Consider the following 136,556-nt stretch of genomic DNA (forward strand, 5'->3'; position numbering starts at 1 on the left):
TGTCAAGGAAACTTTTCTCCTATGCCAAACTGAAGCTGGCAAAGTAATGAGACGTTAGGGTGGCCACAGGACAGTCCTTTGAATAATAAAAGGTTTCTTTTTATAAAAACAAAGTAAGGGGTCAGTATAGAAAGTATGCTGGGGTTATCTCAAACTGAACTTTTGGCTTTCAATTCAAACTGGGCCAAATGTTCCATTTATTTAAAACTAAAGGAACTTGTTGTGGATGAGAACTTCCTGGCTTACTTTAAGTTGGAACAATCCTCTGCCTTAAGCACTGGTGTTTCCACATAGCTGGTGTGGAAGAGGAAGAAATTATTTAAGTTTTGCACAACTGTTTTAAGAGATATTTTGATCCATTCCTTTTCAACTTAGAACCATTTGTGAAATGATTTACAGTATTCAGAAGGTATGTGTAGTTGATTTCTCGTTTATGTCAAGTTCCTCTCTTCAGAAAAAGGCAATGCAAGTCTACGGTGTGATTACTAGGAGATGCAGCCAAGGAAGACCCCTACTTGGACATCCAGATTTTTTTTTCCTCTGGTGTATAATTTTCCATCTGCCAGAGTAGATCTAACTAATTATAAGGCTTTGAATCTACTTCAAACCTTTTTATAGTTTTGAAGTATTTTTCACGCTACTACAAAAATAAGTGTGACAGAAGGGCTAGATAAGAACTTGTTTAAAAACAAAAAGTTCACAGGTGACTTTAGATGACTTAGAGATTCCCATCAAGTATGCTCACAAATATAAGCAATAATTGTACCCCCCTCAGCAGACCAGATGCAATGGAAGCTAAGGGTTTCCTTAAGGCAAGCACTTGACGACTAGTTGTTTTCTGTTAATTCTTGCGTAAATCACATTCTGTATTCATACAAAAACAACTTTTTCTCTGACAAACTGTACATATAGAAACAAATTTCCAATTGGACATGAACTTAAATTTGTGGAGGTTCCATGTCTTGTGACACTTTAAAAAAAAAAAGAAAAAAAAAAATTCCAGCTCTTATCTTCACAAGCCCACATGGGATTTAGGGCAGTGTGGGTGGACAGGACAAAACAAGGCCAGCTACTCTGGGTAGCCAGCTACTCTGGGTAGCCAGCTACTCTGGCAGCAGTCTCTTCACCTTGAAGACATCAGGGGCTCCTGGGATTCAGCTGCCCCAGAAAGAGTTCAGGGCTACACGGTGCAGGTTTCCTTTTGTTTCTCTTGGAAAGTCCACAGAAGTTCTTAAATACTGTCCAGAGAGGCCGAGGGGTACTGAGCCCCAACTTCTACCGACCCCTTCCACCCCCCCTTGAAGCTCCTCGCCTTGGCGGACCAGAGTTCATGTTACTCCCTCTACCCCAGTTACTGCCACTCCGGCCCCCTCTAGAAGGGGTACCACTGCCTGGAGGGCCCCCAAAAGGTTCATCTCTGTGGTATCCATCATGGTGATCTCCATCCAAGGAGCTGGAACGTCCAGACTTTGGCACTCTCTGAGAAGGTCCAGGGCCCCCTCGGCCTGAAACAAAATAATGGTTTTACATGTGACTTTTTTTTTCCATCAGAGACTGTTAACAACTCCTGGTACAAACTTTTACTCTATGATGACAGACAGTGGAACACTTCTTTTTAAAAAAAAAAACACCAGAGTTCTGAGGACATGAGCACAGCCCTCAGAGCACTGAAAGCTGTGCCTCTGCTTTTCTGGACCACCATCTCACTCCTGCCCTGTCTTGTGGCTGCGCACCCCTCAGCCTCACCTACACACGTGTTCCCCGCGGCTATGACGGAACTGACAGGGAGCCAAGAGATAAACACGGAGCACCTCCTGGAGGTCACCGATCACATGGACCACGCCTACAGTCCATGAGATGTGTATCTTCACCCTCCTACGCCACCAGGGGTATTCCAGGGGAAGGTTTGAAAAGCACTGACTTAACATTGGAAGCAACTAAGAAATACAAACTGTTGATGACGTTAATTATTACAATTGCTCTAACCAGGATAAGTGTTTACTATGATTATCCTACAACTATATAGCACTTTTGATTTCCTTTTAAATAATGAGATAAAACATTTCTTGAAAAACAAAAGCACAAAAAGAAAAACACTGGCTTTTAGTGATTCTCCCAGGGATACTGTTATTTGTATCAGACTTAGACACACAAACCTCTAGGTATCTTAATGATTTTTAAGATTCTGACCTTTAAGATTTTTTGTCTTGAGATGATCGGATTTGGACACATCTCCCATAATGCATTATCAGAAGACTACTGCCAACTTCGTCTTAAATTTTTGAATGGAATTTGAATCCAGCTAAGACAAGGAGGTGAGGAAAGCTAGCCAAAATAGCCAAAGGCATTTTGGCTTCTTTTCTTACAAAGCTCAGCCTAGGTACCCTGGCTGAGTACCACCTGAAGGTACCTTGGCAGAGAATTTGTCAGCTAGGACATCATTTCCACACTAGCCACGTGGCCTCAGCCCTGGACCTACAAAGGTGTCCCCAGTGCCCACCCCAACCGGCAACAAAATGAGCGCTTGGGTGGGGGGATCTACTGGTGACACGAGGTAATTTCTGAGGGCTTTGCACTGAGAAGAACGGAACTACCGAGAACAAAAGGCAGAACTTTGTAATGAAGGGACTACAGCCACGAGGCAGGTGAACTGAGGAGTGGAGCACAGGTTGAGGCACACAGGCAGTCTTTCCAGCAGCCTCCAAAGTACACCACATGTGCAACGGCCCAGCCCAACCTGAGACCACAGCTGTAGTTAGCATTTGGTGGCTACTGCTCTGGGCTAAAAGTCAGCGCTGCCTCTAAAATAAAGGTCCAAAGTTTCAAGTAGTAGAAATAATCCACTGCTCCCCTGAAAAGAAAACCCCTTCCAGACCATATTCCCCAAAGTCTTTGTGACTCTGGGCATAAGCCAAATCCCTCCTGGGTTCAGACTCCAAAAAAAAAAAAAACCACAGAACCTGAGAGAGGACAATTCTTTCTGCCACTGGGGACACCCTTCAAGGTATCAGAGCAGCCACTACCAGAGAGCACAGCTGCCAATTAGAGCAAGAGTCTCACAGATCAGCAGAGAAAGTACTGGGGCAATCTGAAAGAGAGCTGGAGTGGAAAGCGTGAACAAACCAGAGATTCCTGGAAGCAAGAGGAGGAGAACTGCGTAGAGGCTGAGCTTGCAGTCACCCACTGAGAGCTCCAACTGGCTGTACCGCAGCTAGGAACATGTGCCTTTGCACAGTCTAAGCCCTGGAGGGTAGAGTGGAGAAAGGACCCCCGGTACCCCAGTCGGGGACAGACAGAACAGGCATACACTGGGATGGGGCTGGCCCGGAGAGGAGGCTCCCCGTGACCCCTGCAGCCTTCTCGGCAGGGCTGTGGCATCCGTAGCTCCCGAGCTGAAATCACCGGCCTCACTTACCTTTGCCTCCTCGATCCTCAGAAGGACCCCCTGGGGCTTCCATTTCTCTATGCTCAGAGGTTCCTGGCCCATCATGCCAGGGGCGCTTTCGGGGTGGTAGGGATGCCATGTCCATGCCTTGGAGAGAAGAGGACCGTTCTCTGCTAGCTGGGGAATGACCGTCGTGAGGGGGATGGTCAGGGCGGGGAGCATCACGGAAATGTTCATGACCTGGCCCTAATATAGAGAACACAGATCCAGAAGGCTAGGAATCTAACCATCTCATTATATCAAAGTACAGCGTGGCTAAAAGCAGACAGGAATTGCACTGTTAAGAATAAGTGGCAACTCCAACCACTGAGCCTGCGCGTCTGGAGCCTGTGCTCCGCAACGAGAGAGGCCGCGATAGTGAGAGGCCCGCGCACCGGGATGAAGAGTGGCCCCCGCTCGCCGCAACTAGAGAAAGCCCTGGCGCAGAAACGAGGACCCAACACAGCCAGAAATAAATTAATTAATTAATTAAAAAAAAAGAATAAGTGGCAACTCAAAAACCAATACTCACTCATGCAAGAAACATTTCCTGAACACCTAGTCACATCATGAGTACACAAAAAGGGTCAAGATTAGAAATAAACATGCCTCCTGAAATAAGAGGAGGCAGGGAAGGGCCACAAAAGTGGTTCTCAGACTTTTTAGTTTCAGAGTGTCTTTACACTCTTAAAAATTACTGAGGATCCCAAAGAGAATTCATTTATGAGAGTTCTAACAACATTTGCCATATCAGAAATGAAGACTGAGAAAACTTTAGTTCATTTAACTGTACTTTCCCAAAACGAAACAATTTAGTGAAAAGAGTGGTATTTAGACAAATCTCTTTAATATCTGGCTCAGTAGGAGAAAGCTGGGCTCTCCCATCTGCTCCTGCGTTCAGTCTACACTGTGGGTTGAAGATGTGGGTTGAAGACAATGCGGCCTGCCACGGAGAGGTGAGTCGCTAAAGAGAGAACCCAGTGGACCCCTGGGAGAGTCCTCAGACCACACTCTGTGAACTGTGGGACCCTAAGCCACACGCAGCTCTACTGCCTTACCTGGCTCTCTATTTCCATCCCAGGAGTCTGGTTTCCGACCTCCTTCAAAGCGAGGGAACTCATCAGGAGTGGGAAGTAAACCCTTCCTTCCTCCTACACAATAGAACACAGCAACGCAGCACTCACAGACTATTTCAGGGGTGTCCACAACAACCTACCTCTCCACCCCTGTCCTTCCCACACCCGGGGTTCTCAGCTCACCTCGTGGGGTACCCCGACCTCGACCTCTGAGATCTCTTCCTCGGGCTGTTTCATCAGAAGCATCAAAATTCTCCTCTGGTCCAAAGTCTTCGGGACCAGGAAAACCATCCCTTCCTCTGGGGGGAGCACGGCCCTCATGTCTCGGGGGGGCTCCTCGTCTGAAGCTGTTAGGGAAAAACAACAGAATATCCACCTAATGGAATACCTTGTAGTCCTCAGTTCATGTTTCAAAGAAGCATAATGATGTGAGAAAATATGATACAATGTTAAATGGGAGAAAAACAAAATAAAAGTATGTATTTTTTAAAGTACCCATTTTACAATCCCAATGTGGCACATAAAAACAGGCAGGAGGGAAAAGCACCAGAATGTAGGGTTATTTTAATTTTGTTTTAGGCTTTGAGGAATAATAGCAGTGAGCATTTTTTAGGTGCTTAGTTCATGCCAAGTGCTCTACATGTACTATTTCATTTCATTTTATCCTCACAACCACCTTATGAAACGGACACTATTACTTCCCTGGCAGTCCAGTGGTTAAGACTCCGTGCTTCCATGGCAGGGGGCACGGGTTCGATCCCTGATCAGGGAACTAAGATCCTGCATGCCATGCAGCACAGCAAAAAATAGAAAGGAAAAAAAAAAAGAAAAGAAACTGACACTACTATTCTACCCATGTGTACATTGGGGCTCAGACAGGTTAAGTCATTTACTTAAGGACTCACAGTAAGTGTTGGGATTTGAACTCAGCCAGTCTTGACACCCAGCCCAGGCTCTTTACCATTGCCTCCCAAATACTTTCCATATTACCATTTATGTTTTTATAATGAATATTACTTATATAATCAGAAAAAAAGGGGGCACAGATTCATGCCTGCTAACTGTACCCAACTTGTTTTGGGGCATCTGCTCTGCCATCTGCCCCGGCCCACCTCTACTCAGGGGCAGGCCTGGTGGCCATGAACTTCACCAGTGGCCCCAGCCCACAGCTGACTGGTGTACTGGTAGGGCCTCTGGCTTATGGGTAGCCCACCCGCTGGCAAGCTGGCAACCTGGTGCCTGGGCTGGTGGACAATTTCACCACCTCTCAGAAATTCTGGAACTGGGAAACTAAGTCATCCAGGAGTGTTACTGAAGCAGGACCATTAATGAGGGGGTGCCAGAGCTGTAGCAGAAGCCTGTGGGGAAGCAGGAACAGGGGCCTGCCAGCAGGAAAGGTGTGTGAACACCCAAGAGAGGCCATGGAAACTGGAGAAAGGATCAGAAGGGGCAAAGGGGCTGGGCCATCTGCATGAACTGCCTGCTCGTGGCTTCCTCTCAGGCCAGGCCTTCTGCTTTTTCCTGAGTTTCCACTCAGTTATATTTTACTCCAACATTTTCTTTCGAAAAATTTCAAACTTACAGTAAAGATGGAAGTGTAGAGCAACAAATGCCCATACATCCTTCACTGCGATTAATCAGTTCTTAAGATTCTGCCACATGAGCCTTTGTCTCTTCTCCATCCATCCATTTATAAATTCATTTTCTAAACCATTTCAAAACCAGTTGTGACATGATGCTTCACCCCTAAATCGTTCAGTAAATTCCTTTAAGAACAAGGACTTTCTCCTACATAATAACACTACTATCACTCTAAATAACATGTAATATTATTTAATATACAGTCCAACTTGAATTTCTCCAATTGTCCTCAAAACGTCCTTTACAGTTGTCTTTATAGATTTCAGTCATCATCACACACTATTATTTAGTGGTCACGTCTCTTTGGTCTACCTTAATCTAGAACAGTCCCCCCACCCCACCCCTCCTGCGTTTTATCTTTCATGACCTCGACTTTACTTATTTATTTATTTTTTAATTTTTACTGAGATAGGCCCCAACATTTTTGAAGGACCCATCCTTCAAAACGGCTCGTTTTACAGAACGTTCCACAATTTGAATTCATGTGATTGCTTCCTCATGATTAGATTCAGGTAAAACACTTCTGGCAAAACGTCTTATACCTTCACAGTGATGCCAGTCTGTCTCATTGTTCACGATGCAAAAGTGGTATGGCAACAAAACTTCATTGTTGCAAAGGTACATTTTCTCCTTTGCAATTAAGTAATCTGTAGGGTGATACTTTGGCAGCATGGGTGATTCTCCACAATCTTTTTACTCAGTGGCTTTTAGCATCCCCACTGATGATCCTAATGACACTGGGTGTTAAAAGAAGTGATTTTCTAATTCTATCACTCCTCCTCCATTTATAACTTGGTGTTTTACTGTAAAAAGAGCTTTCCTTTTTTCACTCCACCGTTCCAGCTACTAGCTACCTTTTTAATACTCTTCTTGTCCTGAGGTAACTTAATGAGCCATGCTGCTGCAAGCAAAGAGGGTATGACCCAGACGCTGGCTGAAATAACCACCTAAGGTGAGGGTGGAACTGACACGGGGAGGTAAGTGGAGCAGGGAGAGTATCAGCAGAGGGCGCTGTTCCCCCGAGAGGGATTCAGGGGAGACTCCCCACACGTGGCAGGACCCTTTTCTTGTCCAGGCAGCCATTATACGACTGCCCTAGCTACAAAAGGACAGGGGGAGTCTAATGTGCCCTAATTAGAAAACAGTTCCTGTTATGGACTAAATGTTTGCGTCCCCTCCACCAAATTCATATGCTGAAGCCCCATCCCCCAAGGTGACTTTGGAAATGGGCCTTTGAGAGCTATTTAGGTTAGATGAGGTTCTCAGCACGGGGCCCCATGACGGGCTTAGATAAGAAGTGATACCAACAAGAGCTTGCTCACTCTCTTTCCATCATGCAAGGACAAAGGAAGATGGTGGCTGTCTGCAGGCCAGGAAAAGAAGTCTCACCAGAAACCCACCCTGCTAGACCTTGATCTGGGACTTCCAGCCTCCAGTACTGTGAGAAAATTGATTTCTGTTGTTTAAGCCCCCCAGTCCGTGGTATTTGTTATGGCAGCCCAAGCTGAGTAGCACACCTCCTAATGAACTGAACCCTGTCAAATACATCTCCCCCTTTAACAGATTCATTTATTCAACAGTTACTGAGAACCTACAGGGCGTCACCACTACTGCTCTAGTTTCTGAGGACCTGCCTTCAGGAAGCTACCGTGCTTCTGGGAGATACAAGTAATACAGAAATAAGTATACCACTTAATGTCAAGCAGTGCTAAGTGCTATGCAGAACTATAAAGCAGGGTAAAATAAAGGAACAGGAGGAGAGATCTAAGTGGAGTGAGCCACAAGCATCTGGGAGACTGTGCTCCAGGCAGAGGAAAAAGCAGGCACAACGTGAACAGGACACGTTTGGCACACCTGAAGAGGAGCACAAGCTGGACACAGCACAAGAGTCTAGGTGTGGGTCTGTCACTGACAGATGAAATATGACAAACTGAAGCACAGTAAAATCTGAAACTTTGCACAGGATGCAGAGATTCAAGAACTCAATGAAAGTTACGTTGATGCCAAAGCCATTGGAGATGAGGTTCCTGCAGACTTGTGAACACTTGGGATGTCATTAAGAGAGCTCTTAAATCTTTTTATTAAAAATTCCCCTCTGAGAGCTGCTTCCTTTAACCCCTCTAGTTCACCCTCCCTGGCCATCTTATCAGCCACTCTTTTCTAACACCCACCGCGAGAACGGAGATTGCCAACCCTTACTTCAATTACCTGCAAGCGACAGTCATGAGAAGTATGATGGGAAAAGAAGACACAAGAGAGAGGACTGAGGCAGGAAAGGCAGGAGTGCTGGACAGCACAGCTTGGGCACTGCAGTCGGATGGCCCAGGCCTGAAGCTGCTCTTACACTTACCACCTATGGGACCTTCCAAAGTCAAGAAACTGCACTGACTCTCCGTGTCATCCCTTACCTGTAAATGCTGACGGTAGCACCTATCTCACAACTCACTCTAACAGTTAAGTGAAGTAACATCTGGCACAAGGTAAAAACTCAATTATTATATCACTGATTACTCTGAGTCTCACTTGAGATTTCACCAATTCTTGTTTTTTTCTCCCTACTACTTCTATTCCTTTTGTTACCCCAAGCAAGTTGAGTGTTCAAGCCTGACCTCAACCTAATTTAACAGCAAGATTATTTTTCAGTTTGATTGGATTTTGTTAAGATCTTTAGGCAATTACACAGAAACTATCTACTCAGTAATTCCTTTATTCTCAATCTAGATATCTGTCTCCTATTTCATCATTCTAACCAAGAGAACCTGGAGATTTCTATTCAAATCCAAGAAACTTTACAGTACACTGACCCACCTATCTGTTTAAAAGGACCAAGTAATAAGCAAAAAGAAAAAAGATTTCTAAATTGTAGAGACAAAGAAGAACCACATAAATGTTAAAGGCATATACATATTTTTAAGTCTAAACACAAAACCTAGAGGGGGGAGGGTACTCTCTCCCCAAGTGAGAGAGGAAAGAGACTTTTGTGGAGAGAACAGGTGGAAAGCTCCAGGGAAGAAGAAACGGACCCATGAAGTATCCATCCCACCTTTCTTCTCTGCGCCCTCGAAACCGTGGGTCCTCAGGATCCCGGGGGAAGCGCTCATCTCCAGGTCTGCGGCCTTCCCACGCCCCTGGAGGGCCCCGGGCCGCGCCCCGGCCATCCCCCTCACTGAACTCCCTGTGATCAGGAGGAAACGGAGGCCCAGGGCCCCCACGCCTCCACTTCTCTTCTTGCGGTAAAGGTCCTCCTCGCCCCTCAAATTCACGTAACCGGTGGCCAAAGCGCTTGTCGGGGTGGAAGTCATCTGGTCTGCTGAAGTCATCGGGGAAGTCGGGGTGAGGGCCGCGCCTATCAGGGGGACCCCTGCAGTCCTGGCCGCCCCGGAAAGGACCCCTCTCGGGACCGTGCTCGGGACCGCTGCTCTGCTCGTGCCGTCTCTCTGACATTGGGCCCATGTGATGGTTCGGAGGGCCACGTGAGTCACCTAAAGGAAACAAAACTGATTTTTACCTTGTCTTCCAGGAATCCTGCCGACGTAGGTCTGATTTTCAGCATCTTAAAATTTCAGAATGCATGCTTTTATTAAGAATGTTTTCCCTTTTTGGTTCCCGGCATACTTAGGAGACCAACGTCCCTAAGGCATCATATGATGAAAAGAACAAGGGTTTTGGGGGTGCAGATTTCATCACTCATTAGCTAAGCAACTCGACCTAGGGCAAATTATTAATCTCAAATGAGATTAGCAACTCAGCTGATATGAAGATTCATTTAGAAAACACAAGAGAGCCTCACCGGCATAAGAACGGGCTTCCCTTCCTGCCCCCATTCCTTCAGTGTTCTTGTTGGGCCCACTCCCCATACCCAGGGAGAAGGCAACAGGGAAAATTCATGCTGAAAGCCGGGGAGCCAAGTACAAGGAATTCACCTCTGCGTTTGTAAAAGCCCGCAAGCTCACCACAGGGCCACAGGCCTACACTGCCATGATGTCTCTCCTTTAACTCCTAGTTCATTTAACTTGATTTGTTAACTCATACTTTGATTCTTAACAAAATCCTCTGTAAGGTACGTGGAAGCATGGGCCTCTCTAATAACTGCTTTGTGACCAAACAGCCTTGCTGTACTTCAGTTTCAGGGTTTATATAAACACTTTTTCTGTCCCTTTCTATGAATGATATCCCTCGTCTATAATATCATCACCATTCTTCGCAGATAAGAGCTTGGAAACCCACTAAAGATTTTTTTTTAATATTTTAATATATGTAATATATTCAGAGTACTGAATAAAAATGGAAAGAGGCCAATTACACTGAGTTTAGTCTGAAGGGATTTGTTTTCCTGGCTACTGAATGATTATTGCAGCCATTGTAAATGTACACCTATTTTCTGTCAACATACACTTTAAATCAAATATATTTTTTAATGTAGATGGCAAAGGGACGCTCTTGCTTCTAAAACAACTAACTTTTAAAAGTGAAATTCCTCCACTTGCCCAGCTCATGCCTTCTACCGCTTTTCCCTGGCAATCAAGACGAACCTCCTTTCCTTACGGCACAGTCGGCCAATCCTTACCCTTCTAACAGCCTTCCTCTCTCATTTTTACGCATTTCTCTTGGCCATTTCAATTCCTCCTCACCATTCAACATGTTTAAAATACTTGGAAATCTTAGTATAAAAATACACCATGAGAAGGACTCTCTCTTCTTTCAAGCTTTCTCCGTCCCCTCTACCTTCCCTTCTTTCCTTCCATTAAACCAGTCCTCTCCATGCTCAGGAAAGCGCCTTCGAAGTTGCCTTTTTGTTCAAATACCCCAGGCGTCTTTCCTCCTGGTAAACAGCCCCTCACTTCCCAGTGTGACCCTGCAGCTAATGGCTCCTCTGCCTTCATGTTGCTTGGACTTCGTGTGACCTCAGACACAGCAGACCTTTGACCTGAGGAAGCTGAACACATTCCATTCGAACTTACCTATGAATAATAATCCTCCCATTACCTCTATCTGCTTAAAAGTAACCTGGCTCCTCCAAAGAAAGAAACCCACCACTACAAATCAGAAGGGATGTGGCCCCCGGTGATGGGCGGTGGCGCTGGTTAATCCAGTGGGGGCCGGCAGGGCCACTTTCTCGGCTCTCCCTTCTCCCTTTGGTCCCTGGGAGGAGAAAGGAGGAAGAGAGAGACGGGGGTGTGGTGGGGGTGGGGGTGGTGAAGAGAAAAGGGGAAGAGCAAGGAGGAGAGGGAAGTAGGTGGAGACAGACACAAGGTGGGGGAGAGGGAGAGAGGCAGGCTCTCGGTTTGCTGATGGCTGTACCTTGTGGGAAACAGACTTCTTTTCTTAGGGTCCCCAAATCCAGAATTGGTTCTTGATGCTTTCTTTCTCTTTTTCCCTGTTGGCCACGGCTTCCATAGGATGAGACTAAAATAAACATTTTCCTAATTCCTTTATCTCTCCCTTTCTTTACCTCTAGTGACTCATGTAAATTCAGGACTAAGCTTTAAATTCCCAAAGTCCTAGGGCTGAAAATGCTGACAAGGACTTTTCTTAATCTAATCAAATGGGGGCAAGAAACCTAACATGTACCACAAGGTGCTGTGGGCTTAGCCAATTAAAAATTAAAAGGGGTCTAGTTCTTTGTAGTGACGTCTCCACAATGCTCACGATTCTCTGGCTTGTTCCCCCGTGAAAAGGCGCACTGAACGTACAACTCCATCCACCCGCACTCCCTCCCAGTCCCACCCTCTAACTCTCCACCCAGGAGCTGCCCACTCACCACAGTCCCGCTCCAGCTCTTCCTGCGCGTGTGAGAGCTGAACACCTCGCAAAGCAGGGACTGCGGCTCCTGCGTGTGCCCCCTTCCAACCCTTAGGGGTGACTCAACTTCCACAGAGCCTCACATCTCAACACTGACAATTCTCATCTCTGTGCTTTTCATATCATCGACAGCCTGAGGCACAACACACTGGTACATGGCTTTCTTCTTTTCAAAGGGTACAGAACAATGTAACCAGCTAAAGAATTCAGTATATGACACAATTTGAGGGGAGGAGGGGGTGATATTAAAAACACCGTCAGGGCTTCCCTGGTGGCACAGTGGTTGAGAGTCCGCCTGCCGATGTGGGGTACACGGGTTCATGCCCCGGTCCAGGAGGATCCCACATGCCGCGGAGCGGCTGGGCCCATGAGCCACGGCCGCTGAGCCTGCGCGTCCGGAGCCTGTGCTCCGCAACGGGAGAGGCTGCAGCAGTGAGAGGCCCGCGTAGCGCAAGAAAAAATAAAAAAATAAAAAAAAAACACCGTCAAAATCTCTGAATTCTTTATCCCATCAAAAATTTAAACTGAGCCAGTTCAGCTCTCTGGGATGCTAAAAACATACGCTTGCATTCAGTTAGCACAGGAACCACTCCCATTCCCAGGAGATGAGCAAGGCCGGCCTGTGGCCCAGGCCCTGCTCTTGGTGGTTGTCCAAGGGGTTTCACCGCCCACTTCTGGTAGTAAGCAGCTGTTTCCTCTGGGCAGAATTTGGGCTAACTAAAGCAAATCTACGAAAACAACGTAAGACAAAGCTATTGCCTGAATTGACTACGCTCTTATTTTTCCTAGAGGTTCAAATGACCATTCTATCAATTACTTACCAGTAAAACTATTGTTAAGATTTACCCAAAGGAGATAGAATATAATCTCTTATTCAGCCAAGCAGATATTTACCTTTGTTAGGGCCAGGTCCTTGTCCAGGGTTAAGTGGGGGGATGCGACCTTGTGCTCCCTGCTGCCCTAGGCCTGGTATCAAGGGTGGGGGGCCTGCGTTCTGTCCTTCCTGAAAAGATGTTTTTAAAGCGGGGGTGTGAAATCAAAGGCTTGTGCTTCATGAACAGCAATTGTATCATAATGTGACAAGATAAAAACACTAGGTTACCCCAAAGCTTCCAGGAGTAAATATATACCTAGTGACATCATAGCAAAATTGTCATTAAATTGGGGGAAAGGAGATACTTCTCTGACCATAATAAAAGGAAACACTTGTATTTTAAACCTCCTGATAAGTTTTATTTAAAGCTAAATCTTTACTTGTAATGCCAAGCAAGAACCTCAGTGGAAAGTCAGAAATCGTAACATAAAACAACAACACTCTGCACACAGGCGGAACTTCTAGCAAAAGTAAAGGCTTGGAAACCCGCCAGGACAGGTAAACTCTGCTCTCGCATCCATGACCCCTTTCCAGCTATAGAAAATATCCATCCTCTCAAGAGGTTATGGCCAGGTTTAAAAGGCGGGGAACAGGAGAGTAAGAAAGGGGTTCCTGATGAGCAAGGTGCTCACTCACTGCTTTCTCCTTTCACTCCCTAACCTCTACTGTCTAACTCCCCCGTGCTCAGCACCCACTACGCATTCCCAGCTACGTTACCCGGGACATGGGTTCGGGACATGGGTTCGTGGGTTCTTGCAGCTTCTGTCTGATGCAAACCTACTGCTCTGATCCTCTTAACCTCCTTGCTCTGCAACCCCAGCTTGTCCCCAGTCCTAATATTCTGTATTTTTATCTAGCCATGTCTAAATTCAGATTCCCCACACTGCCCAGTGACCTTGGATCTGGTCTCTTGACAAACAAATAATCAAATATATATCTAGTCATTCCTTCATATAAAAAATGCATTTAGTGACTGGACCTACCATGAGAATAGCAGAGTTTCAAAACCATCAATAGCAAAAGTGCTTTCACATTCCAAACTAGCTACAAGAAAGAGCAGCGTTGATAGGACTCATTTATAGCACTGCAGTTAAATTGCCATCATTAACTCAATACCAGTAATTTCCATATTCCTTTGTTTCTTGTCCCTTTTATTCAAGGGCAGCTCTTATCAACATCTTTCATGCTATCACTGTAACACCTGAAGGCAATTCCATTAAATTTAACCAACTGGTTAAAACAACTGGTTTAAATAACTGACCTGGGGGACTTCCCTGGTGGCTCAGTGGTTAAGAATCCGCCTGCCAATGCAGGGAACACGGGTTCGAGCCATGGTCTGCAAGGATCCCACATGCCGCGGAGCAGCTAAGCCCTCACCACAACTGCTAAGCCTGTGCTCTAGAGCCCGCGAGCCACAACTACTGAGCCCACGTGCCACAACTACTGAAGCCCATGCTCCTGGAGCCCGTGCTCCGCAACAAGAGAAGCCACCTCAATGAGAAGCCCGCACACCGCAACAAGGAGTAGCCCCCACTCGCTGCAGCTAGAGAAAGCCTGCACACAGCAACAAAGACCCAACACAGCCAAAAATAATAAATAAATAAATAAATAAATAGCTGACCTGGTCAAAGTGAACAAAGTCAGATATCAGTGTAAGAAATATAAGCAAAAAAAAAGAAAAAGAAATACAAGCAAAGCTTTTTATCAGACTTCCGAGATGTGAAATGCCCTATAATATATTAATCCTCCATTCTCATGCCACCAATATTTCTATAGGTCAATTAAATTTTTAGAGCCACTTTGCTTTTCATGTGTAAAATCTTTTACTATATGATACAATAAAAACTTATTAAATTGTCCCCAACAGACCTGTCCTCTGGAATGTGACATGTTTATATAATTTCAGTCACAAGGTGATAGCTAAAGTTCATTATGTTTTTATCCTCCAAAATGAAAACTGTTCATTCACTAACATAAGGTTAGGTAGGTAAATATTATAAACACACACAAATATACTCTGTATTAATAAAACATATATTACTTTTAAGTCTTAGGACAGTTCTGGAAGGTAAACCTAGATTTATTAAACATCCTAAACTCTGAAAGTGCCCAATAAGTTCTGGAAATAAACTCAAATGCCATCAGATTCTTCATTGGTATGACATTTTTAAGTTCTGGAAGATGTGCTGAAGAGGAACACATAATCTAGTTATTTTAATTCAGTTGAATCCAATGGTCACCTTCCCATTACAGACTCTCTGAGGTGTTGTGTGTTCTACACACAGCATCCACAGCAGGCCCTCTTCCACAGGAACTGAGTGCCTTGCAACACCAGCTCACTCAGTCACTCACTTCCTTTTGGTCCACGACTGACTTCAAGGACACAAACCCAGTTGTTCATACCCAAATAACGCTTTCAGACTATGAAATTCAGAAAAATGTAGACACCACAGAGCCAAACAGTGTTCAATCCACTCACGGCCATGCAGTCTTCTGTAATTCAGCCCAAGCAAACTGAACTCTCATCATACCACCTCTCAAGCACAGCTCAGAGAATGGGTAGAAAAACTTGGCTGACAATAACAGAATCCTCTAAAAAGGGCCAAGAAAATTTCTACAGAAATACTCCCTCCTGTAAACACTTTTATATGTGAGCTAAAAAAAACAACTTGAACGGAACTTCATCCAAAGGGTCACCATTTGAAAATGCACAATTCTGGACTCAAGAGATCTCTAAAAGCATTCACTGAAATGAAAATAGTGAGATCACAGTCTACAGTATACTCATGAGTTAAACACCCCACACTATCTTAACAGTAGAGCCGGCAGGCAGATCAGCAGGCAGATAGGGGGTGGCTCAGCTGTCGGGCAAGCCCATGAAACACCAGCCTACAAAGGCAATAGCCCAGAAAATAGAGCAGGACAGGATCAGACCCACCCATGCTCCCTCCTCACCCTCCTCAGGGCCACAGCTCTTTTGGAGCCCTGGGACAATTATGAACTGTATTCAACAGGGACTGCATCATTTCTGGAAGAACCTCTATTCAAAAACATAGGTTGAGAAGTAAAGATTCATATTGCGATGTATTTGGTATCTACTTAATTACTCTTATTTCTTTCTTCAGCCATGATGCTATTCTCAAGCCACCATCACTACTTGAGAGACATCTATACCAGCTGTGACTGCCTTTCTCAGCATTTGGAAGTGCCACCTCAGTGCAGAGTGTATTTTCCCAAAGTGTAATGCCTACAAGTTGGAAAGAAAGAATACCTGGTTGAAGGGGGCCCGGGGCCCATCACCTAGCAGAGCTGTTTTCTGCTGCTGGAATGGTATTGGCCCTTGAGATGGATGTGGCCCTCTTGCCGGGTTCTGCTGTCCCTGAGGTCCAGGGGGCCCTTGCATGCCACCCTGGGGTGGAGGTCCCAAAGAGCCCTGGGGCGGCCCCTGCTGACCTTGTGAGCCTGGAGGCCCTCGCAATTCCTGGGGAGGGCCCATCATTGATCCTTGGGGTGGAGGCCCCTGCATGCCTCGCATCTCCTGAGGACCTCGCATCTCCTGAGGGCCATGTCCCAGCAGTCCACTTGGAGGATGAGGTCCTCTCATCTCTTGAGGCGGGTGGCCCAGCATCATCCCTTGGGGAGCAGGACCCTGGTTCTCTCGGGGGCCTGGAGGACCCTGCATTCCTCTTGGATTCAATCCCATCAGAGGTCCCTGAGACACAGGACCTTGGATCCCTTGAGACCCTGGCCCACCTTGCATCCCATGAGGATGAGGAGGTCCTTGCATTCCTCTGGGACCAGGTGGTCCCTGCATACCTTGAGTACCAGGTCCCTGAGGGCCCAAGTGACCCTGGGGACCAGGTGGGCCTTGGGGGCCTATGTGACCTTGTGGGCCAGGTGGGCCCTGAGGACCCATATGACCTTGAGGACCAGAAGTGCCCTGTGGTCCAGGTGGTCCTTGAGGTCCCAAAGGGCCATGAGGTCCAGGATGCCTTTGCATTCCTTGGGGCCCATGCATGTCCTGAGGCCTCGGCAACCCCTGGGGTGGGCCCTGGGGCCCTTGTGGTCCCATGAATCCTTGTGGCCCCCCACCTCCCTGATGCAGTGGAGGACCCTGTGGTCCCATTTGTCCCTGGGGTCCAGGGGGCCTAAACTGTCCCTGTGGACCTGGAGGCCCCATTTGAGCCATGTTCATTGGCATCTGCTGAGATGGATGAGGCTGTTGAAAACCTTGAGGAATCTGAGACATTGGACCTTGTCCTGGAAAGGGCTGGGGTCCCAGGAGAGGGGTGCCGGATGAAGGAGGAGGCTGAATTTGCTCAGCCTGTTTCTGTGCAAGTCTTTCAATTTTAAGTTGCTGGAAAGAAAGGAAGAAAAAGCATGCTGATAAAAATGCCAGAGCCCTTAAAGATGACAATATTGCTATCACTTATTTCATTAGGGGAGCCTCAAAACAAACATAAGGTACTGAGTGGCCTCTAGAGTCCATATGATATTCAGATGTTCTGAAGGTACTCAGGCTTCCAGACTCTAGAATGCTTCTTTTTAGGTGCTGGGAAACAGCAGTGAGGACTATTTATATCCATCTTGATCAGGGAAAGCCCAACAATTTACTAGTGTTTTACCATTCTTGGTAGCTGCCAAAGGTAGGGAAAATAAGAACAAACCACCTGTTCTAGAGCTGACAGAAAGAAATTTTTTATCCGTGGATAAGTAAATGAATCCAAATTAAAACTATGTTGGTTTATCTTGTCTATTAAAAAACGTATATTCAACTTAGGTCTACTTGCTGCTTGACTGATCTGGTTTTAAAAGTCTAAGAAACACGATTCTTTTAGAAACTAGCTTCCTAATGCAGCAATAAGAAATGATATTGCTCATCAGACCCATCTGAGAGTCCATTCCCTTCTCCTTAAGAGCATATCAATAAACAAAACGTTAATCACTACTTTCTTAGATCATCTCGAATCCCCCAGAAGAGCGTCACACACCTCCAGAAGCTGTGGGTTAGTATACTGCAATGTGGCCATCTCTTGTTCGATTTCTGCTTGTGTTTTTTTCTTCTCTTCCAATTTAATGTCTTCTTTTCTGTCATTCAGTACCTCGTTTGGGGCAGGAATTGGGACTTTATTTTGCATCCAAGCCTTGGGAAAGAAGAGAATATTAAAGTATACTCTAAGTGTGTAAATCATAATGACAGAATGAGAAAGCCATTCTATAATGTCAGTGGCTCATTCCAACCTGGTGAATACAAGTCGGCTCAGCTGGTAAACTATCTTTATTTCTAATACTAATTCTTAGTGACACAGGAATGGAGTCAGGCAAGCACATCACTAGGTAGAAATTGTTGTTGATAAAAGCTGCAAGATCTCACATGTTATTAAGATGCAACACCTGCCTGCCTCTTCAAAAGGACACGTGCACTCTGTGTTGAGGGAACAAAGTGGAAGACAGACAAAATATGTTGAAGAGGGTCAACATACTCTCCCTGCTCCATGTCTCTTTTTTCCTGCTTCTGATAGCTTGGAATGATAACAAGGAGGTGAGAATAAAAGAAGACCTAGAGAAGATTCATGACAAACTCAGGACTAACTGCAAAGCAACACATGGGAACTATGTCTAATAATGCCTGAAATATGTGAAGAATGCTCAAAAAATGTCTGTAGTACAGAAATACCTTCAACAGATGAGATAATCCAAGAGAAACCTACTTCTGCACTTCAGTTAGACTTACCAAGCGGAGTCTCCCACCAAGTGGGCAGGGGTGCACTTCTAGTTACTCACCTGCTGAAACTGAGCAGGAATAGGTTTTGCATAAGGAACTTTCTTCTGAGGTACTTTTTTCTGATCCTTTTGCATCACCTCCTCCATTCCCCAATCTAAACCTGGAATTGTCATTTCAATTTCGTTTGATTCATCTTTCCCTGAAACCATAAAGAGAAGTAGTTAGCCAAGGAAATAAAAGAAAGTGGTCACTTCATCAATGAACACATTTTCGGAAGAACAGATTCTAAATATCATGCAGTTTACATCACTTTTATCAACATTTCTCAACATACATCATTTTGGCATTTTCAACATAATTTAATATCATGATTATAAGAAATAGGTAAAATTACAGAAAAAGTAAAATTTATAGGTACAACTTCTCTTACCCATCTGTTCTTGTTCCATAGCTAATTTCAGTTGTTCTGGTATTCCCATCCCTGGAATTACTGCCAGGCTATTAGGTTCAAGGTCATCTATACATAGGAATACAGCCAGTGTCAATAGAGATTTTATAAATGTATCAGGCCAATAAAATTAACACTTTATAAAAATGAAAATTATTGCTGGCGATCTATAAATCCATAAACTATAAAACTAAAATTCATTTTGCAAAATCTTCTTAACACCTAACACTTTTATAACAGAATATCAGATTTCAAAGACAGATAAACATGCAAGAACCTCACCGTATTCCACTCCATCTTCAGACATTCCAGGCAACAGGTTTAGATTGTATCGATCTCGCATTTTATCACCTGGTCGGTTTCGGGTCCAAAATTTGCTGTCAAAATAAAAGTATTTGGAGGTGGGAGGAGAGGAGCACGGTTTCAGTGTATTTCTGGGCACTTAACAATACTTAGCAGTCCTCTGGCAAAAACAACAAAGTTTTACAATGCCTTATTCTAAACATTTTTAATGTAGAAAGACACTTTTTAAATTAGAAGGCAAAACAAAATTCAAATAAGAAAGTCATATTCAATACCCAATCTCCTTGTAATACACATATTTATAAACCACTACCAACATGTCCTTAAGAGTAAGTTAGAAAACAAATTAATACATTCCTATATGAGTAAGATATACATTTATCTCCTGCTGCTCCATAAATACAGTAATTCCTTGTTATTTTTGACATAAAGCTTACCTAGTATGGTCATTTGAGCCTGAGCAGAGAATATGTCCAAGAGGATGCCAAGCCAGACTCCAAATCATTCCTTCATGGGCCATCTCCATCCCACCCACTTCTTTCTCTACCCTGTAATGGCACCACAGAAAGTAGTCTTTTTCACAAAAGTTACCCAACCCCTCCCCCACCAAGAAAGACATTTTCTTTTAGCGCAACACAAAGCTACCAAAGTCAGTTACTTTAAATCTGGTCAATTCCACATGTTTCAGAGGTACTGATTTGTCATCAGGAATACAGTCTTTTATCCAGAGTACCTCAGAGGGGAAATGCTTCAGAAATGACCTCACCACAAGAAACAAGGAAGTTGGTCTTACTCTCCCTTCAAGACTTCCATAGCCAAAAAGAGAGATGCTAAGTTTTCTGTTCCAAACTGGGTTTACAGATACAGGACATATGAACACTCAGAAAAAATACAAAACACTATCATTTTTTTCATGTTCAGGTGCTCTCTTCATAAAATTTACAACTTTTTACATAGTAAGTGCCACATACCCAACATGCCAGAATAACAAAGAGCCATCAGACCCTCCACTGGCAAAAAGTCCTTCATGAACAGGGTGCCAGGCCACAGCTGTAAACAAAAACACGGAGAAGGACAAAACTATTAGGATCTCAGAACACTACAGGTAATAGTCAAAATGAGAAGCATATCATAGCCGCCGACCTGTAGCTTCTTTCTTATGACCTCGGAAGACTTGAAGCTCTTCTTTCAGGTTTCGGATGTCGAAAAGTTTACAGAGGTGGTCACGTGATGCTGTGAGTAGCCAGTTACCATTGAGATTTAATTTCACTTCCATTACTGTGTTTTTATGGGCATGACTACAAACAAAGTACCAAGAAAATAATCTGTCAGAATTCAAAACAAGTATAAATCAATGTAATGACCATTTTTCTTGAAAAGCACATGGCAGTCAAGATGGCAAGAACTTTGGCCTAGAAGTAATAAAGCATGTAACATTATAGGACCATGGTTAAAAGTACACGTGAAAGAAATAGGTCAAAGACAGAAAGAAATAATGTCCATTATCTAAGCACAGCTTTCACTAACTAGTTAAAATAGGAGAACTTCAACTGGATAGAAAAGTTTATCTGTGAAGCAGGGGAAGCACTTGAACACATAAATTAATATTCGATAAAGCTCATTCAATTTTAAAAATTCAATGAAGCTTCTCTCATTAAGTCAAAGCAATTTTAAAAAGGACACAAGATAGTTTGAGGGTTAATTTGAACTAAAGACTCTGCAACCGCTGAGGCCTGCACAATGCACATCTCCAAGAAGCACCATTCACAAGGCGTCCTATTTGGTTGTGGCCACTGGAGCTGTGCAACAAGGCAGCCTTGCTCCAGCCAGCTCACTCTGGGTATGGCTCAATTCCCAATCAGAGGGACCAGGATACAGCTGCTTAGTCAAAAAAACGTTAACAACATATTCACAGAACTGTGAATGTTTACTGATAATTCAAAGAGAAAATTTTTTATGATGTGGCTGCATCATAACTAAATACCTCAGATAAAAACTGAGAACTGATTCAAATATGAAGGGAAAATTTCTCTATAAGTAGATGTAGTGAGATGGAGAAAGCTGGGCTGTGTCTAACAAATGGCACACATGTCGGGACTTCCCTGGTGGTACAGTGGTTATGACTCCGCGCTTCCAATGCAGAGGCCGTGGGTTCGATCCCTGGTTGGGGAATATGATCCCACATGCCGTGCAGCCATAAGTTTAAAAAAAAATGGCACACACATCAATTCCATACAAAATGTATTATGAGGAGGAAACAGTAAAGCTAGAAGAGTAGCAATAACCACCTCCTCCCCACCCCCGTGACGCCCAAATTAAATTTAGATGTATGTGGCAGAACAAAAATCAAGCCTTATTTTATTAGGAATTTAGAGAGAAATCATATTTAATAAATAAGAAGGCTCTAGGTGTACGTCCATCTGTTGTCTACACTACTTTTTCAGGAATATATGAGAGGGAAAAAAAGCTAAAAGGTAAAGAATACAGGCAGCTTTGCTCCCCTTGGTTTAGGGACCAAGGTGGGGTTCCTATCACTTACAGTGTTGCAAGACTCTGCCCAGTCTTGGGATCCCAGAACTTGATTGGCTGTTGACTATCTTTACTTCCTGAAACAACTAACCCTTTTGTTGGATGCCAGTCTACACACTTCACATCAGCACCGTGCCCTGTCGGAAACAAGTTAAGATAAAAACCTAATCAGCATAGATATTTCAAACAGGACTCCATTCTAAGTTAAACCAAAATAGAGAAACCTATTAAATGTTTTGATCCTAGTACTCAGTCATCTTAAACTTTTAAAACAAACTCTCTTTGGCCTTTGTGTCTGGAAGACTTTTGGGTACAGCAACCTCTCCTCCTATGCCACAATGCACAGGGACCATTCCTCTTCTGGAACTAAGCTCACCTTCTCACGTACTTGCTGGTAGGCCGGTCAAGATTTTTGGAAGCCCCTGTAAAGCTGTGCAAACTTTTCATGATCTTCTATGTATTGTCCTAATTATTAGAAACAATGCTTGTCATTCACTTTAGCTTTCCTGCTTTGAAGTAGCCCCTATAGATCAAAAGTCCTAAATTCAGATTCAGACACCACCACTTTCTAGATGTGACAATACGAAAAGTATTCCATCTTTCTGATCCCATTTACTGAAACGCAGAATGGGAAAAATAATCCCTGCTTCATTCACACATATGTCAGATGAGATGCCAATAAAAGTTAGTCTATCGAGTGCTCACTATATGATAGGCAGTGTATCGAGCACCTCTTTAAATCCTCTCAAAACCCTGAGAAAAGCTAGTCAACAATAACAGGAGCTGGAATCTGAACCCTGTCTGTAGGAATAGAGATAGTTCTCTTAACCACTGTGCTAGAGCATGAGGTTGCTTCAAAAACGCAACAGATTAACTGTTACTAAAAATTACGAAAGTGAAAACCAGAATTTACAAAACTGAAAAAAATGAGCATGATTTTTGAAAACTTGTTGCTGTACAAAAAGAGCCTCAAGAGTATTTTATATAGCAAATGCACTAAGAAGCAGGTGAAGGGGAAGGTAAACAGCATTTGAAACGGCTCCTTCTCTAACCAGGCTCAAATCCAGCTTCTATGGAGTATGAGGTGGGAAGCAGGAAGGATACAGAAGAATAGAAAAATAGGGAAGTAGGGAAGAAGGAAGAGATGGTTCTAGAGGCGCTGGAGAGTGAATGTGCACCATGCAGAAGGGAAATTCGCATCTCACGTAGGCAAGGACTTATCTAAAGCTCATCCCAGGGCTGGCGCTCGGGAGATACCAACTCTCTGGAGGAGCTTGGCAACGTGTATTAAAAGTTCGGAAAAAGTACGTATCCTGCAACCCACTAAACTCCACGTCTCAGAATTGATCATCAGGATACAATGGGTGTCCAAAAAGATTGGCATATAATGATGTTGACCGACATAGTTTATTTTTAAATGCTCCTGAATAGGAAATATACTACAGAATAAATTTCAGCATGGCACATGTATGTGCTCAATGGAATATGATGCACCTATTATAAATGATTCTATAGATAATTTAATGGCATGATTAAAATGTTCATGATACTAAGTTTATTAAAAAAAACAAACACCAGTGTGTATAGCATTCCTGATGCCATCACTGTAGAAGGCAAACAAATTAATAACGAGTGACTGTGTGTGCATATCTATATAGAGAAAAAAGGCAGGAAGTCTAGACACCAAGCTGTTATAATACTAAGCTGGATAGGACTTTTAAGGTGATTCTTATTTCTGTGTCTTCTGTTTTTATATTTCCTACAATAAAAATATATTATTTTGTAACTAGGATCTGAAGGTGGGAAAGGGGAAAGAGGTCTCGTTGTTGCCTTAATTTTTTATTAAGAACTGAGGATGGAAAAGTTGGACAGAAATATAATTCAGTCCCCCAGCCCCTTGCTTGCCTTAAGAACTTTTAATGTTATTAACAATTTTATCCTTAAAAGATATGGCCAGGGAATTTTAAAACTTTATGGGCCACTATCACCTGAAATTAAATATTATGTATAGATACATATGTATTTTTACCAAATTTGAGTACAAAGTGCGTGAGAAAGTATTTTTAAAATGTGATGCACTATGCAAAAATGTTCATATTCTTAGCTGCCACCTCTACCCTCACCTTCTCTGGGACACTTTTATTACATAAAGAAAGTTGAATTTAGTTTAAAGAAGTATATGCAAAAACAAGAAAACTATCAACCCATAAGAAAAGAACAACAAAATGTATTTTAGCTGCTTCACTTTTGTTTTCGGAAGTTTTCTAAAATATTTCAGTAGAATTCAAACAAGTGAAAAATACCATCCATCCCTTTCTGTTAAATGAATTTACCCATATCCATATATATCACTAATATACATCAAACTGATTGGAACTGATTCGTGGATGTTATTTTATTGGTCACTGTCCCTAATAATAAAAATAATACTACTAGCAAACACATATACTCCTTATGTATGGTACTATTCTAAGCAAAGAATGTATACTGAGTCATCATTTTACATGATTACAAAGCACAGATAGGTTAAAAAAGTTGCCCACGATTATACAGATGATGTGTGGCAGAGCAGACACCTGAATGCAGGGAACCGGCCCCCAAGCCACTGCTCTTAATGCCTATTCTATACTGCCTGATTACGTGTGAAAGGTTACTTTGAGAGTTACAGAAGGAAAACAAAAATATGTACCTTCCTATTTGCTTCTCTATGCATAAAGACTCACCAAAGGGCGGTACATTGCAGACAGGGTACTGAAATAGAAGGGGGACTATTCAAGCCTTTACATTATTTTACTTTTGAAAAATGTACATGTATTATCTACTTTAAAAAAATTAAATACAAATAAAATAATCTAAGAAAATATGTACAAAAAAGCATGTGCAGGTTGCTAACATTTGTGGCTTAAAAAGAGACACACACACACATACACAGAGCACACACATACATTTGCTTAAAAATGCATAAAATAGGGCTTCCCTGGTGGCGCAGTGGTTGAGAGTCCACCTGCCGATGCAGGGGACGTGGGTTCGTGCCCCGGTCTGGGAAGATCCCACATGCCGTGGAGCGGCTGGGCCCGTGAGCCACGGCCACTGAGCCTGCGCATCTGGAGCCTGTGCTCCGCAGCGGGACAGGCCACAACAGTCAGAGGCCCACGTACCGCAAAAAAAAAAAAAAACTGCATAGAATATGTCTGAAAGAATATGAAAGAATCTGATAATACTGACTGCTACCAAGAAGGGGAATTGGTACCCTTGTACCCTGGGAACAAGGGTAAGGAGAGTTCACTGTATATTATTTGGTAATTTTAAAATATTGAAACACATGAAATGATCTATTGAGAAAAATATACAATTAAAAAATTTTATTTACTAGATAACAGATTGATTACCTGTATGAAATCTTTACAAGCAGCATGTCATTTTCATAATTTTTCATGAAAAAGAATAAATAGATTAAGCTGGCATAGAAGCAAATTGATATGCAACTGCTTCCTTCTCCAGGGAAAAAAGTTACTGAATTCCCAATGAAGTGACAAAAACTATTTCAAATGATAAAATTCTACCCTCTCATGTCAATATGATACATTTAGATCCAGAAGAATCTGACTGATAGAAATCTATCCTAAGAAAATAATTTTCAAGGATTTTTAAAAACTCTTATTTTTAAAATATGGTATTTGAAGCCTTGTTCATAAGTTTAAAAGTATAAAAAATTTTAGAAGTGGAATGACTAAATGAACTGTGCCACAGTCCCAAAACAAAAGAAACATACAACTACTACAATGAAGATTCTGGGAACAAAGAAAAACATGCTCATGAAATAAAGGGAACTTTTACAAGCAAACAACACAGGCACAACCTGTGCATATGCTATGAGAATGACTATAAAAATGTACACATATATTTGCAAAAATGTAGATACGAATAAGCAGGAAATGAAAAACATATTGGGATTGTGAGAAAAAAGGTAAAATTTTTCTATCCACATTTCCTCTAATGTTATACTGTGGTTTTAACCATAAATAACATGGGTTAGATTTTTGTGTGTGTGTGTGAACTTTTTGATATGTTTTTAAAATGAGAAAAAAAATGCAAGTTACTTAGCTAGGTAATGTCTTATCCATCAAATTAGCAAAAATTAATTTTGGTGACACCCAGTGTAGTAAGTTACAGACGCTCTTATGCATAACTGGTTGGAAAGTAAATCAGTACGACTTTGCAGGGAGGCTTTTGGCCCTATCAAAATGTTAAATGCTCACCACCTTTAATTCTGTAATCCCTCTGCTAGGAATTTACCCTATGTTTGTAGCTGTAAAAGCACACCAAGATTTATATACAAAGGTATTTATTACACCGTGTTTGAATTATAAAACTGGAAACAACCTCAATATAAATCAGTGAGGGGATATTTAGAAAAATTAAGATAAATCCATATAATTGAATATTATACGGCTGTTAAAACTGAAGCTGAAACTGAATCTGGAGTGACAGAAGTGTTTTATATCTTGATTATGGTGGTGGTTTCAAAAATGAAGCAGTGAGGGCTTCCCTGGTGGCGCAGTGGTTGAGAGTCCGCCTGCCGATGCAGGGGACACGGGTTTGTGCCCCGGTCCGGGAAGATCCCACATGCCGCGGAGCGGCTGGGCCCGTGAGCCATGGCCACTGAGCCTGCGCGTCTGGAGCCTGTGCTCCGCAATGGGAGAGGTCACAACAATGAGAGGCCCGCGTATCGCAAAAAAAAAAAAAAAAATGAAGCAGTGAGAAGGAACTTTCTGGAGGGACTGAAATGTTATGTATCTTGATTATGGTGTATATATTTGTCAAAATTCATAGAACTGTACACCTAAAAAAAGGTAAATGTTACCATATGTAACTTACACCTCAATAAACCTGACTTCTAAATAATATAAGCAGAAAAGCAAGGTGTAATTTAGCCCCATTTGGAAAAAAGAAAACTTAAGCTGTTAATAGTTTTTTAGGGAGAAGAAATGGTATGGGAATAAGAAGAAGTCATTTACTCTTCTGTACTGCTTGAAGTTTTTAACATGCGCTTTTATTACTTTACTTAATGTCAACTGGCTTTGGTTTCCCTCTATTCAAAACTCAAGGGACTGACTGACATCAATTAGCGCCTGTGTTTGTCAATACAGAACTAACCAGTGCCTGTGGTCCCGGGAAGATGTGCTTCAGAACCTCAGTGGGAATGAAAGTTTTCGTTGAAAGCTCTTGGACTCGCTATGGCTGAACTAAGTTTCAAGGATAATATGGGTTTTGTGACCTGGCATGCTATATATAAAAACTTAATCTTATATAAATTATTATCTCATAGAAAAACGACTGAGTCCCAAACACATGGCTTATCAATTTCAACCATTAACCCTAAAGAACGCCTCTACAACAATTTTTATCATTTCAAAGGTCCAGAATTTCAGCATAGAATCATTCAAAGTTCTTTGTTACCCCCAAACATGGAAATTTTAAGACTGTAGTATCTGCAGTGCTAAAGCAATTAACACAGACTTAATGGAAAATTCATTCATGTGACAACTGTTTTTTATTGGCCTACTGACCTAGATATTTTAGTACTAAAAACATCTTTCTAATGGCTCAAGATTTTAGGACTGAAAACTTCTTGCCAATGAAAGACCAAGTATTTTCTAAAGTGGCATTTAAACGTTTCAGAATCAAGCCCATAAAAAATACAAAGATAACAACTCTCAACACCACCAAACCTCCTCCAGATACTATAAAGCCTAACACAGGAAAACGTAGAGCCCTGCAGGGGACTGACAGGAGTCTAAAGGCAGATTGTAGTAAACACATACAATCCTTAGTAGGATGGCAGAGCTTTAAGAAGCCAGTGATGTGGGCACAGAGTTACCAAGTAAAAACTCTAGGATCCCCAGGAAAGGTAACAAGTAGCTCGGCCATACTGCAACTACAACTATGCTTAAAGAAAGATTTCAATATTGAGGTTTGGGGGTACAACTGCCAAATTCTAAAATATCCCAACTGCCAAAATCATCAAATAAAAAACAAGACTGTCATGATAAATCTACACGTGACATTCCCTTTGAATGCTTATAAATATTTAAGAACTTAACCTGCACTGTTCAATATAGTAGCTATTAGCCACCTGTGGCTATTTAAATGTTTTAATTTAGATTAAAAATTAGGTCGCTCAGTCACACTAGCGACATTTCAAGTGCTCAACAACCACCTGTGACTAACAGCTAGCATACTGGACAGCATAAACACAGAGTATTTCCATCATCTCAAGAAGTCCTATTAGACAACACTGATTTAGACTGTAATTAGACATTTTAAAGAAAGTCTCCTTGAATTTCCATAATCACATTATTTTTATTCCCTATCTCAGTTACACAATGAATAGCAACAAAAAAAAAATTACCTTCAATTGATACTTGAGCTAGTGAAGACCTACAAAGTTATACAGCCTTGTAATTTTTACAAGAGAAAACTGAGGCCTAAAAGGGTTTAGGCCAGTGGCCAGGTGGCCAGGACTGCCTTCTTCCCGTTCCAATCTTCCCTTCACCTCACTAAATATAACATCCAAATGAAGTGGCAGAAGAGGTCCTTTTGTTTTGTTTCACTTATCAAATTTTGCTTGCTCAAATGTAACTGAGGGTGTAGAAGGCAAACTTCTACACATCTTTCCATCTCTCAGAAGTGTACAAGAAAAGAATTTAGGGGTAAAATCTAAAGATAAACACATAAAAAAGAATTACTTTTTAACTATCTGAGAAGTAACCAGATTGACTTCGAAGACCAGGGTCCTGTTAAATGTGGCAACCATGACCCAACTCCACCCAAAGAAATTCCAAATTAATCTAACCATACTGGGTTACTCTCAGAGCTTAAGCTTTGAGGGCAATGAGTTCTGCATCATTTCTTTGCTAGCTAAACATTCCCTCAGGGTGCTAGCTAAATGAATAGTGACAGAATTAGAATCTCTGAGACACTGGTGGCATTGCTTTGTGGATTAACCTGTGTCTGACATGCCAGAATTGTTTAGCTTATTATTTCATAATTATTTGCAGAAAGCAACCATTAATTGTGCATTAGAATTTATACCAAATGGGGAGGTAAACAGTAATTTTACTTATTCCACTTGATTATACTTTCACACATTCATCTATCTTTCACTTGTTCACTAATTCAAAATAAGTGTGCTCAATAGCAACATTTATTGGGTTCCTATTATGGGTGCTCAACCTCTAAAATATGTGACCACCAAATGAAATAAAATTGAACACTGGGGAAGTATCTGTGGAATCACACAGTCCAGGTACAATAACTTTCAAAAAAGTTAATACTTAGAATAAATGTTTTCTGAATATAGACTGAAATTAAGCCAGCAAACAATTAATGCAGGTGTTTTAGAGACCCTCTCCACAAAATAAAAACAGAAAAAAAACCTCTTTTAAAAACAATGTTACATGACTATGCTTGAAATAGGAAGGTGTAGAATGCAAAAAATAATAATATTTTTCCTAATGACAAAATGCTTAATGTGTTGTTGTTTTTAAAGGAGATCCTAGAAATATAATGCAGAGACTCCTTAATAAACCCTAAAATTCTGAGAATAACAGGATAGATGGTTAGGTCCTTAGCTGTTTGGCAAACAGCTCTAGACTTACTTTTGTAGAAAGTGGAGTCTTCCTGTTGATTAATAATTTCCAATCTCAGAATCGTAAAGTGTAGTGCAGTGAACGCTAGGAGCCAACAAGGGAACAAGGTCTGTTTTTGTACTCTTCCCTTATCCGAGGAGGTTCCCTGGCCTCTGTGAAATTGTATGTAGACTTTGTGCCCCTGTGCATTTTTCAAGAACCTCATCTCTCCTCCACAGCCTCACCAGATCCTAAGGGACCTATCATCCCACACAGGTAAACAGCCCTGCCTTAAGACAATGCATATGCCCCCAAGGCTCGGTGAACAGTCTGAAAATCAAGATACAGAGTTTTATTTGAAGGTCAGAAATAGTGTCCATTTTCCCATTTTATTTTTCCTGGATCAGACCATTATATGAACAAATCTTAAGGAAAATTTCTTTTATACATAGCTTACAAAAAGCACCAAGATTTTCTAATACAGGAAGGAAAAAAAGCAAACAAAATTTAAGCGCCACCTTGTACAACATTAACAGCTGAAGAACTGTTATTCAAGAAAGTGTGTCAAACATTAACAAACTCAAGCTACTTCCAGCCACAAGAACATAAAATGTAACAGATCAGTTCAAGGCAAAGGGTATGTGTAGCCATGGTCCATAGCCAAACACTTCAGTAGGTCAGCGGAATCAAGAATTTAAAAAATTAAGGAGCATAAGCAACTTGTATGTTGGTCAATGAATATGCAATTTATTAACATTTTTACCTTCCTTTTTTGCAGAATGATTTTAAATTTGATCGAACACTGAACATCAACTGGAAGTAATTACTATCTTTGTCATTTAAATCTAGAAAGTTACATTAGTAAAAAACTATAAAATTAAATGGAAAATAAATTTTGGAAAGAGTACACCTCTAGGCAGTGTTTACACAAAGCATATTCCAAGCAACAACAGTGCACAGAATCATGGGGGAAGGGTTTCTCCGGTCAAATAGCTGGGCAATGCTGAATTTTAAAAATTGACAAGTTTCTTTTCATGTCTGAGAGCCTTCAGTGCTTTCAATATGTATTACAAATCTGTAGGTGAAAATTTGACCGCAAGCCTTTTTTTCTCAGAATACTTCCAAGTCCCTCAAAAGACCAATCTGTGAAATTTTGAAATGCTAGCTTAGGATGTGGTCTGGCAATGATGAACCTAAATTCAGGTCAGCAGACACCTCTGGAGCAGGAGAGGAGCAACTAAAGGGACCTTTAACCATATCTGCAATGTGTGTAATGTGTACTTCTTTTTAAAATTCAGAAATAAGTATGGCAAAATGTAAGGATTTGACAGAGCTGAGTGGTAACACAGAAAAGTGTTATAAAAAACAGTTAAACATATGGTGTCAGAAAAGCATCCAGTATACAAACAAAAACAAACTCAAATGGCACAGGGGGTAGGCACATCATAAATTTGCCCATCTTCTACTTAACTTATATATTTAATTTGCGTATGCAAGTAAAATGGTTTCTATTTATTTGTACCATGTATTTACATGGTACTGACAAAGGCTGACCTAAATGAAATTGTCAAGTAGGTTAAAAATTGAAATTAAACACACATCTCATAAGATTAATGCCATGTAACTACTTCTGGCATAAAGTGAAAAAAATTATGAATATATGACTAAGTATATAATTTCTGAGTCCAATTAAAAATTTAAAGTATTCAAAAAAGTACAAGGCTATTTTGGAGAATATTTATCAAAGCAGATTAAAGCAAAGGAATGCAACAACCAAATATTCTTTCAGCCTCATTGTTGTTGTACTCCCCCAACTGCTGGATGTTAACAATCATATATCAAAGCACTTCAGCCATTTGTCTGGGATGGGAGATACCTGGGGTCCCACGCAACGCAGAAACCAGTCACAAAGTCCTTTGTAAGAAAGGGTACACTGGTGTGTGCGTGTGTGTGCATGTGTGTGTGTGTGTGTGTGTGAGCATGTGCGTAATTAGTCAAAGTTCTCTAGTAAACATTTCTGCACACATTCATAATTCAATAGTAATATACAGATGACACAATATTCTTTTAAAGGATCAAGAAGAAAAGCATATAGCCATTGCTTGAAAAATCAGAAAGAAAATGTAAATCCAAAAAATCCTTTAAAAGAATGAGCAGGGGGCTTCCCTGGTGGCGCAGTGGTTGGGAGTCCGCCTGCCGATGCAGGGGACACGGGTTCGTGCCCCGGTCCGGGAAGATCCCACATGCTGCGGAGCAGCTGGGCCCGTGAGCCATGGCCGCTGAGCCTGCGCGTCCGGAGCCTGTGCTCCGCAACGGGAGAGGCCACAGCAGTGAGAGGCCCGCGTACCGCAAAAAAAAACAATGAGCAGGACTACCAGAAAGTGCAGTACCTATGCGACATTAATAATAAAGTTATTAGTGCCAGCAGGTACCTTGGCCAAGAATGAACAGAATTCATGATTGAAACTCCTAATAAAGAAAAAGCAAAACCATTTATAATGATACTTTAGGGTACTTCTAGAGTAAGCCTTCCTTCTGAAAACAAGGTAAAAAATATGGTTCACCCAGTTGGCCATCTTAAGGAGACTGTTTTTTTACATTGAAGTTTAGATACATAAAAGCAACACATAATCTTGGTCAAAGTAGAATTAATTAACCCCATGGCAATCATGGCATGCACAGCATCAACTGTACTTTGAACCTCTGAGTTTTGCCTTACTATTCTTGGGTATATCTGCACACTTTTGGTAAATGTGGTTCCCTATATAATCCTCTCCATCTGCTACTATTCACCTCTTGGAAGAAAGGAAGGTAACAATGGCAAGATTACAGAAATTTACCTGTACCAGAACAAAAGGGTTATGTGAACCCCTAAACACTGCTGGGGTTAAGTATATATCACATGATTCCCAGCACATTGTGTGATTTCTACCTATAACTGAAACTTTTCCTACAAATGAATATTCTGATATGGCATTACACTCCAACTGGATCTTGATAATTATCTTCATTTCTGTTTCAAAGCAGAAATAAGATAATGGAGAAAACCTCAACTGGGAGCTGGTCCTATTATCTAGTTTCCATCATAGTGAAAACATATTCCAATAAAATATTCATTAGCCCATACTGATATAAATAAATAAGAGGGGGAGAAGAGCTGAATTTCTCATACGTGAAAATTCCAAATAACTTAGGTTCACCCTCAAGGATGTGGAGCGTAATTCCCAACCCCTCTGGTGTGGGCTGTGCTTCACGACTTCCTTTCAAAGAGAACTGTATGGAGAGGGGGAGAAAGAGTAGCCTTACACTGGAGAACTCTGACAAACACTGCTTCAACCTGTTGACCAAAGTCAACATCAAGTCATGTTGATAGCATACACCCTCTTGCTCTGATGTGATAAAAATGGCACTTCACCTCTGTGGTCTACCTCCCCAAATCCCATAAAACCAAAACCAATCATGAGAAAAATATCAGCTAAAACCCAACTGAGGGCCATTCCACAACCACCATAATACTCATCAAAACACTGGCAGCAAGAAGACAGAGGAACAAAATCTTGATAGTGCTAACGTGGGGGAGAAACTTTGAATCTAGAATTCTGAATCCAGCCAAAGCCTCATTATAAATGAAATGAAGACGTATAATAAATTTTCAAAATTCTGCCCATAAATCTCAGAAAGAAAAAAAATGTTTGACCGTTCTAGAAATGTGGAAACCAAGTAATACTGATTAGGAAATGTGAAAATCCAAACCAGCTCAAATTAAACTTAACATATTATAAAGAATACCATTATTCCCTCGTGGAGGTGTTTTAAAATCTGCCATCTTCTTGTACTTTGTTGAATGAATGAATGAATATATGATGAAAAGCCCAGAGGAAAAAACCAAAAAACCAAAATTGTGTTCTTAGGAAAAACAGATCAGTGTTTTAGTTTGCCCTCCTCTCTGAGCAGCGTCGTGAATCACAAAAATTCTCATCTCCACCTACAATCTACCATATACTCCCTCCCTCTGGAAGAAATAACCACGAGACAAAGTGAGCTTTGTCCAACAGGCGCACAGGTACAGTGTCAGAACAGTTTTATTTGGAATCAAGGAAAGGATATGTTAAATATAATTTAATTCATGTAGGTACTATGTTTAGTGTTCATGTGCTATACAATGGTTATTAGTAAAAAGATTTGAAGTGAACTTGATCTGTTTAAACCTCAAATGTCATTTACCATCTTATATAATTTACTTAACCCTTGCTAAGCCTTTATATTTCCATGTGTAAAATGGACTACTCAATCTTTGGATTGTTTCAGGAATTAAATGAAATGTATGAAGCACTTATCATCATGCCTAGCACACATTTTGAATAGTCAAATTTTAAGAACTCTTGTTTTGATCCAATCTCTGCCCTGAAAAAGCTCACCATAAGGACAGCGATTTCCATGTAGAGCTAAGAGCAAGAGCTGTCATTACCGTGAACAGAGTATGGGATAGCAGAAAATGGCTCGATTTGAAAGTACTTCCCAAGTGAGACTTCTTAAGACTTCGCTAAATTTCAGTCTTCAAGTGACCCAAGATAAAAAGAACAGAGTTCTAATTACCAACATCCAACCTAAGTATTAGATTTGATCTAACGCCATTTCTCTCTGAGAACTGGAAAACCTACAATGGGGGCCATCACTGCCTTTATTATATTATTTTGACTGTGTTTTAAGTAACTAAGAAAAACAGGTAATACTTCTGATGACAGATAATACTGTTAATTCCGTTAGACTAAATGGCAGTCTCCAATACTGAGATAAAACCAATCACTTTTTAAAAATATTTATTAAGTAAATATTTGAAAATTCTCTCTACATTTTTTTCTATTTTTATTAACACATTTCTAGGAAAAAAGAAACCTATGGGAAAAATACTAGGTTTAACTCAAGTGTCTTTCAGTTATTTTAATTGATCACTTACTCTAAATTCCCCTAAATGCCATGGATTACCTTAAACTAGAAATACATGATTAAAATTTTAAATGTATAATATTTCTTAAGAAATGGAGAAATGACAGAAGTAGGAAGAATACCAGGAGAGATGTAAGGGAAACTGTCTCAAGGTCACTAATGTGAAGAAGGAATTGAGTCTTGGAATAAATCATGATTTTACTACTAAGTTAAATTATGTATGCAAGCCCCTTCCTAAATTACTTTGAAAGATTTACAGTGGATGCACTTATTTCCCACGACTGTCGCTGACCACAAACGTTATGAAAATTTCAAAAAACTTCAACCTAAATGTGGGCAATTCTCCAAAAATAGATGGGCTCAGTGATGAATAAACCATAGCACAGAAATAAAACACAAAATACACAAAGGGCTGTTGGGGCCTTAAAAAGACTCTAGGCTCCAGGACAGCTCAGTGACAAAGGCTGTGATGCTGTAATGAGGGTAATTACAGAACTCTCCACAGAGCAACTTGTCCAGGCCCCTCCTCCTGTCTTCCCATTTATATAGAACAGCTGCACTCAGCTAAAGCCAGACAACGGCTTTCTAAAACAAAGCAATAGTAAGTCTGGGAAGAAATCCCCAAACAGGACTTAAGGCTGGAGGGAAAAGCAGCACAAAGCTTGTGCCAATGCCATACTATGACCCTGGAGGAAGGAAAGGAGAAGGGAGAGGAGAGAAAGAAGGAAAGAGGAGGGGAGATGAGACAGGAGAGGAGGAGGAAAGGAGAGGGGGAAGGGGAGAAAGGAGGGTAGTTCCATCCACCCAAGGGTGAAATAAACTGAGCACTGCATCTCAGAATACAACACACTTACTTTCTTACTTTGGCAATTGTGGCAGGTGCCCGTTTACTCCAAGACTGTCCTTCCCCACACAGCTCACTACACACGTGCACACACATACACACACGCACACAGAGTCCACAGCGAGGTCTATTATTGAGCAGAGAGTCCTTTGGGCCAGTGGACTTACTCAACTGCAAAAGAAATGAAAAACAGCTACTTATACTAACCAACACAAAACTTCATTCAAATATTTGGCCAAGGATCACTGGACATTTGAGAAAAATCAAACAGGAGGAAAGAGAAAGACCAGGAAAAAGAAACAGATTAAGTGGTTCTAGGGAAAACAAACAGGAACAGACTCAACCAGACTAAACACACATATACACTCATACACACACACCTCGATTACTATGCTAAAAGTTTTAAAGGGTATGTGCATTTCAAAAAAACAAACAACAGAACAGGCCACCATGAAAAGTGAAAAGACCAGAGAACCACTAGGGGGTCCTGGAAATTAAACACGGCAGTGGATAAAATAAAAATTTCATCAGAAGGGCTGAATAACAGATTGGGCATGACTGAAGATCATATTCTGGAAGATAAAATAGAAGAAATCTCCCAATACTTGGAGCAAAAGATGGAAACAGAAAATATGAAAGAGGTAATACACGGTAGATACCTCCAAGAGGTCCAACATTCATATATCAAGTTCCATAATACAAGCAGAGACAGTACGAAATGATAATCAAAGAAAAACCCTTTGACTAGAATAAAGATTTGAGATTGTAGATCAAAGTGAGCCAATGAAGATGAAGTTTAAAATCTTATGCCTATACTCACAGTAAAAATAATAATAAATAAAATAAGTCCACAGAAAAAAAGAAATCGTTTAAAAAACATTCAGAAGGGAAAACTAGGGTACCTACAAAATAATGAGAACTGGAATAGCATATGACTTCTCATCAGCAGAACTGACAGAAGATAGTGGAAGCCTTCAAAATCCTGAGGGAAAAGAATTTCACACCTAGAATTTGAAACACAAACTATGAGTCAAGTATGATGGCAAATTATAGACCTCTCCAGACATCAGAATTTTGAAATTTACCTCTCAAGCACTGTTTCGGGAGGGGGGGAGGGGGGAAGTATATTTTTAACTAAATTGAAAAACAAAACAGAGTGGACTTAACAGGGGAAGGCAAAGAAATCCCAGTATGACTGCGGTCACAGGCACAGAAGACAATCAGTCCAAATTAGAGCAGGAAGTCAGAGAACCAGGTGAAGAATATCTTCAAAAATAAAAATAAAATGCATTTACTATAATTGCAAAATTAAAACTTAAAAACTTGCTACAATAAAGGCTTTTAGTGCCATTAAGAAAGAAGGGAAAGTAATTACAAATTATAAGAAAAACTAAAGCAAACTTAATTATGGCATTACTTTCAACAGTTTATAGGACAATCGATTTAAGAAAACAGTCTCACTTGATCTTGATAATCTTCAAGTAGGACAACTTTTAACTGCCACAGAGTTTATTATAAACCTGCTTATACTACTTGTTTCTGAGGTCAACAGGCTCATTCATATTCAAAATTCTACTTATTGGTTTCATTTTTTTTTTAGAACTGAAACCTTGGTTAAAAATCCTTGGAGAGATAAAAGGGAGAAAAGTAGAAAAGATATTGAGGGGTATAGATTTCCTTAGGTAACGTAATGGTGAGTCAAGGAACATTGCCTAAAGTTGGTGGCCCCCAAAAGTAAAGAACTAAGAACATTTAAAGCTATATGGGAAACTATCAAAACAACTACAATTCATAACAAAGCCCAGAAGGTAGAAGGCAAGGCTGGTGGTGTAATTACTTGAAATTCTTCACCTTTCATGATAGGTAGTAAACAGACACTGTGTCAGGTAGATATACCAAGAAATATTTTAAATTCTGATGGTAACCACAGGAAATAAACAAATTAGCTTAAAAGGATTATCCACATTCCATCCCTCTACGGTGCTGGAGAAAATATTTTACCATATGTGCATGTTATTTATAAATTTTAAAAAATAAGCTTACATTTCTAAATGGAAATTTCCTCAAATGTTAAGACTATGGTATCTCTAGAATTTCTGGCTGGATCACAACATTCTTAAAGTTTATTGTTAATGACTCCAGGATGGTGAGGACAACTCAGAAGTATCTTCCAAAAGTTTGAATGGTCATGCTCTGATCCATCAAGTTTACTGCTAGGATTCTATCCTAAAGGAAAATTTACTTAAGTGGGAACAAATATAAAGGTACAATGAAGCTTAGTGAACAACTTTGTCTTTGTAAAACTTCTTGCAAATCCTAAATGTCTGTCATTGAGAATGGTAAAATAAGCTATGGTAGATACATGCTATGTAATGTTATAGAGCAGTTACTTTAAAAAGACTGGAATAGTAATGACACGGAAGAATGATCATGATATACTGTGTTGTGAGAAAAGCAAACAGCAGAAGAATATATGTAGTATAATCCCGTTTCTTTTTGTATATGCGTAAGAGTTGTAGAAACATTCACACCAAACTATTAATGGAATAGTGATGACCTCTGAATGTGAGATTGGAAACAGGGCGGGCAAGACACTGACTTGTTTCTTCTAAGTGTTTGAACTTTTTATGAATGTTTATTACCCTTGTAAAAGGCAGAAAATTCTCAAGAAAACATCTTCAACATTAATCCTACCCAATTCTTTCCTTACCTTTCCACCCCTCCATTCCCCCAACACTGATGCATCATAATAGATCTCAGCCTTCCATATGGCACATGGTAGGAATGTGTGAATCCAGACATTACAATTCTCTCCAAATCTCACTTCCACGTGATACACAGAATATACTTGTCGTCATGCATGACTGATGAAAAAAATGCATCTTAAAATGTTGCATGTGGTCTTCGGCTTGGTTGGTTAGGAAATGGTGCTGCTAATAAAGCCAAGGTTGCAAGTGATATCCACATATAGGTCAGTAATTGTTATGAAGTCAGCCTGCATTTGTACTCATCATCTGTCATCTTTCCGGTGACAGGACACGATGTGGAAAAATCAACGTAAACCCATTTGAACTAGTGAGAACACTTCTTAAAAGATACATACTGATAGTGGGCTTCAGTCTCTTGGTTGTATTCTGAACACATTCGTGTAGACGTATGACCGCAGTTTATACATTTCTTTGCCAGTCAACCACACTAAGTTGTGTCATCAGTGTTTCCCAGAGAGAGAATGTCGGTTAACCAGGTATCTGCAGCAACACTGCCTGTCTGTGCTCTGTGGGACCAATGTGATGTTGGGGTGTGTGGGACCACAAAGTTCTCAGTTTCTGGTCTTTAATTCTCATCTTCAGCCTTCATACCAAACACAAAATCAAAGTAATGTGGCAGAGTGAAGGTTTCTCAACCTTAACCGTGCTTGAAGAATGATTTTTCTTTTACTACTCATTTTTAGAAAAGGCAACTATATAAGGAGAAAATCAAAGACTGAAGAAAAACAGAATAAGAACTTATAATGTGACTGCACTGCTAGAAATGGAGTATGTGATTTTGATCTAACTTAAAATGTCTATTTAAAATGCCCAAATAACTCACACTGCAGAGATCTATCATTTTTCTGGCCGTTATATCCTTTCAAGATATTATAAACCTAGTAAAAAGTAGCAACGGGAAGAAAATTCTGCTGCATCTATAGAATAACTTAGTATATCTTATATTCACCAAATATGAATCTACCTAACTAGAACTCAAAAAAAAACAGCTAGTGATTCTCAGGAAAGATTCAAACGTATTATCTATTCAAAAACCAAACAAGCAAGCAACCAAAAAAAGGAACAGAACTTTGGGGACAGTGCATGGGGAATGGTGGGAGTGAATTATTGCCTTAAGGTAATGCTGTGATTCTGAGATGACAGTGGAAATAAAGTATGAGGACTTATATAAATAAAGCTTTAAAAAATAAGTCATAGTTCCATTTCAATATAATGTTATTTATTTAATGTGGCTTACAATACAATTAATTTTATCAATGACACATCTAAACCTAAGAATCACTACTGAAATAGGATAATGACAACCCATCCCAATTCTTGATCTAGTCATCTCCTCTTAAATGAACCCTTTATAATATCTTTCCTAATCAATTCCAACTTCCTCTTAAACCAAATTAACTTAAATGTGTTACTTTCTTTACACCCTCCATGCTTTTTGCATCTTTCCTAGCACATATATGACTTAAGCAACATTTACTTCATGCCTACAACATGAGAAGTGCCTTCTTCTGTGTACTTCTGGGACCCTCACAACAACCCTGTGAGGTAGGTACCATTAGCTCCACTTTACAGAGGAGGAAGCGCATACTGAGAGAGATTGACCTGCCCAACAGCAGAGCTGGGATTCAAAGCTATACCTGCTGCTCTCAGATGAGTAATGTTTAAAGTACCCCAGACGAAAAAACAAAGATTGCCCAAGTAGAAACTATGACTGTAGCCAGAATTTTGGAGCAGCTGGAGAAGAGGTTCGACAACATTAATGATTTCTTCTTCCTTGTCACTTAACCACTGTAAACAGCAATTACACTATATTCTCCTATACTTTATTTTAAAAGGAAAAATTTTTTTGGCTGTGCCGCGTGGCATGCAGGATCTTAGCTCCCCGACCAGGGATTGAACCCATGCCCCCTGCAGTGGAAGCGCAGAGTCCTAACCACTAGACCACCAGGGAATTCCTGTATTCTCCTGTATTTTAAAGGTAGCAATACACAAACAGAAAATTTACCCCTCCCTTTTTTATAGAAAAAAAAATGACACATTACAAACAGACTTGCACTCAACATTGACTATAAAAAGACATAGTAAACTGGTACTATTTCACAACAACCCTTATGGTAAGTGGATGGTTACAAAGAAAACATAGATGCAAGTCTACTGGTTACAGTAAATAATAGGAAAAGAGTTTTGTGGGGATCATGAAAATGGGTTGCTGCCCAGATAGATTTAATTTTAAATTACAAAACCTTATCTGGACACTTTAAATCAAGAGAATGTACCACAAACCTTTGTGCCTAAATTACATGAAGATGTATTCTGGCATCTACATTTGGCCCAAATCAACCATATTCTAATGCTACTACTGCTCTACTAAAAGCATCAAGAGTTCAAAAGTTTTGCAATCTAAATCCTTTCTTAAAGGTTTTTGAGATTCTCATGAACACTCAAAGCTATCATGAAGATTTCAATGACAAAATATGATTATATTCTTTATTTCTATAGGAAAATTCTATAGACCAATGGCAAAACTAGTAGCACCACATAAAGAGACTGGTTTGCCTACAGTGTGTCTTGCTTGTCTAATGGAGCTAGACATTTTGAATTCTCTAATCATGTGACACTATCCTAATGTGCTCTATACTTTTAATAAGTACCCACAGTCAAGTCTTAATTACAAACCTAACTTTTCTAGTATTAAAACTTACTCAGTTTTTACCAAATGACAAAAAGATTCAGTATTAAGAATACTCCCAGTTTATTATTCAAGGTAAAGATTCAACAGAAGAAGCCTATCTTGCAGTTTCCTAGGAGGCAAATTTTGTTCTGAAGACCTTCACATTTAAAAAACATTATCTCCAGACTTGCATGAGCAGATGCTCCACAAATACATGATTTTTAAAAGCTACCACTCTCAAAATCACAAAAATGGTAAGAACTACCTCATTAATCACAGGGATATTTTTCTATGCACTACAATACAATAATACAATGCTTACTTTAGTATATGAAATTAAGATACCATTAAAAGTGATGCTTTGAAACCAAAAATCTCCAACTATCACTTGTATTGCTCATGAAGACAAGAATAAGTACTTGACTCCCTCCTCCATACCCAGGGCCTGGCACCTAGCTTGGCACACAGTGCACAGCAATTACTTAAATAAATGAATAAATATACACTTCTTTTCAGTGATCTTTGATGCACATGAATAAACTACAGAGTGGAGTTTCAAAACATGGTCTTTTTTTGGCCTTAAGTCAACCTGAGAGTTCATAAAGAATTTTACAATTATTATAATTATTAATTGTAAGGCTTTTTTAAACAGTGTTCATAGTCTTAAAAACCTTTAAAATCCCTTTGGTGTATACTGCTATGTATTATAATAACAAAGACAACAGAGAAAATAAACAGTTGACTCTTCCCAGATCTAAAGAACTCCTGAAGTATGAAAAAGTAATTCCTAGACACTAAATTTAGTAAAATAAACCCTAAGATCCCCAGAGAGATTAATGAAGCAAAACTGACTCATCTTATTTCTTAAAAAGGACATGTTTTTACCCACTAAAGGTACCCCGTGCTTTTCCAAAGTTCGCTTTACACCACTTCGCTTTTATGAAAGATCTACATTAGTACAGACATACCTCCAAGATCCTGTGGGTTCGGTTCCAAACCACCACAATTAAGCAAATATTGCAATAAAGCAATTCACATGAATTTCTGGTTTCCCAGTACTTAAGTTATATTTACACATACTGTATCTATTAAGTGCGCAATAACAGTATGTCTTAAAAAAATGTACCTACCTTAATTAAAAATTAACGCTATTGGAAAATGGCGCTAATAGGCTTGCTTGAAACAGGATTGCCACAAACCTTCAATTTGTGAAAAATGCACTATTGTGAAGTGCAGCAAAACGAAGTACAATAAAACAAGGTATGCTTGTACCTGTTTTTGCTAACAGAAAGAAATCCAAAGAGAATTTCTGCTTTTGCAAAAAAAGGCAAAAAGCATTTGTTTTGCAGCAAAACCGAGATAGAGGCAGTGGACACCCTGAGCAGCAAGAGTGGCGCCACCAAGCTCCTTCGCTAGGAACTACACTCAGCATCTCAGCAGCAAGCCATGGTAGTCTGCGAGCACCTGCACTTTGTCTCGATTTATTTTGTGCATCCGTTGGCAAGCTGAGTCCTACTTTAGGATAGTGGGGGAAAACTAATTACTTCTAGCCAGCTGAAAACTAGCATGATTCCCAACTGCCTTTGTAAAAATATACCTGTCAGTATCACCGCAGCTTGTTCAAGTGACAGACCCAACAGGTCACTGCTATTAAACCCTGACCTCCCCCAGTTGGTCCCTACATAGTGAGAAGCCAGTTGGACTTAAATGCTATTGCGGGGCGGGGGGGGCGGGGGGGGGGTGAAGCAGTTGCTGATCTCTGAGAACTAATCTGAGGCTCACAGCTAAGCCTCCATGTTATTAAAAACTGATCCGACATTTACAGCTAAACCATGTTGTTCTCCTGTTGGACAATCTCACTGAACATCTGTATCAAATTAAGTCATTCTGAGATCACGATGACGTGAAACAAAAACAAGGTCCTGCAAAACCTACAAAATACCAAACATCTCTCTTATGCTAAAAGAGTGATAGACCTCACTTCTTTGAACCCTTACCTCAATTACCCAAAGTCCAAATCCTATAATATAATCTTTATAACATCCTCTTACTGAGATACCCCGTGGTTCCCTATGGTCTGTGTTCTTTGCTTACGACGAGTAATAAACCCAATTTGTTCAACTACAGGTATGCTCCTGGTGATCTCTGACTACAGGCACACTTGTCAATACTAATAGTAGAATAAAACAGACTAAGTGTTCTGGGGTTACAAAATGACTCTAAAACATGCCTTATTAATACACATCTCATAATTCACAGGGAGGGCAGCTTTGGATGATTTTGGCATAAGATTTCTTCCCTTTTGCTTTCAATGTCAAAGCCATGCTAGTGTGTGTTGAAGAGTTCAGATAAAATAAAAAGCATTATTGCCAATCATACTGAGAAGGCATAGGAGAAGCCTATCTAGCCAAGATGACCAAGAGAACGAGTTCATCAAGAGTCTATTCAACTGGAGGCATATGCTCAAGTATCTGGGCTACACGCAGATTCAGAAGTATTTTTAAAAAAGGGTTCCAGGAAAATACTCAGCAACAATAAAACCAAAGGTATGTAAGGAAAAGGTGGAAGGAAATAACTCTGAAAAAAAAAAGTGCTCACCATAACTACTGGAAAATCTAGATAATAGGTTAGTATGAGAAGAAAATGAAGATTTTCATATGTACTTTTCCACTGAAAGATTTTTTTAGATGTGCAAAAAAATCTCCCAATTTACAGCTGAATGTTACTTTTGTAAGAATTAATCACATCCAGAGGTTAAAAAAACCAAGAATGCCAACTTAAAACAAACAAGTTTCTATAACACAAACAAATCTACTAGACACTAAAATCAGCATTTTGTCAAAAAAAATTTTTTAAAGCTAATCTATTCATAACTATATGTTTAACACAAAAGTTAAAATCTAGAAGTCTTAAAGAACTTGAGGATAATAATTTTTAAAAAGCCCCTCTCTGGCCCAAAGAAAAAATAGAAAACACCTTTTAACTTATCAACTATAAAATCCACTTTAAAAGAAAGAAAGAGGGCTTCCCTGGTGGCGCAGTGGTTGAGAGTCCGCCTGCTGATGCAGGGGACACGGGTTCATGCCCCGGGTCGGGAAGGTCTCACATGCCGCGGAGCGGCTGGGCCCGTGAGCCATGGCCGCTGGGCCTGCGCATCCGGAGCCTGTGCTCCGCAACAGGAGAGGCCACAACAGTGAGAGGCCCGCGTACCACAAAAAAAAAAAAAAAGAAAGAAAGAAAGAAAAAAACTATGAAAAAAAAAAATCACCCATTACTTACCTTCCAGATATAACCGGAAGATTTTCATGTCTAAGGTTGGGGACATGGGTAAATGTATGCTGTTCCCCTAGCGTCTACTGTGTCCTTCCTGGCCACAGAAGATGTAAGTTTGGAGTCTGAGATCCCAAACATGAAAGTCATTGTCTTCAAAGGCACATCATTTCCTAGGAACTTACATTGTGTGGGCATTTTGCGTGAGAGAAAACATTTTTACCACCACTGCCCTCTAACATGTAGCACACAAAGTGCTGCATATATTACAATCTGATTTCCCTTGTTATACAGGCATTACCATTTACTTTTTATGGATCATGAAAACCTGGTTATTCAACAAGTAGAAGGAGCAATGATTTAAACTCATCTTCTGATGCCATCATGCAGTTGAAAACCATGACTTCAATATAGCAATAAAAAATGTTTAAAAGTTTGTTCAAAAAAAAAAAAAAGTTTGTTCAAAGACAATATATATTATACCATGTAATGTCTGTGTAACTTACAGTAGGAAAAGGAAGTTTGTGGTAAATGAGGTAATAAAAGATTTTAGGGAACAACGGGCTAAATATTCATAAGTTACATTTTACAGTAACCTCCTCCGTAAATCTCTTCTAAATTTATTTTTTCAAGAAATGCAAATTTATTGCCTGCTGGATTTTAGCACATTTATTTCAAATGTGATTGTAAAATAATGATGAAGGAAACACCACAATATTGACTACTCTCTCTTTACAGTCTAGACCTTAATAACAGTGCCAAGCCTTGTCCTTTACAATTATCACGGTCCTTGGTGAGCCTCCTCCAGGACTGAAACTCTCCTCTAGCAAACTGAGTCTTTCAAGCACCTATCATCTCACGGGCTTCAATCTCTAAATATCCAATTCCCAAAACAGAGCTGTGTCAGCATCTTATTTCCTCATGGTGGAAGGATAGCAGATTTTCCTTTTTTTTTAAAAAAAAAAAGGTACAAAAGCAATTATACCCCTAAAAAAAAAAGGTACAAAATAAAAAGGAAAAAACTACATTTAAAACACTTAATTCAAAAAGTTAAAGTATTTTATAGTAACATTTAATGATTTTTCTGCTAGAATTTAATAAACCAAACAAAATGTCTAGTGTACTCTTGAATCTTTGTTTTAATAAAGATTTTATTTTTACCCAGAAGACCCTTGGTGATTTACATTTGCATGGCACATTAAAACATTAAATCTGTAAAACTAAAAATGTCCTAAAAAATTAGACTAAGCCACTTGAAAAAGATGTAAATGGAAGTTTCCATAAATCTCTGAAAACTAAATTAAATGATCTGATTTGACCATTACAAAAAATATGTAAAATATTAAAAACACCAAACTTCTGAAGTATTTCAAAACATTGAGGGCCTACAGAAAGAACATTAGAAGCGGGTGGTGTACTATATGACCTCAAGAAAGAAGCAGGATTTATGTTCAGAAATCATCAAACTTACAATGAATGCTCTTTAACTTCTAATACCTCCTGTAATATCATCCTGTTTGCTCTTAGAATCACTTTATCAGTCGGGCCCATGTCTGCTACATCCTATGTAAGGATCTAGATCCCACCCTGTAACAAACTCCACCAAAGACTTCTGGGATAGAATAGGCTACACGCCCAGCCAGTCGGCTGTCAGCTGGCAAGCTGGATGGGATGGGGACAGAGGATGATCAGGAGGCTGAAACAGTTGATACTAGATTTCTATATTTAAGTCCTGTCTATTGTGACAAAAAATATGTGGAATACACTTTCCCCAAAACTTCTAACTTACTGCTTATCACATTCCTCATCAAAGATGACAAACAGAAATGACATTTTACCAGAGCTATCACTAGCTCACCCAACTTTACTATATTGCTAAATGGAGTCTGAAGTTTAAAACTGTGATCAAATTCAGTCAATAGGAAAAAAATACCTGTTCTTTCCTCAGAGAAAAATAAATGCTGTCCCAAGGAATCAGACTAGACACCAATTACCACAATCTGCTGCAGTGTGATAAGCTGTGAAGACTGCTGGATTTCAGTTATTCAGCACTATTTCACCATAGTACTAGGCCAATTTACAAAACATCTGAAGAAATGAAAGAACTAGGGAAATGCTGAAAATGCTGCTTAAGAGACAAGATCATGCCTTGTAAATATATCAGCAAAAGAATCAAGCACAGCATCTTGACCAGTAGGTAATCATTAAATATTCAATTCATCTAACAATTAAAATAGAATCTTTAAATGTTTCCATATGAGATCTTAAGATCTAAACTTCCCTTTACTCTTTGCCCAATTCTAAGCGCTGAATTTTTTACACCTGAAAACATTGGAAAATCATGACAACTCTGTTTAAACAAGTGTTCATATTTATGGACTACCTGTAAATAAAAACTTGTACTACTGTAAAAACTAATGACAATGGATGAAAAATATTTAAATGAGAAAAGTAGAATACACTTCTGAAATAACCATTTTAATCCTTAAATAGGCAGAGACAGGGAAACAGGCTCCGAAATTACCTTTGGAAATGACATAATTGCTGGCATCCACTGAACACTCTTTATGGCACTAGTTAAGTGCTTCTTATGAATTAACCCATTTATTTCTTGCAACTTAGTAGGTTGGTACTATTATTAATCCCCATTATACACATGAGGACACAACCACAGTAATGTGATTTACATGGCTGCTAACAGCTAAAACTGTGAATCACATTCAGATTGTGATTGTAGTAATACACAATACTATCTCTTTATACACTAACTTCTGTTATGTAACAGGAAACTAGTAAAAGAAGCTAATCAGAAAAAATAGTAAAACATTATTTTCAAAAGAGTACAGAAGCAAATCAAGGAAAGGAAATTAAGAAAGCTCCACTAAGGGAAAGTGAGATGATAGAAACCACAAAATGACAAAATAAAGAACAGTAGAAAAAAAGGAAAAATAATTTAATGAAAATATCTTGGAAAGTCTAAACTACCTAATAGAAGGCTTAGGTGGAAAAGAGGCAGGAAGGAATCTTTAGAGTGCTGAAAACACTCTGTATCTTGATCTAAGAGGTGGTTAGATGAGTGTGTAAATATGTAAAAATACATCATACTGTACACTTAAGATTTGTGTACTTTACTGTATATGCATAATATGATCTAAAAGTATAAATATTTTAAAATATTTTTTATAAGATGAGGTGGCTTTGAGGCTCCATTTATTACTTCAAGCAGTAGGATTAATTAAATGATCTTATGTCTCACCAAAAATATTTTTAGAACAGAAGGTGGCAGTATCTCCTCATGGGATAATATCCCATCCACTTAACCCTTTGTAATGAATGTATCCACATGCTTGACTTTCAGGCTTTTGGGTCTGCCTTAAAACATGAAACTACAGTTAACAGACAACCTAATCCACGTTAATTAATTATTATCAAATAGAACCATCCTTCTGAAAAAGGAGTGCGTTCTATAACCTCCGTAACAGTTGGCAAAGCTAAACGTGGCACAACTTCAGCAAAGGAAAGCCTAACAGCTCACAGAATAATAGCCCATTCTCTTTTCAACAAAAAAATTCCATAATTAAATCCAAATATGATGTCCTATTTTCTCCCCATCCCCTTTATTCTAGACATATATACAATAAATCCAATCCTACTTCCATACAAAAGCCTTTAAATATTTGAAAATGACAAAACTTTTCTTCCATCTCTTATCGAAGTTGAATACTAAACTTCCCTTTACTCTTCCTCATGATTTCCAGATCCTTCTCCATTCTAATCATCTCCCGTCAATAATTAAGCCCCATCATTCTGAACATCACTTTTACAAATAGGGGAAGGCATGACACCTCAAGAATTCACACTTATCATCTAACACCCATGATCGTTTTCATATGAACTCTCATAAACCAGTCTAATAAACTCCAGAATTGAGGTTGAAAACCTAAATACAGAACTTTACACTCATCTCTATTTAAAATTTAACATAATACTTTTCTATTAAGTTTAACATCACACTATCTTCTTGAATCCTGATGAGATTCAAGAGGTTCTCTCTAGATGAGAATTTCTGCTTGTAATTTTGAATTACCTGTAAATTTGCAAAGCAAGCCATCTTTAATAAAAAATGTTAAACATGACAGAGGCCAAGTAAAGGATCTTGCAGCACTCTCTGCACACTTGCCTCACAGATAACAAACATCCAATGAAACTTTTTTGGAAATGACCAACCATGCAGCTATAAAGCCATGATCCTCTACCATGACTCACAGATGAATTCAAAAGATTGACTACGGTTTGACTACAATTTCCTTGACCCCCTCCGGTAATTCTAGAAAAACAGGGTTGTTTTAGCATGACCTATTCCAAACCACCGGTTTTCAATGGAAGCAGTAATGTCCCTTAATGAGCATTTTGTAAACTTTTCTTCTCAGAGCCTGTATGCATGTGCACTGGTGCCTTTTTAAAAAAGTTTAATGTGTAGCAGTTATTATCAATGAAGTTCATTTCAGAAGAGTTAAAACTATTTATTAGAAAAAGCAATTAATAGGCTTTACAGGACCAAGACCAGCTACTCTAACCTTTGATGACTCCTAGTATCAAAAATTACTTTTGTTTAATAATATATAAAAAGTTTCCACTGCAGATAAAATATTGAGCTCCCAGGTATGAAGTTTCTTGGACTCACCTTTGTACTTTGGTTCTGCACTCATGTTGATTTCCCTCAGTATTTCCTAATTGTTTTAATGTGGTAGAATACTTATGGTTTCCACCTTTGACAAAACAAACCTGGAAACTGAGTAGGGATTCCCACAAGCTGTCAAAGGGAGATGCCAGGTGCAGAAAATGCTCAAGGTTTAACTCTTGAACAGATAATTTAAAAAGGAGAAAAAAATACATACATAGCCTGAAAACAGCAACAACTTGGCCACTTTTAAAGCCACATACCCTAAACTGGATCTCTACATGATGTCTGCACTTTTGCCCACTCAGAACTATAGACAAAGGGGCATACACTAGTCGGGGGAGGGCTCTAATAAAGCAGCACACTGGGCTATGGAGAAGCTCCACCTACCCCTGCTCAAAGGCACCTTGTGGTGGCTGGGCCTTCCTTGGGGTTCCCTAGAACCAGTGCAATACTTAAAAACATCAAGTTAAAGCAGGTACAGTTCACTGGGCTAATGCAAGTAACACGATATTCTAAAATCATGCTAAGAAGGTAAACTTCTCTCAAAGAGAACTATATTAAATTATATTCAGCGGAAAAAAACATCAAGAGGCCTCAGCAGATTGATTTTGAGACATAATAGTGTGTTCTGGACAAATTAAGACTATTTTATGACAATCTGTAAAAAAGGATAAATGACCAAGAAACTACCATTTCTTCCTTTAAATAGAAATTCTTCTAGTCTCTTTATAACTAAAGAGATCACAGCATGGCAGGTGCTTCTTAGAAATTCCTGAGATATGATTTAAATCAAATTTTAAGATGGTTTTCAAATATATAATAAAAAAGTGAGTAAAGGGAAAAAATGACTATAAAAAAACAATATTTGTTTTGGTACTTAATGTCCCTCACTGGCAAATAACTTATTTGTGGTGATACCATATTTTAATCATATACTTTTATTAAGGATCTACCCAGTAGAAATGAAGAAGCCAGAAGGGTATTATATATTTATCTACTTTTATCAGCTCTTTCCAAAGCTCTGAAATTTAACTTTAAAAACTATCAAAAACTTGATTAGCTGAGAAGCTCTATAAGAGGGTAACTAATTCCTCAGCAAATAGAAATTTAAGCCTCACTCAAAATAAACTGAAGCAATTACAGAATATTTACTAAATGCAAAGATGAAAACTGACTGCCTAGATTACGAGTCACAGTGATTTGTTGCTGTCAAAAAACTGGAATCTTTATACACAAAAGAATGTCTGGAAATAACTTGACTCTTAATTATAACAGTGGATAAGACAGTAACAGTGTGTAGCACTGGCATCCCAAGAAAGCTAAGATCTATTTTCAACAAGTTTTTGCCACATTTGTGCAATATCTTAAGTGTAGAGTTAGAAAGGACAAAACCCGGCATAAAAATCTAAAACAATTCCTGTAAAACTGTGGATGGACTATATAAAATGACTATTTCAGGACACTACTACACTAATTTCTTCAAATAATTTGCTTTAGAAGTAAATATTAAGTCTTCTTCCCTCTCATGATATACCCAGATAGTTATTTATCAATACATAGGAGAACCTACCATGATCCAGTCTGTTCAGCAGAGCAGAGGAAAAAGAGCCTTATATAAACGCTTCCTCAAAATAAGGGATCACAGATAAGAGAAAACAGGTGTCAATCAATATATATATGGGCCCACATGATTGTTTGGATGATTATATAAGATGTGCCTGAAGTACTTTTAATATTAGAACATGCTATGTTAGTGGAAGGAGTTATTCTGCTATAGGCTATTTATTTTAAAGGAAGCTGGGTGTTTTTCGTCTTGGAGAGAACAGAAAGGATTTTGTGGAATGTTCTGTACAAATACATTAGGTCCATTCATCATAAACTTCATGGTTTGCCAATTTTACTTTAAATAAGTAAAATTATTTCCAATGAAAAGCATCAGAGGGGACTTCCCTGGTGGTCCAGTGGCCCGCACTTCCACTGCAGGGGGCATGGATTCGATCCCTGGTAGGGGAACTAAGATCCCACATGCCGCAGAGCACGGCCAAAAAAACAAAAAGAAAAAAAAAAAAACCAGAGATTTTTTTGAACACTCAGACTTTGTAAACATGTCTTTACACAGTTCAAAAACACACTTTTTGAACCAAAAGATCTTTGCAGAGGAGTTTATCTCATTAAGAACCACAGCCAAATACAATCAGGCACGGATAAGCAGAGATTTAGTAAAAATACTAATAGTATTCTTTTCGATAAGCTGTGTGTACTCAGGTTCATTTCCTCTCCATGAGTGCTATATTTTAAAACTGAAAACAGATCTTACCTCCTGAGTAAGTCTCAGTACAACTCCTTATGTCCATGTTCTATTTATATAACCTAGCTTATAACTCATCTGCAGTTTGAACTATTCGTTGTGGTTTAATTTTTTTGGTTGTTAAATATACATTGAAAACCTATAGCCTATATGGACAGCTTTAAAGAAGAATGGTAAAATAAACTTGAGTACCTAAATTCTCTCTACCCACACTTCTCTCCTTTCCCCCAAAAAATCTCGACAATTCTGTCATCACAGCTCAGGAAGACATTATTACATCCATGCTGATGATATTTTTAAAACATAAAAGAGGCAGTTTAACATAATGAATAAGAGCATGAACTCTGGAGTGAAATAACACGGGTTCAAATCTGAGCCTCAAAAAAAAAAAAAAAAATCTGAGCCTCCCCTCTTACAAGTTATATTACCTCGGGGAGGTTTACTTAACTTTCTTGTACCTTGGTTACTGATTTGTAAAATGTGGAATAAACAGTATTTATCTCATAGGGTTACTGGTAAGATGAAGTACTGGTTACTGGTAAGATTAAATGAAGTACTTAAAATATGCCTGATACATAGTAAGTGTAATGTGTCAGCTACTGCTGTTAAAATCAAGAAGGTAAAACAAAATTAAAGCATGCTAAAGCTGGTAAACTGGATTCTTTTTAAGTTATATATAATATACATGTTATATATCATATAATATATAATTATGCTTCTCATTAAAATTTACTCCGTATTCTTACTGATTCTACATTTTCAATCTTTCACATTTTCATTTTAGTCACAAGTGATTTGCTTCTAACTTTACACTGATAAAACTACATTTTTTTTTTTAAACTACACTTCTAATACTCTCATGACTCTTCTCCCCTAATATCCAACAATATTGTTTGTGACAGTATCTTACCTTTCCTACTAAACTTTAAGAAGCAAGAGGGTAGGAGGTCATCATACCTTATTTTCTTTTAAATTTCTTCTACCTATGATAGCATGCATATAATATATGCTAATTAAATAAATGGATTTTAATGCCTCTATTTCTCTTAGAGTCAAGTGCGTAAACACCTAGAGGCTCATTTAGACTCATGTATTCCTGGTGCTTAAATGTTATTTTAATCACAGTCCATAATTTGAGTGCTGCAATTCATAATAGAAAAGGATAAATGTGTATAAATTATGCTGATATGCATATGCTTTGGAAACGGGTGGACATATACATGGTATTTCTCAATGTTGCAGTGTATTCAATTTCACAAGTGTTTCCTCTTCCCATCTATGGACCAAACATTACAACTTCAAAGTAGCAAATCTGGCAATAGATCGATGCTCATTTTTTGTTAAAAATACTGATTATTTTCTCTTGTGCAACTTCTTCTTTTTCCAAGAAGCATAAGAATAATCTCAGTAATGACACTAAAAAGCAACTGTAAATTCTGCACTCACAGGGATCCTGTAAGCTTATAGCTGAAAGACTGCATTAAGAAGACATGAGAGCTGTCTTCAAATACTTAAAGGGCTGCTATGTAGAAGAGTACAGACTTGATTTTTTGTGTTCCAGAAGGCAGGACAAGTTATAAGAAAGTGGGTTTCTGATATAAAGAAAGAACTTTCTGAAAATCAGAGCTACCTAAAATTGAAAAAGAGATTCATGTGCGGTAGTGAATACTGTATCACTAAAAATGTTTTGTGAGTAGAAAACTGGTTTTGGGGAATGATGTAGAAAAGTATTAAAGAGTTGGACTACGTGATCACAAACATCCTCTTCAATCAAAATGTTCTTGGATTTTCTTAACTTAATCCCAAGTGATGGTCTGATGCACAACACTAATATGCCTTAGGAATATACCTACCTGCCTGGCGTCACACAGCCTATGTAGGCTACATGAACATCACCCCCTTTCTATAGGGCAACTGACATTTTAGAGGCCACCCTATTTGCTTAACTCTGTGATCCACCTTTCTCTCTACGAACAGAACTAAATTAAGTTCACTTCAAATTTTATTTGAAGAATTTCACATCACCCCTTGAGAAAAGTGGAGTTCCATCATCCCCTGATCACCAAGTGAAGAACAGAAAAATTATAACAACATTGGTTTCACTATTTTATAATCATCTCTAAAGTTCAGAAAATTTAGAAAAATGAAGAATGATAGAAAATGGATAATTGGAAAAACCCGTCTACTACACCAGATCCACTATCAGAACTACTACTTGGGTGGTATAATTAACTTGGCTTATATATTTATACTTCTCATATACTCATTGAGGTACAAAGAAAAAAATCATGACCATAAAGCAAGTAGAATACTGTTTAAAGGAAGTAAAAAACATGAATAAGCTAGAATACAAATCCTAAAAGTACATGCAAGTTCATTATACTCTTGTGCATGTTTGAAATTTTCATAGTGAAAACTTAAAAAGAACATCCACATAAAAAATAAAATTCAACTCTCAGTATAGACATGATATTGGTGTATTTTTAAGCTACGAGAAGAACAGGTAATGACCCAGCATCCACATTATCCAAATCCACCTGGACTCAAATCTGAAAATATTTAACTGCTGACTAATAACTCATGTACACTACATTTCAGAAGAAAAGTTCCTAAGCACTATTTAGAAACAGTTTCATTACCAAAACTGAATAACACTTCATTGGAATTTGGGATCGAAAATGCTATCTTATAGTAGCTTTTCTTCTTCTTCTTTATTTAATCCAAGATGCAGAGTGGTTTTGTATCAGACTTTACAGTTATTATAGTCCTAGGTCACTGTAAAATTAATGGTTTTGATCCTTTAGAATTACTTTCAATAAATAAAATTATTTGGTTTCTTCTATATTTCTTAGGATTTTCAAAGGCTAGAAAAAGTTGTTTCCCTTATCACTGTTTAGCAGCTAAGACTTCTACTAATAGTGAGGAAAGATGCAACATTAGTGTAGCATCAGGCCAGTTGTCAAGTGACAGGATGCTAGTCCTGGCTCTGAACTTCTTTTACCTTGAACATGTCACTTAAGCCTTCTGGGTCATGATGCTCATCCATACAATAACTCAGATTAGATGATTTCAAAGGCTCCACCTAGTTCTGAAGCTGTACAATATTATGACCTCATTGTCAGGACACCCCTTCACTATGACAGATGAAGGTGCTATATCCTTATGCGAGCTATCACAATACGTTACTGTGGGTAAAACCCACACAAAATGTGCAAAGCCAGGAATGTTTAAAAATTGTGATTAAAAAAAATAACACTGGCTTGAAATATGGGTTAAATATCAAGAATACTTAGCTTCTTGTCTAGAAAGCATCGACACTATATGCTGTAAATAAAGCTCTGAAAAAGGTATAAAAAACTTGTAAGTCAACCAAGGTAACTAACTCTGCCAACTCTTGAACAAAAAGGGCAATCTCTGAATAGTAATTGCTTGACACCCAATGTCTGTGGCACCCATTCTCCCACCCTGCATTTATGTGTCAGAGGAAGATGTTACTTTTATGGCATATTGGAATGAAGAGTATGCAACAGAATGTACGCCTTGTTAAATCAGCATAGGTTCAAATTAAGCACCTGAGAAAACTACCTTCCCAATTAATAATAAACTAATGAGATTTAGTTAAAAGCGTAAATGTTTTTTGTTTCAATGTTTGTATTGAATATATAAAACACACAGTTAATTTCCTTAACTTACTTTAACAGCACTGAATTCACATAAATGGTGTTGATGTACTGTGAGTATTTCAACAGCCCCACCTTAGGAAGTCTAAAACTAAGTTAATCCAAGTGAAAATACGGATTTCTTTTCTAGGATAGAGTAATTTATAGATGTTAGTTTATAATTATGAAATCAATAAAAGTAAATAAAAATCCCTCCAAAGCTTAGTAACAAGTGGGCCATGTAGCACAAATGTGGTATACTGAAAAACCACCTCTTTTCAGAAATACCAATACTGAGAAGTGTAGCTAGTGAGACCTTGGTTAATGCATATTGTAAAAGGCCTGCCAGGAGAATGTGAGTTATATAAATAAAATTATCGTGTCAGTATGGTGGTGAAAGCTATCCTGGGTACAAAGCAGGAAAAGGAATATAGCCCTAACGGATGCATACAGATAAGTAAGTAATTGGGAGGAGAGGGGAGAAGAAGGGGAACATGTGTATTTAATTTATAGCTCAAAGAATTCAAAGATAATATTAGTAGTAAAAATCTACAAAAATGACTGTGAACCAGAGAGTTCAGTTTTCTTTAAAGAGCCTGACTGAGAGGGTGTGTATGTAAAACAACTGAATGAAGATGTAAGCTGGTATTGTGGTATTGTGATGATTTAAACCACAAATGCCTTCCCTATTTAAATATTCCAATCAGTACTGTTAGTACACGTACCTCGGAGAATTCTTTCCTCATGGCAACGAAGAAAGTCCCAGATTCTAACAGTGCCGTCATCAGAGCATGTAGCAAATTTATTATCCGTGGGTGAGAAACTGTTACATGAAGACACACAGCAGGGGAAAGAAGTCAGCATTTAACAGATTATCTGTGCTTCTCAGACAGGGAAAAATAAAAACACTGTGCTGCGTTATAAACAGGAGAGGGAAGTATCCACAGTGAAGAAGCCCTTAAAGAGAATGTTGTCAGCTAACAAATGTATCTCATCAAAAGAAGAATTCAACAGAGTAGCTGCTTCTTAGTTTTCAATCAGCAATATTCAGAGAACTTTATGAGTGTATTATTAGTACTAATGTTACCCACACTCTCCAGTATAGTATTTCCTATGGTACCAACAGAAAACATGGAGCGGATTTAAGTGGAGAAACGAAACAAATTCTATCTTTGCAATATTCCTGTAAAGTCTTTTAAATCACATAGGAATACTGCTCAAAAAATTAGCATCAGCTTCTGCTCCAAACTTCATAAAAGTTTCAGACAGGCTGTTTAAAGACTGGTTACGTGCTCGCTTCGGCAGCACATATACTAAAGACTGGTTGCTACACATCCCTACATATGATGTTTCTGATTTATGTAAAAGGTCTGTGGAAAACGTTCACACCTTCTTCCAGGCAAGCTATCCCATGAATGTTGCACTTTTTGAAGAAAACTAACATGGGGACCTTCTAACTGTTTAAAGCCAAAGAATATGCTTGCAAAGGAGGAATCCATTTTTTCCTCCCTGTAAAAGACCATCAAGTTTCTCATCTAAGAACTCCCCTGAACTTCTGAACCCTTTGCCTAAGAAAGGACCAACTGCGAAAATTCAATGTATGGTCAGGACAATAAGGCAAAGTCTTTGCAGAAGCGTGTTTATCCAATAACTTTTGTTAAGATTCTGAAAGTAGAAACAAGTGACTGCAGTGGATGATGTTTCTATAAAGATGTCAACCTCCTCCCACACGTGGGTGGCACAACGGTCAAGAATGCTGCTTAGCTTTCTTTATTCTTGAGGCTGCAGCAATTCTTCAGGCTTGTTTTTTGAAACTTTTTTTTTCCATTTCTACTATACATATCTCACTGATATGTAAAAATATACAACTCACTGAAAATATTTTAAACTCCCACTTATGATACATTTGCATTACTGATGTTATCAACAGTGAATCAGAAGGAAAGTCTTCTTGACATTGGTCTGCTTACAGTTTCAAAGCTTGAAAGAACCCACTCATTAATCCATTAATGTTTGCCACATCCAGAGTTACTTGTGAGAGTTTTTAGTCCTATACTTTCCTTTTGAAGTCGTGGCATAACCAAGCCAACCAGGGTCTTCACTTAAGCCTTTTTTATCTTGTATTTTGTGTGAACTCTGAAGGTGTTTTCTGTAGGCTTTAGAGTTTATTCAGTTGTATAATTAAAGACTGAATTCTTTATTTGGAATGAAATATTCTTGTCTTACATAGTAGGTAATAAAAATGAATAACGTATACACATTATTAACCATAAACGAAAAGAGAAAACCAGTGCAAAATGCGGCAGACAATACATCTCTAACATATTGCAAAGGCTGATACCGGGACAACACTACTTCAGAAAAGTGCCAGCAAAATGGTGAATGTGTGAAAACAAAGAAAAATATTGTGTTTATAGGGTGCAGAAAGTTTCCCAGAATCTGACAGAGCCCATGCATCTCTGCACCCAGAATACACTTAGAGAATAATTTAACCATGACAATAGGGACTACAGAAAATGGTATATTGTGTATAAACCTGGCCTCTCTAATCGCCTCCTTATGTGCCTGGAACATCTTGACGTTGTTCATGTTCGACTGCCAATATTTCACATATCCTCCGTGGTCCGCTGTCAACATCCACATGTCATTATGTGACCAAGTCATGGCTCTTACTGGGCTATCGTGAGCCTGTGAAAACACAAAACATTTGTAAACATTATATAAAAGAATATATGATGGAAGCCTTTACAGGAGCATATATTAACTCATAACAATAAGCTGTCCAATTGTAAGTTTAAAATGCCAAGAAAGTAACTATATATCAAGTTCTTTACAGTAACAAAGGATGATGCTACCATCTGATGATTACTGTTACCTGTAATATTGTTTCAAAATTGAAAGTGAGTCCATTCCACAAGGTGAACTCTCCACTAGAGGCTCCAGTGACTAACCGTCTTCCTTCTGGAGTCCACTGGGGAAAAAAAAAAGACATTATACAAGGTCACGAATCCTCAACCTTAATTTTTAGAACACTTAGAAAGTCTTTATTTATAAAATATCCAATAATTGACATTAAGTGGACGATACTGACTTTCACTTAAGACTATAGCTCAGATTTATAAGCAAGTACTTTGTCAGAAAAGAACTTGTATTAACACAGTGCAAGGAAAGCTCTAGCACTTTAGCTCATTAATTAAAATTAATAAGTGCTTTTTTTTTTTTTGCGGTATGTGGGCCTCTCACTGTTGTGGCCTCTCCCGTTGCAGAGCACAGGCTCCTGACGCGCAGGCTCAGAGGCCGTGGCTCACGGGCCCAGCCACTCCGCGGCATGTGGGATCTTCCCAGACCGGGGCACGAACCCGTGTCCCCTGCATCGGCAGGCGGACTCTCAACCACTGCGCCACCAGGGAAGCCCCAATAAGTGCATTTTAAATACCTGTTAAGTTACACACACCTAGGCACTCTAAAGAGCATTTCAAAACAAAATACGCAAAGACTTAATTTTTCTAGAATACATGGCAGACCAACATAAATAAGATGGTCAGTCACCAGAAAAATTCAAAGACTAAATGTATAAAGGATATGGTTTATTACAGCTGCTAGTGAACCAATTCAGGCAAAAATGTTACCAGTGTCTTGTGAAAAAACAGTATTACATACCAATTTAAGGACATCAAGGCTATCAAACTTTTCCTGGAAACTAAACGTACAATATATACTATATACATGTATATATATTTTTTTAAGTTCTTCGTTCACAGTATTAGGCAGTGACAGGTCTTATGCTAATCTAGTCTCCAAAAAAATGTAATACAACAGAGGCATGACTAACAGTACCCCAATATTTCAATGTCACAATTTGCACACTGAAGGGAATCTGTGGTATATGCTTATCAACTCAAAATGCAACATATTTTTTCTTACTTTTATTTTCAAGTTTCTATGATAGATTACACGTTCATTTTCCTTAGATGTAAATACATGAAATATCAATATAAGAATCCTATTAGTAAAAAGTGTGACACAGAGTTGAAAACTACAAGTGTGTTTATAGGATGAGATACACGAAATGAAGTCTGTTTGGTAAATTTCACAGATATATATGACAAGCCAGCCTTTTACTGTTTACCTGCAGATCATGATTTTGATTTTTATTAATAAAATCCTCCTACTTTCCTAGTTTCTGTTATCTGCTATGGATCCCAACCCAGTAGACACTACAAGCAATCAAACTGCTGACACAGGACCCACAGTCTTTATGTCTTTAATATCTTGTAATTTGGACTTGCCTCTACTACGTGCAAATTTCTTAAGACCTTATAGCTTGATTCCCAAATGAGAAATTTACCCATCTAATAAGATACAGGACACAGAATGCTTAGATTTTATTCATTCCAAAAAGGTTTTGTGTTATGCTAACAAGATATTAAAATTAGCTGCCATCGTACTCCTTTTCCCAAATTCCCTGGCAAGCAAAATTACACTACATACTGGTTGGCTCTCCTAATACAAAAGCCATTCAAATAATATTTCTTTACTAATGGTTTCTACTCTAATAGGCCTCTGAAGCAAACAGGAGGCCTAAGACTGACTACCACATTTGTATGGAACTCAAGCCAGAGTCTCTTCCAGCCCCTCTCAGTTCTCCCGGCTGTCTATCACAACAACTCCCTAATAAGAAGACCTGCTTATTTTGCTCATTTGCCACAATGTTTGCCATGACTGTTTTTTCTCTGTCCCATTATTTTTTTCAATTCTTATTTGCTCCACTTTGACTATTAACTTTCCTACATTTCTGGACTTGATATACTGCTAACCAGCAAGTGCATTCTTACTAGCAGACCACAAAAAAATGATTATACCATTATCTATGGAAATATTAACAGGATGCCTGGGAGACAGAGATGGGAAGACTTTTTTATTGCAAACCCCTTCAAATTTTAATAATTTGAACCATGTTAATATATTATTTATTTTTAAATTATATTTTAAAAATTCTAGTGAAAATGTATAGAGTACCTACAATGTACCTTCATGGAGCTGACAATTATGGTCTACCATTGGTCTTCAGCTCTTCTTAGGTGTTTTCCTTCCTAGTAACCCTAAGAGTTTTCATTCGCCTTGAGATGCTGCTCTCTAAACAGTAACAAAACAATCCTATTCAAGAGCAAGTCAGACACCTGCTGCAATATATATATATCCATGGCCAGCTCAGAGAGAATTCTATGGAAATTGCAACATGAAGAAAAGCAATCCAAAAGTACTACCTTACTAAATGTGGATATAGTGGATAAATGATTGGATATTTCAAAATAAAAATACAAGCAATACACTGATTTTTATCCCAGATATACATTTAAAATAATGTTTAATTTTCTTTGCAAATATATTTGCAGGCTAACTCAGAGTTAATTTATCCAAAAAATATCAAATACTTACCCTAACAACAAATACTGGACACTTTACTTTATTTGTTGATGTTCGAACAAACTTTGTTGTTACTGCATTCATAGGATTATTCAACATCCCAATAGGTGGAACCAGCTACAAAAAAAAAAAAAATGGGGTTTAAAGATCACAAACAGGGCATAAACCAGGGACATGACAAGGTAATTACTTCAACATTTAAAGACAAATTCAGGACCATATAGGACTTTCAAAACACTATTATAATAGATTACAATTAGTCTATAGTAATTAAATGAAGAAAAAGGAGATACAGGAAAGTTAAATGCCCATAATTACTAAATAAACAATAAAATCAAGTGCCAGATTTCCCCCAATTACTTCTCAAAGTCAACACAATTAAACACATTCATAACAAGTCAAGTTTAAAATTAACTTTCTTGTTACAGAGACTCTGAGGCAGTGCAATCTTTTGCTGGACACTGCTTTAAACCCCAAATCAAAAGTTCATCCGTTACCAGATTAAAAGGAAAATTTAAATTGAGATTTAAAAAAAAAAACCATGGTTTACACAGATATGTTATATTATCCCTTTAGGAATGTTTTGTTTTAATTATAAAAATGTAAAAAGAAAAGTCCATGTTTGAATTAGAGATCCCATAGTTCAAATGTCCAAGCAAAGAGGTTTCTATTAAGCTAGCATGACATATCTTATACTTACATCATTATAATAACCTGCATCAGGCTGAATTGCCCGCATATCTCTCTGGTCTCTTTGCCATATTCTATTCTGTTAAAAATAAATTAATCAATCAATCAATATATTGTCTAATTATACTCAATCTGAAACATAAGTAAATATTTACAAAATGCAAGCTGTCGTTAAATGGGGAAAAAAGACTAAAACTTTTTCATTATGTTCTAAAACAGATAATAGTGGGTATCTTAAGAGATTTCCCCTCTTATCACACTGACACTGCTTAGAATTTCCCTCCTTTCTTTACTCATATTATGCCCAACCAATCATCCAAGATGCTGCTGACCCCAACACATTCTCACTGACCATACCTTAGCAAAAGGAAAAAGGTCAAGGCGTCGACAGACGTTCCCAATTCCTTCAAAATCCTCAGCACAAAACAATTCCTCTTATCTTGGTGTTGGTTTTCTTAATTCCTCCCAAACTTTCCTAGGCTAGTTTTCCAACTGAAACACCTGAAAAAGCCTAAATCTGTCTTTACCTCTGAATGAATATTTTTGCTATGTGCCTGCAACATACTAATTATGCCCAATATGCATACAGGTCTTTTAACAACTTGTCTCAGGTAATGAAAAGCAGACAAATTTTCTTCACAGGAGGCAGAGCAGACCAAAACCTGATTAACGTGGAGTTAGCAATGAAAAAAGCAAATCACAGAGGCTTAAGACAAGAAACGTTAAGACAAGTAAATAAAGAAGTCAAAGGGGAGATAAGCCAAGCTGACACAGGTTTAGGCAGACCCCTACTCTGCCTTTATTTGCCATGTCAGAGTTGGTTTCACCCTGTAAGACTGTAGTAGGTGCTCAACCCTCCAAGTAAATAGAGCCCTTTTCCCTGAGGGGTTTGGAGAGTCGTGTTCTGATGCCAGTGTCTTGGACATGCAAGTCACTATTCTGAACACATGTTCTAATACAAATATTCTTATGTTGGTAGTCTCTTAACATTTCATATACACTGTGGGTTTAACAAGTGTTTAAAAGTTGGCCTAGTTGGACAAAAGTACCCTCTTCTGAAATACAGTGTGAACCTTTAGAACAAAACCTATTTTTAAGTTGGAGTCTAATAATTTTTGAGATTATTCATGCATGCAAAGAGTAAAAAAAAAAGTACTCTTTTTTTATTGAGGTGATTGGCCTCATTTGAAATTCTACTTCATCCTACTAATTCAAAAAACACAGGTATACTTATTACCCTGCATTATAAAAACTTTCTTCTTTTTAAGAAACCAAAGTTTGGTCATCTGAAGTACATTAACTATACTTACCTCCAAATACTTAATTACAGATGGATTATAGTCTATGGTTTTTCGGTTTACTGCTTTTCTCATTCGTTTTCCATCAAAGGTAAGCTGTTGCATTGCTTGCTGCTGTGCAAAATCAGGTCGCTTATAAAATAGCTGTCGAGGTGCCTGGTGTTGGAACCTTGGCATATGGAAAAAACGAGGAGGAGAACCAATTTCTGTAGCCATGGTGATGTTTTCCTTCTAGGACACTAGGGTAAGGAAAAAGTACTGTCACTACAAATATATCAGCACTATAACACTGCCTGAAAATATTTTTAAATGAACATTTTTTTACACTTCTCTTCCTTTTCCTAATATGCACCATTTTTAGCTTTTAGTCAACCTATTTCCAAAATGAACTATTAAATTTAATGGCAGAGACCAGTTACACATTTGAAAAAGGTCAATTCACAGAATAAATGCGAATAAGTATTTGCTGTAAAATTTAGCCTGATGGAAGGAAAAATCACTGTTTATAACAGCTTGGGCAACTGTGTTGTGCACGTGTGGGGTGGGTAAATTGTGGAGGGTAAGGAAGGTAAAATCACTGAGAACTGTTCACATTTTTAAAATGAAGTTTTCATTAGATGTTTGATAGTAAAACACATCATTTTAAGTTTATCGTAAGACCCCCATTTTATACAAGTCACTAAAAAATTTTAAAACCTGACATTTTGTCCTTTTAAATTTCCTAGGACTAGTGTAAAAAGTGGAATAAACTATCTTACTTCATATGAATGCTAAAAGTATGTATATCTAATTTCAGGCTCAAAGTAACTACCACAGAAACTTATTTCTCAATATGTGGATTTACATATTTATAAGGCAGTATTAAGCTAACATCTGAAGAAAAAAATGTTAAGAGCTTACAGTTTTTCAACTTTAGTGTTCTCCAATTAAACTTACATTCCAATAATACAAATATGCATGATTTAAAACCACATTTTCAAGCATATTTTAAAAATCAGACCATGAAAAAAAAAATCAGACCATGAAAAAACACATAAAAGGGTGTTATAACCATTTTGGTAATTTTGTTTAAAAATGAGGAATGATTAGACTCTCCATTATTTTTCTATATTCTTACATTTGCCTTTCTTCATTCAAGACACTAAATAGGGCTTCCCTGGTGGCACAGTGGTTGAGAGTCCGCCTGCCGATGCAGGGAACACGAGTTCGTGCCCCGGTCCGGGAAGATCCCACGTGCCGCGGAGCAGCTAGGCCCGTGAGCCATGGCTGCGGAGCCTGTGTGTCTGGAGCCTGTGCTCCGCAACGGGAGAGGCCCCAACAGTGAGAGGTCCGCGTATCGCAAAAAAAAAAAAAAGAGACACTAAATAAAGGACCTGAAAATAAATCTGTGATTTCCTCTGGATGAAAATAGTCTTAGTGCTAGCTAATTCACCCTTGTCCCTTTAGTATCTCCTGAAACCACTGAATAATGATAACAGAAAGGAAATGGGGCAGGAGGAGGGGTAGGGGTGGGGGTGGGGGTGGGGAGATAAGTCCTGACTCCCAAGACACCAAAAGTAAACAGTGCAATTAAACGTGCATCTAATAGATATTACTCCCACTACTCTGGAGCAATCCCAGAAGACCCCTGACAAATGTTCATCTGTAATGAGATGAGACACGTTCTCAGGCTGTGTGTATATTAAATTAGAATGCATTTGCCTCAATAAGGTTGGTGAAGGAATATGTTTATTCAGCTATCCCATAAATCCAACCAAGTTTCAGCATGCAGATTTCAATTAACGGCTTTAATTCAGATGTCTACTCCAGTAATTCTAAAAGGATGCAGCTTTGAAAAGTATATTTTAAAATTACTATTTTTTTCACTTTATAATCATCAAATTTCTAATTTTATTAGAATAAAATTATCCTAATATTCTAGTTTCTAATATTATTGATATCAAATGAGAATAAAGATTTTTACACGTATCAAAAGAGGCTTAAAAATTATTCAGCCAAAAAAACAAGGGAATGAGGTGCTGACACATGCTACAACATGAATGAATCTCAAAAACACTACCCAAGTGAAAGAAGCCAGACGTAAAAGGTCACATATTTTATGATTTCATTTATACCCAAATTCAGAACAGGCTAATACATAGTGACAGAAAGCATATTAGTGGTTGCCAGGGGCAGGGGAAGGGCAGAATGGGCAATGACTGCTTAATGGGAATGGGGTTTCCTTTGGGGACGATGAAAATATTTGGAACCAGGCAGAGGTGGTGGCTGCACGACACTGTGAATATACTAAGTGGTGCTGAATTACACACTTTAAAATGGTTAAGACAGTGAATTTCATGTTATATGACTTTTACCTCAGTTAAAGAATGGGGGGTTTAAACTGCTGGAAAAACTTTTATATGGAGAGTAGATGAAACATTATCAGAAAGCTGATGGTATTAAAGCTGGGTGACGGGTACCTGGATGTAAAGCACTAACCAAGAGCCAAACCAAGGATCTACTGTACAAATATGAGGAAAATGACTGAAGTCAAATACAAAACAACCAGTGTGTTATTACTAACACTCTTGAATAATTCACATGTTAAAGCTAGAAAAAATATTACTCCTTCATTTAAGACCTTTCCATTTACAGATCTGTTGAGCAAAACTTGTTCTGTAAAAAAGGCCTTTAACTTTTCCTTGAATGGTCAAGTACCACTTGTGTTCTAGAAATAAAGGTCCGGCATGGGGACTTACTTCCCTGGTGGCGCAGTCCACATGCCGTGGAGCAACTAAGCCCATGCGCCACAACTACTGAGCTTGTGCCCTAGAGCCCGCAAGCCACAACTACTAAGCCTGAGTGCTGCAACTACGGAAGCCAGCGCGCCTAGAGCCCGTGCTCCGCAACAAGCCTGCGCGCCACAACGAAGAGTAGCGCCCGCTCGCCCCAACTAGAGAAAGCCCGCGCACAGCAACAAAGACCCAACACAGCCACAAAAAAAAAAAAAAATTAGAAAGGTCCGGCATGAAGAAAACGAAAAAAAATATTATATTCTAAATCAAAATCCAGCCCTAAAATAAAACAAGAAAAGCTCCTAACAATACAGTAACCAGTCTTCATAAATGCCTTACACACTTCAGCTTCACTTCTGCAAACCACTGTAATTTGCCCAAAGTCAAAACAGAGCCTCTTAGTGGCTGTTATGAGCTCAACTGTGTCCCCCCAAAAATTCGTACATTGAAGTCCTAACTTCCAGTACCTCAGAATGTGACTGCACTTGGAGATAAAGCCCTAACCCTTGTGACTGGCATCCCAATAAGAGAAGGATATTAGGACACAGGCATGCACAGAAGGAAGGCCATGTGAAAACATGGAAGACGAAAGCCATCTACAAGCCAAGAAGAGAGGTCTCAGAAGAAACCAACCCCCTGCTCACACCTTAATCTCAGATTTCTAACTTCCAAAACTGAGAAAATTAATTTCTGTTGTTTAAGCCACACAGTCTGTGGCACTTTGTCACGGCAACCCTAGCAGACTAACACAGAGGCAGAGGCAGAGCAAAATACCTGGACCTCCTGACTCTCCTTCAAATCTTCCTTTGGGTTGCCAAAAGATTTCAGCAATAATGATATAGCAGCTTTCAATGACTGAAACAGCAGAAAACTTGAAATATGAGGTTGAAAAATGAATGACCCAGATAGAAAAACCATCAGTCAAATCATTAAAACTATCCTTTTCAGGCTTCACTCAGGACTATACTTCAAGGAACTATATATATAACCAAATACAGAAAAAGAAATAAGAGCTTTATCTTTCATAAAAATAATTACTGTAATTTCTACTCACTGAAGTACTCACACTTGAGCTACACTAACAGAAGAGAACAATTTAAACCAGAAGGCAGGGTTGTCCCCAAAGCATATTCATCTCATATCTGGGGTAGAGCGGGAGGGAGGGAGATAAGAGGGGATGGGGTGGGGAGAAGGGGGCTGTAGGCAACACAGAAACTGAGGCAGAATGAGCATAAGTAATTTGCGTATGATTATTAAACACACACTAACAATAGAACCAAATTGCTAAGGAAAAAAAATCACCTGAAACATTGAATTCATCATGTCTTTCTCATACACACAAACCTTCAATGCTTAAAGAAATCAGCACAATTTTATCAAATGCCTACTTTTTATTACACCTAGCACAGGGTACAACATATTGTCGTAATTCACTGAATATCACTTCTAAGTTCATAGATTTCATACTTTGTGTTTTTTGGTCCCCATCTCTATTTTTCGCAAATACAAAGACTCCTCTGAAGTCACAAAAGTCTGCAGCATATTCTTAGCCTTCAAGCTTAAAACTACTCTCCAAAATTAGGCAGGTCATGCCACTTCTCTGCATCTGTTTTCTCAACCTGGACAACAAGTCTAATGTAGATAACTTCAAAGATCCTTTTTGCTCAAAGATATTATTTTGCATGAAATATATTATTCTTTTAGCCAATGTACTGACTAGTCTGCTGAACAAACTGGAATACCCAGACGCGTTTGTGTATGCAAATCCATACAAGCATTATAATTCTGCTTCTTGTCCCAACTATTACAAAATAACCTTTTATAATCTTAGTCATGTGATACTACCAAGGTTATAAATGAAGATAGGGAAAAAACCACAAATGCTTTTTTTTTTTAACAGCTTTATTGGGATGTAATTTACATACCATAATTTCAACGCTTTAATGTATACAATTCAGTGGTTCTTAGTGTAACCACTAAAAGACTTGTGTAACCATCACAACATCCAATTTTAGATTTCTGTCTCCACACAAAAAAACCCGTTACACATTTACAATGCTTTTTCATTCTCCTCAACCCTCTCAGCCCTAGGCAATCACCAATCTACTTTCTGCCTCTACAGATTTGCTCTTCTGGGCATTTCATATAAATGGGACCATACAATACGTGATCTTTTGTGAGTGGCTGCTTTTACCTTACATAATGCTTTCATGGTTCATCCATGTTGTAACATGGATCAATATTTCATTCCTTTTTATAGCTGAATGCTATTCTATTGTACGGATATTCCACATTTTGTTTATTCATTTAACAGATTGACATTTGAGTTTTTTCCAACTTTTGTTTGTATAAACATGCTTCTGTGAACATTCACGTACAAGCTTTTGTGCAAACATAAGTTTTTATTTCTGTTAGGTATATATTTAGTAGTGGAACTGCTGGGTCATACGGTAACTCTATGTTTAACATTTGGAGGAACTGTCAAGCTGTTCTGCAAAGTGGCCACCCATTTTACATTCCCACCAGCAATGTATGTGGGTTTCAATCTCTTGTCTTTTAGCCTAGCATGTCATCTATGCTGGAAAACGTTTCACATGTAGTTGAGAAGGATGCGTATTTTACTGTTCGGTTGAGTGTTCTGTAGACATTTATTAGGTCTTGATAATTCAGAGTGTTGTCCAAGTCTTCTATATCCTTGTTGATCTTCTACCTAATTGTTCTATCCATTATTGACCGTGGAGTACTGAAGCCTCTACCTAATGTTGTGGAATTATCTATGTCTTCCTTCAATTCTTCGTGTATTTTGCTATTTTCTTCTTCATGTGTTTTGGTTTTATCTTATTCAGGACACATATGTTAATAATTTTTGTATCTTCCCTTTTTTACCATAAAATGTCCCTTTTCATATCTAGTAATTTTTTGTTTGTTTTAAAGTCTATTTTTTCTGGTATTAGTATAGCCACTTCAGCATGCTTATGGTTGCTATATGCATGATGTATATTTTTTCATCCTTTTACTTTGTACACATTAGACCTTTGAATCCAAGGAGTGTCTCCTACAGAAAACATTTTTTTAAACCCAGTTTGACAATATATGACTTTTGATTGTATTGTTTAATTCATTACATGTAGTTTTTATTGTTGATATGGTAGGATTTATTTATGTTTAACACTTTACCTTTGGTTTTCTACATGTCTCATGTATTTGTTTTTTGTTATTGTTCCATTTTCCTTTTTTTTACATATTAATTTTATGATTAATAACATGATTGTCATGTTCTACCAAATAAACAGACAACTTTTATATATGAATTGCCATTACAGCAAATCTCTAGATCACTTTGGGAAGAATTGATATATTTAAAATATTGACAGTCATTATTTACAAAGATATCTTTTTTAACATCTTTATTGGAGTATAATTGCTTTACAATGGTTAGTTTCTGCTTTATAACAAAGTGAATCAGTTATATATATATATATGTTCCCATATCTCTTCCCTCTTGCATCTCCCTGCCTCCCACCCTCCCTATCCCACCCCTCTAGGTGGTCACAAAGCACCGAGCTGATCTCCCTGTGCTACGTGGCTGCTTCCCACTAGCTATCTATTTTACATTTGGTAGTGTATATATGTCCATGCCACTCTCTCACTTTGTCCCAGCTTACCCTTCCCCCTCCCCATATCCTCAAGTCCATTCCCTAGTAGGTCTGTGTCTTTATTCCCATCTTGCCCCTAGGTGCTTCATGACCTTTTTTTTTTTTCTTAGATTCCATATATACGTGTTAGCATACGATATTTGTTTTTCTCTTTCTGACTTACTTCACTCTGTATGACAGACTCTAGGTCCATCCACCTCACTACAAATAACTCAGTTTCGTTTCTTTTTATGGCTGAGTAATATTCCATTGTGTATATGTGCCACATGTTCTTTATCCATTCATCCGATGATGGGCACTTAGGTTGTTTCCATCTCCGGGCTATTGTAAATAGAGCTGCAGTGAACATTTTGGTAGACGACTCTTTTTGAATTATGGTTTCCTCAGGGTATATGCCCAGTAGTGGGATTGCTGGGTCGTATGGTAGTTCTATTTGTAGTTTTTTAAGGAACCTCCATACTGTTCTCCATAGTGGCTGTATCAATTTACATTCCCACCAACAGTGCAAGAGGGTTCCCTTTTCTCCACACCCTCTCCAGCATTTATTGTTTGTAGATTTTTTGATGATGGCCATTCTGACCAGTGAACCACAAATGCTTTTCTTAAAGAAAAGTCATTACAAGTTTCACATTGCAGAATTGTGCTAAACAATAACTCATTTTATTGAACCTAACTTCTAATTAAAGTAATACAAGCTCTATACTAGTAGTAACACAAGCTCAAAAATTAGAGCAACAATAGCAGAATGAACAGAAAGAGATTTATGAGATGTAAGACTTAAATTGAAAATTATATAGCAAAAGTTATTAATAATGAGCAGGCACCACCAAATTCACTGAGGCAGTTACTAGTTACTAGCTATGAATACATACTTACGAACTGTTGAATCTGTTGAAAAAACCCTGTGACATGGGGAAGCATAACAAGAAATGTAATTCATTTCAAGAAGTAATCAATGAGCACTAACTACTTAACAGGCTAAAGACAGAGACACACATAAAGTCTGTCCTCAAGACTGACAGTTCATCAGAACAGAAGAGCTCATCAAGAAAGCAATGTGAGACTACTACTATATTGAGAATCTACTATGCTTGTTTACCAGGAACTATTCATAGGCAATAGGGATATAACACAGGATGCTTACTGCACAATTCAGCCTCAAGAAGTTTAAATTCAGGGTGGGGTGGGGGAAGGTTGGAGGAAAAGACAGAAGAAAGAAACAAAAATAAGTAACATTCATTCATTCAGCACACCACATCCTGAATAATCTTTTCCCCAACCAAACGTAATCCAAATTAATCTTCCCCAAGCAAACATTTCTGACTCCATGAGAAAAATTTTACCATCACAGCCAATCTCCAACTAAAACACAGGCGGAAATGTGTACAGTTGACTCTTGAACAATGCGGGGTTAACCTGAGTATAACTTATAGTCAGCCCTCCATATCCACGGTTCTTCGCAACTTCAGATTCAACCAACAAATGGACCATGCAGTACTGTAGTATTTACTATCGAAAACTATCTGTGTCTAAGTGGACCTGCACAGATCAAACCCACATTGGTCAAGGGTCAAATGTATTTTTTATTGGAAAATAACATTGCTAAACCTTAACTAATTCGACAAATTCAATCCAAAATGAATTTACTAAATGCTTCACACAATTGAATAAAAATATCTTTTCGATTCAGGAGGGTAGATCTGAAAAGAAACCTCCATGGCCTGAAAGTTCATCAATTGCTCTGAAGTAATGTTTTTCCTTTAAACCAGAAGTCATATCCTATTGGTGGTTCCTAAAATCAATGTGGCTGACAACTAGTATTACTTTAATAATTTAAAAAATAGAACAGACAAGATTGAACCACACATTTTAAAGGAAAGAACTGCTTCTGTAAAACTTGTTTCGGTTGTACATGTGTGTACACTAGGTCACAATGTAAAAAAGTATTTCCTTCCTGTTAATTTGTCAAAAGTGAAAGCAGGGCTTCCCTGGTGGCGCAGTGGTTGAGAGTCCGCCTGCCGACGCAGGGGACATGGGTTTGTGCCCCGGTCCGGGAAGATCCCACGTGCCACGGAGCGGCTGGGCCTGTGAGCCATGGCCGCTGAGCTGCGCGCCCGGAGCCTGTGCTCCGCAATGGGGGGGTGGGGGGGGTGGCCACAACAGTGAGAGGCCCGCATTCCGCCAAAAAAAAAAAAAAAAAAAAGTGAAAGCAAATGGTTTAATGTTAACAAACCGTTCAGTGAAGACCACAGTTTCTTATTTATGCTATCTTCTGCTTATGATGACTTAATTTCTGCTGCCACTGAGAATCCATAGCCAAATAAGTTCAAATACAGCATCTGTCTAGTGTGGGTACAGTGCCTGGCTACAGTAGCTATGGCACCAGAATCTGGCTGAACTATGAAATATAACAGTTCTTACCGTGTCAACCACTAATTAGAGCTTTCTGATCAGCACATGAAAGCTTGTTTCCCCAAACTGAGAGGAAAGAATTCTAACCGAAAGCAAACTACTGATGCATTAAATAGTTAGGAGAGCAAGTACAATTACTGAAGGGCTTTTAAAAGTAACAAAAGATTTTAAGATCACCACCCTCATTAACACAAACCTGGTCCCCTAGGTCAGAACCTCAGCCTGGGAACCTCTACTGAAGATTATCACCAGACCATTAGGTCCTGAGATGGAGAATCTACCCTAAAAGAGATCTGATACCTAATCTGCCAAAGAACTTTGAGGGGATCTACACGAGTGGTAAAGAACAAGGCCAGTAACACAGTGATCAATACGTTCTCTCTTCAATGTCCAATCATGATAAATATGAATCCTGAACAAATCAGGAGACATTATGTTGAGACCATTCCATCTTTTTTTTTTTTTTTTTTTTTTTTTTTTGCGGTACGCGGGCCTCTCACTGTTGTGGCCTCTCCCGTTGCGGAGCACACGCTCCGGACGCGCAGGCTCAGCGGCCATGGCTCAGCGGCCATGGCTTACGGGCCCAGCAGCTCCGCGGCATGTGGGATCTTCCCGGACCAGGACACGAACCCGTGTCCCCTACATCGGCAGGCGGACTCTCTACCACTGCGCCACCAGGGTAGCCCTCCATCTTTTAAAGAATAAACAAGAAGGCAACTGTTTAAATAAGTAGTTTTTAAAAGTTCACGATTCTGTATCTTGCTGATGACTAACTCTGACATTAAAGATCAACTTTACTTAACTCTCAGTGTAGGAGTTTTCCAACTTTTATTGCTTTCAGCCTCAGATTTACCTGCATAATTCTTTGTAACTTGGGGTAAGCAGTTTTGGTTGTATACTTAGGTACAAGGGTACTGAAACATTTTAGTGGATACTGCACTCGACCAGTTTAATATACATGTTACCTGATACTGTATTTGGGCTTTTACATTCAGTTTTCTGTGCCATTTCAAAAGCTAACTTTAATATTTAATGTACATATGACCACAAATCTGACTGTCTACTCAACTGGAAAGTAACAACTCAATATTTCAAAAGTGTGATTCTGGGATAAGGGACCTATACCATCAACGGTTTTCAATGGAGATAAAGTCAGTGGTTATTGGATATGTTTATTTCCCCTTGTCATTAGCATAGAAAGAGGATTTTCCATTCTTAAACTTTTCAAACTGCATTGCAATTTATCAACTGTCTAAACCAATAAAAACTGGACAAACCAATTCTCACTGGATTAGCGAACTACCTTTGTAAAAGTAAACAGAAACCATGCCCCATTTTCTAGATAAGGTAAGTAATCATAAAGTGACCTCCTAAATTAAAGATAAGGAATTCAAAGATTCAAGTGTGAGTTGAAGTCAGCAGTTCCTAAGGCCAGACTTTAAGGGTCTCATCTTCATTCTGATTTAATAGTATGGGATATGAACTGGGCAGCAGAGTTTTAAAAGCTCCCAGGTGATACTTTAGTGTGGCAAAATTTGGCAACCACTGGACAAAGTAACTTGGACAGCTTACTTCTGAAACAGTTTCTTTTTTTTTTTAGCTGCACCCTGCAGCTTGTGAGATCTTAGTTCCCCAACCAGGGATCAAACCCCGGCCACAGCAGTGTAAGTGCCAAGTCCTAACCACTGGACCACCAGGGAATTCAATGAAACAGTTTCTTTATAGCAGCAAATTCTTAAAACTTTTTATTTCAGGACCACTTTACTCTTTTTTGTTGTTGTTGTTTTGTGGTACGCGGGCCTCTCACTGTTGTGGTCTCTCCCGTTGCGGAGCACAGGCTCCAGACGCGCAGGCCCAGCGGTCATGGCTCACGGGCCCAGCCGCTCCACGGCATGTGGGATCTTCCCGGACCAGGGCACGAACCCGTGTCCCCTGCATCGGCAGGCGGACTCTCAACCACTGCCCCACCAGGGAAGCCCTACTCTTAAAAATTGAGGATTTCCCCCCAGTTTTTGTTAATTGTTGTATTTATATCCATAGATACTTGCCATATTAGAAATTAAAACAGAAAAATCCAAAGTATTAATTTAATTTAGAATAATGATAAACCTATTATAATAACTATTTTCTCTTCACCAGAAACAACTAATGAGAGACTGGCATTGCTTTTTATATTTTTGCAAATCTCCTTAATGTCTAGCTTAACTGAAAACAGCTGGATTCTCATGTCTGCTTCTGCATTCAATCTGCTGCAATATGTTATTATTTAGGTTAGAGTACATGAAAAATATCTGGACCCACAGAGATATACATTTGGAAAAAGGAAGATTTTTATTTTAATAGCCTTCTCAGAAAACTATGGGTATTCTTTGATATTCCAACAAAACTTGACAAGTGATAGTTTATTAAATATTAACTGTAATGCAGCCTCTGAAATCACATCAATAAGCTTTCTGTACTCTATCATATTAAAATACACTGGTTTGTCTTGCACTTTGGAACTTTAAACCATGCATGGTTTTTCAACACCATGCACTCATCACTTGGAAAACACTGGTTCCACAAAATCAGGCATTTCATCTGTCACACTTCTTACAAAACATGTAATAATCATTTTTATTAAATCAGCATTGATCTCATCATAAAAACTATTAACTACTGGGAAACTCAACCTCACAGACACAAGTTTTCCAAAACTCTAATTCTTGCTTGAAAACTCAATTTTTATCACTGGCAACAAATACTAAGTTTCTTTCCTTGAAGCAACAGTCTACTTACATTCATCTTCAAGAAAAGTATTTAACATATACTCAAGAAGTCTGAATGCCATAGCTTGTCATTCTTTTCATTTAAATTTAATATTTTTATATACTTTAAAAAATTACAGTTGATTTACAATATTGTGTTAACTTCTGCTGTACAGCAAAGTGATTCAGTTACACATATGTATACATTTTTTTGTATATTCTTTTCCATTATGGTTTATCACAAGATATTGAATCTAGTTCTCTGTGCTGTACTGTAGGACCTCGTTGTTTATTAATTTTACATGTAATGGTTTGCATCTACTAACCCCAAACTCCCACTCCATCTCTCCCCCTCCCCTCCTCCCCCTCTGGCAACCACAAGTCTGTTCTCTATGTCTGTGAATCTGTTTCTGTTTCACAAATAAGTTCATTTGTGTCATATTTTAGATTCCACATACGATAACATACGGTATTTGTCTTTCTCCTTCTGACTTACTTCACTTAATATGATAATCTCTAGGTCCATCCATATTGCTGCAAATGGCATTATTTCATTCTTTTTTATGGCTGAGTAGCATTCCACTGTATATATGTACCACATCATCTTTATCCATTCATCTGTCGATGGACATTTAGGTTGCTTCCATGTCTTGGCTATTGTGAATAGTGCTGCTATGAACATAAGGGTACATGTACCTTTTGAATTATAATTTTAACTGGATATATGCCAAGGAGTGGGATTGCTGGATCATATGGCAACTCTATTTTTAGTTTTTTGAGGAACCTCCATACCATTTTCCATAGTGGCTGCACCAATTTACATTCCCACCAATGGTGTAGAAGGGTTCCCTTTTCTCCACACTCTCCAGCATTTGTTATTTGTAGACTTTTTAATGATGGCCATTCTGACCAGTGTGAGGTGATACCTCATGGTAGTTTTGATTTGCATTTCTCTAATAATTAGCAATTTTGAGCATCTTTTCATGTGCCTGTTGGCCGTCTGTATGTCTTCTTTGGAGAAATGTCTATTTAAGTTTTCTGCCCATTTTTCGATTGGGTTTTTGTTGTTGAGTTGTATGAGCTGTTTGTATATTTTGGAAATTAATCCCTTGTCAGTCACATAGTTTACAAATATTTTCTCCCATTCCACAGGTTGTCTTTTTGTTTTGTATTGTTTCCTTTGCTGTGCAAAAGCTTGTAAGTTTGATTAGGTCACATTTGTTTATTTTGCTTTTATTTCTATAGCCTTGGGTAACTGACCTAAGAGAACACTGATACAATTTATGTCGAAGAATGTTTTGCCTATGTTCTCTTTTAGGAGTTTACGGTGCCATGTCTTATACTTAAGGCTTTAAGACATTTTGAATTTATTTTTGTGTTTGGTGTGAGGGTGTGTTCTAACTTTATTGATTTACATGCAGCTGTCTGACTTTCCCAACACCACTTGCTGTAGAGACTATCTTTCTCCCATTGTATGTACTTGCCTCCTCTGATGAAAATTAGTTTAGTTGTGTGGGTTTGTTTCTGAGCGGTCTTTTCTGTTTCATTGATCCAGATATCTGTTTTTGTGCCAATACCATGCTGTTTTGATTGCTTTAGCTTTGTAGTAGTCTCTGAAGTCTGGGAGGGTTATCCCTCCTGCTTTGTTCTTTTTCCTCAGGATTGCTTTGGCAATTCTGGGTCTTTTATGGTTCCATATAAACTTTAGGATTATTTGTTCTAGTTCTGTGAAAATGTAATGGGTAATCTGATTGGGATCACATTGAATCTGTAGATTGCTTTGGGCAGTATGGCCATTTTAACAATATTAATTCTTCCAATCCAAGAGCATGGGATACCTTTCCATTTCTTTGAATCATCTTCAATTTCCTTTATTAGTTTTATAGTCCTCAGCATATAAGTCGTTCACCTCCTTGGGCAGGTTTATTCCTATACACTTTTATCTTTTAAAGCAGTTCTAGGTCCACAGCAAAAGTGAGCAGAAGGCACAGAGTTCCTGCGCACAGTACCCCTCCCTCACAACATTCAGCATCAGACTGAAAGTTAAAATCAGCGTACCAATATTAACACATCACTATCACCCAAAGCCTAAAGTTTATATAAGGGTTCACTCTCGGTGTTGTACATCCTATGGGTTTTGAAAAATGTATTCAGATTGACTTCTTTCACACAGCAGTATGTATTTAAAGTCCCTCCAGGTCTTTTCCACAATAGCTTAGCTCATTTCTTTTTAGCACTGACTAACATTCCATTGTCTGGATGTACCACTCTTTGTTTATCCACTCACCTATAAAGTATATCTTGGTTACCTAAGTTTCGGCAATTAGTAATGAAGTTACTATAAACATTCACATGCAAGTTTTTTCTATGAATTTACTTTCAACTAATTTGGTTAAACACCAAGAAGTGCGATTACTGGATCCTCTGGTAAGAGTATACTTCATTTTGGGACTTCCCTGGTGGTCCACTGGTTAAGACTCCACACTTCCAGTAGGGGACCTGGGTTCGATCCCTGGTCAGGGAACTAGATCCCACATGCCGCAACTAAGACCCAGCACAGCCAAATAAATAATTTTTTTTTAAAGTATACTTCATTTTGTAAAAAACTAACAAACCGTCCAAAGTGGCTGCACCATTTTGCATTTCCACCAGCAATGAATGAGGCTTTGTGTTGCTCCACAGCCTCACCAGCATTTGGTGATGTCAGTGTTTTGGATTTTAGACATTCTAACGGGTGTGCAGTGGTATCTCGTTGTTTTAATTTGCAATTCCCTAATGATGTATGATGCTAGGCATCTTTCCATATTCTTATTTGTCACCTGTATATCTTCTTTGGAGAGGTGTCTGTTCAGATCTTTTGCCCGTTTTTTAAACTGAGTTATACATTTTCTTATTGTTAAGTTTTAAGAGTTCTCTGCATATCTTGGGTAACAGTCTTTTATCAGATATGTCTTCTGCAAATATCTTCTCTCAGTCTGTGGCTTATCTTCTCATACTCTTAATTAATTTATTTTTAAAGTTACATGCAAGGGACTTCCCTGGTGGTTCAGTGGTTAAGAATCTGCCTGCCAATGCAGGGGACACAGGTTTGAGTCCTGCTCCGGAAGACCCCACATGCCACGGAGCAACTAAGCCCGTGTGCCACAACTACTGAAGCGCATGCTCTAGAGCCAGCATGCCAAACTACTGAAGGCTGAGCGCCTAGAGCCCATGCTCCACAACAAGAGAAACCACCGAAGTGAGAAGCCCACACACAACAAAGAGTAGCCCCCGCTCACTGCAACTAGAGAAAGCCCACGCACAGCAACGAAGACCCAATGCAGCCAAAATTAAATTTATTTTAAAAATAAAATAAATAAAATATACCTGTAAAAAAAAAAAGCTACATGCAGCAAAATTCACTTTTTGGTATACCTTTCTAAGTTTTAACAAATGCATAGAACCATGGAACAATCAAGATGTAGAACAGTTCCACCGCCCCCATATATTCCTTCACACTGGCCCGCTGTTACAGCTCTCCTACCACTACTCCTAGCCCCCAGCAACCACTGATCTGTTTCCTATCCCTGTAATTGTGTGTGGGTTTTTTTGGCCGCTAGGTGCGGCATGCAGGATCTAACCTGTGACCCCTGCAGTGGAAGCATGGAGTCGTAACCACTGGACCACCAGGGAAGTCCCCTCATCATTGTAGTTTCTGTCTTTTACAGAATGTCATATAAATAGAATCATACATTGTATATAGACTTTTAAGTCTGGCATTTTCTATTCAGCATAATACTTTTGAGATTCGCCAACGCTATCGCAAATTCCTTTTTTTACTGTTGAATTCTATGGACATACCACAACTGCTTATCCATTTACCAATTCAGGAACATTTGGCTTTTTTGCAGTGCTTGGCAATTTAAACAGAATTGCTATAAACATTCACACGTACTTTTTGTGTGACCTAAGTTTTCATTTTTCATGGGTAAATATCTAGGATTGAAACTGCTGGGTCATGTTAAGTTTATGTTTAACTTTATGGAAAGCAGCCAAACTGTTTCCCAAAGTGGCTGTACCATTTTGCATTCCCAACAGCAATGCATAAAAGTTCCAGTTGCTCTACATCCTCACTTATACTTGGTATAGTCTACTAGGGGGAGGACATGGTTGTTTGTTTTGCTTTTTAGTCATTCTAATAGTAGAGAAGTAGTATCTTGTTGAGGTTTAGTTTGCATTTCCCTAGTGACTAATGATGTAGAAGCCTTTTCAGATATTTGTCACACATGTATCTTTACCAGCAAAGCTTCTTTTCAAATCTTTTGCCTATTTTTAAATTGGATTTTAGTTTTTTGGGCCACGCCACACCGCTTGCAGGATCTTAGTTCCCTGACCAGGGATTGAACCGAAGCCCTTGGCATTGAGAGGGTGAAGCCCTAATCACTGGACTGCCAGGGAATTCCCTCTGGTTATTTTCTTACTGTTGGGTTCTGAGAGTTCTTTCCATAATCTACACACAAAATCTTTATCAGATATGTTATCTGAGAATATTTTCTCTCAGTCTGTCACTTCTTTTCATTCTCTTCACCATTTCTTTCAGAGTAGAAGTTTTTCATCTTAATGCAATCAAACTTATCAACTGATTTCGTACTTTCGATTACATCTAAGAAGTCTCTATCTAAGCCAAGGCTGCAAAGATTTTCTCCTGTCGATTTTATTGTTTTACATTTTCCAATTGTACTGTAAACAGTTATAAAAAAGACTCATCTTTTTTCTACTGAATTGTCTTTCACATTTTGTGGGGGGTCTACCTCAATATCTTGATTACTGTAACTGTAAAGAACATCTTGAAATCAGCCAGATCTCATATCAGATTCTCCAACTATACTGTTCTTTATCAAGTGTTTCAGCAATCTGTGCTCCTTTGCCATTCTATGATTTTTTAAAGCAGTTTATCATTGATTACCTACAAAAAATGCTCCTGGGATTCTGATCTGGTGAATCAATTTGAGGAGAAATTACACCCTAATGTTTAGTCTTCAAAACCACAAAAAGGTAAATTCTCTACAATTTCTTGGGCCTTCCTTAATTTCTTTAATCAGTTTTGTAGTTTTCGGCTCACAGATCCTGTACACATTTTGCTAGACTTGTATCTATTTTTTGGTGCTTTTTAAATGGTACCATTTTTTACATATTTTCATTGCTGCAATTCCAATTAATTGTATTTCCATACTGAAATACAATAATTGTATACACTGTCTATATAACCTGAAATCTTGCTAAACTCACTTATTAGTTCTAGAAGCTTTCCTGTAGATTTCTTGGGGTTTTCTGCACAATCATGTCATCTGCAAATAGGGGCAATTTTATTTCTTCCTTTCTGTTCTAAAAGCCCTTTGTAATTCTCTTTCTTGCCTTATTGCACTGTTCTTAATTTCAAGGGGAAAAGCATTGTCTTCCACTATTAAGTATTCACTATTAAATATCACATTAGCTATAGACCTTTATAGATGCCCTTCATGAGTGAAAGAAAATCCCCTCCATTCCTAGTTTGTAAGAATTTTTAGCATGAAAGTATGAAGAATTGTATCAAACGCTTATTCTCTATCTACAAAGACTAGTATATTAATATGGTAGATTACCCCAACTGATTTTCAAATGTTGAACAGCCTTTCATTTCCAAAATAAACCGCATTTATTGTGACATATTATATCCATTTTATAATTAGCTGTATTTGATACAGTCACTAATATTTTGTAACTCTTCCATCCATGTTCATGAGGAGTATTGGTATAGTTTTATTTTCTTGTATATCTTTATCTGGTTTTGTATCAAGCCTCATATAGTGAGTTGAGAAGTGTTTCTTCTAATATCTCCTGGAAGAGACTCTATAGAACTTGCATTATTTCCTCTTTTTTTTTGGCTATGCAGCATGTGGGATCTTAGTTCTCTGACCAGGGATCAAACCCATGCCCCCTGCAGTGGAAGCACGGAGTCTTAACCACCGGACCGCCAGGGAACTCCCATGTATTATTTCCTCCTTACGTGTTTGGTAAACGTCACCTGTGAAACCATCTGAACATCAAGTTTCTTGTTTTGAAAGGATTTTAACTATGAAATCAGTTTCTTTAAAAGATATAGGACTGGGACTTCCCTGGCGGTCCAGTGGTTAAGACTCTGTGCTTCCAACGCAGGGGGCACAGGTTCAATCCCTGGTCGGGGAACTAGGATCCCACATGCCACGGAGCCAAATAAAAAAAAGAGAGAGAGGGACGTCCCTAGTGGTCCAGTGGTAAAGAATCCAAGCCAGGAAGAGAGCTCTCACCAGAACTTGACTACGCTGGTACCGTGATTTCAGATTTTCAGCTTCTAGAACTGTGAGAAAACAAATTTCTGTTGTTTAATCACTGTTTCAGTCTGTGGTAATTTGTTATAGCAGCCTGAGGAGACAAATACGTACTGTGTGATGAAATGGGAAGTGTAGATAAAGTGCTTTTTCTCACTTACAAAAGTATGTCATTTCTCTTGAAGGACAATTATGTAATGATAATACTCACTTTTTTTAATGGAACACATTTTTTACTTAAAAGAATGACAGACTGTTCAGACAGAGGTGGGGAGAGTATAGAGAAGGAGGTGCCCAAATGAACCATCAGGAATGAAAGAAGGGCTATCACTACAGAGCTTACAGACATTAAAATGATAATAAGCGAATAATATGAAAATTCTATGCCCTAAAATTTAATAACTTGAGTGAAAATGAACAATTCCTGCAACAACACAAACTACTAAAAGTCACTCAAGAAGAAACAGATAACCTGAATAGTCCTGTCTCTCTTGCTCTTTTTTTTTTTTTTTTTTTTTGGCTGTGTCAGGTCTTAGTTGTGGCATGCGGGATCTTTGTTGAGGCACGTGGGATCTTTCATTGCGGTGAGGGCTCTTCATTGTGGTGCGCAGGCTTAATTGCCCCCACGGCATGTGGGATCTTAGTTCCCCAACCAGGGGTTGAACCCATGTCCCCTGCATTGGATAGGGCAGAGAGAAAGAAACAGCAAGTTCTCTGGTGTCTCTTCTTATAAAGACACTAATCCCATCATGAAGGCCCTACCTTCATGATTTCATCTAAACCTAATTATCTCCCAAAGGCCCCATCTCCAAATCCCATCACTGGGAGTTAGTGTTCCAACATACGATTCTCACAGGGACACAATTCTGTCCACAGTACACTACACTGTATTTTAAAACACACATTCAAGGTTTAACATTTAAATAAATTAATTATTTTTACTGCTTGTCAATGACATTCTTAAGTAAAATGCTTTTTTCATTTTAACTACCAGTGTGAGGTGACAGTAAACATACAGTGACTACTAACACAGTTGGTACCACTGCCTTGAATCATGTTAAGGAGCCAGCATTTTTATCCATTATTGCTTTTATACCATAAGTGCAAATGTCAACACAGTAAAAAAGCCTAATAATATCTTAGCATGATTATAAAAATAGTTCTGGCCTCACCTTGAGAATTCACCACTGCCTTACAAAGTTAAGTTCAAATAACTACCACAGAAAAAATTTTTACAAACTGCAATATTTATTAGGAATTTAAGATATTCACATAGTATTCACAATAGATACAACTAATATTAAAAACTTGATCCATTCCTAAATTTTCCAAATTCACTGATGAAAATGATCAATCTATGCTTTCATTTGATGAATGTAAACCTTAGAAGGAAATATAAAGTTCTACAGGATCTAAAAAAGAAGAAACTACCTTGGTTGGCTATCTTGGTTGTGATAAAACAAACAAAAAAATAAAGCAGGCCATTTGTAAGCTATAAGCACACTCATGTTTTTATAGGATTATATCACTTACAGACAGATACACCAGAAATATTACCAGTGATGACCTCAGGAAGGGAATTAGATGACTTAGGACAAGAAATTTAGTTTATGTTCTCTTCCAGTTTTATAGGGCCATGTCTTATATTTAGATCTTTAAGCCATTTTGAGTTTATTTGTGTATATGATGTGATGGAATGTTCTAATTTTATTGTTTCACACATAGCTGTACAGCTTTCTCAACACCACTTGAAGAGACTGTCTTTTCTCCATTGTATAGTCTAGCCTCCTTTGTCATAGATTAATTGACCACAGGTGCATGTGTTTATTTCTCAGCTCTATTCTGTTCCATTGATCTATGTATGTGTTTTTGTGCCAATACCATGCTGTTTTGATTACTGTAGCTTTGTAACATAGTCTTAAGTCTGGAAAAGTTACACCTCTAGCTTTGTTCTTTTTTCTCAGGATGACTTTAGCAATTCTGGGTCTTTTGTGGTCCCATATAATAATCCCATCTATGATTATTTGTTCTAGTCCTGTGGAAAATGTCACTGATATTCTGATAGGGATTACACTAAATCTGTAGATTGCTTTGGGTAGTATGGCCATTTTTTTTTTTTTTTTTGCGGTATGCGGGCCTCTCACTGTTGTGGCCTCTCCCGTTGTGGAGCACAGGCTCCGGACGCGCAGGCTCAGCGGCCACGGCTCACGGGCCCAGCCGCTCCGCGGCATGTGGGATCTTCCTGGACCAGGGCACGAACCCGTGTCCCCTGCATTGGCAGGCGGACTCTCAACCACTGTGCCACCAGGGAAGCCCTACTATGGCCATTTTAACAATATTAATTCTTCCAATCCAAGAGCAAAGAACATCTTTCCATTTCTTTGAATCATCTTCAATTTCCTTCAACAGTGTTTTATAGTTTTGGGCATATAGGTCTTTCACCTTCGCTAAATCTATTCCTAGGTGTTTAAGTTTTTTGACACAATTTTAAACAGGATTGGTTTTTTCTTTTTATCTTTCTGACATTTCATTATTAGTGTACAGAAACGCCACAGACTTCTGCATATTAGTCTTACATCCCATTACCTTGTTGAAATCATTTATTAGTTCTAATAGTTTTTGTGTGGAGACCTTAGAATTCTCTATATAGAGTATCATGTCATCTGCAAATATTGACAGTTTTACTTCTTCCCTTCCAATTTGGATAGCTTTTATTTCTTTTCTTGTCTGATTGCTGTGGCTAGGACTTCCAACACTATGTTAAATAGAAGTGATAAGAGTGGGCATCCTTGTCTTGCTCCTGAATTTAGCAGGAAGACTAAACTCCTAGAAAAAAACAGGCAAAACATTCTTTGACACAAATCATAGCAATATTTTCTTCGATCAGTCTCCCACAGCAAAAGAAATAAAAGCAAAAATAAACAAATGGGACCTAATCAAGCTTACAAACTTTTGCTCAGCAAAGGAAACCATCAACAAAGCAAAAAGACAACGTAGGAATGGGAGAAAATATTTACAACCCATGCAACCAACAAGGGATTAATTTCCAAAATATACAAACAGGTCATACAACTCAATATCGAAAACAAACAACCCCGTCAAAAAGAAAATGGGCAGAAGATCTAAATAGACATTTCTCCAAAGAAGACATAGATGGCCAACAGTCACATGAATAGATGCTCAACATTGCTAATTATTAAAGAAATGCAAATCAAAACCACAATGAGGGGCTTCCCTGGTGGCACAGTGGTTAAGAATCTGCCTACCAATGCAGGGAACACAAGTTTGAGCCCTGTTCCAGGAAGATCCCACATGCTGCGGAACTAAGCCTGTGTGTCACAACTACTGAGCCTGTGCTCTAGAGCCCACAAGCCACAAGTACTGAGTCCACAAGCCACAACCACTGAAGCCCACATGCCTAGAGCCTGTGCTCCGCAACAAGAGAAGCCACCGCAATGAGAAGCCCGCACATCGTAACAAAGCATAGCCCCCACTCACCACAACTAGAGAAAGCCTGTGCGCAGCAATGAAGTCCCAATGCAGCCAAAAATAAATTAAATAAATAAATTTATTTTTTTTTTAAAAACCCACAATGAGGTTATCACCTCACACCAATCAGAATGGCCATCATCAAAAAGTCTACAAGTAAAAAAATCCTAGAGAGGATGTGGAGGAAAGGGATCCCTCCTACACTGTTGGTGGGAATGTAAATTGGTGCAGTCACTATAGAAAACAGTATGGAGGTTCCTTTAAAACCTAAAAACAGAGCTACCATATGATCCAGCAATTCCACTCTTGGGTATACATCTGGAAAAAATGAAAATTCTAATTGTTGAAAAGATACATGCCCCCCAATGTTCATAGCAGCACTATGTACAACAGCCAAAATGTGGGTGCAACCCAAGTGCCCATCAACAGACAACTGGTTTAAGATGTGATAGAGTGCTCAATCATAAAAAAAAGAATGAAATATTACCACTTGTAGTAAGATGGATGAACCTAGAGAATATTATGCTTAGTAAAATAAGTCAGAGAAAGACAAATTCTGTATGATACACTTACATGTGGAATCTAAAAAGTAATACAAATGAATCCATATACTAAACAGAAATAGATTCAGATACAGAAAACAAATTTATGATTACCAAATTTATGGTTACCAAAGGAAGAGGGGAAGGGACAAATTAGGAGTATGGGATTAACAGATACAAACTACTGTAAATAAAATAGGTAAGCAATAAGGATTACTGTATAGCATAGGGAATTATACTCAATATCTTGTAATAACCTACAATGGAATATTATCTGTGAAAAAAATTGAATCATTATGCTGTACCTGAAACTAACACAATACTGTAAATCAGTTTAAAAAAAAAAAGAAATTTAGTTAACACATTTTGAATTTTAGACTATCTATATTTATTACCCCAAAAGTAAATGAAATTTGTTTCACAGTTAATACATAATGATTTCGTACATTAGAAACTCAATTTAAAACACTGTAAAATTTCACCCCCTCACTCAACTTGGGAAACAGAAGCCAGAATTCAGTTTTGTTTTTAAGAAAATATTTTTCTATTCCATAAATGGTATGTGTATAATTTTTCTACAGCAAAAGGGGTCTGACTGGATCTCCTTTAATGACTGGATAGTATCAATTTATAAGTGACAAAAACATAAATTCAGTTGCTTATTCTACGTTGGATTAAGTTTTCAATCAAAAACCTGAGATAGTTCTCAGCTGGAAGGTCTGTTAAGACTGAAAGGCAGGGCCTCCCTGGTGGTGCAGTGGTTGAGAGTCCGCCTGCCGATGCAGGGGACACAGGTTCGTGCTCCGGTCCGGGAAGATCCCACATGCCGCGGAGCGGCTACGCCCGTGAGCGATGGCCGCCGAGCCTGCGCGTCCGGAGCCTGTGCTCCGCAACGGGAGAGGCCACAGCAGTGAGAGGTCCGCGTACCGCAAAAAAAAAAAAAAAAAAAGACTGAAAGGCAACATACATGTCATATATGTGGATCAGTCCCTCCAAGGAGAATTCAGTCCAGTAAATTTCTGGAGAACTGACAATCAGCTTCATCATAACATTATTTTAAACAAATGAGTAAGACACAAATCTAATATCTAGAGTCTATCTTAAACACTTTTAACTAAAATTAACTTAAAACAGGAAATACAACTTTCAAAACAACAGCTGTCCTTTCACATGTGCTTAAGCAATACTTCCTATTCCCAAACTGCAAGCTACTAATAATTTAAAAGCCTCTGGAGACTGATGGCTATCAGTACAAGGGGAGTAAGCTATAAAACAGTGTGGAGGTTTCCACCAAAATTAAAAACAGAACTACCATACGATCCAGCAATTCCATTTCTAGGTATTTATCCAAAGAAAACAAAAATACTAACTCAAAAAGATATATGCACCCCATGTTCACTGCAACATTATTTATAACAGCCAAGATACGGAACCAATGTGTCTATATATATATGTGCGTATACATTACAGACACATATATATGTATCACAAAATTATTCTCAGCCATCAAAAAGAATGAAATCTTGCCATGTGTGACAACATGGATGAACCTTGAGGGCATCATGCTAAGTGAAATAAGTCAAAGACAAATATGTATGATCTCACTTACATGTGGAATCTAAAATACAAACAAAAAAACAGAACTCATGCAGAAAACAGACTGGTGGTTGCCAGAGGAGGGGGGTGTACAGTAAGTGAAATGAGTGAAACGGATCAAAAGGTACAAACTTCCAGTTATAAATGTCATGGGAATGTAATGACTAAAATGGTGACTACAGTTAATACTACTATATTGCATACATGAAAGTTGCTGAGAGTAGATCTTAGAAGTTCTCATCATAAGAACAATAATGTGTAACTATGTAAGGTGACAGACATTAACTAGACTTATCTGGTGATAATTCTGCAATGTATACATAAATCAAATCATTATGTTGTACACCTGAAACTAATAAAATGCTATATGTCAGTGATACCTCAACTTTTTCAGAGTTCAGAAAAAAAATAAACTGAATGAATAAGTGAAAACCATGCTGTACACAGTTTAATCTCTCCCTAATGATTATCAGAAGGCACTTGAAGATCCTGTTCCACCTCAGTGTCACATTAATACAGACACTAATGATATTATATATACTGTGAGCCAAATCTGTATTACCTATCCATAATTTGCATGTTTTAAGCCTTGGTCCACTGTGAAAACAATACATGGTAATGATAGATATCTGGGAAAAGAGGAGAAAGTAAAGAGGAGTGGGAGCAAGTAAATATAGTCAGCCCTCCATATCCACAGGTTCTACATCTGCAGATTCAACCAACTGTGGATGGGAATAAACCTTTTTTAATTCCAGAAAGTTTCAAAAAACCTGAATTTGCCACAAACCAATAACTATTTGCATAGCATTTTTCTTGCATTTACAACTATTCACATAGCATTTACATTGTATTAGTTATAAGTAGTCTAGAGATGATTTAAAATATAGGAGAGAGGGCTTCCCTGGTGGCGCAGTGGTTGGGAGTCCGCCTGCCAACGCAGGGGACGCGGGTTCGTGCTCCAGTCCGGGAAGATCCCACATGCCGCGGAGCGGCTGGGCCCGTGAGCCATGGCCGCTAAGCTTGCGCGTCTGGATGACTGTGCTCTGCAACTGGAGAGGCCACAACAGTGAAAGGCCCGCATACCGCAAAAAAAAATATAGGAGAGGATATGTGTGGGTTACATGCAAATACTATGCCTTTTTATATTAGGGACCCCCACCTCCTCCAGGGATCCTGGAACCAATCCCCCATAGATAGTGAGGGACAACTATATGGCACCATTGTTACTTGTTAACTGTATGTGAAATCATGGATTATACCTAAATTTTTACTCTTTTTTTCCCCGCTTAATAATTACAGCTTAAGAGTTTTGCATGTTACAAAACTATTTGCAAGTGTTTTTAACAACTTCCTAAATGTTCCATTAAATATAACATGATTTACTTAAGACAGTAAAAATGTAGAAAGACCAAGCTGGTTTCTTGGGTACCAGTTTCTTAAGCAGTCCAAATCTAAGCTTAGAAGAAAAGTTTAGCATTAAGCACCTTCACCTTAATGCTAAGTTCCAGCATTGCTCTTGCCAAGAGTACAGTGCTTGAGTTACAGAAGGCATAATTAGTTTGAAGAATTCAGCCTTACATATCAAAATAGATTTTGATATATAAATGAGTTTTGTGAGGTGACGGCTGCCTCTATTCCTATAACCATTTCACCTGGACTGTCTAATCAGTCCTATGAATACATACCTAAACGTGGGGTTTTTTTGCTTTTTTTTTTTTTTGCGGTACGCGGCATGTGGGATCTTCCCGGACCGGAGCACGAACCCGTGTCCCCTGAATCAGCAGGCGGACTCTCAACCACTGCGCCACCAGGGAAGCCCTAAACGTGGTTTTTCTGAAAACCAAAAAGCTGCCTCATGACAATTAAGTACATGTTATTTATGGAGGAAAAGATATTAAATTTTGAATTGAGCATGTAGGCTCCCTAGTCAATGACTTTAACTTAAATTGTATGTGTTTGTAAAGCGTTCATTGTCCTACATCAGACTTATATTAAATAATTCCATCCACTTATGGAGAAGAGGATGTAGAAGAGGTAGAAGCTGGGCACTAGTTCATGTGCCTATGAGTCAGTAAAGATGGAAATAATGTCCAAGGTGGAGTTGGTTATTTTGAAATATGATAAAGATCATCACTGAGGTAAAAATTCTATTAACTGGAAGATCACAGGATATATCCATCATATTTTTCAGAACAGGTAGTTTTTCATGTGGGGCAAATAGGTAAAAATTATACTGTATGGTAATTGCAATAAGGTTCTAAAGAAAGAAAAAACTGCAGAGAAATCTATGCAATATATAATTTGTCCAGATTGGTTTTCATTTGGGCAAAGAAGTTCTGAAAAATCTGCAAAGCAGTTTACTCATCAACTGAAAGTCTTCCAAAAACAGAACTATTGGGAAACCGTGGTATGTGGGGATGGAAAAGAAAAGCTCCCTTAGTTTTTTGGAGAGAATAACTTTAAAAATACTTAAACAGCTAAGTTTACTCAGTTCAGTTAATATTAAAATTTGTTGATTTTAACACTGCTGTTACATCTGAAACAAACTTATGTAATATTCTGGGTAGAAAAAAAAATTATATATATATATAATATAAACATGATTTACTTAAATGTCCCACTGTTGGACATTTGAATTGTTTTTAAGATACATCCTACTAAAATGCGATTCAAATGAACATATCTACGAAACAGAAACAGACTCAAAGACACAGACAACGGACTTGTGGTTGCCAGGGGGGAGGGGGGTGGGGGAGGGAAAGATTGGGAGTTTGGGATCAGCAGATGCAAACTAGTTTGTGTAGGACGGATAAACAACAACGCCCTATTGTATAACACTGGGAACTATATTCAATATCCTGTAATAAACCATAACGGAAGAGAATATATATACACATATCCATGTAGAACTGAGTCACTTTGCTGTACAGAAGAAATTAACACAACACTGTAAATCAACTATACTTCAATAAAATTAAAAAATAAAATAAAATACATCCTACTAAAATTCAAATCACACTGATCATCTTTGTACGTAAAGCTTTTTCTGTAGAACCATTTCCATCATAAGCAAGAGTAACTACTGAAGTCACTTTTTTTGATACTTTAGGTTTAAAAAAGAAAAATCACTTTTTCTTGGTTCTTTTTTTAGTTTTCCTGATTAATAAAGTTGAATACTTTTCCAGTTTTCAATTTCATTAACCAGTTTTACTCCCACCAGTGTAAAACTCCCAGTTTTAAACGCAGTGAAATAAAACTCCCAGTTTTACACTGTCATGTCTTTCGAATACCATTTTTGGGAATAAATCTACATTTAGGTCTTTGTTGTTTGTCTCCTACATGATTAGGTTCAGGGAAAAAAGTTTCAGTACGCATTTTAGTTGTTTGGATTCTGAACTTAAAAGGCATACTTTTTATACTTCTGGAATTTTTATTGTTTCCCTGTGCTCAAACTAGAGTGGATCCTCATTATTCAAAGATTCGGTATTTGCAAATTTGCCTAATAGTTAACTTTTTCTGTAGCCCCAAAATCAACATTTGTACTCTTTGGCAGTCATCTGTACATCATATGCAGAGTTGAATCACCCAGAACTCAAGTTTCCAGCTGAGGTATACCCTCCCCTTCCCCAAGTGTTGTGCTCAAGTGCTGTCTAGTGTTCCTGAGTGCAAGAAAGCTGTGATGTGCCTTATGGATTAAATACAGTTAGATACTAAAGCTGTAAACAACTAATGCTGTTCACCATGAGAACAATGTTAATGGATCAGCAATATACATTAACTAAGGCATCTTTAAACAGAAACACAGGGCTTCCCTGGTGGCTCAGCGGTTAAGAATCCGCCTGCCTATGCAGGGGCATGGGTTCGAGCCCTGCTCCGGGAAGATCCCACATGCTGCGGAGCAACTAGGCCCGTGCACCACAACTACTGAACCTGCGCTCTAGAGCCCGTGAGCCACAACTACTGAGCCCACGTGCCACAACTACTTAAGCCCATGAGCCACAACTACTGAAGCCCATGCACCTAGAGCCCGTGCTCCGCAACAAGAGAAGCCACCGCAATGAGAAGCCTGTGCACCACAAGGAAGAGTAGCTCCCACTAGCCACAACTCGAGAAAGCCTACGTGCAGCAACGAAGACCCAACACAGCCAAAAATAAATTAATCTTAAAAAAAAAAAAGTATCCTTAAAAAAAAAAAAAAGAAACACATAAAATCAGGTTATGTTTTGGCTGACTGACTCAAATACTGTCACAGAGGCTCACAGGAATCTAAATTTCCTAGGAGCAACAGTTCAGTATTTGCTAGTTCAGTGTTTGTGGCAACTTTATAGAACATAACTACCATGAATAACAAGAATCAACTGGAGTTGGCAGCACTTACTATGTGCCATGCAGGATCTTAGTTTCCCAACCAGGAACTGGTTTCAGTGCCCTTGGCACTGAAAGCACAGACTCCTAACCACTGTACAGCCAGGGAATTCCCTCTCATTCTCTCCTTTTAAATCTCCTTCAACTGAAGAACTCCTGCTTCAAGCTACATCTTAAAAGTAAGTTCAAGATAGACTGCAAAGTTGCACCACTCTAATACTATTCACAACTCCTCCACAGAACCCCTAAGCCTTGGGGGAAGGGGATACTGAATCATTAGAGTGCAAAGAACAACAAACTATGGAAGCTAGGACTCTATTTAAGGCTCTCCTATCCTGGAGAAATTTTTGACACCTCTGGGTCTTTGTTTCCTAGATCTCTAAAATGAAGGAACAGGATTAAGAACCATTAATAACACTCAATACTTAAAATGTGTAAAGCACAGAGTGATTATGACTTATAATCTTATATTTGATATTCAAGGAAACTTCTGCAATTTTTAAACCATGTTACAACTAGCTGTGATTTCCAGAAATACCTTTATATGTTTATAAATGTCAGAGAACCATTCTATGATTTAATAGAGAACTACGTGGGCAACTAAAAAATCCTGTCTTGCAACAAAGTCTTTCAGTTCAGTTCACAAGCATAACAGGCAACCAGAGAGGAATGACTAAATTACTTCTGTGTATCTATATCACGAAATTTTACATAATTAAAAATGTTTGAAATATTTTTAACGAATTGCACATGATCTAATACTATGTGGAAAAATCAGATTATGAAACAATTACAATTATTTTAAAAGAACTATACACTTTTGCTCAAAAGCCAGAAAATGGAAAGAAACACATAATGAAGGTAATAAGAGCATGGACTTATGGTAATATTTTGTTGACTTTTTTTTTTTTAATTTATGTATTTTTGGCTGCGTTGGGTCTTAGTTGCTGCGCGTGGGCTTTCTCTAGTTGCAGTGAGCAAGGGCTATGCTCCGTTGCGGTGCATGGGCTTCTCATTGCAGTGGCTTCTCTTGTTGCGGAGCACTGGCTCTAGGCACGCGGGCTTCAGTAGTTGTGGCACAAGGGCTCAGTACTTGTGGCTCACAGGCTCTAGAGCACAAGGCTCAGTAGTTGTGGCGCACGGGCTCAGTTGCTCTGCAGCATGTGGGATATTCCCGGACCAGGGATCGAACTCGTATCCCCTGCACTAGCAGGCAAATTCTTAACCACTATACCACCAGCGAAGTCCCTTGTTGTCTTCTTTACACCATGGGTTTTTCCAAGTTGTCCACAACAGACAAGAAGGTCTGTATAAGGAGCTAGGAGTAGTGTTTTTCTGTTTTTTGTTTTAAATGCTATTCTGAAATCTCTAAGTTTGCCAAACATTCTCACAACCTTTGTTGGCATATTCCTAATACTTTTTTTTTCAGTACGCGGGCCTCTCACTGTTGCAGCCTCTCCCGTTGCGGAGTACAGGCTCCGAACACGCAGGCTCAGTGGCCATGGCTCACGGGCCCAGCCGCTCCGCGGCATGTGGGATCTTCCCGGACCGGGGCACGAACCCATGTCCCCTGCATCGGCAGGCAGACTCTCAACCACTGCGCCACCAGGGAAGCCCAATACCAGTGTTCTTAATTACTTTTATAAATTTATGCTTATTTATTACACTCAATTTATTCAGCAGTCTGCACTTCTAAAGTATATTATGCATAATCATGGAAAAGCAGGTATCATACTGATAAAAACCACGTATCTGCCTTTCTGTCTAAACTATAAATTCCTTGTAGGCAAAGACTGAATGTTTCTAATCTCTATATTCTCAGTGCCTTGCATACAGCCTAGCACACATGAAAACAGTAATAAATATATGTTAAAATATATGCTAACAGAAAATTATCATTGGAACACCCATTAATAGTTGCTACTACAGGGTCTACCAATGGATGCTAAAAATTTGAGAACAAACAGTATACACAGTTTCCAAGATACTTACAAAAGAAAAAATATTAACTATACAGTGAGAAGTACAGCAAACACAGTATTTGCTCACAGAAACAATTTTTGTGTTTCTGTATTACAGGTAATGAGCTAAGAGAATTTTCACCAAATTAAAAGGGTCTGTTTGCAATGATCTAATTTAAAATACAGAATGTGTAGCATACACAAAATAAACATTTAGAGGTAAGAGGGCAACCCTTAAGACGTACAGAGATAAAGTCCATTCTCCAGAACAACTATAACAGAGAAAATATAACAGCCCTCTTAACTGTCCATCAAGAGACATGCCTTCTGTATTAAGACTCTTGGACAGAGAAAGCAAATGGTGGTTTCAACTAGTCTTAATCAGGTTGGCAGAGCACAGAGGCTTGTTCTGCAACTGCGACACTGTAAGTCTTAAAAAAAAAAAAGTATATATATAAAAAATAAAAGAGCAAAAAGACTGCTCCAGTTAAACATGTCCAAGGAGACAACCAAATGATTGTCTGGTTTGGGGGGAAAAAAAGCTATTAAAGACTGTTTGGAAAAAAAAAAAAAAAGACTGTTTGAATGTGGACCATATATTACATAATATTAGGAAATTATGGCGAATTTTCTTAGATGTGTTACTGCATGTTGATACTGCATGCTGAAGCGTCATTTGTCATGTATGCAATTACTCTCAAATGGTTAAAAAGTATGTATGTATGTCTGTATGTATATAGAGACAGATTGTTACTGGTTGAATTACATCCCCTCAAAATTCACATGGTAAAGTCTTCAACACCACCACCACCCCTTACCTTACTGGGAAACAGGGTCGTTGCAGATATCATTAGTTAAGATGAAGTCATACTGGAGTAGGGTGGGCCAGTAATTCAATATGATTGGTGTCTTTATAAAAAGGGGAAATTTGGACAAATGTAAAGATTGGAGTTATTCTGGCACAGGCCAAGGAACTACCAAAAACTAGGTAGGAAAGGTCTGGAACAGATCTGTCCCTAGCACCTTCAGAGGGACCATGGCCCTGCTGACACCTTGATCTCAGACATCTAACCTCTATCTAGAACTGTAAGACAATAAATGTCTATTGTTTAGCCACTCAGTCTGTGGTATTTTGATATATCAGCCCTAGCAAGAAAATACAGCAAAACTATAACAAATGTTGAATTTAGGAGGCAAATAAATGGTATTAACTTCTTTCTTCAACTTTGTGTATATCTAAAATGTTTAATACTGTAGGGTAATACTTTAGAATTGTGTGAATATTCTGTTCTCTAGTAACCATTCATTTAACAGGCATTGATGAAACTTATCTGACTAAAAGGAGCTTTGTTTGTTTATCAACATCCACAAAATAACTTGCTGGGATTTTGATTGGGAGCATGTTGAATCTATAGATCAAGCTGGGAAGAACTGATATCTTGACAATACTGAATCTTCCTATCCACGTACTTTACATATTTTGCTACGAGAGAGAATGCCATGGGAAGAAACAAGAACTGAGTGGGGGAGCACTGATGTGAAACAAAAGTTTCAGATTAACTAACTTATAAGGGTAATAAAAGAAAGTATACACCAAGTGGAGAAGGGGAAGAGGAGCAATTCCAGGCCGAGGAAACAGTAAGTAGAAGTAAAAGAGAACTACTTTTTGGGTTTTTGTTTTGAGATATAATTGACATATTGGGTTGGCCAAAAAGTTCGTTCAGGTTTTTCCATAACATCTTATGGGAAAACCTGAACGAACTTATTTGGCCAACCCCACAACATTCCACTAGTTTTATTAGGTGTACTCAAGTTTTTTAAAAATGGTTCAAGGACAGGGTAGTGGGGAGAGGGAGCAGCAGAGGAAGAAGCTGAAAACCTGAGTTCATACAGTGGGGCTAGATTCTGAAATGTCCGTTACGCCAATCTAGACACAAGAGTTCATATGTATCGAATAAAGCAGGAGGCCTTAACTGGGGTCTATGGATACATAAATGGGCAAAAGGATTTAAATTACCTCTCCACCTCACAGTTCCATGCAGAATTCTAACATGGATACTCACATTTTTTATAATGGGAAGAAGTATAAAACTTTCAGAAGATTCCTATGGGGTCCAAAAAGGACATAAACCACTATTATAGGTAATGGTGAATCATCCCAGGAATATATATCACATGAAAATTATCAAAAAGGGACAAATTAGTGATTTTAAACTCTCATTGCTATGCATGCTACAGAATGACTCATCGTTTACTGAGAAGCAAAAAAACTCAAGACGGCAAAAACTATGATAAGGCTTCCCTGGTGGCACAGTGGTCAGGAATCCTCCTGCCAATGCAGGGGACGCAGGTTCGAGCCCTGCTGCGGGAGAATCCCACATGCCCCGGAGCAGCTAGGCCCATGTGCTGCAGCTGCTGAGCCTGCGCTCTAGAGCCGGCGAGCCACGGCTGCTGAGCCCACATGCCACAGCTACTGAGCCTGCGTGCCACAGCTGCTGAAGTTCGCGTGCCTGGAGCTCACGCTCCGCAACAGGAAAGGCCACCGCAATGAGAGGCCCACGCGCAGTGGCGAGGAGTGGCCCCTGCTCACCGCAGCTGGAGAGGGCCCGCGATCAGCAGTGAAGACCCAACACAGCCAAAAACAAATAAATTTATAAAAAATAAAAAACTATGATAATACAAGTGGTGGTTTGGTGCGAAAGAAACCACCATATTCACACACTGATACTGCACCTACTTTGACCAAGCAATCCCACTTCCATGAATTTATCCCTACACATGTGCTCAAACATGCACAAACACATATGCATAAGGTTATTCAATGGAGCACTGTTTTTAATAACAAAAGACTGGAAACCACCCATGTCTATTAAGTAGAAGACTAGTTAATCATGGAATACCCATACTATATATATAAATTTTTTTTTTTTTTTTTGCGGTACGCAGGGCTCTCACTGCTGTGGCCTCTCCCGTTGCGGAGCACAGGCTCCGGACGCACAGGCTCAGCGGCCATGGCTCATGGGCTCAGCCGCTCCGCGGCATGTGGGATCTTCCCGGACCAGGGCACAAACCCATGTCCCCTGTATCGGCAGGTGGACTCTCAACCACTGCGCCACCAGGGAAGCCCAAATTTTTAAACAGTTTCTTTCCTTCTTAATGTTGCGTATATTATTTTTTATTTATTTGTTTTGGCTGCATTGGGTCTTTGTTGCTGCGCGGGGGCTTTCTCTAGTTGTGGTGAGCGGGGGCTCTCTTCCTTTCGGTGTGCGGGCTTCTCATTACGCTGGCTTCTCTCTTTGCAGAGCACGGGCTCTAGCACGTGGGCTTCAGTAACTGTGGCACTCAGGCACAGTAGTTGTGGCTTGCAGGCTCTACAGCACAGGCTCAGCAGTTGTGGTGCATGGGCTTAGCTGCTCCACGGCAAGTGGGATACTCCCAGAGCAGGGATCAAACCTGTGTCCCCTGCATTGGCAGGCGGATTCCTAACCACTGCGCCACCAGGGAAGTCCCCCCATACAATATATATTATGCAACTACTGATATTATCAAGAAGGTAGCTCTATTTAGGATCTCCAAGATATACCGTTAAGTGAAAAAAAGTACAAAACAGTGTATAGACTACAACTGTGTAAGTGAAAAGCAACAAAAAAGGGACACATATACATCTGTAGTAAATACATTTGCTATATAGAACCCAAAACATCTCTGGAAGAATTTACAACGAACTGATAACTTCAGCTACTGGATAGATGAAAAAGGATTAGAGAATAGCCATAGGGAAGAGACAGATCACTGTATATCCCCTTGTACTTTGTACTTTTTTTTTCTTTTTTGGTAATTCGTTTATAAATGAATGAATGAATGAATAAATGCATAAAAATAAAATAACTTACATAAGTAATGCTACTAAGTAGTGTTATGAACACAGGCACAGAAATAGAAATGACTAATCTGGGCACAAAACTGCTGTAAAAAACATAGTTGCAAATAAGCATCATGGGTAGAAAATGTGGGTGAAAAAAACCTCCCTCATACTATCAACTATAGTTTTGAGTACATAAAACACATGAGGGAGGCACCTTGCTACACACTTGGGATGTGGTGTGTGTGGATAAAATCTACCAAGAGGGAATTCCCTGGGGTCCAGTGGTTAGGACTCTATGCTTCCCCTGCAGGGGGCACGGGTTCGATCCCTGGTCGGGGAACTAAGATCCCACAAGCCTTGCGGCATGACCTAATTGACTAATTAATTTTTTAAAAATCTACCAAGAAACATTCTGCCAAATCCTGTGATTATCTGGCAGAGTTAAAGGCTGAAATCATTAGGTTACTAAAACAGAAACATACCGAAGTCCCAGTTTGATAATCAATTTTGAACAAAGCTAGATATGTCAAGTTCAGGACCACAGAATAATGTCACCACTTACTAACTGATGGAAGATTTTCCTATTTCAGACTTTTCTGGCTATGTAAACTTATAATTTTAGCTCTCTCCCAAAGACGATGAACCAAAAAACTCTCCCAAGTTACACTATGAAATGTTCGGGGGTTTGTTTTTTGTTTGGTTTTTTTGTAAAGGTGGAGAAAAGAACACTAAACTGGTACTCAGGTGACCTGGATTCTTCCACTAACTGTGATTACGAACAAATTTAATCTCCTCAATCCTGTTTCTTTAAGGGTCTAGATCTGATGACTTCCAGAAGTAAAATAATTCTAAAATTTCAAGATTATACAGGGAGTAAGCAACGATTTTCCAGTTTCTTTCAGCTCATTTTTAAACTTGGCTTAACAACTAAATTGAAATGTAAAAGCATTTAACAAAATACGTAATCATTACCAAAGGAAGAACCCTAAAGAGATAGTCTTGAATATTTCAAATTTGTCAACAGCAAGATGAAACTGACAAACTTAAGGCTCTGAGTGCCTCTTGATTTTGGAACAGTGGTTCTCAGTTTCTGGTTTTATTACCCACACTGGCCTAAAAGCCTAACTAGTTCCTCAGTCTTTGGCATTTGTATCTTTACCCTATGACACATACTGTCTTAGTTTGGTATTTCCCTCCAAACAAGTCAGTCTGGATTTCAAAAGTACAGTGATTATTAAAGATATAATCAGTAAGATTTAACCAAATACCTAAAAGTGAAGTTAAAAAAATTTAACCAATGAAACATATATCTATTTTTTTTTTTTAAAACGAAGAGTTTTCTTTTTTAACATTTTATTTATTTATTTTTTGGCTGCACCATGTGTTAGTTGTGGCACGCAGGATCTTTGTTGAGGCGTGCGGGATCTTTCGTTGCTGCGTGCAGGCTCTCTCTAGTTGTGGTGAGTGGGGGTTACTCTTTGTTGTGGTGCGTGGGCTTCTCACTGCAGTGGCTTTTCTTGTTGCAGAGCACGGGCTCTAGGCGCGTGGGCTTCAGTAGTTGTGGTGCACGAGCTCAGCTGCTCTGCATCATGTGGGATCTTCCCAGACCAGGGATTGAACCCGTGTCCCCCACACTGGCAGGCGGATTCTTAACCACTGCGCCACCAGGGAAGTCCCTGGAATGATTTCTTGGATATATTGTTAGGAAAAAACAAGGGTCCCACACACATAAATGGGACTATATCAATCTCAAAAACTTTTGTGCAGTAAAGGATACAATCAACAGAGTGAAAAGGCACCCTACAGAATGGGAGAAAATATTTGCAAATCTGATAAGGATTTATCAGATTTATCAGATTTTATCAGAATATATAAAGAACTCCTACAACTCAGCAACAAAAAAAAAATCAAGTAACTCACTTAAAATTTGGGCAAAGGGCTTGAAGAGACATTTCTCCAAAGATGATATACAAATGGCCAACAAGCATATGAAAAAGATGCTCAACATCATTAATCATCAGAGAAATGCAAATTGAAACAGCAATGAAGTACTGTAACTTTTGAACACAGTTCTCTGTTCATTTTTAGTAGAATACATTCTAAGGAAAAAAAGGACTGAAAAGAAATTAACTGCACTCAGCAGGATGTAAACTGAATCTACTTTCTTTGTAGCAAATCCCAATAATAACGTTATAATATAAACTGATGATTTTGAAAACATGTTTCCTAGCTCTGTCCACTGAAAGGAGCCTAGAAGCAAAGACACTCTAGTAACAGCGCATATACTACCTAGCACTCAAATTTTAATTTATGAATATCACTTTCCTTCAAAAGAAAGCAGAGCTTTCTGGAGAAATAGAAAAATATAAAAAACAAGAGGAAAGGAAAACACAAGAAAGATCTGGGTTATTCTGTTTTGCAAAAACCAAGAAAGCCCTCAGAGATTAATCAGTCTCAGTCAAAAAGGACATAAGAGGGAATTCCCTGGCGGTCCAATGTTTAGGACTCTGCACTTCTACTGCAGGGGCCATGGGTTTGTTCCGTGGTAGGGGAACTAAGATCCCTGGAAGCCGCATGGCACAGCCAAAAAAAAAAAAAAGTGACACAAAAACCAGCTCGAAGAGGGACTCACACTGGCCAAATCTGGTACAACTTAAGCATCAAAAACAATAACAGGGGCTCCCCCAGTGGCGAAGTGGTTAAGAATCCGCCTGCCAATGCAGGGGACACGGGTTCCAGCCCTGGTCCGGGAAGATCCCAAATGCCGCGGAGCAACTGAGCCCATGTGCCACAACTACAGAGCCTGCACTCTAGAGCCCAAGAGCCACAACTACTGAGCCCACGCGCCACAACTACTGAAGCCTGCGCACCTAGAACCCGTGCTCCGCAACAAGAGAAGCCCCCTCAATGAGAAGCCCGTGCACTGCACCGAAGAGTAGCCCCGGCTTGCTGCAACTAGAGAAAGCCCACGTGCAGCAACGAAGACCCAACACAGCCAAAATTAAATAAATAAAATAAAATTTTTAAAAAAACAGTAACAACTACAACATACCAAAAAACAGTATTAGTAACTCTCCAAAAACGAAAACAAAACTAATAGACTATACTCTAAAAATAAGTCATTAAGGCTTCCCTGGTGGCGCAGTGGTTGAGAGTCCACCTGCCGATGCAGGAGACACGGGTTCGTGCCCCGGTCCGGGAAGATCCCACATGCTGCGGAGCGGCTAGGCCCGTGAACCATGGCCGCTGAGCCTGTGCGTCTGGAGCCTGTGCTCCGCAATGGGAGAGGCCACAACAGTGAGAGGCCCACGTACCACACACACACAAAAAAAAAGTCATTAAAGAAAAAAAGACCACAGAACTGGTCTTGATTAAAAACTAAAGAAATATGACAATCAAATACAATGTTCAATTTTAGGTTGGATCCTAAATGACAGGGGGGAAAAAACTCTGTAAGGGACGTTATTGAGACAACTAGAGAAACTGGAATATGAAATTTGAATATCAAATATTGTATCAATGTTAAATGTGTAGAATTTGTTAATACTGTGGGTATTTAAGAGAATGGTGTTCTTAGGGGAAAGATGCATGGTGTCTGTGAAGGACTCCAGATGGTTCAGAAAAAATACATGGGCTGGCGGGAATTCCCAGGGAGCCCAGTGGTTAGGACTAGGTGCTTTCACTGCCATGGCCTGGGTTCAATCCCTGGTTGGGGAACTAAGATCCCGCAAGCTGCTCAGCACGGCCAAAAAACAACCAAAAACATGGGATAGGGAAAAAGAAGGGATGGAGGGAAGGAGGGATAAAGCAAATGTGACAAAAAGTTAACAACTGGTGAACAGGGATGAAAAAGTATGAGAGTTCTTTGTACTAGTATTCCAACTCTTCTGTAAGTTCGTATTTATTTCAAAATTTAAAAGTTTAAGCAAAGCGACTTCCGTGGTGGCGCAGTGGATAAGACTCTGCGCTCCCAATGCAGGGGGCCCAGGTTCAATCCCTGGTCAGGGAACTAGATCCCACATGCATGCCACAACTAAGAGTTCGCGTGCGGCTACTAAGGAGCCTACGTGCTGCAATTAAGGAGTTGGTGAGTGGCAACTAAGAAGCCCTCCTGCCGCAACCAAGACCCAGTGCAACCAAATAAATAATAAAAATTTTTTTGTAAGTTTAAAACATGAAAGAGGGGGAAGCTCTTTTTTTTTTTTTTTTTACAGAAAACAGCTAATAAATGTAAAGAAATAACAGAGCCATGAGGAGAATTTTTGTAGAAAGTTCACTCATTTAATTTTCATAACCCCCAATTAAATAAATGACTAGGCCAACAATCAACCACCAAATGACAGGGAAAATGTACCTTTTCAACGAAGAAACCTGATGGACACCACACTAACCAAGTAAACTTAGCATAGTAAACAATGGGGCAAACTAACATCTGGTAATCCTCACCACCTTATTGATCACTAGAAACAGGAGAACCAGACATTCTGTCCTTCCTGATGTAACACAATGTAAATTACATATCATCATCTATGAAGTATTTTTGCCAAAAATATCTGACCCAAATTTAATCAAACCTCTCTAGAGCTAACGTCCAATTTATAGGAAATTTTAAAAATAGAGAAATAAGTTAAATGCCATTTTAATCATTTAATCAGAAAATCCCAAATGTGGAACATTCTTTAAAAAGTCCATGCCAGAGACTTAATGCTAACTGTCTTATGCATAATAATGGTTACTGTTTTTATATAGTCTTAGCGGGAGGGTAGTTTGCAATAAAAATACATAAAGTGTAGAAAAATGGCATTACTTTAAAGACATCCATCCTGAGGTATTCAGGGGACAAACAGCATGATATCTATGTTTAATTTCAACTGGTTGCTGCGGGGAGAGGTATACTGAGAACTAAAGCAAAATGGTTAAATGTAAGTAACAGATAAATCTAAATGAAAGGCAACAGGTGTTCACTGTGTTACTCTTTCAACTTTTCTGGATGTTTGCAGTTTCTCCTAACATAAAAAGATAGGAAAAAAGTTACCAGATTATCCCACATACAAATAAAGGGAAATTGCTCCTTAGAAGTATCTTACTAAGTGGGACAGTAAATAGAGCAAGTGCCTATAACAAAGTCAGCCTTCAAGCACAGTTGGGCATTTGTCAACCCACCCAACAATCTGTTCAAAACCGTTAAGGCATAGTGCCCGGTAGTATGAAGGCAGTCACACAGACCTTAGATTAACCGGAGAGACAGCTGTAAATAAATAAATACTCACTGAAGACCTCATTAATGGGAAGAGATTTAGTTGGATGTTGAGGAATGGACAAGATATGCATAGTCTGAAAGAGGTCACCAGTAAGGGCCAAGGAGCAGAATAATAAACCAGGTCTGTGTGAAATATGGATCCCAACAGAGTCATGAAGAGAATTTTTGTAGAAAAATCAATCATTCATCCATTTTTATAATGCTTAGGCTTTATGAATATAAAAAAAAATATAAGCCTCTGAAACATCTGCCTTCAAAGAGCTGACAAAGTAATGGAAAAGATACTGCTTCAATCAAAATACATTAGAGAGATATACACAAAATTCTTTAATAACACAGGGAAAGGAGTAATCAGTTTACCAGAGGAATGAGATTATCAGTAAGTTTTCAACAAAGATATTTGAGTTAGTTTTTAAACAGTGAGAATGGGAAAGGTAGGAATGGGCAAGATGGATGAAGGGGGGCCAAAAGGTGCAAACTTCCAATTCTAAAATAAATAAGTTATAAGGATGTAACATATGACATCGTGACTACAGTTAATAACACTATACTTCATATTTAAAAGTTTCTGAATAGATCTTAAAAGTTCTCATGGCAAGAAAACAAAATTGTAACTATGTATGGTGATGGACTTATTGCGATGATCATTTTGCAATATACACTAATAGCGAATCATTATGTTGTACACCTGAAAGTAATATCTCAATTAAAAAAAAGTGACCTCATCAATTAAAGTCACAGAAAGAAAAATGCCAAAAATTACTGAATGCTTACTATGTACTAGACACTTTCTTTTACCTTTGAAATAAGTACTATAATTTACATTTTTATATATAAGAAAACTCAAGTTCAGAGAGTGTAAATGACCAAATGTAGAAAAGCTAGTTAGTAGTGAGCCTGGCATTCAAACCTAGGTCTGTCTACTGCTAAAACCCATGGCCTTTACAATACCACCCAGCTCTGGGAATTTACAAGCACTCAAGTTATGAACATAAGGTACAATACAAACGTTATAAAGTCAGTCACTACCAGAAAATACTAAAATGTTCTAGGGCCAGAAAGGATGAGAGTAATGTAAAGATTTTCCAATACTATACATACTTAAGAGTCTCAGAAATACTTCCACTATTCCAAAAGAAAAAGTTTCAGCACAAGCAAAAGTGTCAACACAAATAAAATCCTGGAATTACAAGCAACAGTTTCAACACAAAATCCTGGAATAATGTTTGGCAGAAAACTACAATCTGGAGTCTTAAACAACAAATCTGGAATGCTTAAACAACTGGTAAGTTTATGACATTTAATTAAACATACTTTGATAATGAAGATTTCTAATCTGCAGGCTCTAGCTAATGAATACTACTTTATCTAAAAGTCCTTTTTTCTTTTTTTTTTGGCTGAGCAACCTCAAAAGGATTACATAAATAGAGTCTTAAGTGAAAAGCTTTCACTGATATCTTTGTCAATATATTTGTTACAGTTACAAAGCTTTATTTTACCTTACCTTCTTCTTTCTTATTCTGAAATATGAGACAGTTCGAACTTCAGCAATAATCAAATAGCACGTTTTTCCCAAAGTAGTGTGAAAAATATACGGACTTATTACTTAGCAAAGAGAGCTTTGAATAAGCTCCTTAAGTGGTTACTAAAAGTATAATTAAAGCCTTAGGTCGGGGTAAAACTGTGATGGCAAAATCTGTCGTCTTAGTATTTTTCACCAACCTAAGAATGCAGGTTAAGCCATCAACTTCAGGGATAAGGATTTATTTTTTCCTAAAGCACTGTGATGTAAGGCCAACTTTCTATGAAAATTCTTCCCCCATATACACAAAGATAAAAATTTTCCCTAAACTTCAAGAAAAAAGGCCAAATACGAAACTAGACGCCTCAACAAACTGAAACCGATACAGTATTTTGCCGCCTTCTAGGCAAGGAGACCCATTAAAAAGTGCAAAGGTATCTTATGGTTATAAAAGATAGGCGTAAAAAAAAAAAAAAAAGATAGGTGTCAAAAGCAATTAAGATTAGGAACAGAAAAATGCCATCAGGGGAAGAATGAACATGTTTCCTTTTAACTAACAGGCTCTAAAAGTTTTGTTTAAATTAAACAGATCTACCACTGCATCACGTTCACAGGCAAAAAATGCTGCGTGCACTGAATCTCCAGAGTGTTCTTGAAAGTCAACTCAGTGCTCCCAAGAGGTATTCCTTTTAACATAAGCTTTTTGTTCATACTCGTCTTCGAAATTTCCCGAACAGTCAACTGCATGTCATCTGTGTGGAAATTACTTCAAAACATTCTTGACAGGCTTTCTACAAATAATCCGTGCTTTTCTGACTTGATTTAAACAGGTCCAATTATGGAATTCCCTATCGACCCGCCTCCTTCTTCTTTCTCCGGAAGGACCACCAACCACTAGGGTTTACAACCAAGTAACCAGTTTTTTCCTTTCCGTAAAAAAAAGAGAATGCCTTCTAAGAACCTAAATATCTAGTTGCCAGAAGTCTTAAAATCGGAAACGTGCAGGGAGTTCTTAAGGGACACTTGCAGGGACCACGATCTAAACCAAACAAAATACTAATGTAGCTATTGCAAAGGAGCAGGGGATTTCTGCCTGTCAAGCTGTGGACTTAACCCTGTTAAAATACCGACTTCCAGCCACGATAATAACGAGGTTAAACCTTCCGCCGTTTTACAGGTTTCCCATTAACTAACTTCCCGTGACCCCTTCACCCAACCACTCAAAACCACACTCCATTCCACTCTCGGCCCAACCCCTTCCACTCCCGCCCCAAATTCCAGTTTTAACGCGCTTCCCTCCTCCAAACTTCCCAGTTTTCTCCGTGGCCTACCCTACCTACGTCTTCTCGTCGCCACCGGTCCCCAGTCAGGGCCTTGGTCCTACCATGCCTGCCTTTCCCGGTCTGCCTCAAGCCTCCAGCCCCGTCCCCTGAGGCCCGAACCCGCCTCAAAGAGCCCTCGGGAGTTCGATCCTCCCAGCTCTTCCAACCCATCCCCAGGCACCCCCCAGGCCCCCAAAGCACGCAACGGCCGAGCATGAAAATGGCGGAGAGTGCCGCCGCCTGCTGCAGGCGAGCGGTCCCGTGCCGCCGCCGCACTCACCCTGTGGCGCTGAGCAGAGCTCCTAATGACTAGCGAGCGAAATGTTCGTCTTCACAGTCAGGAGTATCTCTCCTGTCTGGCCTCCTCCCTCCCCTCTCAATCCCACTCCTCCAAAAGAGCAGCCGCCATCTTCCCCTATGAGCCACCGAGCGCACGCCCCTGCGTCATCACGCACCGGCGTACGCTACTACGTCACGCGCGCCGGGGCCGCCGGGCTCCCTAGGGCTCAATCTGCGCCTGCGCATAGGTGAGAGGCGGGGCCTGACCGGAACCCCACGCGGCTTAGCTGAGCGACTCCTTTGTTCCAGCTGAGACGAGGACGGAGCCGCAGCCAGAGGAGGGACCGGGAGAGGGTGGTGCTGCCGTACTTTTTTCACATTGTGAGCTAACCTTGATGCTCTCAGAAGTACCCTGTTTTCGAAAACTGAATGAGAAATTTGTTCGAGGGCGGTGCTGGAGTTGCTAAGTCTGTTTATTCATCCGTGGAATTGGGGGTATATCTTAAGAATTTGAAGGAAAGCGCCGAGCTGAGTCAAGCACACAGAGTTTGCGCGTTCCCGGTGCCTCTGAGTTATCGCCTTTCCTCACTGAGTGGAGACCAAGTTATAAAAACTGAGCCCTAGGGTACGACCACTTTGGTAAACTGTTTCCAGTACTAAAACTAAGCCCTCCCTTGAGACTCAGCAGTTCCCCTCCAAGAGGACTGAGTGCATGCGTCCACCAGAGGCTTGCACGGGAATGTTCATAGCAGCTTTTCTTGTGATAACCAAACACTGGTAACCCCAATATCCATCAGCAGTTGTACTGGTAAATAAATTTTGGTGTGGTCATGCAGTGGGCTGCTGTGTAGCGACAGGAAATTCAGGCATACCTCGGAGGTACTGCGTGTTCAGTTCCATACCACCGTAATAAAGCCAATATTGCAGTAAAGTGAGTCACACGATTTTTTTTTTCATTTCTCAGTGCATATAAGTTTATGTTTGCACTGTACTTAGTCTATTAAGTGTGAAATAGCACTAAGTCTAAAAGAAATACATACCTTAATTTCAAAATGCTTTATTGCTAAAATATGCTAACCATCATCTGACAATGCAGGCTTGCCACGAACCTTCAATTTGTAGGGAAAAAAATGCAATATCTGTGAAGCGCAATAAAACAAGGTATGCCTGTAATTACTGATAAATGCAACAAACTGAATGAATATCACAGATACTGTTAAATCAGGCACAAAAGAGGACACGGATGATTCCACTTATATGAAGTTCAGAATACAACTTCAAAACAAAAAAGTTGTCTTCTAACTTTAGGAAAGTAATTTGGCAGTATGAATCAAGAATCTTAAAAATATTTATTACTTTTGCCTCTAATTCCTCTTCTAAGAATCTATTCTAAGGATGGTCACAGAAGTGTGAAAAATATATATATACAAAACTTCATTTAAGTATTATTGATGATAGGAAAAAAAAAAGGGAGCAACTTAAATGTCCAATAGCAGGGAATGGCTAAATAATGGTAGAGTATCTGTACATTACAGAGTATCTATACAACGTTTTTATGATGATATCAGAAATGCTTATTATCTGATTTTAGTGGAACATGAATATGAAGAACTATAAATATGTGTATGTAATGAGAAATAACCTAAGGAAATAATATGGTGGGATTAAGGATGACTATTGTGTTCTGTTTTTGTAATCACTGAGGGGGAAAGGGTGTGTTTTTTTAAAGCAGTAACAGGTTACTGACATGGTATATTAAATTATTAAATGAATCTCTATTTATTAACAATTACAGTTTACAAATTCCTGTTGATTGATTAACATCATACGTCATTTAGGAATTCTTTCTCTTTCTAGTCCATTTTTTTGCACTAGACTTGGAAGTTCACTGGGCATTATTAACAAATATCAGAACCCCACACCTCCCCAGGTGCCAAAAGTTTAATCTTCATTCCTTCAATTCCAGGAAGGCAGGGATTATCAGAAACTTGGAAGCAACAAGCAAAGATTTAGGAAAGAAGGATTTTACTCCAGGGTAGTGTTAAAAAACAAAATTCGACTGAGTAAATTTTAAAGATCTTATTGGTTTTATTCAATGATTCATGAATCAGGCAGCATCCAATCTAACAGATGGAAAGGAGCTCCAAGGAGAGTATAGGCAGAAGGGTCCAGGAACAAGGAAGTTCTACTAGCAAAAAGTAGATTGGTCACTTTGCTTTAAGGGCTGGGGTTATCAGTCAGGTTACTTAACTAGAGCTAATTATGCGATTCCTGATTGACTGGTTTAAGATTGCATTTCTGGGAGAGCTGAAACTGTAATTAAGTCTCAGTTTGATGAGGTGGGGCTTAGCATAAGTGACTCCATTTGGGGCCTGTTGTCTTGTTTTTATCAATTCCCCCCAAACACTTTCTTTTTTTCTTTTTTTTGGCCATGTCATGTGGCTTATAAATATATGTATGTAATGAGAAATAACCTCTTAATTCCCTGACCAGAGATCAAACCCATGCCCCCTGCATTGGGAGCACAGAGTCTTAACGCCTGGACCTCCTGGACCTCTCTGTGGTGTTTACAGGTCGCTACATTGGGTTCACGTTCTTTAAGTCAGTCATTCTCTTCGTTCCTTTTCTGATGTTCTAGTTTTAGGGAGATCTTTTGCTCTCTGGTTAGTGACTGCAAACGTGCATTTGAAGGTTTTGAGAGAATACCAAGCCTCAGGAAGACTACTATGATTATCAAAAGCAGGATAATTCCCAATATCTGGCATGTACTTTGCAGCCATGATCCCCAAGACCCAAATCAATCAGAATCAAATAAGTCAGAGAAAGACCCCATTGAAGGAGTCACTCTCTTAAGACAACTGGCTTGTTCACTGATCTTATGTAGCTGAGTCTCAACTTCTTCAGAAGTGTCAATCCAAGTGCAACAAGTGGTGTTAGCCGTAGCACAAACACCTCCTTGCTCAGTTAAAAGGCAACCAAGGGTTATCCTATTATCAAAAACAACATCAGCCAGAGATTCTAGGGATGTTCGTCGGGCAGCTATTGCTTTAGCAGCAGATTCTACAGTACAAGAGTTAAGGAGAGTTTCCTGATCACAGCCTCATTTGCGCTTACTCCTAACCAAGGAAGTAGCGACCTGCCAAAGGAAGTGAATTTTGAATCATAAATGCCTTCTGGTAATTCCCATTTGGGTCTGTGGCTCAGGACTGAAAAGGTGATAGCCATGGAGCTCAGTAAAATTTAAGGGTCTGTAAACTACACAGGCAGTTCTCTTAATCCATTCTGATGATCTCTGTCTTGTAATTAATGTTTTTTTCCTTTTTTTTTTTTTTTGCAGTACGCAGGCCTCTCACTGTTGTGGCCTCTCCCGCTGCGGAGCGCAGGCTCCGGACATGCAGGCCCAGCGGCCATGGTCCACGGGCCCAGCCACTCCGCGGCATGTGGGATCCTCCCGGACCGGGGCACGAACCCGAGTCCCCTGCATCGGCAGGTGGACTCCCAACCACTAGCGCCACCAGGGAAGCCCCTGTAATTAATGTTTTAAGGCCATCCATATTTAAAGTGATTATTGAGATAGTTGGATTAATATATACCATATTTGTAACTATTTTCTATCCTTTGCCCCTGTTCTCTCTTTTTTGTCTTCCACTCTTTTAAACTATTTTTTGCCTCTGATTTTAATCAAAATGTGATTCCATTTTTTCTCTTAACATATCAGTAGTACTTCTTTTAAAATTTTTTAAACGGTTTCCCTACAATTAACAATCTAAATTTACAACTAACCTAAATTCACTTTCAAATAACACTGTATTTCTTTCTTTCTTTCTTTTTTAATATTTATTTACTTATTTGGCTGTGCTGGGTCTTAGCTGCGGCAGGCGGGATCTTCGTTGCCATGTGCGGGATCTTTGGATCTTTAGTTCAGCATGCAGGAACCCCAGTTGTGTCATATAGGATCCAGTTCCCTGACCAGGGATCGAACCCAGGCCCCCTGCATTGGGAGCATGGAGCCTTAGCCAGTGGACCACCAGGGAAGTCCCAACACTGTATTTCTTCATGGTTATGTAGGTATCTTATAACAGAGTTTTCCCAGTTCCTCCCTTCCATCCCTTATAAAATTTCTCTCATACATTTCACTTATCCGTAAACTGTTATCACCAAATGTATTTTTGCAATTATTAATTTGAAGACAGTGAATCTTTTAGATAAATTAAGAATAAGAAAAGTAAAAACTAAAAAATATTTTATTTTGGGACTTCCCTGGCGGTCCAGTGGTTAGGACTCCACACTTCCACTTCAGGGGGCACGGATTCAATCCCTGGTCGGGGAACTAAGATCCCACATAGGCGCAAGGCACTGCCAAAAAAAAAAAAATTTTATTTTACCTTAATTTATACCTTCTCTAACGCTCTTCCTTTCTTTATGTAGCCCCAAGTTCCTGACCTACATCATTTTCTTTCTCTGAAGAACTTTCTTTAACATTTCTTGCAAGGCAGGTCTACTGGAGACAAATTCAGTCTCTATTTATGTTAGAGTCTGTATTTCATCATCACTTTTGAAAGAGAAATTTGATAGATACAGAATTCTAGGTTGGTGGGACTTCCCTGGTGGCGCAGTGGTTAAGAATCCACCTGCCAATGCAGGGGACATGGGTTCAAGCCCTAGTCTGGGAAGATCCCACGTACCACGGAGCAACTAAGCCCATGTGCCACAACTACTGAGCCTGCGCTCTAGAGCCCGCAAGCCACAACTACTGAAGCCCGCACGCCTAGAGCCCATGCTCCGCAACAAAGACAAGCCACTGCAGTGAGAAGCCCACGCACCGCTTGAAAAGTAGCTCCCGCTTGCCACAACTAGAGAAAGCCCACGGGCAGCAACGAAAACCCAACGCAGCCAAAAATAAATAAATAAATTTATTAAAAAAAGAATTCTAGGTTGGTGGGGTGTTTTTTTTTCTTTCAACACTTTAAATATTTCACTCCACTCTCTGCTTGCTTGCATGGTTTCTGAAGAGAAAATCAATATATTTCTTATACTAGTTTCTCTACACGTAAGATTTTTTTCCTTCTGCCTTCTTTCAGGGTTTTCTTTTTGTCTTTGATTTTCTTAAGTTTGAATACGATATACAAAGGTATTGATCACTTGGTGTTTATGCTGCTTGGTGTTCTCTGTGATTCCCGTGGTTTGATGTATGTTAAATAAAAGTTTCCAGCCATTATCAAGTATTTATTTTCTTTCTTTCTTTCCTTCTTTATTGTTTTATTTCTTTCTTCTTGTATCCCCTTTACACAGATGTTATCCCTTTTATAATTGTCCCACAGTCCCTGGATATTCTTTTCTACTTTATTCAGTCTTTTCTCTCTCGCTCTCTTTTTTTTTAGTTTGAAAAGTTTCTATTGATATATCTTCAAGCTCACTGATTCTTTCCTCAGTCATATCTAGCCTATTCATGAGTTCATCAAAACATTCTCCATTTCTGTTAGTGTTTTTTATTTCTACCGTTTCGTCTTAGAATTTCTATCTCCTTGTTTACACTGCCCATCATGTTCTTGCATGTTGTTCAATTTTCCGTTGGAGCTCTTAGCATATGAATTACACTCATTTTATTATTTATTTTTAATTTATTTACTTATTTTTGGCTGTGTTGGGTCTTTGTTGCTGCGCATGGGCTTTCTCTAGTTGCAGCAAGCGAGGGCTACTCTTTGTTGTGGTGCACAGGCTTCTCATTGCGGTGGCTTCTCTTGTTGCGGAGCACAGGCTCTAGGCACGCAGGCTTCAGTAGTTGTGCCTCGTGGGCTCTAGAGCACAGGCTTAGTAGTTGTGGTGCCCAGGCTTAGTTGCCCCGCGGCATGTGGGATCTTCCCAGACCAGGGCTGGAACCCATGTCCCCTGCATTGGCAGGCAGATTCTTAACCACTGCGTCACCAGGGAAGCCCAAATTACACTTACTTTAAATTTCCAGTCTAATATTCCAGAATCTCTATCATATTCCAGTCTGGTTCTGATGCTTGCTCTGTCCCTTCAAATTGTGGGGGGAGAGGGTGGTTGCCTTTTAGTATGCCTTGTAATTTTTGGTTGAAAGCTGGACATGATTAGTGTATTGGGTAAAAAATACACCAAACTGAGGTAAATAGGGCTTTAATGTAAGTTTTTTATGTTCTAGGAGTTAAACCATGTTTACTCTTTGCTGCTAGTTATAGGTGTCAGAAGCAATCATTTTCTCTGGGGTGCTTTGTTTTTTGCAGGTTTTTGTTGTTGTTGTTTATTTTGTCTTCCCTGTTCTTTTTGTGATGATAGTTTGCCCCGTGACCTCATCTCTATGATGGATTTAGGAAGAATTGTTGATTTTCAGTTTGTTCAGCTTCTCTTCTTCTTGTGGTAACAGGCGTAATGATCTCTAATCTCCATACATATTGGACCACAAACTGGAAGTCTTTTAATCTTTTATAATTAAAATGAACTAATTTTAGCTTGTTTCCCCTTCATCCCTATTTTTGGAAAAGCAAAGAAATGTAATTCAGGGAGTCGTTTTACTTTTTTAAAGCAGGATGTCACAAACTGCTCAGGGATATGTCACATCCTAGAATTAAAGCTTTCCTTGCTTGTGCTGGCTGAGAAGCTCTAATGCCAGGCCCATTCCCTTTAGGTGAGATTTGTGTGTAGGTAATTTGCCTAGGCCTTTAAAAGCAAAAAAGTAAGAAAAGAAATGGCTACATTAGAAAAGACTAAACGTGTAGGGTGTGGACTCCTGGTATACACTCAGGGTGATCCAGCCCCTCCAGGTCAGAAAGTGGGGTGACAATTCCAACAGGCAACAATGAGCCTCTGTCTTTATCCCCCCCCACCCCCTGCCCCCGGCCTGTCTTATCCTGGACTTGCACTGAGCTTTAAACTCAAAGTACACTTTTTTTCTCTTCTTTTTTGGCCACACCGCACGACCTGTGGGACCTTAGTTCCCCGACCAGGGATCAAACCCGGCTCCCCGGCAGTGGAAGCCCAGAGTCCTAACCACTGAACCACCAGGGAATTCCCAAAATGTACTTTCAATATTCAGAAGTTGGCCAGTCTTTCTAGTCATCAAGTTGTGCTACTCTCCACACCTGCTGAGCTGGGCCACAGGAAACTTTAAACAGGTCTGACTTCCCGATCACGACTCATACACGTCAGTGCTTTCCACACGATCTACAGAGTACAGACATGTGAGAATTATGCAAAGCAACAAGACTAAGGCTTAATTATAAGTTACAGAGAAGACCCAAGGGTTCTGGGAGAAAAAATGGTGAGAGGGGAGGAATCCACTGTAGGCAGTAGGAGGGATTCCGCCTGCTCCATCGCTGGAGGGGACAGGACAGGACAAGGACCTCTTACAGACAACAGCCTCAAGCTACCCACCTTAGGGGAAAACTGCAGAATACGGGATGGGAATGCTGTTTCTCTGGGTGCCCAGTTTGTTCCATGATCACAGAGGTCAGGCCTACATGTGTGTATCACATTGAAATGGGGCCCATACGAGGTCCAGCCTGGGAGGAAGGTAGACACTGACTACTTCTCCAGGAAGCTATTCAGTCAGGCCAGCATTCGCCTCTTAGACCCCAAGGGAGTGCCTGGATCCCGACGTGGAGGAAAATGACTTGGTTGCCCCAGTGGTTTTGTGTCCCACCCTGGACAGGTGGTAAGGGAGCCATAACAGCAAGGTTGCTCATCCCTGTGCCTACTGCAGAGACAGGGCTCCTAGGGGTTGAGACAGGGATGGACGTGCCCCTAAAGGCAGCTTTGCTGGCAGTGGTACTGGGCCCTTGGCTGGAAGGATGGCGGCTCTACTGGGGCATGCCCCTGGGAATGTGACTTAAGATAGGGGCAGTAGTGCCTCCAAACACAGAGCTATTCTTAGTGCTGGGTCCTGGGGTCACCTTGGGGTGCTCTGACCAGGGGGACCCAGGTATTCAGTCCCAGACTTCCCCCATAGCAGTGTGCTGTAGTCAGCAACCCTCCACCCCTTGCCTTGTGTCTGCTATAATGCTGAGTGCCCCAAAGGGGCAGCTTAGATCTGGGGTAAAGCCCATAGGTGCTACTGAAACCCTCAACCTGAAGGGAGCCGGGCTTGTGCTGCCAAACTCCCGGCAGGTGCTGGCCCCCCGTGCCTGGGTGGGGCTGAGGGGCAGAGTCTGCCCAGGTAGTTGCCCATAGAGCACTTGGGGAAGTCAGCCCTTGGATAGAGAGCTAGGCTTCAAGCACTCTTCTTCCGCCGTCAACCTCCAAAGCTCACACTGTCTGGCCTGCTTCTGGGACACAGCTTGGGAATGTGTGAGTCAGGAATGGGCATGGGTTCACGGAACCCGCTGGCGCAAAAGTCCTGGAGGGATGGCTTGTGTGCAGAGGACGCGCACAGGTGCAGATTCACCTCGGACCCTCTGGCGCTTCCCAGTCCTGGGGTCTGAGGGTTGGAGGTTTTTGCCTTGAGGGTGATGAGGTTATTGGCAGGGCAGTGGCCCCTTCTCCCCTAGCTGGGAGAGCTGTCGGGGAACTAACTGTACAGGACATAGTCCCCGGTCCCCACCCAGCAGAGGGGGAACTCTGGAAAGCAGGTTTCCTGGTTCAGCAGCTCCTACACAAGGTGGCAGCTTTCGATCAGCAGCTGTGTGTCCTCCTGCCCTTTCCCTCCGTGCCCATACCACCCATATCCTGTTCCGGGGGCAGCTGAAGTGGCATCCAGGGGGCAGCTGAAGTGGCATCCAGGGCAGTTTGGGAGGGACATATATAACATATATATTTCCCAGTGACTGTGGGAGGGTAGGAGCCTGACTTTGATGGTTACCAAATAGCACACACAGATGTCCTAATCACAGAGAAAAACCATTGCAAACTCAGGAATAACTCAATGTGCTGGACACACCCCACAGATCAACCTCACCTCACACTTAAAACTCTCCACCTCCTGCCTTTGTGTTCAGAGAAGCTGAGCTCAGACTGAGTTCTGGTCTCTCTTATTGCAGTAGTCTTGAATAACATCTTCCTTGCCTGTTTAACATTCTTGGGTGAATTTTTGTTTTGACAGAAGTAAAATGTAAGCCTTACAGCAATATAGATTCTTTTACTCTTTGTTTTTTTTTTGCGGTACGCGGGCCTCTCCCTGTTGTGGTCTCTCCCGTCGCGGAGCACTGACTCCGGATGCGCAGGCGCAGCGGCCATGGCTCACGGGCCCAGCCGCTCCGCGGCATGTGGGATCTTCCCGGACCGGGGCACGAACCCGTGTTCCCTGCATTGGCAGGCGGACTCTCAACCACTGCGCCACCAGGGAAGCTCTTACTCTTTGTTTTCTATGTTATAGTTGTTGTATTACATCAACACGAATTGAACCCCACCCTCTGAGATTCTCGTATAATTTTTTAATTCAGAAGTCATATGTATATTAAAAGAATTTAAGAAGAGAAAAAAAATAGACTATCTCATTTATCCAGATACTACCGCTTCTGTTGCTCTTCCTTTATCCCTGAAGTTCCAACTTCACAAACTCTTGTGTCATTTCACTTCAGCCTGAAGAAATTGCTTTCATATCATTTTATATTTAGTTAATCATCAGATATGATTAACGCTTCTAGTTTTCTTTCATGTTCATCAGCCTTTGTTTTGCCTTCAGTGGTAAGGATATCTTTGCCGCATATAATGTCCTGGGTTGGTAGTTTTTTCTTTCACTACTTTAAAGATATTATTCCAATCTTTCCTGGCCTCTGTTTTCTGATAAGAAATTACAGGCTTTTGAATTGATATTCTTTTATGTATAATGTGTCATTTTTCTCTGACTGCTTTCAAGATTTTTTTCTTCACCTTTGGTTTTTAGCAGATTGACTATGTGTTTGAGTGAAGGTTTTCTGAGCTTCCTAGATCTCTGTTTTACATAATTGTGAAGTTTTTGTTTGCCATTTTCCCCTCATATATTTTCTTCTGCACTAACTTCCTTCCTCCAGGAACTCCAGTGGAATGGAAATTATAACTTATTTTCTAAATGAATTAGAGTCGATTTATAGTGTTGCATCAGTTTCAGGTGTACAGCATAGTGATTCAAGTTTGGGTTAGTTTTTCTTTTTGCAGATTATATTCAATTATAGGTTATTACAAGATATTGGGTATTAATTCCCTGTGCTATACAGTAAATCCTTGTTTTTCATCTATTTTACATATAGTAGTTTGTATCTGTTAATCCCATTACTCCTAATTAGTTCTTCCCCCTGGCTTTCATAACCATAAGTTTGTTTTCTATGTCTGTAAGTCTGTTTCTGTTTTGTATATAGATTCATTTGTATTATTTTTTTAGATTCCATGTATAAGTGATATCATATAGAATCTGTCTTTGTCTGACTTATTTCATTAAGCATAATATTCTCTAGGTCCATCCATGTTGCCGCAAATGGTAATATTCATTCTTTTTTGTAGCTTTATATATATTTATGTATGCCATATAAATTTATTTATTTTATTTTTATTTTTGGCTGCATTGGGTCTTTGTTGCTGCATGTGGGCTTTCTCTCGTTGTGGAGGGCAGGGTCCACTCTTCACTGCAGTGCGTGGGCCTCTCACTGCGGTGGCTTCTTCCGTTGCAGAGCACGGGCTCCAGGCGCGCAGGCTTCAGTAGTTGCGGGATGCGGGCTCAGTAGTTGTGGCTCACAGGCTCTAGAGCACAGGCTCAGTAGTTGTGGCGCAGGGGCTTGGTTGCTCCGCGGCATGTGGGATCTTCCCGGACCAGGGATCGAATCCATGTCTCCTGCATTGGCAGGTAGATTCTTAACCACCCTGCCACCAGGGAAGTCCCTGCAGTGTTTTTATAGATTCCTGTCTCCATGAGCACCTCCAGGGTGGGCACCAGACACAAACCAGGTTATTCAAAGCCCTTCCCTGGGATTTCTGAATCTGGGTCCAAACAGAGCCTGATCCCAGCCCCTCTCGGGTGGCAGAAGGTCAAGATAACGAAACCCATGAGCAGTTAGAAGCCTGTTCTTTGCTATATGGAAGAAGGCAGGCGGGAACAAGAGAGCAGAGTTGATATAAAGAAACAAGCAGAGGGGGACTTCCCTGGCGGTGCAGGGGTTAAGAATCCGCCTGCCAACAATACAAGGGACATAGGTTCGAGCCCTGGTCCAGGAAGATCCCACATGCTGCGGAGCAACTAAGCCCATGCACCACAACTACTGAGCCTGCGCTCTAGAGCCCACGAGCCACAACTACTGAGCCCGTGTGTCCCAACTACTGAAGCCTGCACGCCTAGAGCCCATGCTCCGCAACAAGAGAGGCCACTGCAATGAGAAGCCTGTGCACCACAACAGAGTAGCCCCCACTCGCCGCAAATAGAGAAAGCCTGTGCACAGCAACGAAGACCCAACGCAGCCAAAAATAAATTTATATTTAAAAAAAAAAAAAAAGCAGAGGGACTTCCCTGGTGGTCCAGTGGCTAAGACTTCACGCTCCCAATGCAGGGGGCCCAAGTTTGATCCCTGGTCAGAGAACTAGATCCCACATGCTGAAACTGAGTGTTTGCATGCCGCAGCTAAGACCCGGCGCAGCCAAATAAATAAATATTAAAAAAGAAAAGAAAGAAACAAGCAGAGACCAAGAGGAGACTCATGGCATGTGTTCCTGCTCTTCCTGAGGCTTGGAAGTTCAATTTCATTTCAATGAAGCCATTACCCTATTAAGAAGTCCCCCTTTTTGTACTTTTGTTGGGTTTCTAGCACTTGTAGTAGCTTTGTATGGACAGCCTTAGGGCTTTCAAGACGACTGACTACATTTATCCCCCTGGTCCTTCAACCTGCCACTCTCTAAAATGACTATTTCATACCTTGTCTTCTCTCAGACCTCCCTCTCTGGTAAATCACCTGTTCATTGCAATAGCACTGTCAAGTTTATGAAATGTTCCGTATAAAGCTTGGAGACATGGATACGTGCTGACACGAACACACACTGTGGATAAAGCAGAGTGAGGCCCGCTAGTCACAGTGATATCTGTATTAAAAGGAACCCAGAGACACTTGTCTTGGCAGAACCAAGCCTAGGAGCCTACAGGGCTGCCCTCTGTGTCCCCGGGTTCTGCCTGCCTTCTTTTTTTTTTTTTTAATAAATTTATTTGTTTATTTATTTGAAGAATAGAGCGTACAATGAAGAGTAGCCCCCGCTTGCTGCAACTAGAGAAAGCCCACGTGCACAGCAACAAAGACCCAACGCAACCATAAATAAATAAATTAATTAATTAAAACAAAAATTGGGAACTGAAAGCCAGAGTGAAGTTCCAAGTGACACGACAGCAATCTTGGCTGGGGTCAGAGAGGTGGCATGAGGTCTGATTAGCTAGAGGCTTCAGGTTAGCCTCCAGGTGGGCTGGGCCCCCTCCATAAAGCCAGGAACTTGAAAGACTGTCACGTCAGTAAAAGATAGGCTCTGCCCAGAGGCCCAGGAAGACAAGGATGCTTGTCATTATTCATGGCTCCAGGTTAAAAAAAAAAGTCTCATCTGAGGAATCAAAACCTGAAACTTGTGCCACATATGGGTTTGAATTCAGATTTACACTGCACGTTCCATGTTGTGGGAATCCCTAAGCTGAGAAATTATTGGAAGAAGTATTCCCAGGCTATTGATACTACAGGCCTGGGAGAAGTGCAGACCCCTCTGTTAGAAACACTCCTACAAACAAATGCAGGCACATTTCCATAGTAAAAGCAATCCCCATTAAAAATCAAAATAATTACAAAACAAATGGAGAACAAGAACTTGAGATAACCAGTCTGAAAGAGAATATACATTAAATATGTCTTAAGTTATGAAAGAAGAAATAGAAACCATGATGAAAGAACAAGACACTATGGAAAAAAGAACACTCTGATTTGGACCCGAGTTGAAATACGTGAAATAGAAAACTATAGTCAAATAAGAATCAGTGGACAGGGCTGGGGAGGGTGGGAATAGGGGAGGGGAAGTGACTGATAATGGCACAAGCTTCTCTTTGAAATAATGGAATGTTCTACACTTAGACTGTTGTGATGGCTTCACAGTTCTGTGAATATACTAAAGACCATTAATTTGTAAACTCTAAATGAGTGAACTTTAATGGTATGTAAATTATACTTCAAAAAAGCTGTTAAAAAAAAACCTCTGTGGGTAATTCCCTGGTGGTCCAGTGCCCCAGGCAACTGTTTGAGGAACCAAGATCCCAGAAGCTGGTTGAGGAACTGCAGGGCACAGCCAAAAAAAAAAAAAAAAAAAAAAAAAAAAAAATCAAGAGGGAGAAAGAAGGGAGCATGGAAAGAAGGTGCAGTTAAAGTGGCAACAACTAAGAACTGCCCCAAATCACAGAGGACATGAATCCACAGGCAGAAGCAACACAATTCCCAAAGAGAGTAAATAAAACTGAATCCATTCCTAGACACCTTGTAGTGAAATTATAAAACACAAAAAACAAGAAAGAAATCATGAAAGCAATTAGAAAAACAGATTATTTACAAAGGAACATTAAGACTGTCAGAAATCTTACCAGAAACAAATAGCATCCTCAAAGTACTCTGGAAAGTTAGTGTCTATGTAGAATATGGAATTCTACAACTACTACTCAAAATCAGGGTGAAGGACATATTTGGCCAAAGAAAGGCTGAGAATGTTTACTCTCGTACTCTTATTCAAAAACTACCAAAGGAGCAGCTTTGTGAAAAATAAAACTGAACCCAGGAGGAAGGGGAGATGCATAGATGCAACAATGAGCAAATAAGTTGGTAAAAATGTGGATAATGGGAAAAGAATGTGAAAAAAGAATAGATACATATGTATGTATAACTGAATCACTTTGCTATATACCTGAAACGAACACAACATTGTTAATCAACTATACTACAGTATAAAATTAAAAGTTATTTTCTGAAAAAAAAAGCTTTCATTTTCCAGTGGGATTGCCCTAGCAACTTTATCCAAAATCATTTAATCATATACGCATGGGTCTCTTGTGGATTCTATTCTGTTCCACTGATCTATTTCTCTACCCTTTACCCATATCACTTTGTCTTGAGACTATAACCTTATAATACATTTTAAAATCAGAAAAAAAAGTGGATAAATCTCTGCATTGACTGTAAAACATTGTGTGTGTGTGTGTGTGTGTGTGTGTGTGTGTGTGTGTGTTGGGGGTAATTAAAAACAGAGTCAAACTAAAGTCCTGGACAAAAAAAAAAAAAAACTACAGCATAAAGAGAGGTGGGAGTGGGTGCTCAGGGGTGATTTTGTTGGTCCTTTATTTTTTAATTTTTATTTATTTTTAGTTTTGGCTGCATTGGGTGTTTGTTGCTGTGTGTGGGCTTTCTCTAGTTGCAGCGAGTGGGGGCTGCTCTTCGTTGCGGTGCGTGGCTTCTCATGTTGCGGAGCATGAGCTCTAGGCGCTCAGCCTTCAATAGTTGCAGCACCCGGGCTCAGTAGTTGTGGCTCACAGGCTCTAGAGCACAGGCTCAGTAGTTCTGGCACATGGGCTTAGTTGCTCTGCGGCATGTGGGATATTCCCGGACCAGGGAGTGAACTCATGTTCCCTGCATTGGCAGGCGGATTCTTAACCACTGCGCCACCAGGGAAGACCTGATTTTGTGGTCCTTGTATTACTCAGGAGTGTAAAGACTTTAAGCACGAAGTATGTTTTTATTTGTCCCACTGAGGCAGCACTCTGAAAGCTGGCATTCTTTGTCTCTGTATCCTCATGCGTACAGAATAGCAACTGACACAAAGAAGTTGCTCACTACATGTAAATAGAGGGCATTCTTTTGTACATTTTTTTCTTATAAATTTATTTTATTTATTTATTTTTGGCTGCACTGGGTCTTTGTTGCTGCACACAGGCTTTCTCTAGTTGCGGTGAGTGGTGGCTTCTCTTGTTGCGGAGCACGGGATTCAGTAGTTGTGGCTCGCAGGCTCGGTAGTTGTGGCTCGTGGGCTCTAGAGCGTAGGCTCAGTAGTTGTGGCACACGGGCGTAGTTGCTCCGCGGCATGTGGGATCTTCCCAGACCAGAGCTTGAACCCGTGTCCCCTGCATTGGCAGGCGGATTCTTAACCACTGCGCCACCAGGGAAGCCCCTTTTGTACATTTTTAATGAGAAAAACATCACCTCATTTTAGATACCTTTGAAAACTAATTAGGGTGAACGTTTCCCCATTAATTTGGTAATTGGATGTAACTTGTGTCGATATGCTTTATCCTTTTTGAAATTGGGGCCCTAAGATGTTAAAGTTTATTTTTAAAAGCTCTTTATAAACATCTTCACCCTTTGCTCGTCTTCTCTGCTATAAATTTTCTCTCAATTGCCTTTCTAGTGATTTTACACAATTTAAAATTATGTAATCAAGTCTTTTTTATTTCTTCTATCATTAAGTATAGAAAGTATTGCTTGTCAAATATCTTCTAATTTCAATTGCCTTTGAATATGGAGAACTGTTAAGTTCCCTATTAACAAGGGGAATGTATTTAGGACACATGCAGACACGGGCTGGTGTTGATATGGCTCAGGAGGTACAGGTTAGTCTGAATTTAAAAGGACATCAGTCTGTGAATCCGGGAGTAACCTGTGCCTGGACCATATTTATTAGTAGAATTACAAAATATAAATATCAGAAGCCTTAAAAGGTAATAAACCTTGGAGTTTTGCTTTTTTAAATTCAACGTACAAGTTATCAGCCTACTGAAAAGGCAGAATTAATTAGGAAAGAGGTTCTCACCACAAGATGGGGCATTCATCTTTTCACTATTCCCAAATGTTTCCTTAAAACAGCCTTCATAATTTTGTCCTTGAGCATAAGTACTAAAGAGGCAGATTTTTAAAAAGAGAATGTGTATTATACACAAAAATTGGATTCAGTGATACGTAGAAAGTGATATACATCTTTGGACTTCCAAACTCTGGGGACCCCATTTGGATGAATGCTCTCCCATTATTACTGCTCCTCCTGTGAGCACTGTCAGTCTTGCTGTAACGCTCAGTGGTTTGCGGGACATTTGTGTTGGGAGCTAAGAGCTGTGTTGTCCACTACAGTAACCACTAGCTACATGTGACTATCTAAATTTTTAAATTTAAAACTTAAATAAAATTTACAGTTCATGGGACTTCCCTGGTGGTCCGGTGGTTAAGACTCCCAGTGCAGGGGGCTTGGGTTCGATCCCTGGTCAGGGAACTAGATCCCACAAGCTGCAGCGAAGAGTCCACATGCTGCAACTAAGACCTGGTGAAGCATGCATGCATGCATAAAAGCTGCTTGCGAAGAAGGCTCAAGCACAGCCAGTTCTGTAAATGCCTCTATCCCAACTGAGACAGCTAGAAAGTTGACTGAATGGAAACTAGCCTATGTGACCAATTCTTTCTGTGTTGCTGTCTACTTAAGTTCAGTTCCTCAATCCAGTGACACTAGCCTCAAGTGCTCCAGGGCTACCTGTGGCAGGCAGCCACCGCACTGGACAGTGCAGATAAGGAATATTCCTACCTTGCAGAAAGTTCTGTTGGGCAGTTCTGCCTTGTCTTCCAAAATTCCCAGGTGTCTTCTGGGCTGCTTCCCCACCTCCCCCCTGCCCCCTCACAAAGTCCTCTCCTTCAACTGTATTATTTCAGGTACATTCTCGCTCTCCCTGCACTCCAAGTCGACCTTCGGCAAACGGGGGCAGTGTATTTACTCAACACTCACTACTTAGCACCCCCTGGGAGCCACGCAAAGGGAGCGAGGCGCACAGAACCCAAGTCTGAACGTGATTCCAGTAGACAGACCTACCTTCACCCTGCTGTCGCCACTCACACTTTCTGCCTGTTTAGTCCCAAACTGCCCTCCTGCTGCTGCTGAAAGAACAGGCACGGAGAGCCACAGGCAGACACATTACCGATCACTGTTTAGGGCCTGAACTCTGTCTAGGCCCACTTTTCACCTAGGGGTTGCAAACGGGTATTTTCGTCCAGCAACTTGAGGGCAGTAGCCACATGTATTTCTTCAATATTTCAATATTTAGATCCTTTACGACGATTGATTTTATATACTAAATTATACCAACACTGGGACTGACTACTGGCCCAGAACCCTCCTCAGGAGAAGTTTGAACTGAATATTAAGTTATCAGGAAATGCTTGTCAATATTCCGAAGTGCAACAGTTGTACTTAACAGAGGAAAGTGTATTTTTAAAATGCATGCTTCAATTTTCAATGAAGTGTCATGCTGTCTGCTTTCACATGCTTCCTAGAAAAATATAATAAAGCAAATATGACAAACATTACCTGTTAAATGCAGCTGAAAAACATAGGTATGATCAATGCTCTAATCTTTCAGCTTTTCTGTGCTTAAAATTTTTCACAATAAAAAACTGAAAAAATGTCACCCCACTGGCATATCCTGTGGGCTTCAATGCTTCGGGTTTTTGTTTTTTTAGTTCATTCCTTTTTATTGCTAAAAAGTATTCCACTGTATGGCTGTATCAGACTTTGCTGACCAAATCACTAACTGGTGGACACGGGAATTGTTTCCACTTTCCAGCTATTATGAATAACGCTGCAATGATTATTCACACAGAAGTCTTTGTGTAGGCTTCAATGGTTTTAGAAATAAGCTTAAAACAATAATTTTTAGTAAGAATGGCTTGTGCTCAAGCCCCATCCAGTAATGCTTTTTCAAGACGCAAGTTTAATACATTTTTATAAAACCAAGATGACGAGAGCTTTCAGAAAAGCTTTTCTGGTTAATGTAGCTTTCTGGTGAAGTGAGGCTTTGACAACATGACATCTTTTTTAAAAAATTAATTAATTTAGTTATTTATTTTTGGCTGTGTTGGGTCTTCGTTTCTGTGCAAGGGCTTTCTCCAGTTGTGGCGAGCAGGGGCTACTCTTCATTGCGGTGCGCAGGCCTCTCACTGTCGCGGCCTCTCCCGTCGTGGAGCACAGGCTCCGAACGCGCAGGCTCAGTAGTTGTGGCTCACGGGCCCAGCTGCTCCGTGGCATGTGGGATCCTCCCAGACCAGGGCTCGAATCCGTGTCCCTTCATTGGCAGGTGGATTCTCAACCACTGCGTCACCAGGGAAGCCCCTACGACATCTTTGTTTTGAATTCTGCTTTTGCAAACGGTGCAGTGAGTCTAACGATGTTTCACAGATGATTAAAGATTTTGCAGGGCCTCCTGTTCACTGGACAGTGAGCTGCTGTCCAGGACTAGACAGAACCCTGACCAGAAGGCACAGACCAGGCTTTGAGTCTGTAACATGGCATGAGGCTGCTTTTACATGTAATCGCCCAGTATGAGTTGTTTTAAACTGCTTCTAGTTGCCTTACTACCTGCCATTTATTAGTGCCTAACTATATGCCGGCCACTTTGCACAGTTTAATACTCCCAGGTGGCTCACAGGCGGGCACCCGGTGGAGGTGGTAGCACCGCCCTGCTCCTGCCACCGAGCACACGCGGCCTGGATTACAGCTCGGGTCTGCCATCCAGGCCTGTTCTTTTTGTTTCATTGCCTGGTGCCAACCATGGAACTGACTCTCTTAAAAGATAATTCTGCAGACTTTGAGTAAGGCAGTTGGGTTTGTTTTCATAGTCTGATGCCAGTACCAGTGGGTATGCTACCAATTCCTTGCACTAATTTCTTTTTTTTTTTTTTTTGGGCTGTGCCACATGGCTTGTGGGATCTTAGTTCCTTGACCAGGAATTGAACCAGGGGCCTCGGCAGTGAAGGCGCAGAGTCCCAACTACTGGACCGCCAGGGAAGTCCCCCTTGCACTAATTTCTACAAAGCAAGCTGACTATAACAGCTAACATTTACTGGGGTATAGTGTATGTCAGACACCAATAGGCTCTTTTTAATAATTTTCTCATTCAATCTTTAAAAACATCTGTGGAATAGAAACTATTATCCACATTTTACAATTGAGAACACTGAGTCTCAAAGAAGTAAAGTTGCCCAAGGATGAAAAGATTATTTCCTCAAATGCTTCTTTAATTGAGGTATGAATGACATTTCCTTCAAATAATGATCAAGAATATTGGTGACTCAGAAACCATGTCATTTCAGAAACTGAAAGACTTTATTAAAGGAATTTTATTTTTGCCTTAGTCAGCAGCTGACATAAAACCACCTTGACTTTTAAAGGCAGCTTTGTTCTTTCCCCAGCCTTTTCGCTGGACCATGAATTCACTTGGAGCCAACAAGTGCCTCAAAGAAAAATCACCAAATTGTGAAGAAAACAGGCATATTTCCCTTCAGAAAATTCAGAGCCGCAGTGTTTAGTAATTAAAGTGTTTTCTCCGCAACTAGCCTCAGATGGAGTGAGGCCACTGTAGTGGCTCGGGAAGTGGCAGGCGCCCTCCTCCCACGTCTCCTCCATCCCAGAACACCTGCTGCTAAGCAGGAGGCCAGAGGTTTGGACCCGATGCCCCATATGAGGACACTATGAAGTGCTCACTCCTTCACATCTGGCCCAGGAAGGAAAAATCTGAATGCGGCAGTGACACAGTAAGTGCTTAAAGACCACTTACTCCAAATCTCTGCTGTGCAGCAATCCAAGGAGACAGGCACAGTACTTGTCCATCTCAAGGCTGTGTGCCCCACAGCCCTCAGCAGTTACCCTCAGGTGTAACTACTCTTCGCAGCAGCCTCTTCCCTGTCTCCTGGTTAAGCACAATGACGCCAAGGCGCTATCACCCTCTCTTTAAGAATTTCAAACAACGATACAGGTCTCGTTTAATTGCTCTTTTTGCATTTAGGTGATACTGTTTCCCATACCAGTTTTACATGTTCTAGTATAGCTTCAAAAACTATGAACACACTGAAATTAAAACATGAAATAGTAGGAATCAAAAATAACACAAGGGCCAAAGACCGTGATGTGAGGCGTCAGCAGTGTGGCTTAGATGCACATCACCCCACCTCACCCTTCCCAGAGGCAAGCTCAGGCAGCCACTGCAAGGCCTCTCCAAGGTTATGCTGGCCATCAGCGTCCAACGGTCGAGCCTGAAACAGCAACCTAAACCAAGACCAAGCACTGGGTTGTTCTATCCAAAGGACGCCCAAGTGTCTTCTGCAATAGATTTTCTGTGCAAGTCAGCCCTGGATCCTGGGCCAGCAGCGCTGTGCTGGGGATGTGATGTGTCCCCCAGCAGCAGTGGTATCTGGAGGTCAATACTGAAAGCTGCGCTTGGTCTGGATGTCATCAAGAATCTGCTGTAGCTCCTCATCTTCAAACCGCCCCTCCAGGCTACAAGAAGGAAAACAAAAAAAGTGAGTGTCGCAGCGACAGTGCTCCCCGGCCTCTTCTTTCGTGTGTGCTAATTTTCCAGCACCACTGGCCCACCACCCCTAAACGCTGACACCTTTACATTGCAACTCTTACTTCTTTCCTTTAAAAAACATTATGAAGTATTTCAAACATATAAATGGTATAGAAAATAAGCTCATTTTAAAAGTCATCCCCACCTGATTCCCTTTTTTTTTGCCACACTGTGTGGCCTGCAAGATCTTAGTTCCCCGACCAGGGATTGAACCCAGACCCCCTGCAGTAGAAGCTCGGAGTCCTAACCACTGGACCGCCAGGGAATTCCCTCTCCCCTTGATTCTTTAATAAATATGACAGACACAAATCGATGGCTCTGTGTGTGCTCCCCTATTCCAATTCCTTTTCTTCCTTCCCCAGAAGTAACCATTATCCTAAATTTGGTATTCATCATCCCTACATGTACTTTTATATTAATATTTACTATAGTATATGTAAATGTATCTACAAGCAATATGCAGTACTGGTTTTAAACTATAAGAAATGGAATCGTAGGGCTTCCCTGGTGGCGCAGTGGTTGAGAGTCCGCCTGCCGATGCAGGGGACACGGGTTTGTGCCCCGGTCTGGGAAGATCCCACATGCCGCGCAGTGGCTGGGCCCGTGAGCCATGGCCGCTGAGCCTGTGCTGCGCAACGGGAGAGGCCACAACAGCGAGAGGCCCGCGTACGGAAAAAAAAAAAAAAAAAGAAATGGCATCGTATTGTATGTATCCTTCTGCAATTTTTTCACTCAATATTCAATTTGGCATTTGTTGACATTATTCCACGTTGTCCTAGTTCACTAGTTTTTTCACTGCTATATAATAAACATTATATGATCATACAATGATTTATTTCTCCAGTCTTGACTGTTGTCCAGTTTTTGCTATCACTAACAATGCAGCAATAAACATTGGAATACATGTCTTCTTTTAAACTACGTATGCGTTGCTTTTAGGACACGTACCCAGGAATGTATTTTGGGCTCATGGGGTATATTCATCTTTAGCTTTACTGGATGTAGCCAAACTGCTCTCCAAAGTGACCACACTAATTTGGACTCCTATCATCAGTATACCAGAGTTTCAGCTGTTTCACATTTTTGCCAACAATTGGTGTGCTATAAAACCATCAATCTCATTACAAAGGCACCCATCCAACGTTGGTGATATCTATCTAGATTTTAAATGCACACAGCTTTTAGACACAGTAATTCTACTTGTAAGAATTTATCCAATACACACAGAGCTTTTCACAACCAGTCCTAACCTTGGGATCAGAGCCTTGGACTCCTCAGCAGTCTCTGGACAAAGGTTGGCTAAACAGGCCAACTCAAACTTATGAAGCTTCTTCTGGAGCAGCAAGCTGATCACAGGGAAGAAAATCAAGACAAACAAAATCAAACAATGATGAATAGGAAAAAGGGCATCAAATGTAGCTAGCAAGGAAGAGGAAAAATAAAGCACTTGCAATCTTCCCATTATGATTAGGTTTGCTGCAAAATACCACTTTCAAATCACTTCCTGTTCCTCTTCCTGGAGAACAGGAAGCTACAACGAAATCAGGCAGAGACAGTGAAAGCACACCAAGGCAAAGAATGCTTGCGATGATAACTTCTGAGAAACTGCTATGTACCTCGAGGACTATACAAGCTTTCCCCCGAGAATTTATTCTGTTGCTCTTTGCTCTTCCTACCACTGTTCTTTGCTTCCTTTGTTATTAATTTTATGTCAAACACATGATGTCAGATGTCCCCCATCTACCAGGCATCTTGACTTGAAGAAAATTCTCTTTTAAATGTATCTAAGGGCTTCCCTGGTGGCGCAGTGGTTGAGAGTCCGCCTGCCGGTGCAGGGGACACGGGTTCGTGCCCCGGTCCGGGAAGATCCCACATGCCGCGGAGAGGCTGGGCCCGTGAGCCATGGCCGCTGAGCCTGCGCGTCCGGAGCCTGTACTCCGCAACGGGAGAGGCCGCAACAGTGAGAGGCCCGCATACCGCAAAAAAAAAAAAAAAAAAAAAAAAAAAAAGTATCTAAAAAATAAACAAATACAAGCATATCTTACTTTGTACAAATCTATGTATAAACTGCATCTTATTTTAAATGTACTTCTAGTTCAAGCTGTAAAAAAGAACATCATCAATACAAATCATATCCTGGATTCTCACATATCGACTTCTTAAAACAGAGGTCGTCCATGGTAAATCTGGTTTCAGAGAGGACCTTAATTACCTGTTCAGGAATAAACATTTCCTGTCCTTACCACTTGACTACAAGCCTATTAGTTATTGTTCAAAATTGAGAAAATAAAGACAGAAAAATGAAAGTCACTACCTAAACAAAGTCAATGTTACCATATTAGTATGCCATTCCAAACGTCTTTCTATGTTTTAGAATACAAACTCACTCATTCTGTTTTGTAACTTTTCGTCACCTAATAAAGCTATTTCCATTTTGTAAAGAAAATACTGTAAACTTAGTTACACAGGCAGAGGTTCATAATGTAGTGTATGTATTATATGGAGGGATCTGTTGTAAAATGAACACATATTCATTTATAAAAAATACCAAAAAAACCCCTACAAAACCCCAACATGGGAAAATAACCTGAAATTCTACCCAGAAATAACCAGTGTTAACATTTTCATGGAGAGTCCAACCGCCCTTTCCATAATTAAAAACAAATAAACAAACAAAACAAAACAAAACCCCAAAAGGAATTATAACAAATGTTAGTCTTTAACTGGCCTTTTTTCACTCAACAATACAGAAGCTGTTTTCCATATTAGTACACACATAACTTTACCTTGAACATGGCATTGCACTGAAAGGTTGTGCCATAAATTTATATATCAAATTTCCTGCTGTTGAACATTTCTGTTGTTTCCAATTATTTATCATTCTAGACATCATTGTAAATGTATACTTCTTTGTGCACTTGATTGATTACTTTGTGCTTTAAAGATAAATTCCTGGAAGCAGAATTATTCAGTCAAAGGATACGATATAACTGGATGGCTTCTTTCTGAGAGACAGTGCCCTAAAAGGGCTTTACCAATATACACTACACTGCCACCAGCAATAAAAGATGGTGCCTGTTTCCCCTACTTCTTACACTAGGTTTCCCATTCTTTTTTTTTTTTTGGCTGCGTCAGGTCTTCGTTGCAGCACGCAGGATCTTCGTGGCAGCATCTTTCGTTGTGGCACGTGGGCTCTTCATTGCAGCATGTGGGCTTCTCTCTAGCTGTGGCATGCTGGTTTTTCTCTCTCTAGTTGTGGCGCGCAGGCTCCAGGGCGCACGGGCTCTGTAGTTTGTAGCACGTAGGCTTCTCTCTAGTTGAGGCAAATGGGCTCAGTAGTTGCGGCGTGCGGGCTCAGTAGTTGTGCCGCGCGGGCTTAGCCGCCCCGTGGCATGTGGGATCTTAGTTCCCCGACCAGGGGTCGAACCTGAGTCCCCTGCATTGGAAGGCGGATTCTTTAACACTGGACCACCAGGGAAGTCCCAGGTTTCCCATTCTTTTTAAACCTACTTAGCTATTTTAGCATTTCTTTGATTTCCTAGAAGATGAACATTATTTCATTTGAATTAGATAGTCATTTGAAGTTCTGACATAAATCAAGTCATTAGAGACTAATAAATCCTTTTTTTTTTTTTTTTTTGCAGTATGTGGGCCTCTCACTGTCGTGGCCTCTCCTGTTGCGGAGCACAGGCTCCGGACACGCAGCTTCAGTGGCCATGGCTCACGGGCCCAGCCGCTTCTCGGCATGTGGGATCCTCCCGGACAGGGGCACGAACCCGTGTCCCCCGCATCGGCAGGCGGACTCCCAACCACTGCGCCACCAGGGAAGCCCTTAAATCCATTTTTATAAACTGGGTGTCATCTCTTGATTATCTGTTAGAGCTCTTAACATTAAGGACATCAATCCTCTTCCCAGTTTATTCATACTTAGATTTTACTTATGGCACTTTATTTCAAGATATTTATGTAAATTCATTTACTTACTCAACTAAGAATCATTTACTTACTCAACTAAGTTTCTCAACTAAGAAACTAAGAAGTTTCCCCTCATTTAAAGTCCTGCTAACTACAGCCAAAACTGTATATTCACTCAAGTTATCACATAGCACTTTTATGCATCATAGTTTACATTTAAATCCTTAATTCCTTCAGTAATTATTTTGGTATAAGGTATACAGAGTTACAACTTCATTTAAAAATATTTTCCCAGTAACTTACAGTACCATCTTTGCCATACACTGGACTCATATAAAACATAATAGATTTGGATTTGTATCTGTTCCTGAATTTTCTATTCTGCCCCAATCATCTATCTATTCTCAGGCCAAAGTGTCACTATTTTCATTACTGTCACTTTTTAATGTATTTTAACAGCTTGTAGGGCAAACTCCCCTTCCTTTTTCTTTTTAAAAGTTTTTCTGGGGCTTCCCTGGTGGCGCAGTGGTTAAGAATCCGCCTGCCAATGTAGGGAACATGGGTTCAAGCCCTGGTCCGGGAGGATCCCACATGCCACGGAGCAACTACGCCTGTGAGCCATAACTACTGAGCCCGTGTTCCACAACTACTGAGCCTGCGTGCCTAGAGCCCAAGAGCCACAACTACTGAGCCCACGCGCCTAGAGCCCACACGCGGCAACAAGAGAAGCCACCGCAATGAGAAGCCCGCGCACCGCAACGAAGGGTAGCCCTTGCTCGCCACGACTAGATAAAGCCTGCGCACAGCAACAAAAACCCAACACAGTCAAAAATAAATAAATAAATATATTTATTAAAAAAAAAAAGTTTTTCTGACCATTCTTACAAATTTTAGATCTTTGGGGGGGGCATTCGTTAATTAACTTAGTATTATTTATTTTTCACAGCAGAGGATATATTTTTCTTGGCGCCACTTAGGGAGCCTGTGCTGCTCACTGGTAGGATTCAGGTGATTGGTGCCTTGCCTCAGCCACTGTATGTTTATTTATAATGATCTATTACCACCTCATCTTAATTGAATTATACGGCAAATTATGCTTTATCAGTGGAATAACAGTAACAGCAACAAAACAAATTACAGATGTTCAAGATGGTATAACAATGAATGCACTGTCATCCAAAATCCTACTTACAAAGTTCCGAGTGTATTTGAGAATATATATCAATTACCTTGAGGATTTAGGATGGCACTAAATGTATACATTAATTGGAGGAGAAATGACATTTTTACAGTATTAAGACCTCTTATTCGTGAACGTTTAAGTCCACCTTCATTTATTCAAGTCATCTTTTTGGTTCAACACTTTGCAGTTTTGTACGTAATCTTTTCCCCATGCATACACCCACACTTTTCAGAACAGGCTATACTTCATATACAGCTTTATCACTTCATTTTCTGCACACCTAAATTATGTGAACATCCTTCAATTTCATTTTCTATCATAATTTTCAATGACAATATAGTAGTCCAGGGCTTCCCTGGTGGCGCAGTGGTTGAGAGTCCGCCTGCCGGTGCAGGGGACACGGGTTCGTGCCCCGGTCCGGGAAGATCCCACATGCCACGGAGCGGCTGGGCCCGTGAGCCATGGCCGCTGAGACTGCGCGTCCGGAGCCTGTGCTCCGCAACGTGAGAGGCCACAACAGTGAGAGGCCCGCGTACCGAAAAGAACAAACAAACAAAATATATAGTAGTCCATCAAATGGATTTACCACAATTTATTTAATTACTGTTGAATATTTAGTTTTTTTTAAAACTGTGACTATTATTAATAGCTCTCTGAAGAATATTTGCATATATACATCTTTTTGTCCACTTGCTTTTCCTTAGGACAGTACTTCTCAAACATTTCACCAGAGTAGAGCAAACAAGTACCCACAACCAACTCGGGGGCATAGGCACAAATGACTTTCTGCAACTGCAAGGATTTAAGTCTCATGATTTATTTCAATAATTCAGGGACTTCCTTGGTGGTCCAATGGTTAAGACTCCGAGCTCCCAGTGCAGAGGGCACGGGTTCGATCGATCCCTGGTCGGGAAACTAATATCTCGCATGCCGCGTGGTGCAGCCAAAATAAATAATAATAAAAATAAATAAATACAACTAAAGTATTAGAAAAAAGAGATCATATATATCATTTGTTTTACTTCACAATATACTGGTATCTGTTTGCTTTAATGCAGAAATGTTTTAAACCATACCACCAAGTAACACTGATGACACCCAGTTTATAAAAATGGACTTCTCTAGCGGCTCAAATTATATCAGAACATCAAATGATTATCTAGTTCACATGAGATAATGTTCATCTTCGAAGAAATCAAAGAAATGCTAAAACAGCTCTTGTTTTCCCTGGGGCCTCCTATATACCCCAGCACCTCACTGTTTCCCAGAGCACATCCAACCAATTTGAGAAGCAATGCCTTAGGAAAAAATGCTAAAAGCCGGTCACCTTTTGAATGGTCAAGCAAAGATCCAGAAAGAATGCTCCTGATTTATATTTATTAACATAGCAAGATCTCTAGGACACATCAGGGAAATAATAAATAAGCCCACTTTATTAAAAAAAAGAAAAAAGCAAAATAAAACAATGCTGTGTGTTTATGGTGTGTATGCCAATGTATGGAACAAGCTCTGCAGGGCTAACAACAAACTTCTGACAGTAGTCACTCTGCAGGGAGGTAACTGGGATTTGGGGTACAGCAAAAGGTGGCCAAGGAGGGTTTTGACCATATAAGCTATTTCAAAATTTTGACGAAGACATTATTTTACTTACATTAATCGTACAGACGATGCCCACGGGGTGGCGGGGAGGAGCGGGGGAGGCGGCAACAGCATGCTACGTGCAGATGTCTAATAGTCTGGATTAATAAAACTTTCTTTCAGCACTCACCTACGTACACTGGCAATGGTCTCTCTGTTTTTGAAACGACTGAAACGGGCTGTGTAGTTTAAAGTTTTCATGAAGACCTCAGAAAGTTCCTGTTCATCCTCTGCACTCTCATTTTGTTGCTTTCGATGCTCCAGAAGCATATGAACTTCTGAATTTAGAAGTGTCTCAGCTGTTTCAAACTCTATTTGTGAGAAGCATAAATGTCAGCTGAAAATATTCCTCCAAAAGTCAGCTTCTAAACGTTCCTTTTGCCTTTGAGACTATCAGCAAGTCTCCGTCCCTGCAGAAATCCAGACGCTTCAATATCCCGCAACTGTACAGTATTTTTTCAGGTTTTTTTTTTTTTTTTTTGCCATGCCGCATGGCTTGTGGGATCTTAGTTCCCCGACCAGGGATTGAACTCGGGGCCCCCGGCAGTGAGAGTGCCGAGTCCTAGCCACTGGACTGCCAGGGAATTTCTAACTGTACAGCATTTAAAAAACAAATAAACAAACAAAAACCTGAATAAAAAGTACCTAGACAAAAAAAAAAAAAAAAAAGTACCTAGACAAAACCTAAATATGAAAAACTGGTTTAATTTATCATGAAATTAAGAAAACCATCTCCCTCTTAGTTATTACACCATAAAAAAGAAAACAAACATATATTTCCATTATGCCCAAAACTTCCATGAAGCTATCCTATGGAAGGGAGTATTACACCTTGAGTCTATAAAATACAATACTAGAAGCAACCTATATGTCTATCAACAGATAAATAGTACTATGGTACAACCATTAAGTACTACCTAGCCCTTTGAAAGAATAGAACAGTTCTACACAATATATCATCAAATTTTTAAAAAGCTGTATGATTTCTATAGCATAATTCTATTTTTGCAAAGAATAAAGTGTATAAGTATATATTTATAAATGAGCACAGTTTGGAAGCATAAGCACTAAACTATTTACGGTCGTTTCCTCTGGGTGAAAAGGTGTGGAATTTCATGTTTTACTGTGAATATAGTAATTTTTTTTAAAAGAAGGGTACTGTTACGGCTTCCCCCACTTATTTTGTGTTTTCCAGTACCTGTAAGATATGATACTTTAAAATCTTAAGCTTTCTACTTATTTTGGGTTTTTAAATTACAAATTAAGCACATCACATTGCAAAGAGGAAGCTCTCTGATAGCAAAACGTGCTTTACTCCCAGCCATCTGACAAAGATTCTCTCCCTGACCAAACTCCAGGCTCTTTCCTGTCGCCCTCTTCTCCCCAAGGACTCAACTTTGGTCCACAGAAACTTGACGAGGGCTTCCCTGGTGGCTCAGTGGTTAAGAATCCGACTGCCAATGCAGGGGACACGGGTTCGATCCCTGGTCTGGGAAGATCCCACATGCCGCGGAATAACTAAGCCCGTGTGCCACAGCTCTTGAGCCCACGTGCCTCAACTACTGAAGCCCGCGCGCCTAGAGCCCGTGCTCCGCAACAAGAGAAGCCAACGCAATGAGAAGCCCGCGCACCGCAACGAAGAGCAGCCCCCGCTCGCCACAGCTAGAGAAAGCCCACATGCAGCAACTTAGACCCAATGCAGCCAAAAATAAATAAAAATAAAATAAATGCATTTAAAACACTAACAAGATTTCTAATAGCTCCAGGCCGCATCCCTGGGATGACTCTAGCCCTTTACAGTGGTTGTTTATGAAAACTGAAGGCTGCCAAAATAACTGTTTGTTCCAGCCAACACTTGAAGACAGGGCCCCTGTGTCCCAGCCCAGAGCGAGGGGTGTGGGAGGGTAGGAGTTAAACGCCAGTTAACAAATCCAAAGGGGTTTCAAATGGACCAACCCCCCGCTTCCCGCTTTTCGTAATTTTTCACTTCCCCGACCCTACTGAGGCCCCGCTCACTCCGCTCCTTATTCCTTCATTCTCCCTTTAATATGCCCAGTCACCTCTACAGATCGAAGTTTAGATGAGTCCACGCTTGACTCTCTGTCCCACTGCAATAGTATATTACTGATTAAAATCTGTCCTTTCCCCTTTAGTGCCAGCTTTATCTTTGACACATCCCTCCAACACTTCACAGCTTATCGGATAAAACAAACTACTTAAACAGGAGCAAGAGGCCGCCCAGGGGCAGTGTGGAGTTGGGCGCCGACGGCTCCAGGGCTGCAGGCGTGGACTCCGGCTGGCCCGCTCCCGCGGCACCTTGCCCTGCCGGCCCGCATCCCCCTCCTCCCTGCCCTTCGCCGCTCCTGCCCAGGCCTGCGGCGACCACGCAGGACCACGGGGGCAGTCCGGCAGCCCCAGGCCGCACCTTTGGGAAAGATGAGCTGTGAGGCGTCCTCCTCTACGTCGCCTGCCCGCGGATCACTGCCACCGGCCGCCATCGCCTTGCCGCGCACAGGAGCCCACACCGCCGGAAGCGGAAGCGCTGAGCCGCGGCCAGGAAGGGGCGTGGTCTTGGTGACGGGGCGGGGCTCCATTGGGGATGGGCGGGTCATAGTGGTGGGCGGGGCCTCGGTGGGTGGGCGGGACCCCGACGGGGCGGGCGGGGCCGAGGGACTTGCAGCGTCCTTGCGCTTCCCTTAAGGAAGCGGAGACAGGTCAGAGCCGCGAGGTCACGGGGGTTCCCGGAGGGCCGAGGGGCATCTTGCGCTGGTCGCTTCCGGAGAAACCGTCCTTCTCTTCTCCAGTACGCCCTTCGCCGCGCGTCGTGGAGACTGGTCACTTGACCTTTCTGAGCCTCAGCTAACTCACCGGTGAAGTGTGGATGACGATACCTGCTTCCCAGGGCGTAGGGAAGGATTAGATGAGATGCAGTAACGCGCTGACCGACCCAAGGAACTGTCGTTGATGGGAAGCTGGGTAGGTGACTCCGAAAACATACAGTGTAATTTCTTACAATGCCTTAAGCATTTAAAATGTTTGATTTGTAGTGGGATTTTTCCAATAATTCTCAACATGTGGATAGTGATATTGAGAGGCCTTGTTGGAACATTTGGATGATACTTAGAAAAGTAAGCAGGGGCTTTCCTGGTGGCGCAGTGGTTAAGAATCCGCCTGACAATGCAGGGGACACGGGTTCAATCCCTGGAATCTCTGGTCCGGGAAGATCCCACATGCCGCGGAGCAACTAAGCCCGTGCGCCACAACTACTGAGCCTGCGCTCTAGAGGCCATGAGCCACAACTACTGAGCCCGCGTGCCACAACTACTGAAGCCCGCGTGCCTAGAGCCCATGCTCCGCAAGAAGAGAAGCCACCGCAGCCAGAAGCCCCGCACACCCGCAACGAAGAGTAGACCCTGCTCGCTGCAACTAGAGAAAGTCCGCCGGCAGCAACGAAGACCCAATGGAGCCAAAAATAAATAAATAAATAAATAAATAAATAAATAAATATTTAAAAAAAGAGGGGCTTCCCTGGTGGCGCAGTGGTTGAGAGTCCGCCTGCCGATGCAGGGGACACGGGTTCGTGCCCCGGTCTGGGAGGATCCCACATGCCGCGGAGCGGCTGGGCCCGTGGGCCATGGCCGCTGAGCCTGTGCGTCCAGAGCCTGTGCTCCGCAACAGGAGAGGCCACAACAGTGAGAGGCCCGCGTACCGCAAAAAGAAAAAGATAAGTAAGCAAATGAAAAAGTTTCCAACCTGAGAGAAAACAGATGGCTGTACAATGAAGGAAATAATCACAGTGCACTACTTGGCTCCGGAGTGAACCACGTTTAGGTATCATGTGAACTCTGTTAACAGTAAATGAATGAGGATATTACCAGACGAGAATATGTACTTGTATTCCTTTGATTTAAAATATAATTTTCACAAAGTTAATTTGCCTTGTATTTGTATTTCCAGAAGAAATGTATCCGGTGAATTAATGGCAGGTTCTATAGTATTGTTAGAGCTTATTACCGCCTTGAAGGGCTTTCCTACACAGTTCATTACAGCTGTGGACCGATGTCCCGAGGAGTCTGGGGACATGCAGCAGCTGGGTGTGGGAAATGGTCCTGTACTCAGCGTAGGCCCCTTTCTCTCATCTATCCATCCAACAGGGCTTCACAGAGCAACTACTACTTACTGGACTTACCATGGGCTGCCCCCAGGGCTAGCCGGATACCCAACACACACAGCAGGAGAGAAGTCAACAGGTGAAGAGAGAGGAAAGGAGAATAACAGATAACACGTAGTGATGTTTCATAGGTTGGTCTGTCTACATTTTCATTCAGGAAAACCATCATAAATACTTAAGTGCAAAGCCCTGAGGTTAAAAAGATGAATCAGTCCTAGAGCTGTCCCCAAAAGGAGCTCACTAAGAGCAGTTGATGCAAGATCTGGACTTATCTTCCATCATAAAAGACAGAAAGTGGCAAGGGGTATGAGAGATATGGAAGGATACAGAGAAAGAGGTCATTATGCTCCTCAAGAGCTACTATGGTTCTTTATACTGTATTGGCTCAGGGTCAAGTTCTTCAACCAGCCCAGCGAGTGCCTTTCAAAGGCAGATATTCAAGCCAAGGTCACAGACCCTAGATTGATCTGGAAGCAGCTTTACAGCACTTCCTCCACCCTCAGTCTCACAAGAACCACCGATCTCTGACCACATGGCTTAGTTCACGTTTCAGACAACAGAATGAGTTTAAAATGGCAAATTTTGTGTTATATATATTTTACCACCACCAAAAACAAACAAACAAAAATGGAATTCCATGCTGTGTAACTGCAAATATGGAATACTAATCTCTAGAACTATAATTTCTCTTGAAGGAACAGAATTCCTCTCACACACCCCAGTTATTACCAAAGTCTGTGTTTAACCAGTTGTTGTGATCTATTTCCAAAATTATCATCTAACCCTGACAGCGTACACCTGTGGCCAAGTTTTAAGGGCTTCAGAACTGGGTATGTTAAAAAAAATTTTTTTACATCCTTGCAAATAAAAATTCAAACCAAGACTGACAATATCAGCATATGGATGTTTGTAAGGTTTGAAAAATTATTCCTTGCCATTTTCTCCAAACACACCTCATCCTTTCTGGGCCATCCAAAAGCAAGAAACATTTTCCTTTAGGTCAGACCACACCAAAGTCCCAGGGTCTTTGTTTGGGTTAACCTCACCAAATGACATCTTAAATTTGAGCATCCCCCCCACCCCGGAGTTCAGGTTGTAGCTTTCTGGGCAAGGTCAGTTTCACTGGAGAACCTAATGAGAACTATGAACCTTCTTTCTAGAAAGATCCGAATTTTAAAGGGTTCACAAACCTTAGTTCAGAAAAGTTGGCTC

At 40.0% G+C, this 136,556-nt stretch overlaps 2 protein-coding genes across 9 annotated transcripts; both read right to left on the reverse strand.

The window, feature by feature from the left end:
* Positions 1–952: 952 nt before the first annotated feature.
* On the reverse strand, positions 953–104,276 carry WDR33 (WD repeat domain 33). 7 transcript variants are annotated; one of them, XM_082658624.1, is made up of 24 exons: positions 104,137–104,276; positions 62,032–62,258; positions 60,732–60,800; positions 60,044–60,148; positions 57,480–57,575; positions 57,141–57,292; positions 55,330–55,427; positions 21,833–21,959; positions 20,437–20,591; positions 20,265–20,343; positions 19,731–19,841; positions 19,273–19,367; positions 18,973–19,059; positions 18,602–18,741; positions 17,809–17,961; positions 16,089–17,174; positions 12,838–12,946; positions 11,443–11,547; positions 11,176–11,283; positions 9,185–9,623; positions 4,684–4,847; positions 4,483–4,575; positions 3,416–3,631; positions 953–1,505 (listed from the first exon to the last, which is right to left on the reverse strand). In XM_082658624.1, exons 2-24 carry the CDS (start codon positions 62,233–62,235, stop codon positions 1,276–1,278), a joined length of 4,221 nt encoding a protein of 1,406 aa, XP_082514750.1. In that variant the 5' UTR covers positions 62,236–62,258; positions 104,137–104,276; the 3' UTR covers positions 953–1,275. The 7 variants fall into 7 exon arrangements, with proteins under 7 accessions (XP_082514750.1, XP_082514745.1, XP_082514744.1 ...); XM_082658619.1 differs by lacking the exon at positions 11,176–11,283 and having other exon boundaries at positions 3,416–3,562; XM_082658618.1 differs by lacking the exon at positions 11,176–11,283.
* A 19,570-nt stretch (positions 104,277–123,846) lies between these two features.
* On the reverse strand, positions 123,847–133,696 carry POLR2D (RNA polymerase II subunit D). Of its 2 annotated transcripts, XM_082658667.1 has the most exons (4): positions 133,599–133,696; positions 131,304–131,484; positions 125,688–125,783; positions 123,847–124,364 (listed from the first exon to the last, which is right to left on the reverse strand). In XM_082658667.1, the coding sequence occupies exons 1-4, from the start codon at positions 133,669–133,671 to the stop codon at positions 124,286–124,288; spliced, it is 429 nt and encodes a 142-aa protein (XP_082514793.1). In that variant the 5' UTR covers positions 133,672–133,696; the 3' UTR covers positions 123,847–124,285. The 2 variants fall into 2 exon arrangements, with proteins under 2 accessions (XP_082514793.1, XP_082514794.1); XM_082658668.1 differs by lacking the exon at positions 125,688–125,783.
* Between the last annotated feature and the right edge of the window lie 2,860 nt (positions 133,697–136,556).

This window comes from Grampus griseus (genome assembly GCF_964374135.1).
Source record: "Grampus griseus genome assembly, chromosome: 7".
Classification (NCBI taxonomy): Eukaryota; Metazoa; Chordata; class Mammalia; order Artiodactyla; family Delphinidae; genus Grampus; species Grampus griseus.

What these genes read in the sequence shown, in the direction of transcription:
- WDR33 (XM_082658624.1), bottom strand. Translation starts at nt 62,235, where the DNA reads ATGGCTACAGAAATTGGTTCTCCTCCTCGTTTTTTCCATATGCCAAGG. An exon ending in TGAGGAAAGAATTCTCCGAG is followed by an intron (nt 21,960 to 55,329) that starts GTACGTGTACTA and finishes TGTTTCCGACAG; the next exon opens with GGCACGGTGCTGATGTGAAG. An exon ending in CGAGGGCGCAGAGAAGAAAG is followed by an intron (nt 4,848 to 9,184) that starts GTGGGATGGATA and finishes TTTCCCTAACAG; the next exon opens with CTTCAGACGAGGAGCCCCCC.
- POLR2D (XM_082658667.1), bottom strand. Translation starts at nt 133,671, where the DNA reads ATGGCGGCCGGTGGCAGTGATCCGCGGGCAGGCGACGTAGAGGAGGAC. An exon ending in ACAGCTCATCTTTCCCAAAG is followed by an intron (nt 131,485 to 133,598) that starts GTGCGGCCTGGG and finishes TCTCACAAATAG; the next exon opens with AGTTTGAAACAGCTGAGACA. An exon ending in ACCATTGCCAGTGTACGTAG is followed by an intron (nt 125,784 to 131,303) that starts GTGAGTGCTGAA and finishes CCCTGTGATCAG; the next exon opens with CTTGCTGCTCCAGAAGAAGC.